At 37.4% G+C, this 104,609-nt stretch overlaps 1 protein-coding gene and 1 pseudogene across 2 annotated transcripts; both read right to left on the reverse strand.

Moving 5' to 3' along the window:
• Window positions 1–578: 578 nt before the first annotated feature.
• Window positions 579–63,643, reverse strand: PITPNB (phosphatidylinositol transfer protein beta). 2 transcript variants are annotated; one of them, XM_063086420.1, is made up of 12 exons: window positions 63,558–63,643; window positions 58,944–58,974; window positions 55,970–56,115; window positions 49,460–49,551; window positions 48,807–48,814; window positions 48,107–48,181; window positions 46,401–46,484; window positions 23,212–23,289; window positions 8,945–9,055; window positions 7,198–7,320; window positions 3,526–3,611; window positions 579–2,334 (listed from the first exon to the last, which is right to left on the reverse strand). In XM_063086420.1, exons 1-11 carry the CDS (start codon window positions 63,575–63,577, stop codon window positions 3,564–3,566), a joined length of 816 nt encoding a protein of 271 aa, XP_062942490.1. In that variant the 5' UTR covers window positions 63,578–63,643; the 3' UTR covers window positions 579–2,334; window positions 3,526–3,563. The 2 variants fall into 2 exon arrangements, with proteins under 2 accessions (XP_062942490.1, XP_062942489.1); XM_063086419.1 differs by lacking the exon at window positions 3,526–3,611.
• LOC134369741 (glyceraldehyde-3-phosphate dehydrogenase-like) lies at window positions 18,858–20,055 on the reverse strand (annotated as a pseudogene).
• Window positions 63,644–104,609: the final 40,966 nt, after the last annotated feature.

The raw sequence follows: 104,609 nt of genomic DNA on the forward strand, positions 1-104,609 counted from the left end.
ATAGATCAAGTAAGAGGAAGTATGGTAAATGAATGGAATAGGAAGGGGGAAATCACACTGAAGAGGGCCTACCATGTGCTAGAGGATACAATGTCTTGACTGACCCTCTTACTTCTTTAGTTTACTCCTAAAGCTTTTAAAGGCAGGAAATTATTTAAGACACCAAACACAACAGCTTAGTGTGGCATAAGCGCATTTCAATAATAAGAGTTTGCAATAAAAAATAAAAAACTTTTTTTCTTTATTTTTCCTGGAGTAGTAGTGCTGCAAATTAGAGAATTCCTGAAAAACTAGATGTGAGTAATCCATGGTGCTCCAAACCAGACATGGCATCAGGGAAACAACTACTCAAGCACACAAGTGGCATTTTGTGGTCAAATTTATTTTTTGTTTAAATTTCATTTACTTTGTCTTACTGTAATTTACACAAGAGACTGCCAAGTAAACTAGGTATTTTACATTCATCACACATTCCCTCAAATCTCCACAGCTGTTAGAAAAACATTAAAATCCATGCGCCAGGCTCGCATTTCCATGTTCACCCAAGCTCCCAATGATACTACAGATGCCAGCAAGAGTTAAGTTCATTAAAAGGACAGGTATAGACTCTTTATTTCGCAAAATTAGCAATAATCTTCCTCACACCAAACACTTTGCAGACAATGATTACGCTTTGACAAAACCTATCTTACAACAGTGCCCAGAGAGTAAACATCAGTCTTTATCCTGAGTACACAAAGGACATATGAAATGTGGGATTTGTTGTTGAGGATAACAGGGTTTCGCAATGCAGCAGTGATCCTAAACATCCTTGTCCAATTCACTGCAATCACTCCAGTGGGGACACAGGACATGTGGGAAAACGAGGAGCATGGAGGGCAGGACTGTCAGCAAATCAGATGACTACTGTGATTTGACTGCAGGGGTTGGCGTGTTTTAAGAGGGACAGGAGGTTAAAGAAGACAGTTTGTGACCTGAAGGCTTCAACAATATCATTCTGCTCAAGCTTCCAGGACTGACAGGAGAAAAACTGAATTTGGACAGAGAAAGCCGATAAAAATCTTACCTAGCTATTGTTCCTTCCTTTAAAAAAAATATGAAAAGGGTGGCAGCGGCTCCTAACTGGCATTTTCATGAAATTCAGGATATGTTCCAATGATGTCCTACTTGAGAGCACATCCAAAAGTTGGAGGCCCCCAGCCCCTAGGCAGGGCCACCCAGCGGCATGCAGGCATGCTTCATCTTCAACTGTTCCTACTGCAAAGCCGGAAGGTCCCCCTTGAAGTGTATTTCAACGTGAAAAGAGCAAAAATGTCATCACTATCCATATTCTATGTCAGCTGTGAGGAATCTAGACCATTTGCATAGTTTCCGAGCTGTAATTCCAGAAAACAGTCATTTCAGAAACAAGACTCCATGGAAGTGCTATACTTCCGATTTTTCTACACAACCTACAATACTATTAAGATTAATTTCATCATCAATTTCTTTGTTGACCTAACAGGTGCCTGAAAATTGTCTAGAGTTTATTATAAATCACAAATCATCATCTTCATTTTTCCTAGATTTGATGTAGAAAAATACTTGAAATTTAAAATACAAAAATCCAATAAAAACTGGAAATTTTTTTAAAAGGATTTTTCACTCAGGGCAAACAAGTAAAAACTGGCCTGTAACTTTACTCCTTATTTAATAGATATTGTCGAATTTGGCTGTAAGATAGTGACTATCCAGAAATAAATAGGTATAAATACATTCAAAGTTTACATTTCAGATTCATTGGAATACCAAAAAATTTTCAAGAAATTTTTCTGTGGGAGTCTGTTGCTTATGGGACTAAAATAAAAATTTATAAGAAACTGATTTAAAAGAAAGAACAGAAAAATAATAAAAGGTTATGTATATTGGTCCACAACTTGACATTTATGAAGCATACCAGCTAGTATTACATTGCAGTCAATCTGTCCATTAGGCATTACTCTGATAATTATTAAAATCTGTTCCAGGTATATATATTGAAAATATTTTCTTTTGCATTCTTGCAGAAGATAGGTACAGTACTTTGGAGTAATTGTACTAATCCCTTCAGTATGTCTGTATGTACATATATACACAAGTGTGTATAACTGGATCTGTAGCTCTACATGCGTTTTATATACAGCTACAGACGTACACACACATACATATATACACACGTGTTTGGGAACCTGTGCATGTGTGTACACCACCACAAGCACACATCTGGGAAATGTGAACACTGCAAGATACTGGTCAGATTCTTCTTCACTCATCACTGGCTGCACTTGTTCCCCTCACTTGACCTTGATTACGTAACTGTAAGAAAATTGAAAGACAGTGCAAAATGTATTAAAAACACAGAGACACAAAAAATACGTTAGATAGAAGCTTGTCATACACATTCTCCAGAAAAAAATTCTCAGTATAGCCAAACTTTTGGCAGAAAATGTACCCCAACCACTGCACCTTAAAATTTTAACCTGTTTAAAACAATTTTGGTCTTACTGATGGCATAGTATTTTGTTTCATCAGAAGGAAAAATAAATAAGTGGAAATAAATCACAGAAACTTAGGAAAACTTAACAAAAGTAACAACTAAAAAAAAATTGCTTTTAGTGAACACTAAATTTAAGGAAAGAGCTTTGGAGGAATCTTGGAAGAGTTACTTCTTTTCACAACGGAACACTTCATTTATCCTCCTGTTCAATAATTAAAGAGCAGGTAGCTCACATAAGCGGGTACCAAAGAACCACAGTGGAGGGAGGGGAGTGCTATATCATATTCTTTTCCTCAATAAATATCACAGGTCGATATTAACAAATAAGAAATGTTGATTTTTGTTTACTCACACTAGTTTCAATATGTGGGGTAGATTTTGATGCTCTTTTCCCCTCTGGGAAAATCTGTTATCTGGGCATGTAAAATTTGTTAGAGAATATAAGACCATAGAAATGTTTTACACTGTAAATTAAAACCAAAGTGCATTTACACAGAGTAAAGCTAACTGTAAAGATAACTGAAAATTAAACATGAAGGAAGACTTTCCGGTGCACAGAAAAAAATTCAACTAAATAAATGGTTGTGGTTGGCCGTCATGGTATGGGATGAAGGATCATTGTTTGATTTAAAATGCTTTTACATATTTCCTTACTAACAACAAATGGTTCTACTAAGAAATAGGTCAATTAACTGGCTATCAAAAAATCAGCTGGCTTCTAGGACAATGCTACAATGCTACGTGATGAATAAGTGCACTTGGCAGCTGGTTTCTAACCCATAACACTAAGAACTAGCCTGGGATTACTACAATCAACCTGTTCTGCAGATAAAATTCTTACAGAATAGTAACTCAAGTGTTCACTGTCAATTTCTAAAATATATAGCTTTTAAATTCTAAAAATAAAATTACATTTAACACTTTGTTAGAGCCTCTGCTGAGCAAGTTAACTACCCATCACCAAAAAGGTATAGGTTTTTAAACATCTTTTTACCCAGGTCTTCACTTACACAGTTTGATATTGTCTCTGACCCTACCCGGGACTCATCTAGACATCAGCAGCCGACGTGCCTCGGACGGAACCCTTCTTACGCATCTAAACGTAAAATAAAATTGTGAGCTGCTGAAATCAGACTCTAAGTAGGGGTTAGTAAGAAAGGAGAAAAAAAGATCTAGAAGAAGTTATGAAGAGACAGCTGCCTGTTTATAACCAAAGTCACATTAAGAATGAAGTTCTGAGGCAGTAATCTTGGTTTAAAGACAATTTTGCAAAAGGCTTTTTTTTCCACAGTACAAAAAATGTATATCTATTCTTGAATCTAGATACAAAAGCCTGCAAACTGATACAAAAGCCTGCAAACTGATGACATGAAATTACCAAAGATAGCCAATGGCTAAACGAACGGTTTGCCAATACAATATGAGAATAATGTTCCAATAGTCTGGTCCATATTTTCATAGTCCCTAGACCAGATGGGAAGCCACGAGAATGTGCCTACCTCTGCTGCTTCTGGGACCATGGTCTTTCAGAGGAGTTCTTTAAAGGAAGTTTATTGAAAAGACAGAGAATGAAAGGAAGAATAAGTGAGCATGGGAATGTTTGGCAAATAATAAAGGACACAAGGATGCATCAGAAAGGACAGGTATACATAATAATAGCCTACGGACAAGTAAAAAAAACTCAATGACAAAAACAAGAAACAAATGGACAGAAAAGAAACAAATCCAACAAATACACTTTTAAAACTCAACACTCCCCTCCCTGCCTCCACCCCAGAAGTGCCAGTTGAGAACAAACAGGTACAACATTATCCAAAGTACTCCTTCAGTTGCCAAGCCTAACCCCAGCAGTTCTCTGCAGGACTACAGGCAGGGGCACTCCTCTCATGCCTAACCTTTCAAGGTGCTAGTGCTTTTCTCCAGGGCCAAAACCCATTTGAAAGAAATCCAATTCTTAAAATATATGTGAATTAAGAGCATTACAATGTATCAAATTTTATCATCAGGTGTCAGAGGAATAGGACCTCAAGAAAAGGAGAAATTCCTGAGTGGTAAAGAAGACTTTACAACACTAAGCCTCTTCAGGATGTGGGTGTGTTCAAGGTCAGTGTTCTTGCTCTGCAGGTACAATGCTACCCAGATTCTGAAGATGCTCATAAACTAACTGTTAAGGACTCAGAGCAGCAGCACTGCCCTGTGGAATAAAGCACTCCCCAGTGACCAAGAGCAAAATAACTGAAATTGGATTTAATGTTAACTTGATCAGCATTTAATGGTGAAATTTGACTTAAAATATTTTTGAAATATTTAGCAAAGAAACTGCTATGTACTCCCACCCTGAACCAATAACAGATTTGTTTTTCTTTCTTTTTTTTTTTTAAAGATGACCGGTAAGGGGATCTTAACCCTTGACATGGTGTTGTCAGCACCATGCTCTCCCAAGTGAGCAACTGGCCATCCCTATATAGGGATCTGAACCTGTGGCCTTGGTGTTATCAGCACCACACTCTCCCAAGTGAGCCATGGACCAGCCCTCCAATGAAAGATTTCTACCAACTTCCTGAGGATCAGTTTGAGCCATGTGGAAACAGGAATTTTATTTAATAAATTGGGCTTCTGAATAATTACTTGTCTAGCTTACACTTTCTTCTTGAGTACAATTCCCAGCTCACAAATAACTGACTTGGGTGGAGAAGCAGCTGAGCCTGCAGGCCCACTGCCATAGATGGAAGCAAGAGTCACCACCTCTGCATCAGGGAGTCTCATCCTGTTGACACTGGGACCACTCTGTGTTCACGTATCATGAGACTAAGAACTTGTGAGGGAAGCAAGAGCACTTCCCTGGGGGAAGAAGAGGTCTTAGCCAAGTTCTGTCCAAGGGGTCCAGAGACAGGCAGGGCTCACAGCCCAAACCAGGGAGGGCTGTATTTATCACCTGGTCAACGGTAACCATTCCTTCTCATGTGACAATTCCTCAGCATAAAAGTTAGAACCAAGAGAAGACCTCTTTCCTAAGGGTTTGAATCTACAAAAATAAATCTGTTTTCTGTTTTCTCTTGGTGTTGATAAATGCTTGTTTGAAATGCCAGTGCTGTACCATGAGCTTAAGAGTGAGTGTAATCATGCTGCTTCTTTTTAATGTTCAGTGGACACCAGCTGCTCAGAGGGCCAAGGGCAGAGCTGGCAGGTATCTCTGGAGCCTGGAGCACTTGGAGGGAGTGAAACCCGGCAAGGGAGGGGAAAAGGGATCAAAACTGGGTGGTAGTGGTGGTGGGGGGTACTTCTTAGAGTCAGAAAAGGGCATCTGACTCTTGAAAAAGGGAAAACAGAAGTGTGAGAGAGGCATGGAAAGAAAACCTACTCTTACCTGTGGCCAGAGTAAAAATAAGGGGGCAGACTCTTCTACTCTTGCCATTTTATCACCCTATTCCCAAGATCCAGAATTCAGAGTCTTACTGTCAGTACGAGAAACAAGAGCCAAAGAGGCTTCCATAGGCTGGTCTAGAAACTAAATTCCAATTACAATGCTGTCTCTATGGGAAAATATGTTCCAAATTTCAAACAATCAACTTAAAAAATTTTGGAACAAAATCCATTCATAGGTTGGAGTCTGCCTATAGTTTATGTATAAGATAAGGTTAAAACATTTTGTTGCCTTATAAAGAAAATATGTCCTAGTCTTCTCAGAAGGTTTGTATAAAGCTAATTAGAAGCAGATCTGCTGTAATCACTAAAAGTAAGCAATTTTAAACACAGATTCTTTACAATGCTCTGTGCCAGAGAAACAGATTTCCTTCTGTGCCAAAGAACCTGATTTGCTGCCATTCTCCTGTGATTAAATGGAGTTCCTGCCTCACACACAGGCATTCATCAAACACTCGCACCTGCAGGGCTTCCAAAACTGGGTCTGCTGGCAGAACTGGAGATGACGCATGGAAACTACGAGCAGGCCCTGGACATTCCTTGAGTTTGTTTCCCCCCTGGGGCCTTACTGCCAACTGAAGACAAGTATGGCCCAGGGCAAAAACAAAACCAGACACATGCAGGAAGAAGCCAGGGAAGAATATGTCCCTGGGAAAGAGGAGACACTCACTGGCTGCAGGGCCTATTCACTGGTGGCGGGGAGGAGCTGGAGTGGGCTTTAATGCTGAAACATGGCATGCTGGCCTCTTGCCCAGGGATCACCTAGATCTGCCTAAAGCTATGAAGAAATAGGGACTCATTATAGCAGGGGCAATTTCTGCAATTTGTGAGAATACCACTATCATGGCTTTTCTACAGAAGGGGGAACTATGACTTACTAACATTTATAACTTGCTGTGACACAAAGTAAGCCAAAGGCACCATAGTCTGACAAAGTGAGTGTCTAAAGGGACTGTGAACCAGGTTCTATCAGAGAGAACTAATGCATGAGAAAGAATACAAACCACTGAAATTTTACAGGTAACAAATTCTACATCAAGAATGCTCTAATCTACTTTCATGAAAGATGTTTGGCAAAAAAGAAATCAAAATATGTGAAGGGCTATCAGTGTCTAAGAAACCCCATTTTGATAAGGATAAATACATTAAGAAATGGCTTTTAATAACACTCTTCCTAATTCTAAGTCTATACTTACTAAGCATGTACAGTTTTTAGAAGGGGAAAAATAAGAGAATTTCCACAGAAAGGCAAGTCTTACTGTTTCTAGTTCTTTCTGAGTCTCATCTTCCATTCTCCTAATGTCTTCCATTGTCAGATCGATCCATTTGTCAATCCAACAAAAAAGCTGGCGATGAAAGTTTGTAAATATCCTTTTTTCTTGCTTTTAAAGAAAAAAAGTAGTGTAAGATGACAAAAACCTAAGATCAACGACAAATACATGCCCCAATTAACCCATGAAATTTACACATACTTGGTTTGAAAAGACTACCTGTGTTGGTAGTGGAAATCTTAATTCCATTCTATTACCATTTTGTAAAATAAAAAAAAACATTTCCTGTGAAATGGGAAAAAATCTCCTCTAGCAAAGGTGTCATAATCTAAAAAAATGTGGTGTGCATGATCTAATCCAACATACTGCTAGATCCAATTTATTTTTACCTTTTCCTAAATGTCAATGAACAAAGGTCAACTAGATTTCTTCTGCTATAAAACTATACATTGTCATTCTTAATTTCTCCACAATTCAAAGGATTACTGTGAGGTAGAATATAACAATGTATTCAAAGAAAAGAGTCCTGGGTTCTTTGAAATAAAGATGTTTCATTAAATTAAGAATTATTACACACTATTAATTTTTCCATGCTACACGTTACTGCCACTTTATATATATAAAACCATGTATATAACTACTGATTTTAATTGCTAAATTAAGTTTTACTCAACTTTCCCAAGAAGAGAGAAAAGAGCACGGAATAGTAAATACTTTTCAGCAATCTTCAACTTTTTCATTTTTTACCGAAAACAGAAGAGACTTCATCAGTACCATGTATAACTTCTATTTATCAGAACTGAGTTGTTAACCTATTATTATGATCCAAGAGGAAGGATGGAAGCCAATATTTACAGAGTGCCTACTGTGGGTCAACTGCAAGAACAGGCTCAAGAATAACCAAAGTTTCCAGCACTTTGAGATCCTTTTTTTAAAAAAAAATGTTACAGCAGCTACAGTTTAAAAGTAGAAGTATGGTGAAACACAAACACAACCTGTCGTGGGAATCTGAGCTATAATGGGGGCTTCTTTATGTGATAATGGAACAAATATTTCACACTACAGGAAAAGTAAATACCAAGGAATCTTTCCACATTCCTTGTGTATTTATAGCCATGTATATTTATACAACTGCAATTCTCCCTTCTTGCTAGATCTAGCTGCTCATGTTACTTTCACTTTAATAAAGAATACATAAAAAAGCAGCAATTAGAATTTGCATCCTCAGATTGTTCACTTTCGTTGAGTGTACCTATTGTGAGGACCTGTAAAGATGACATCCCCTGTGAAAGTGCAAGGTGTGTCACGAGAGATATGGGGGACGGAAGGGGGAAAGTGTCCAGCAGAGCTGGGGCAGAGTAGTCCCTCAGCAGGCTAGGCCTGCCCTCTCCCTCCAGCCAGGGCTAGGATGCTAGGTCCCTTTGGGGACATGCTGTACCTGGAAAGGGCTATCTAAAGAAGTGCTAGGCGAAACATTAGGAAAGCACTTTTAATAAAAAACTGCTATGCTCTTTTCCAAAAAAGTCCCTAAAAACCTCTGCTGTGAGGTAGAATACCTCTGCTGGTATCTATCTTTGCTGTTTCAAAGGATAAAAAGAAGGCCAGAAATGAATTATGAATGGACAATAATTTTCATCTTATAAAGGAAAAAAAAATGATAACAAAGAAAATATCCCATTAATAGCTAAACTATATCTTAACCTAAACTTGTCACGACATTTTGAACAGATTTTACCTTCTGAATGAAGTTTTCTACTTTGCTTTGCAGTCCCCACCACTTGAATTTGATGGTCACCAGTTTATAGGCACACATCTGAGGACAGTCAGGGTTGTTTGCCAGCTCCTTCTAAATGAGAAAAATTGAAAAGGAGAAATCGGAACTTCAATATTTATGTTTTGATTAAAATTGACTGTTGTGTAATGACATCACAGACATACATGAAGAAAATTAGAATCTCATGTGTTTAATTCAGATATTTGGAAATTCAAAATCACTTTAGCAAAAGCAGCAGCACTCCCCTGCTGCAAACTCTCCTTCCACAGACCAAGTTACTTCCTAGCTCTAAAGTTTAATAGGCCTGCTGCTCTGCCTCAAATTACAACATTCAGATTTCATATTAGACACCAAATTCTATTCACATCATACCAGTAGTAAGCCTTTAACACACAAGGGCTCTCATAACATCATTATCGCACTCCCACCATGGCTGTGGTGAGGCACAATAAAAATGATAAGGGAATTTAGTTGTCTTCTGTATCTTCAAATATTGGCAAGTGGAATGGCCCTATTTATTAACTGAGGTATTTTCAATAGAAGGAGGATATGAAAAGTGATGCAGCAGCAAAAATGATCTATAATTATCAAGTATTTGAAGGCAAATCCTGTACATATGGACTTAAATTTCCACAAATGAATACACCTCATGGTTTAAATGGTGCAGTCAGAAATCAAATCACTACTTGTTCTAGTAAACAAAGGAAAAAAAAAAAGACGAGACGGGTAAGGACTATCTGGATTAGGAGAGACTAAAGAGACAAAATATGTCTGCAATTTGCTTTCAGAAGACTTAAAAGACAAGCAATTAGAATTTAGATCCTCAGATCATGTCATCCTACATTCACAGTATAAAGATTCACTCTGAATTTTTAGGTTTAGCAAAAAATTTTAAAATATGTATTTGTGTGAAAAGGAGAAGGGACAGAGGGAGAAGAGACGAGGGAAAAGTAAACATTGCAAAGTGTTAATTGTTGAGTGTAGTTGGTAATGTTCACTGTTCTATTCTTTCAGTTTTTCGGTTGGTTTTGAAATTTTTCATTATGAAAATGGTGGGGGGGGTTTTGCAACCTACGGTATCACTGATGATTTCTGTAAGACTTAGTGTAGGCTCTGCCTCAGTGAGTTCAACATACTAACATGTTTATTTCCAGGAAGGGGTGAGTGGGGTGAACCAGAGCTTGCAGCAAACATCAGTGTTTCACTAGGGGTCCACTTAGTATTGGGTCCACTTCCAAGGTAAAGTGAGCAAGAGACCAAAAGGCTCCTCGGCTGACCCAGAAGTCAGACTCCTGGGACAGGCTCACGGCACTAAGCAAACACAGGCATGGTCCTGCCCTCAGGAGGAGCTCAGTCTAGTACAGAAAGCATACATCTAAAATCACAGGTAGCAGGGGTGAACAGCAGGTATGGCCTGGGGAAAGGACCATTCTAAGCCTCAATGTTGGTATGCTTGTAAAATAAATGATTTAAAAAAAAATTTTTTTAAAAAAGCTACATCATCTTAGGACTGTTGTGAGGACTAAATAAGGTACGTTCGGTGCTTAATAGGTGGACCTCAAGGGCTTAAGTCATATTAGTTTCCCTCTCCCTTTTTCATACCACTTTGAATCAGCAAAACAATTTTAAACAAATTCCTTCATAAGAGTAGAAAGTCATGTGCAACATTATGGGGAGCCCTTTTATAAAAACTAAATTACTGAGTCAAAGGCCAAAGTAACCTTTTGCAAGGATCCTACCCTCCCTCCCCACTATTCTCAGTTCCACACAGCACACTCAAGACATCACAATACCAGTATCAGTCACGCTGTGTGCCACTGCTGCTTCTTGTCAGCTTTAACTCTTTCATACATCCCACTTTCAGTAAGTTGTGTGTGAGCAGTCTTTCCATTCAGCCACATAACTTCAAAAAATGATGAATTTCTAGGTCTCATTCCCAAACCTCAAGACTAATCTAATCTTCACTTATGTAATCACAGCACTAGACCACACTTTCCCCTAAACTGTCTATGCTTCAGTTTCAAGTTAATTCTAGGGATATGCAATATGAAAAAAATTCTATCTTTTTATTAATGGGACTGAAAGTTCTGTAGAGTCCTGCATGATTGATCAACTTTTCTCAGGAAATATGTTCTGTAATAACATTTCATCTTTTGTATAATGACCTGGTTCATAGGTTAAATCAATGAGGTAACAACAGCAAGCATTTAAATAAAAATATTACAGCAAATTGTCCTTTTGCAGGTGAGTTCTGTCAACTGAAGAACTTGGCTAGCTTAGTTCTATTTTTCCATGATCCTGCCACATAAAAAGAGTACCAATGTGAAAATTTAGCATGTTATGTGTACATAAACACAAATACACACATATTACCCCATACTTTCTTAATAAGTTTACTTCAGCAACTATTAAGCGGGCACCATTTAAACCTCAATCTGTGTGCTAGGTATTGTCAGGGGACATAAAAGTGGCTGGTAGAGAACAGTGTGTTAATTATGATATAAATAACAATTAGATCCCTGCCCTTGGTGCTAACAATATCTTCCAGAAGGGACACCCTCGTGTTGTGGATGCTGTGGCTCTGAGATAAAATCACCTAATTACATACTACCCCCCTACCCCTTGACCTGCAGCCCCCTGGTACTTAAGCTGGTCTCCTGAGTGCCACAGAGGTCAACCAGCCTTCCACAAGATAGCTAGCTACTGAGTGCCCGGCTTCATTGAAATGACAAGATTGGTCTTTCACACATCATTTTTTCAATAAGCAATGAGCCAATGCTGAGGTACTTTCTAATCCAATGAATGTCACTGAAAAGCCTCACATGCAACACAATTTGGTAATATGCAGAATATGCCACTTAAAATGTGAGATATACCTGCCAAATGGTAGTGCTAGACTAGGAGTAAGAGAACTTGGACAGCAGTTGCCATTATGCAAAGTAACTTCCCACGTAATATGTACAGCATCCTTAACCTCTCTGGGCCTCGCTTCCCCCTCTGTAACAGGAAAGACTAGACTCTATCAGAGCTCTTCATCCTCCTGAGGAGAAACTAAAAGCAGAGGTAAGTAAACTTAAGCTCCTTGAGGCCTCTGCTGCAGGTGGTAAACACATGTCTTTGATATCCAGTGGCTTGTCCTAAAACTTCCTGTAATTTTGTATTTTATTCTATAATATGCCTGGACTTAACAAAATATCCCCCTGTCCACCCACCCAGGCTGAATTTACTCTGTAGCTGAATCACCAAACCACTGATTAACCCTAAGGTACCTTCCAGATCAAACATTCAAAGGTCCTATCAATTATAGGCTCCTGATAGCTTCATTTCTGAAACTCTAAATCATTAACACCTTGTTTTACATGAAAACCTTGGGTGTTTCCAGTAGAACACCAAGTCTTCAGAATTCTCTAACAATAAATAAATTTTAATTTTTTTAATTTTTTTTTTTTTTTTTTGACCGGTAAGGGGATCGCAACCCTCGGCACAGTGTGGTCTGCACCACACTCAGCCAGTGAGCGCACCGGCCATCCCTATATAGGATCCGAACCCACGGCCTCAGCGCTACCAGCGCCACACTCTCCCGAGTGAGCCACGGGCAGCCCAATAAATAAATTTTTTTAAAAAAAGAATTCTCTAACAATTTTATAAAAACAGTAGTATGACGCATGGTTGTAATTAAAGGGCTAAGCTAAATGTAACATAAACATGCCTATACCAAACTTGGGCTCCAAAAACAGTACACACAAACACGACTAACAATTAACAAAGTCTGTTTCTCACATTCTTTCTAGTAACTCTGGCAAACTGCTCAAATCAATTAAGTTAATATTGGTAATTTATAAAGTATCACTGGCCTACAAATTTATTTTAAAAACTGTAAGCGACAGGACAAAAAAGAAGCAGTTCTCTAAGCTATCTCCTTAGATCTAAAATGTATGTTTAGTCTAAATTTGCTTTTTGTTTTCCGTCCAATTTACAAGTAATTATTAAAAAAAGAAAAAAGACTTTCAGAGAAGAATATGTAAACCAACTAAAAAACAAACAGCCTGCTACCCTGAAACATAATCTCAAATATTCCCAGGTGAAAGCTGAGAGTACACAAGCTATATTTTTTAATTCAATTATTATTAATATACACAGCATATTTAAGGTCTCATCAATCCTAAAAATGACTTATGGGAGTCATCTCTGAATCTGAGCTATGGTCTCAAAACAAGTAATTAAATTGAGAATATGGCTTTCGAATTCTTCATACTTAATGATGAAACAGAAAACAGTGAAAATGCCTAAATGCAGTAAGTAAAACCTGAAAGAATCATTTTGGCCCCATCTCTCTGGTGTGAAGTCTGAGTAATAAAAAAGTCTTAAAGCTGTTCATATCCTACCGTATACCCTTTAACCTAGTAATTCCACTTTCAGGAATGTATTCTATTCAGGTAAGGTAGTAACAATACCGCAGATTTGTAACAACAAAAACCTGGACTTATTATTAACCTCAACACCCACAGAGGAGAGTGGTGAGATACTTCACAAGCCTTCCAAATACTGAACTATTATGCTACAGCCATTAAAAAACATCCTTTCAAAGAACAGTTAACAATGTGGTGGAAAAAAGGATAATTATCAACATAAATGGTACAAACATTTGTAACAAACTACATGAATCAGGAAATACAAAAAGTAGTAGTTAAATAGTAGAACTAAAACTAATTTTTATTTTCTTTTGTGTACAATTCTTTATTTTCAAAATTTTATATTATTTTATAATCAGGGAAAGAAACCTAATATGCTTTAAAAATTGGCTCTATGAAACAAAGTTTTTACCTTCAGCTGAGTATTTTAGGACAAAAGATTTACTTTGCTCTGAATTATCTGGGTACTACTGCAAATATTCATTCTTCTCTGACTATAAACAGTCTAAACATTTTTCTCTTTTTCTTTTTGGTGCTTAATAAATCAAGCTAAACAAAATCAAACTAAAAGCTGAATTAACATCTTTAATATATAATTTTAGTCCCATCCATATTTAATTTTTCCTAAAAGCAATCCAAAGGTATACACGCAAAGTAAAATATGACCAACTCTTCAGAGTTATCAGAAGCATTCTTGTGAAGAATTGTGTAACCCTCAAAATGTGAAAACTGTCAATGGGACAAATATTTGGGACTCCACATTCAGAGCAATGTTCTATGATCCATAGAACCCAAAGAATTCCAGCTTCTCTGCCCAGTCTTCAGGAGGCTCACAGCCAGAGGCAAGGCAAAGCTTCCTCTTTGGCCTTAAACAAATGTTTCTGATTCTTTCCTCTTCATTGGTTAAAAAATAACCCCAAAGCAAATAAAGCCAACATCTGAATTAAGATATTTCATACGAACTTCAATCTAGCCCAAACCTAACATTTCCTCATCTAAGGCAAAATGGCTGAGATTAACTCTTTCCTAATCTAGGAGTTAATAAAATTATTTTGCCGATAAATGAGTTTTATATAGATTAATGCATGAAAATTTAAAAGGAAAAATTTAAAAAGAAGGTAAAGACTGGATGGCCCACAAAAAGAACAATAAGAAGTTCTGTAAGATGATGCTAACCCTAAATTATGGCTCATCTCTACATAATTTAAATTTCATCTGTAATATAGCAACAACTAGTTTGTCATAAAATGTTTCCAAAACCGTGTTTAAATAGTTTGTATATTCACCAAATTCCTTACATTTCATGTTTCTAATTGTAGATGAAACTGCCAACCCCAAATCATGTTTTTAATTTAACAACATGTATTAGGTTACTCTAAGGTATGTGAATGAGGCCTAAGGGGGAATAATGTATACTGGAGCCACACAACATAACTAAACAAACCGCAGTGTGCTTAACTGGAAGGGTGAAAAATCAGCCCATGTTATCCACAAGAACTAGTTTCTTGAATCTGCGACAAATATATAAAATATAAAAGAGAATTAAAGAAAAAAAAAAAAAAAAAGAATCCAAAGGCATTGTGGAAATTCATTTCCTAAAAATTTAGTCCTCTTATAGTTTCATGAGACACGTCACCTTTACATATACGTCTTCCTATTTAAAAATGTGTTGGGATGAAGATGAGATAGGTACATACTACATTAAACCAGAGTTAATACTTGGCAAAGACACAGCAGTTTCGACAAGGCTCATACTCCCTTCATATTTTAATTTTTCAATTTTAGGCAATCCAAATGCTCAATTTCAGCTGTTGATTTTGTAATGTAAGTTTCCAACCCAGATTTCACTAAGAAAGTTAAAATAAATGCACTGCTGGGGCTGCTGCCAGTGTGTGCATCAATAAATATCAACCAAGATTACAGAATATATGTGAAGTAAATACTGCAATTTCAAGCAAAACCCCATTTCCCAATTCATAGCCATTCTCTCAACTTATTGAGTTTGCCATTTATTTGGTAGCCATTTAGACAGACCTGATTGGACAATATATTTCTTTCTTTTTTTTTTTTTTAAAGATGACCTGTAAGGAGATCTTAACCCTTGGCCTTGGTGTTATCAGCACCACACTCTCCCAAGTGAGCCACGGGCTGGCCCCTGGACAATATATTTATGTAAGTACACGGCAAGCCCAACATTTAACTGATTTTCATTTGTTCTAAGATAGTTAACTTGAATTCAGCAAATACTAAGTACCTATGATGAGCAAGCCTCCTTGCTCGACACTGTCATATGTCAAGGAAAGTCAGACACAGCCTATGGTTTAAAATTAAGTGTAAGGAATTGGAGAGATGAAGCTAAGGAAGGAAGACAGAGGGAACACATAAACCACCACCCTGACCTGAGACATAACAAATGCCATTAGAAGTTCATCAATAAGACTCTAGTGGGGTTCAGAGGCCAAAGATTCCCATCTGGTTGAGCAAATGGGAAAAGTTAAGTGAAAGTTAATGTGAGATTATGAGATAAAGTTCAAAAGACTGAACTAATCACAGGTTAAACCAATTTAACAAAAACAGACAAAAGCAAATTCAGACAGGAAAGCTTACTGCCTATGAGAGGATAATCAGTCACATTTTCCAAGTTCTCCCAAACTTAATTTTTTGTGTAGTTCATACCCATTTTACTAATCAGGACTATGACATGTGCTTCACACTTGTGTCCAATTATTCTAGGACTGACACCATGTACAAATGAAACTACAAGTACATACTCAAATGAAACTTTATGTTCATGATAGTTTTAGTATCAGGAAGAAACTCTGCAAGAGGTATACGCTGCCAAATCACTTCTTGAACCCAAGTATGACACTTCATTTGTCTGTGCCTGAATCATTTAGCTCTACCCGAGAACAGAGGCAATCACTAGCCAAGATAAGGCTAGAACTAATCATGTCTCACTGTTGGGTTACTTAGTTTCTTGAAGATGTGGAATGGCACTTTTTGGTATCATCCATAGGACTTAGTGTAATTAATATATACCTAGTGCTAAATATGTACTTTAAAAATTGAATTAAAAATTTAGTCGCCAAACCATATACTCAAAAATAAATAAAAATAAGCCATGTTTATTATACATAATACAAAATGTGGTCTAACCAGAAACTAATTATTAAACCTCTTTATGCCACACACCATGGAGTTTCAAATGTGAGATTACAGGGAAACAGTATATTTTCAGATACCTTCACATCTTTCCTTCCTGCACCTCACAGACATGTCTAGACTAAGAAACAAGAAACCAATCACCCTCAGTCTTTCCATTAGGGTGGCTACCAAGTAAATGACACTGCTCATTAGCCACTTGAGGAGTTTCTGGGTTGCTTTCCTGACAGTCTTTATCTCAAGAGATTTCCACAGAAGAATTTCAATTCTTCCTATCCCTAGCCAACAGAATCTTGCAGTTTATCTCAGGCCACTGACAACCAAGGCTACCACCATCTTTTCACAGATGTGAGGTAGAAACAAAAAGGACTCTTGGGAGCATGGCAGGAAACAAACTAGCATCCCTACAATCCATAAAAATGGCTTCCTCCACAGGCTTGGAGGATCCAGAATGGCCTCACCAGTATTCTGGAATGAGTCTAAAGCATGACTGAGCAGGTAAACAGTATGAAAAACTTAAAGGCCCAACCCGAACTGTTGGAGCATTTGCTCAGACTAGAGATGACAAATGGGACATGACTTTATGGTTAGAAAGAACGTATACATAGGCCCCTCCCACACTCCATCAAACCAAGACAATAAGTCGCATTCCATTTGTGTGTGTATTTAGCGGTTAGGGGAGGGGCAGACTTTGGAGCTACTTCAGCTGAGGGTGGTGACACTAACCCCTTCCATTTGTCAGCACTTTCCAATTTACCAAGTGTTTCCCCTCTGTTATCTCATTTGCTCTGCACTGCCATGTATAGAGTGAGAAAGACAGAACCCCTTATCCTGTTTCCCAGATGAAGAAGTGGCATTTCTGAGAGGTGACTGGTCTAGATCCTGCAGGTGGTATGTTATAGAGCTAGGGCTCAAAACCTTCTCACCAAATCCAATGCTCTTCATGCACTACTTTTATAACCAGAAAAAAAAAAAAAATACTAGAACAACAAAAAGAACACACATAAAATGTAAAAACCAGCATAATTTCTGGATCGACTTATTTGACTTGATCCCCTTATACTACAATGTTCAGAGCACTGACTGAGACTTCCAAGACATGTCAAGCACTGAGCACTGTAAGGGACATGCTCTGGCAAACCCTCCTACAAAGACCTTTAGAGGCCTAATTATTAATGATATGTAGACACAGAAGCTTAAGTCTTCATAAGGTGTCTGGCTTAAATGAAGAAAGAAATGAGGCCCTGACATAGGATAAAAACGACACCGTAATCTTCAAAGATAGTGTTTCAGTTTGTTAAAATGACAACTCCTCACCCAGATCAGAGGCGGCAAAACTGGAAAGCTAAAAGGAATCCACATGTTTAATGTTTTTGAAAAACCATAAGACCAGGTCACAACATACACACAAAGCCCCCAAAACACAAAACAGACAAAAACAAGTAAACACACACATGCACAGGGTTGCTATAGAGAAGCAAGACATTTACACACATCAGAAATGCACAATTCTGCTTTTAAGCAAAAATCTTAATCAGGTTATAAATCGTTCTCTCATTACTATGCACACAGTCATTTAATCAAGTGTTGAACCCTAAGTAACAAAATATAATTCATTTGTTCCAATTTTTAAAATTATTTTTTCAGAGGGAAAATGAATATACAACTAAGGCCTGCATCTCTGGGTCTGATAGTTTTAAAAAAATAAAAGATATGTATCATACTAAAGGCTAAAAAAAATAGTCTGTACTCTTAACAAATGTGGAAAATATGGAAGTCTATTCCTTAGCAACCCCATCATCCCCTGCTAGCAAAGGCTCTCTAAATTGTGTGACCCTCTGTTTTATGGCTGACCCAAGTCAAGCACTCATTAAACACATATAACCACGAGAGGTAAGGACAGGTGAACCAGGATGTGTTTAACAATCTCCAGATACTAGAGTAAGACAAACCCTTAGATACTGGACAGAAATAAGGAATAACTGTGTCATAAATAGGGTAGCATAATTATAGATCTCATCAACCCCGAGAGATGATGAAGGCTGAAAACTTTTTATTTCCAAAGATAAAAGCATGATGACAATGATAACAGCTAGCATTTATTGTGTACTTCCTTTATGCTGGGGACTTAACATTCATTATTTCATTTTGTCCTCACAACAACCTTCTGAGGTAGTTACTTGTATCACTCCCATTTTACAGATGTGAAAACCAAGGCTCAGAATTAGGGTTAAGGTATTTAAGTCACAACTTGTATAGATTCACAACTGTTTTTTTTTTTTTTTTTTTTTTTTGGCTGTGTACAAGGGACTTTTATTGATGGTACATGACAAGGCAGGGCTCCCTAGGCCCCTCCCCTTCTTTAGGGGGTCTGGGATGGAAACTGTGCCAAAGAGCGGACATTCTCGGTGTGTTGGGGGACTGAATTGGGACAGGGACTCCCCAGCAGCTGAGGGCCTCTCTCTTCCTCTTGTGTTCTCACTGGGGCTGGTGGTCCTGGGGGCTCTTACTCCTTGGCGGCCATAAGGTCTACCACCCTGTTGCTGTAGCCATATTCATTGTCATACCAGGAAATGAGCTTGACAAAGTGGTCACTGAGGGCAATGCCAGCCCCAGCATCGAAGGTGGAAGAGTGTGCATCACTGTTGAAGTCGGTGGAGACAACTTGGTCCTCAGTGTAACCCAGGATGCCCTTCAGGGGGCCCTCTGATGCCTTCTTCACCACCCTCTTGATGTCTTCATATTTGGCAGCTTTCTCCAGACAGCAGGTCAGATCCACAAATGACACATTGGCAGTGGGGACATGGAAGGCCATTCCAGTGAGCTTCCCATTCAGCTGAGGGATGACCTTGCCCACGGCCTTGGCAGCACCAGTAGATGCAGGGATGATGTTCTGGAGAGCCCCTGGCTGCTGCGCCACAGTTTCCCAGAGGGGCCATCCACCGTCTTCTGGGTGGCAGTGACGGCGTGGACTGTGGTCATGAGTCTCTCCATAATGCCAAAGTTGTCATGGATAAACTTGGCCAGGGGGGCTAAACAGTTGGTGGTGCAGGAGGCATTTCTGACGATCGTGTGGGTGTTTTCATAGCTCTCGTGACTCACACCCATCATGAACATGGGGGCGTCAGCAGAAGGGGCAGAGATGATGACCCTTTTGGCTCCACCCTTCAAGTGAGCCCCAGCCTTCTCCAAAGTCATAAAGACACCAGTGGACTCCACGACTTACTCAGCACCAGCATCACCCCATTTGATGTTGGCAGGATCTCACTCCTGGAAGATGGTGATGGCATTCCCACTGATGACAAGCTTCCCATTCTCTGCCTTGACAATGCCATGGAACTTGCCATGGGTGGAATCATACTGGAACATGTAGACCACGTAGTTGAGGTCAATGAATGGGTCATTGATGGTGACAATATCCACCCTGCCAGAGTTAAAAGCAGCCCTGGTGACCAGGTGCCCAATATGGCCAAATCCATTTACTCTGACCTTCACCATCGTGTCTCGAGGATGCAGCTGGCACTGTGCGAGAGAATGCGGCTGTTTGGAACGGGCAGAAGCAGAGAGCTCACAACTGGTTTTTAATGGATCTCCTTGAGTGCCTCTGCCACTTACAGATTCCCTGACCATTGGAAACGTACTACTGTTATAACAGGAATTACCAAACCCTGGCAAATACCATGAATACAGAGAGCCATACAACTGCCGTTATGCAGTAGGGCATAAAAGATGCAGATCCGTGATCAGGGAGTTGCTGGATTAAGAGTCAGAATCTGCTATGTCTCCATACCATACATGCCTCTGACTAGCTCTGAATCAGGTGCTGTAGAAATTGCAGACATCATGTCATTTGTTTCTCCTCCAACTATTATCTGTGTTTCTCTGGCCAAATTTCTCATCTGTAAAATGAAGCAGCTGTACTTACTCCACAGGAAGGCTGTGAAGAACAAATGTGACTTCATATAGTACCTGGCACCAAGGAAAAATTTCTTTTCCCCTATCCAGTCTGGTGCAGACAGGCAGTAAATACTGCAATAATTCAGAAGGAAAATATCACCATGGGATAAGTAAGGAAAAGATTCAAAGAGATCATGGGATTTACAGTTAGCCCTTAAACACACTTTGGAATCTGTACTGATAAAGCAGGTTTCTGCTGAAGGTTGTGGGTGGGATGGCTCACGGAAGGCCTTATGAGAGAGAAGCTGTGGAACTACCAGGCAGCACTTACGCAAGAGTATTCCTCCATAGAATCTTGGGTAAGTGGGTCCAGAATAGGATTTCTTCTTCCTTTTCACCATAATTACCACGTATTTCTTCACTATTACTTCCTCATATTTCAGAAGTACAGAAATCAGCTATCATCCTTCCCTGGTGCTACTCTCAGTGCCATGATAAAGACAGTTACTGACAAAGAGGACCTGTCAAACACATATTCAGAAGATGCTGATGAGATCAAGTCCATAAGTTCCTATTTTTCTGTATACTGTATTATTAGCTACTGTCATCCTTCTTACTCTTTATTTCCCTTCATGGCAGTAAGTGGATGGTTTAATTAGTTATTCTTGACTATACTAATTTATTTCTCAGATCATGATAATTCACTAAAATTCAATTAAGCAGTAACTCAACTTACAAGAGTAGCTGCACCTGCCAACATTTAGTTAAGGTGAACAAAGCAGGCAAATGGTGGAAAGGTATCAGTACCAGCCTGCATTCCACCAGAGAAATAATGTTATTGTTTAACACAGGAAAAAAAAAAAAAAGAAAATGGGGGAAAAGACTGCTATTCTGCAACCTACAAAAATGTAAAGATCACATTATTTCTAAAAACCAAACCTAGTCTAGAATTTTAAGTAATCATTAATAAAATAAAAGACAAAGCAATGTCAATTAAAAAGGTAAAAAGCATAAACATATAAGGGCACTTCAAAAAGTGTAGGAAAATAGAATTGGAAAATAATACGAATCCTTCCATGAACTTTTTGAAGACCCTTCACATATATTTCAAGCTCCTAAAAAGTTGCAAACCAGGTAAAAGTTATGGTGTCAAACTACAGTCATCCCTCAGTATATTCAGGGGATTGATTCCAAGACCCCCACACATATGAAAATCTGTGGATATTCAAGTCCCGCTGCTGGCCCTGCCAAATCTGGATATATGAAAAGTTTGCCCTCCCTATACACAAGTTCCACATCCTATAAGTACTCTATTTTCAATCCTTGGTGGGTTGGAAAAAATCTGAGAATAAGTGGACTTGCATGGTTCAAACCTGTCTCCTTGAAGGGTCAACTTTACTTTTGCTGCATGTTATAAAATCAGGAGTTCCTACAGGAAAGATTTGAGCCCAAACAAAATAGTCCCAGCATGTAATGTAGCAGTGAAAATTCAATACTCAATTCACCTTTGAGTCTCAATCTCATGCCCCTTTATTCCCTGTAAAAGTATCATCAGCTAGAGAGTTAGTACTTATTGGATCAAGATTTTTTTTTTTAGGAGTTATGGCAACCTTGAAGGTAGCCACCTGTCTGCTGCTGTATAGCAGTGTTCTTGTTTAGAAGGCCAGTGTTAAATCTCAAAGGAGAAAGGCTTCTCCTCTGACCCAGAGTGAGTTCTACAGTCCACAGCTAGAAATCTGGAAAGGGTGGGGACATTTTTAAAATCCACTGGAGTAAATTTAGATCATACATACTAAATCTGTTCTTTAATTTATAAGTCACATATATTGCTTTCTGAGTTTAAGTTAAAAGTTTCCAGTCATGGCCATTAAATTGGGAGAATTCTGAACTGAACTCTACCCAGAGGACAAGTGTGAAAAAAAGACAGTCCACACAACAGTTTGACACCCATGGAGAACCACACAATGAGTTCTCCATGGAGCTGTTACAGTAATCCTCTATCTGCAAGCAAAAACTAGCACCTAGACATCATTTATCGATGACCTGTGACTGGCTTTAGCACCAACAGATTGGTTACCAAGTAAAACCCTGTGGGTGAAAAATATGCTCTGGGCATGTTTAGGTTTTTATGCTCCTCTTCTCCTGTCAAATTAGCTGTAATAACTTGCCATCAACACATTAAGCCTTCTTTAAGGATTTGTCACTTAGTTTAGTGGATGTCTTCAAATTGCATTCTATTTCTATAGCAATTTAAATTATTACCTTGACAATGCTTTTCTTACTTCTATGAATAAAGTAAAGATGTGCTCTTTATTCAAAAACAACTACTTGCCACAAAGATTGCTCTATGGTGTCCTGCTTTCTAAAAATATAACTATTAAAAAGGCCAGGAACATGAGTTTGGGTGAAAGAAATATGCTCAGTTTTTACTAAGACTAAATCTTCATTTAACATGAATTTTTATACTGCTTCAATTATCAAAAGAGAACACTACAATCCCCAAAGACTAAATCACTTGCCTCTTTTAAGAATTATCAGAATAGCATTATGTTGAAAGTGACAGTTTGGTGTTCTGTTTGTTAATGCAGCACAGACTTGCTGGCCAACTGCAACTGGCTATAAGTCCTTATCGCAAATAAAACTATTTTTGTGCCATTTTTATTTTTCACTTAAATGTCACTAGCTCTTCAAGACTCAGGACCTGTCAAGTGTTCTGTTGCCAAGACTCTGCCTGTCAGAAAGGTCATCATCCAGTACCTTCCAGTTGGGTCCCAAAGGGCCTCTTTTGGTCTTGACTGACTGGAATAATGCTGGGTCTTCATCAGCTTTGTAGTCCTGCAAAGCAAAACAAAATCAGAGGCAGAGAAGAAAACCAGAGAAAATTCTTTACCCTTGCTAGAACAGCTCTTCGCAGCTACCAAAACATACAACAGAAACCAATTAGACTTACTGTGCTTTTGCATAAAAGTGGGAAAATGATTCTATACAACATTAAGTTTTCAGTGTGGTTCTCTTTGCTTTAAACTTTTAACTTAGGCAAAACAATTACATAAGAAGAAGTAACAAAAGTCTTGACTAGCAAGCCGCTATGACTTCCAACAGTTACCTCTAAGAAAAAATCTCCAACAGTTTTCAATAGTTTCAGCATTTTGATAAACGTATAATCACATTCAAGAAAGAAAACACACCTATTCCTTTTGACAGTACCCAGAGATGACAACACTAGACTATGAGCTCCTGCTAGAGAGCAACCACTCTCACAAATCAGAGCTATTGATTCAGAGGCATTCATGCCCCAGTCTCTCCTACAGTAGACTCTGTGGTAGACGCCTCAATTCTTTGACCAGCCTCTCCATACCTCCATCCACAGATAGCCATGGGGCACACATACCTTGGCTTCCTTGTGGAAGAGGGACCACATTCATGTCAGCCTCTTACTGTCAAAGGAAGTGAGGGAAGGGTGTCACAGGACTGCCTCAGTCATATCATGGCACAGAGGAATGCCCCTAAAATTTAGGTTTTATTTAAGGTTCTAGTGTGTGTAAATTGTTTCCCTTAATAGCCTCTTCCTGACAGAATGAAGGAAATGAAAGGAGTAAATATTTTAACCTTTCTGCTTTACTTATAAAAAAAAGTTCTCTTGTCATTACATATGTATACACACATATAATCTACAGATAAAAATTAAAAATTACCTTTGAAGAACTAAAGACCAGATTTAAAAAAAAAAAGAAATGAGTTGTAACAGTAACAGTAGACAAAAGTCAGTTGGTCAGTTTGAAATACTGCTAAGAGAGAGACAGTGCTTTCCTTCTTGAGCAGACTTTCTGAACCAGGGGTCCTTCACAGCATTCATGAAGTGACCACATACTTTGGGAAAAATGCCCAGCCAAGTCAGATATGAAACCCTGGTTAAAAATCATTGTTCTAGAGATAAGGGCACCGCAAGCACAAAGCAAGCACTGAACATGCTCTAAAGTATAATACAAACTTTCATAAATCAAAGGAAACATGCTGAGAAGCAGCCACTCATGACTCAACAGTTACTCAGTAAATGCATATGGCATGTTAATTCCCAAAAAGATAGTTATAAATAATATGAGGAAAGAAAAATGCAAGGTTCAGGGAGAAAACAAAGTTTTAAAGAAAGGTAACTGGGTAAATATGTGAACTTAAACTTGAAGCCTGTCTAAAAAGCTACAAAAATGCCTAACAATGGGCTAAAATTATTAAACAAGCAAATTTAGGTGGCTACACCAGATCTTTTATACCATTCATTATATCTAATAGTATATAATATGCAATGTGGTGTAGCCAGAGGCATTTGGTCAGTCAGCATTACCCAGGAACAACAAAGCTGGATGACTCACCTACGAGGAGTTGGACAATTGGAGTTACTTCCTATGTTTGGCAACAGAAAGTTCTTACTGCCAGCTAGCATGGATTCTTAAATTCCAATTAAGAACTGAATCCTAAAAATTAACTTCATTTCTAATTGAGAAAAGAATCAGCTGCACAGGTAGTCTCAAGACCTTGATTCACTATTGGAAATAAGCTACTCTGCTAACATAAATACACCTGTAGCTGCATAAAACACTTTCTTCTAGGTCAGAGGCTTGGAATTAAAACTCAAAGATAAGCTTACTTTTCTCAAAAATTGAAAATATTTAACATATCAAATAATGACTTTCAGTACCATTTTCCTCAATCAAAATCTATTTATGGAAAAGCCACCATGGAGAAGGTAGCACACAGGATGTTAAGAGGTAACCCAAGGAATCAAAGGAGGCAAAGAGAACCAACACATGGTTCTGGCTCCTTAAAAAAAAAAATCACACTAGTTGGCAGAAAGAAATCAAGGCAAAGAGAAGGTAATTAGGAAGTACGTGTTAACTGCCAACAAAGAATGAAGAGAACTACAGTCAGAATCGAAACCAAACAAAACCAGCAAAGAAAATGCATTTTAAAAATGAATTTTAAAATCATGTTTAAAAGTAGAAAAATGCTCCATTATTTTATGTACCACTAAGAAGGAAAACATTCAGCCAATAAAACATGCCATAATTGGAACACAAATCATGATTCCGGATACATTAAAATATGAGGGGGAAAAAAAGGGAGTGGGATTTAAGAATTGATGACACAGAGACTGCGGAACTACCTCTGTGGCATTTAAATTTGCCCACTACAAGAAAAAAAAAAAGAAAACCCACAAAATAGTGAACACAATTACACTAGGGCTAAAGGAATAAAACCAATGACATTATATGATAAGGGTAGTCCATAAACCAAGAAACAACTAATTTAAGAAAAGAGAGCTTAGTCTAAATTGAGGCCAGCATATACTATTCTCATGCAGGGGTAAATTAATTAAGGGGGCGACATACCCCAGGAGATAGGCCTAAGCTTGATCACCAGTGAAGGTGACAATGTAAGTGGGTGGATCAGATGGACTTCCCTTTACAATGTTCCTTCTCCTTCCTAACCTCACTTAGCTCCATTCCAAGCTGACAACTTCAGGGATTTTCAATACCTATTGAATATAGATTAATTAACTAAAGAAAATGGAACACTTCAAAACTTCTCTGCTATGGACCTAACTAATATACTGTTTCAAAAAGTACATTTCCAAGCCTTCAATATCAGTGTTAGTTGCTGAGACACTTTTCTCAACTATGGATTCACAGAATCATAGAGGTGAACCAAACCTCAGACCACCCGAGCCCCCTCACTTTACAGGTGAGGAAACCACAGTACAACGAGGAAGTGGTATGGCTCACCTACCCTACAACTTCAACTCAAGCCTTCTTAGCCTCTGTCCTGGGCTCATTCTCGTACACCACAAAGGATGATGGTAAAAAGTGTCAACAAATGCTAGATAATCAAAACACATTTCAAAAATACCAATAAACTGCAGGACCAGAGATGTGAAAGTAGATTATAAGGCACATGTGTATATACTATACACAAACATATATGTATACATGAAACTAAGTCTTCCCATCTCTGCTTCTTCCTCTTGAATACAAAGCAGCTAACATTAAGAGTATTCTACTGAAAATGTAACAAAACCTGACGATTAACAATAGCATTTTAACCTTGAAGGACAAGAATAATGCATCTTATCAAAACCTAGGAATTTCTGTACTTTTTTACGTTAGTTTGAAAATGTAAATTTTCAAACAGTTGAATTAAGTAGCAAGATATTTAAAAGCAGGAAGGAGGTATAGTTCTAACAGCCTCAGTTTTGTGTCTCTACAACAAACATTTAATTTGTTGAACAGTCTCTTTGCTACAATTTCATTGTTGGGTATCTAGTTTGGTCTTTCTGTATTTGAAAACTGGCCGATTTATAACCGTATCACAATGAACAAAAATATTCCTTCACGTATGACAGTTTCAGCATACAGAATGCAACCTCAGCTACCAATTATAGCTGCAAATGAGCAATAGTGTGGAATGAGACAGCCTGCTGGCTTTGTTAGTATTCTGTCTCCTTTGGGATCCCATGGGGAAAGGGTAGACTCTGATGAAGAGAAGCCCTTGGCTCATGGTTTATTGTGCTTGCCACCAGCTGCAGACTTCTCATCTCATTAGTTCTTTTAGAATACTGTGGGTGAAGACAGCTGTAGCCTACTTGAGTCTTCAGCTCCTGGGTATTCTGAAGGCTGAATTTGCTATGCACTTTCCGTAATCCTTGAGAAAAAAAAAGAAAGCAAATTCACTAGGCCAAGGAAATGATTTTTAAAATGGGTTTTAAAATCATGTTTAAAAGTAGAAAAGTCTTATTGCTAAGGTGCATTGAGTTAAAAATGTTTTATGATTTAATTTTAATTATCTGTATACTGTCCAGAGGCCTGGTCAGGATAAGGCCTTAGTAAAACCATCATTATTAAGTTAGGTGTGATGTCCCTAGACACTACTTGCTCCACCAATAATGGTGCCTGAACAACAGAAAAATACAATGATATGAGCATAACATAGATTTGGATTAGTGTTAATACAACTCTATCTAATTGAAAACTCTTATTTAAGTAAAAAGGGAAGCTCGTGAAAGTCAAGACACCCTTGGAGAACAAAATAAAATACAGTATGGTAAATAAATGGATTACTGAGTCTCCATGCTGGAACCACAGAATACATTCATTAAATTCTTATAAATAACTGTTTTCCGTCACTGGAATACAGAAGTTGTGCTACCTCTTGGGTGTACATCTGTTACTACAGCTCTCTACAGAAACTCTCAAAAGAAACCAGATTCATTTTGAAGACAAAGAATATTAGCTTTATGAATAGTTTAGCATAGTGGCTGTCCCCCATAAATGCAAGCACAAAATCTGTGCTGAGCCAACCTAAATGCTCTTGAGCCCAGATTTAACTCATGATTATGAATGGTAAAGTGAGTAAGAGGTGGGGGGCAGGCTGGTAAGAATTTCTTGACAGCGTCTGGAAAAACTGAGATGAGCTCCAGACACCACAAGTGCTTCAAGAACCATGCCTGGGTTACCACACGTGAGACCAAGTGTAAACTAAGAAAAAGTACCCAAACCAAGCACTGGCAACTCCTTAACACTTACTTAAAAAAGATCAACACCCCGCCCCACCCACCCGAGGATGTGGGGAAGAAGAGAAAAAATTTTACAGGGTAAATATAAAAACTTGAGAGGGATATAAGGATCCTGCAGCAGCCTGCTATAAAATGCCTTCCTTTAGCATAAAATGACTAATTAGGTATCTATTCAAATAGCTCAAAGATAATCACTAAGTTTAAAATGCATGGGTATTGCTACTCAACATAGCAAAGCTTATTTCCGCTAATCACATCCTAAAAATAAAGCCCGTGATGGGAGAAAAAGCTGAATTAAATACGAAGATAAATAACAAATATTATTTATTAGCAATGCCCTGAATTTTTCATATTGTAGTACTTAAAAAAACAAGGAGTTCCTGAATCCTATCACCGCTGACCCTAATGCCAAACGCATAACTAACTGGAGCTGACAATATTCAGGCCAGACTCCAAAGGGTAATAAGCCCATTAAAAAAAATGTTTGCATTAAATTTTGCAATAACAAATAACAGAGGTGTAAAGAGAAATAACATTTACTAACTTGTTTAAGAAACTGATTTCAACAGTTATTTTCAAATAAGCAGCTTTCTTTTATATGTTTAATTACATCTCCCCAGTGACTCCTCAACCTTTCAGGTTCCCACAGAGGACCATTAATACAGAAGTAAATCTCATTAATTCAGGCCCTACCACCTTGGAATTCATAATCATTCGGACAGGGGCTGGGCTGAAGTTTATCTTTGCATGATCTATGAAAAAAAGATTTGCTACACAAATTAATAGAGTAACAAGATCTCAGGAGGGCTGTTTAAACAGTTCAGAAGTGTTTTAGAGCAATTCAGAAGCATTCATTTGCATATAATTATTATGCTAATTACAAATCATTCTTATCTATTCATTAAAGCAGATTCCCAAAGGACCACTAATTGTCAATAACTTGTTGTACTAGTTTCTGTTACTGAATGTACCTCTGAGGAACAAAACTGCATTACAAAATATTCTATAATTCAGCCCTTTCATTAATCCTTACTGGCTTTCCACCAATGAATCCTAAAAGCTGAATTTTTAAAGAATTGTACTCAGAACTGACAAATGCAATCAAACTACACACCCAAACAGAACACTTGTGTAAATCTTTCTAATCTCATAGAGACCCTCCATAGAGCTCTGGGGTGGTGGGGTGCTGTGGCTTGGGGCAGGGGTTGTCAAGAGAGCTCTATGCTAAGCGTGGCCACTCTGATCCACATAGAGGTGGCTGCAGCCTAGAGAACTACTAGACTTCCATTCTTTCTGATCTTATCCTTTTCACAGCCAGAGATCACCAAAAGTGTCATGTTTATGAAAGCAGACCCCCAAAGACTTTGGCAAGTTACAAATTAAGAGAAACAAATCAGAATTTCAGGCCTGAAAAAAAGTTACAACCAAATGCTTGCTATGACATATTCCATATCCTAGAACACAGCAAGAAAACAAAAAAGATCTGCTCCAGAATGAGATGGGCAGGTGAGGGCAAAAGAAGCAAGTGCTTGGGGGATGAGAAGAGGGAGTCCCTGGATAGCCCAGGGCTGGTGGGCCTCTTCCCTGCCTTCCTCTCAGGGGAGGTGGGTTACTGGTTTGGGTAATTGTGTTTCATGCACAAATATACAATATTATTTATTATCGTAGCATTACATTTATTATTAGTATATGTTTATATATTTATTATAGCATTTCAAGATGAAGATATTTTAAACTCTAGACATCAAGGAAATAAATTTTAACATATTAACAAGTCAATTTCATTGAAAGAGCTTGTTTGTTAAACATCACATATTTTAAAATTAAACTGTATACACCTGAAACATAAGTAATATGTTTAGGAAAGTTTTACTTAAGAAAAATGCATTTGTTACCTTAAATGACAGTAGATCATTGAACATATTACACCAAATTCCTTAATCTAAATGAGGAAAAATTCCTATTGAAAATTCAGAGTGAGCCCTCTTCAATGAAGTGCTGGTTCATGATCCGGCCTTCAGCTCCTAAGGTCCAGAATCCCATTTAATCCATTAGCACTAATTTATCAAATATTAAATAGGAAAAAATTACTGAAAAAATGTCACTTTCTTTTACAGCAAGAGCAAAATCCAATAAACAGCATCATTCTTGCTACTATTTTTTTGGAGCACGCACTTACGTGCCAGGCACCGGGCATGCACATTCTCCCAATTAACCCTCACAACCTTGGAATAATGGTACTGTCATCACCACTGGGGTCAGGAAAGTGAAATTCTTTGTCTAAATCCACCGTTGCTGACCATAAGAGCTGGGACTCAGATACAGCCCTGTCTGACACCAAAGCCAACCATGATGCTTTATTGCAAAAATGCGATTTACACTTTGTCATTTGATTAGACTCAGTTACCTGAAGGGATTTTTGCTCCTTCTTAGCCTAGAGAAACTTCCCTAAGAAAGAGTCTACACTGTAAAAAGGGGCTTTTATAAGAAATGCATTTTTAAAACTACTTGGCACTGTTTATACTAGTTTCTTAAAAAATATCTGCCATTAGCTGTTCAAAAACAGCATTTTCTGCCTCTTACCAGAGAATTTTCCCCCTCACCCAAACAACAAGCAAACCCTACTTTACACCCTACCCATTCCATCACCCTCCCTACCTTTTAACTTTTAAAACATGGAAGAAACTTTAAATGAACATTAAAATAGAGTTCTAGTGAAAAAGCACTTTGTACAAAACGTGCTGTACAAGCAGACTTTTGACAGAAATTTTAAAATCTCTGCTAAGATTTAATCAACATGAAATAAGCAATAAGTTACTTTCCCACAAGAGGGCACTGCCATCCAAATAGGACTTCAAATATCCCGGGCGTTCTCTAAATCAACTACTGGAAATGATCTGAAAGTACTTGACCATGTAAGGCAGCCTAATAAAGTGGGAAACATTTTCACATTTCTTTTTAATAGGAACCATGCTTACATTTATTTATATCTTCTTTGAGGATGGAGGAAAAAAATCTCCATAACTTACTACAAAAAAGATCTTGGCAATGGTTTGCTTCACAGAATAGCAAAGGCAAAATAAGAAGAGCATTTGACAAGTGGAAATTTCTTAAAAATAAGCAAATCACTACTACCTCAAAACTTGTACTTGAGTTGTTTTTCCCTAAGTTCAAGGAGGCTACTATTTACACGCATTCTTCACAAGTTAGGAGCTGGGTCACAATTCTCACATCTTTATTATGCTTTAACAAAGAGCTTTGGGAGTTCTCTCACATACACAAGTGATAAGCAAACTTTTAAGATAGAAATGAATGTCTAGGTTCATTTTAACAGCAAAAGAGGTACTCTACTGAGATCAAGTGTCTGCTAATGCCAAAGAGATCAACCAAAACAGCATTTGGCAACCACAGGCCCTTCTCCTGCTGGATCGCAGCCACAGACTTGCAATAAACAAAAGCTCTTCTCAGATCTAAAGAGCCAGGTAGCCACTACACAGCTCTGAGAAGCAGAACGCCCTTGTTAGGAAATAAGAAGCAACAGTTGGAACAAAAGTTGACATCGAAAACATAGGAAGTTCTTAAAAGCTGTGAGGGAGACCCAAACGAACAATGGTCAGCACTGGCCATTTAGGGCATTATCTACCAAAGGTTAAGAGGATATCTTAGGTTGACCCATAAAGAAAATGTCATTTTTATACCTCAAAAGCTGACAAATATTAACAGATTCACATGGTTTGAGCTAATATTTAAACTTTTCCCATCAGATTCCATCACTCTTTTTAATTTTGAAGATAAAAAATTTAATCTTGTAAAGATTATTCTGACAACCTTTGAAATTATCCATTTTTTTCTAAGGGCAGTGCAGTAAAGCGTATGTTACCAAGTCTATCTACTCAAATATATAACATCTGTGCACTGTCTCTAAGAATGTATGATCAAAAGAAAAGACATGCCCAAGTCCTGAGAGCACCAGAAACAAGCACTGCTTAAGGTATGGCCAAAACTTACATGTCCCTAAGATTCAACCCTAAATAAAATAAACCAAGTTTCATCGGCTTGCCAAGGCTAACATTTAAGAAAAAGTATTTTTTAAGAAAGAGCAAAGTTCATTTTTTAAAACAATTAAAAAGTGTCAAATTGTTCACTGAAACATTCAAATCATGGAATGGCAAGTTCACAGTGAAAACAGCTAAATGTATAGAAAAGCAAATCATGTATGTTCATTTCCAAGGGCAGGTGGAATTTCAGAAATTTAGATACCTGAATGGCTTAGTGTATTCCTGGCCTCAACAAAAATGATGCATTGTTCTGCTTACCAAAACATACCAAATAAGTGGATCATAACCAAAGAACAAATGGTCAGTGGTAGAAAGAACAAGCAAAAGGCACAAACTTTAAAATCCAATTTATTTTCCTTGATATCACAATTCTCAAAAAGATTTTCCTGGGACCCTACAAGCAGCTCAGAGAAGAGTTCAGATGAGCCCAACAATTCCATTACAATCTTTTGACATGCAATTAAAATGGGCAGGGGTTGTTCATTTAGCAAAGAGCAAAACTCCAAACATCCCAGTTCTGATTAGCCTTTGAACCCCAACTTTGACTGCAGCTTGAAGCCCAGCATCAGTCTGTATCAGTTGTGAGAAAAGAAGCCCTCTGGAGGAGAGGCACTTAGCACCACCATTACACAAGCAACAGCTAGAACAAACTAACTCCAAGTCACTTAGACACACTTTATACACCTATGAAGAATCTTGTACTCTCTTTAGACACACACAATTATTCCTTTATCTAGAAAAATACTTACCATATCAACACAGAGCAAACAGTAAGTTCTAGTAAATAAAAATGAGCCAATGAGAAAATGTATGAGTGATGTTCCCTTTAAGTACCCACACCAAAACACATCTTTGGGTCTCCAATCCTTTTATTCTGTTGCACACATGCAAACTTCAAAATATCCCAGGGTTCATGGGCTGGCCGGTTGGCTCATCTGATTAGAGTGTGGTATTATAACACCAAGGACAAGGGTTCAGATCCCCATACTGGCCAACCCTTTACACCCCCCACCCCACCCCCAAACAACAAAAAACAAACAAAATATGCCAGGGTTCAGCAGTGGTGGGAGGAGGTAAACAAGGCCACTGATGAAAACTGGTGTTTCAGGGGACATGGAAAGACGAATGGATGAACAGGCAGTTGCTTGTCTGCTTTAAATAAATTAAGAATGCTCTTAATCAACATATTGCCAAGGAAGGAAAGAACATCATATAGTAAGATGATGTTCTAGAAAGACAAAAATAAGTCAGCAGCCCTGAATTTGAGTCCTGGCTCCTCATCCACTGGTTATACGGCTGGGGAAGTTACAACACTTCCTTGGACTGCAAATTCCTTAACAGTAAAAATACAGGTTGAGGTGAATGTTGGACCAAGGCCTCCAACTGCTTCCAAAATTCCCTGGAAGACTATCTCTACAATCTTCACCTGGAGAGCTGGATAGGGTCCTGAACCCCACCCCAGAAATTCTGAATAGGGACAGGGTTACAAATCTGCATTTCTAATAAGCTGCCCATGGGCAGACCATGCACGAATGAATGGAAGAGGGCTCAAATGTTTTGGCCTGGGTACTGATTAAAGGCCCTGACAGGCAAGCTCTGAAGTTAGCCACATGTTCCCTCCCCCTCAGGGGCTCTAAAAAGAACAACCTCTTAACTTCCAAGGAATGTTCAGAGAACTGGACCAGTAGACAGATCCAGCAAGCAACTGGGACTCAAACATCTACAGACCTGCTGAATGACCATGCTGGAGTGTTCTCCAAAGGAGACCAAAACAGGGGAAGAGTACGGGAGGAGCTGAGTGAGCTGGACTCAGCGGAAGTGATTCCAGTACTGCAAGGGAGGCTGTGCTTCATCAGCAGCTCGATCCTCTCACTTGGGAGTGTCTGTGTCCTCTGGGGTATTAAGGAAAGAATTGTGACCAGTAAGAGGATCCACGTCTTTACCACAGGAGCTTGTGCTGAAAAAGCTGCTCACAAAAGTTTTCCTACAAGAAACAGATGGTGCAGAGCACTCCAGAGTCCAGCAGAAGTAACAACCCAAGGACCACAGTCCAGGGAAGGAAGTTTGGCTATGTGGGGCAGGCATGAGGGCTGCAGAGAGGACTGTAGCACTATGAGCGCATACTGTGAGACGGCCTCTCCCTACTGCTCTCCAACAGAGACATTTGCAAATGAGGAGAGAGACCAGAAAAAAGGATGGAGATGTGAGGTAAACATGACATGCAAATTATATTCATGGGCAGGTAAAAACAAGGGGCATGGGAGTAACAATTAGGGCAGAGGGAGTTAAAAAGGACAAAAAGAAGGAAGTGGTATGAATGAAATCTGAGCTTTACCTTAAGAACACAAGCTTACTGGGTAACCCACAAAAAATATGCTCCTCCAAACTCTGCAGGGAAGTCCCCATAAAGAACTCTATCAATCAGAGCACCCTAAGCATCCTTTCTGTGACCCAGAAACAATATGACACATGAGTTTCTAGCTTGTGTCTCTTCCTTTAAGGAATATCATCTTCAGTGAAACATTGCTACGGTCATAAAAATGTGTAACTCTTGGTTTTGAAAGGCCTCATTTGGGAAAAATCTTTTATCACAAATTAAAACATTACACCCACACATGCTAAAATATGAGGGAAAAAAAATGATTTCCTCTCTTAAACTCACTTAATTTTAATATGGAATAGATGTGTATTTTTAAACTACATCTATCAAACAATTTAATACATTTATACCTCTAATATTTGCTTATTACTGATATCTAAAAAACAGATGTTAGCTGTATCATTTTACACATGTAAGCCTTAAAATAAAAAAGTGTGCATTATTTCTATTAAAATAAAAACACCTTGGAAATTATAAAAATAAAGTCTCACAGTACATACTATAGAGGAAGGCTGACACAATCTTTTCTTCTTACACATAAATACCTAAAAATGTGGTTCCAATTTTTTTAAAAACCATGCTTTCTTTCAAATTACTTCCAAAAACGAAGGTCTCTCTGATGTTAATCATGTATACACTTCAGCTTACACTTTAAAGAGTCCTCCTCTCCTGGGAAGTGACTTTTGTATACAAATCATGGAAAGCTACTTAGACAAAGTGCTGGAGATGATTAAAAGGGGCCAGATTCAAATTTGTACCTTAAAAAAAAGGCAGCAGCAGATGTCAACTGACTCATTTGTGTATATTTTGAAAATGAAGTGAAGATATGCGTGTGCATTTCATAAGGACATTTAAAGAATCCCCAACTTTTTACTGTTGTTAGGTATCAAAAACTTTAGAAATTAGAACTAAAAAAACTTTAAAACTTATATTCTGGTGTTTTATGCTGAATACCTGACTTTAACTACAATATGCTATAACCAAAACACTTTTTAATCTGACCAAAAAGGTATTTATTTGCTCATTTAGAAACAACACCAGAATTTTCAGAACTGAAGGCACATCACATATATTTCATTATAGAGAATTAGTAAAGAAGGAACTCAAGTAGCATTTTGTTCATCTACTATTTGAATGATAAAAACTTCAACTCCTCCAAATTGCCTTAAACTTCTTCTTTTTAATGCTACAGAAAAAAAAGGTCTGCAAATTCTGTTTGATCCACCAAACATTTATTGAAAAGCTTATTGCATGTCAGGCATTGAGCATCTTGCCAGGTCCTGGAAACACAGAAATGATGAGTACAGTATAGTCCTGGCCCTCAAGAGTTATCCAATTTACTCAGGAAAGCTTTCCAGGAGTGATGTGACACCTGGGTTAGATCTGAAACAAGGGGTTAGGGGGGGTAGGAGGGTGTGGGAATGGAAGGGTTGCAGGGGTAAGCAGGTGTGTTCTGCTGGAGTATGGTGTACTCAGCGACTGCTGGAATGCCAAGCACAGGGACCTTTCCTTTTTAAAGGATATAACACCCTAATAATACTTCACTACAATACTTTTTCCCTTGCAGGAAGAAATGTTTTGTATTGTGGATACATTCTAATGGGCCGAAATAAATTGGGTATGTACATTTATGCAGTAATCCTGTACTGTTCAGCTTGTTTGATTAGGTAATGATGTATCGTCTAGAAAATTACAGAAAACAGTGTCTAAAGCAATAGTCATATATAGACTTCCCAAAGTCATCAACCAAAACCGCTAATAACCCATACACTTAAACATATATGATTTTTTGTAGCAAACTGCTCTGTGACCCTGGATCACACTGACAGATTTTTAAAACAAATCCTTGCTCCTAGAGTTATTGTGACAATGTCACCCTTCAATTACGTAAACATGTCAGAGCATCCACCCAAGTATTCAGTTACAACAGAGGTCAAATCATATCCCTTCTATGAATGCTAAAGTACAGTTCAGAGTTAAACCCTAAAAGTAATCAACAGTCACTATGAATTAAATGTTTGGGGCTGTTTGTATTAAATCTACCTGCAGTGACAGAAAACCCCCACCAGGTGGAGTTAAAAGAGTCAAGCTTCAGTTTCAAATTCTTGGTTTCTTACATACACAACTATTTCATTTGTCCTGATTCTGAGAGGATTTGGTTACTTATCTCCTCAAAATTACTAATATAATTGTTTTATTTCTTATAAAGGAAATAAACTCAACCACTTAAGTTGCTTTTAAAAAATTAGCCCACTCAAGGAAAACCAGAGCAGTTCATTAAAAACAGAATGCAAAATCACTGAATTAGGTCAGAATGAGACTAAAACCACCAAGGGTCAAAGTGCCACAATTAGAACTTTGCAAGATCACCACACCTTCAGATAGTGTTGGGCTAGGGCTCAGACCCTTCAAACCCGTTTTGCAGACTGGGTGTAAAGAAAGTGAAGGAAAATGGTCAGGGCCCCTCAGATGTTCTGAATCTTGCTGAGCATTTGATGTAAATATGCAAGTAAGCCCAGGTGTTCCTAGGTTGTCTGACTTGTACCCAGGTCTCCTGGGTTATTAGACTTAAGTATAAAGGATGAGTGGCTCTGATCCACAATACCTCCCGCCCCCAGGATACCCCTGGGGGTGGGGTGAGGGGAACCCACAGGTAGGCCACTACTGCTGCTGCTGCTGCTGAGGACTAGGCTCATGTCATCTGCCAATGGCTCCTGGGATCATTCCCAATTACCTAGCTCATGGACCCGCATATGAGGGGTCTGGTGACCCAGCCGGGCATGTGAGGGGTCTGGTGACCCAGCGTATTGTTAGGGCTAGCACTCAGAAACCCTCCACACCAGTTGTGCCCAACTGGGTCATCCAACCCCTCACATGCCTGTCACAAGCTAGGCAATTGGGAAAGATCCCAGGAGCCATAGGCAGAGCTGACAGGTTCATTCCAATGCAAGCTCAGTCCTCAGCTTCCACAGCAGCAGCAGCCTCTAGCAGCAGTAGTGGCCTCTCCAGGCCTCCCAGGGCATGGGGGCGGGGGGTAACCTGTGGATCAGAGCCATTCGTCCTTTATACTTAAGTCCGATAACCCAGGAACACCTGGGTGCCCATGCACATCCACAGACAATAGCCAGGGAACACCTGGGAGCACAGTTATCATTTACATCAAATGTTCGGCAAGATTCCAAACCCCCAAGGGATCCTGACCAATTTACCTTCACTTTCCCTAAGGTGGTCTCCCTAATTTGTTTTCCTTTTTCCAAATCACCACTAATACATTTATTTGAGGGAGAAAGGATCAAATCTTATCATGAACTTCAATCTGGGTAGGACTAGAAACAATGAATGCCTAACTTCTGGGTATTCGCAACTGCACAGGTAACCAGGTCCTGCATGTTAGGTGTTACCATTGCACAGACATGCATCAGATGAGGGGGACACATTCCAAGTGGTCACACGATCTCCCATTCAGAAGAATATGCTGCCCTCATATCATAGAAGTAGTGCTGAGAAAAACGAAGGCAGAACCTAGCCATAGCTTCCTAGCACAGGCCTAGACATGACAGTGGCCTCATGAAAGGGAATCACACCCTATTTATAAAGCAGGAGAGTGATGCTTCCAGCTGAGCTGCAGGATGAGAGCTGGGGCTCACTGAATGGGTGTGTGGGGAGTGGATCTGACCATCAGCCATTTCCCATCCAAACTGGGCCTCCACCAGCCGTTCTCTGGCCACCTGCACAAGGCAGACTCAGTAAATCTAGGAAGGGGATTATGCCCCAATTTCCCAAACCCACTCCACCTTCCCCAGGTCTAACAGGTGACCCAATTTACTGGGTGTAGCTCTACCCTCAATTCTGCTCCCACCTTACTGGTGTGTTCACAGTTACTAAGCTCTCAATTCTAGTGTCACTCCAATCCTTAAGGAGCAAGTTTTAGGCACTAAAAATTGACTGCTGGCATGGCAAATGTACACCATCCTCTCCCCCAAGTGCAAGCAGTGTCTCTCTCTTGCTTCTAGCCAAGAGATTATGACAAAGGTGATAGGATTTCATTCCCTTGATTAGGTTACATTTCCTGACCTCTAAACTTGTGGTGATTTGTTAGCAGCGATAAAAAACTGACGCAGAAAATGGTGACATCCCCCCCGCAATCCACTGTACATGTCTCCGCCAGACTTCTTCCACCTCTGTTCTTCTGACTCAAGGGAATCACTATTACCACTGTCTTACCCATTCTTCTTGACCATCTATACGTAAGTAAGCAAACACATGCATAAAGATATATATTTCTCCCTTTTAAAATATTACAAATGGAAGCAAGTTATACATCCTCTTCTTTATCTTTCTCCCTCCAAATTAATTTGAAAAGGATTCTCTATCAATACAAATAGAGCTCACTCCCTTTTAATGACTGCACTGAACTCCATCAAATGGCTGTCCCATAATGTTTTTAACCAGTTCCCGATTGATGGAGAAACACTGAGACTTCAAACTGTTTCTAATTTTAAGTTTACACACTTGTCACTTCACACAGGGTAGGGTCAATCACAGAAGCAGAATTTTGCTGGGTCAAAGGGCATACACATTTGTAATTCTGCTAGACCAGCTGTACCGATTTATATTCCCACAGGCAATGTATGTGAATGCCTGTTTCTTCACTCCTTGGCAACCCAGGTATTATCAAATTGGTTTTATTCCAGTAAAAACTCTTGACTCACACAGATTAGTTTCATCATTATCCTCAAGCTCATCAGGTTCACTTGATAAATATTTATGAAATACCCACTCTGTGAAAAGGGGAAGGGCTGCTGAATACAGAGAACAAGACACATCAATGAAACGAACAAGAGCTTCCAAAATTCAGCAGAGGGGAAGACTGATTCCAGCTTGGGTGAAATCTCCCTGGAGGAAGTGAGATTCAACCTAGATCCTGAAGGACATGAAGGTTTTGGACAGAGAGGAAGGAGCCCCAGAAGGGAAGCAAGGACAAGTAGTGTGAAGGGACAGGAAAGCACAGGACATGGTCAAGAGGAGAGGAAGATAATGTGCTCAAGTGGCAGCTCCAAGAGTGACTGACAAAGCAGGGCCTTAGCTCGGAAGGAATTAAGAGTCAGTGGACACAACACTGGATTGAGAGTTAGAATTTCCACTTCTGGCATTAGCTAAGTGACCTTGAAAAAAACTTGTTCATCTGGGCTTCAGTTTCCTCACTTGTAAAATGGGGAGGATAGCCCAGAAACCAAACTTTCTGTAGCTGCAGAACTGTGTGTTCAAAGTAAATCTTATTGTCAAGACTAAGGTCAACTGCTGGCTGGTTGACTCAGCTGGTTAGAACATGGTGTTACAACACCAAGGTCAGAGAGTTCGGATCCCTGTACCAGACAGCCACCCAAAAAAAAAAAAAAAAAAAAAAAAAAAAGACTAATGTCAGACAAACAGAACTATGCTGGTAGAAGGGAACAGGCGGGAACTCCTCAACCTCATATTCTAATAACTCCATCCTGACAACCTGAGGGGGTGCCAAGAAACCCTAAGGACTATGCAAAGCACAGTCTGAAAGCAAGGAGGCCTAGGTAGCTAAGGTCCCCTTCAGCTTTAAAAACTATTCCAACTCAGTGTTAGATAATGCACCTGTACCTTCACTTCTATTCTGCTTGCCTGTAACTCATTCATTCATTTAACACACATTCACCAACTACCTACTATATCTCAGGCACTGTACTAGGAGCTGGGAGACAGGGGTTAATGGTGAAGACTGTTCCCTCTGAAGTTTAGTTTCTATTTAAAAGGGAGAGAGAAAAATGAACAAACAAATTTATAATGTGTCAGGGCTTAAGAGGGAAAAGTGTAATGAGTGGGGTGGACTGCTCTACCCATCAAAAGTAGGAACTCATGCTTACTTCAGGAGACTTCCATTTAGCCTTTTCAGACTTGCGTCCTCACAGATTGTTCTCTTCTCTGAAATCCTATAGCACTTTGGACCACGCATAAGCCTCTGCCACAAGTTAACTATTTCACCGTACTGGGCTTGCCTCATTCAGACTGTAAGCCTCTTGAAGATACTATACCAATCTTGGATAGCTACCACAGTGCTGCGCCAGCTATACAAACTGAGCAGGCACTCGATACCTGTTGATTGCTATGACAACACTGCCATTTTAGAACTGCAAATGCATTTTCCTTTTCCCAACACCATGGACTAGAATCTTCAAGTAACAAAATTACATAAAAGAGTAGAATAAAATGGACAAACTCACTCAACAGAAAACCAAACTGGATCTGGTAAGAAGTAATGACCGACAGCTAGACCACATTTGTGAGAGAAGTTAATCCTAAAATAAACCTTAACCAGTCAAGGTGAAAACAACAGGGCGAACCTAAAGGGAAAGAGTGTGGGGGCAACCACCTGGGCCAGGAGAGTGTACACATGAGAATGTACAGAAGAAAATGGCAGACCCAGAGTCCCTGTCACTGAGTCTTATGATCACCTCCTCCCTGGAATGGGGATCTGGCCTTATGACTCTCTCCCCACCACCCACCCCAGCCTTCACACACCCACTAGGCTGCTCAATGCTCTACTCCTATCACTTCCAGGTTTAAAAACTGTCAAGGGCACCTTCACCACCATAAAGTTCCTCTCTTCTTTTTATAGCAGAAAAACGTGCATATCAGTTCTTTTTTTAAATGTCAAAAGTTCTGACAATTCCTACACAGTATCAGTTGTACTTTTATCCTCCATGACTGAGAAAGACATAGACAAAAAACTACTGTGATGCAAATGTTCACAGCAGTGCTATTCACAACAGTGAAGAAGTGGAAACAACCCAAATGTCCACCAACAGATGAATATATAAACAAAATGTGAAATATTATTCAGCCATAAAAAAGAAATGAAGTACTAACACATGCTATAACATGGATGAACCTTGAAAACATGCTAAGTATAAGAAAGAAGCCAAATGTCATCAAGATGGCAGAATAGATGGTCCCCAGTACCACTCTCCCCCACAACAGACTAATTTACAACTATTAAAAAGCAAAGACTGCCACCCTGGTACCAATGGATCTTGGGGGTAAGTGGGGGAGAGACCTGTGGAGTTCATGAAGGCAGGAGAAATGACAATGAGTTAGAAGAAACTGCTCTGATCATTTCAAGCCCTGGCCATGGGGAAGAAGCTGCAGCATACGTGGAACAGGAGTCAGCAAGCACTGCAGCTGAGACGTTTGTGTGAAGTTGCCTGGAGTCTGCCGGGGAGAAGATGGCCTTACAGTGCACCCTACTAGCCCACAAGCCAGAGAGAACACTGACAGGATTCCCATGGACCCACACAGAGCAAGTGGATGCAGCCAACCAAACAAAGGAACTACCCAGAGGCCGAAAAGGAACCACCCAAAGATCAGTGAGTCATTGCAAGGGACCTGTGCATGGCCAGCCCCACAGGAAGCTTTCAGAGTACAGCAGAGAGGCTGGGCTGCCAGGGGACATTGGGGTGCAGAGTGGGCAGCTGATCTGCCTTCCAGTTGGGGCATAGGCCCAATCAGTAGAGACTGGTCAGGGCGATAGAACTACACGGGGTTCAATTTGCTGAAAATAATCAGTCCTGGGCCAGCATTTCCACACAGCCCAGGTCGATCTGACCTCACAAGATCCAGAAGTGATTAAAAGGCAAACAATTAAAATGCACAAAAAGCCTTCCCCAGAGAATCAGCAACAAAACGGCAATTTAGTGCAACCATAAAGCTCAAGTGCTGGTCCCCAAATGAAGTTCCACCAATTTTGGAATTAACCAAAACCACAGACCATAGACAAAGTTCTGATATTAACCACTTAAGGCCTAACACCACCAAAGAACACCTATAACCAGAGACAAAGAATACTGAAAGCAGCAAGAGAAAAGAAACACATAACATTCAACGGAGCCCCAGTACGTTTCTCAGATTTCTGAGTAGAAACTCTACAGGACAGAAGAGAATGGGATAATACATTCGGAGTGCTAAAGGAAAAAGACTATCGGCCAAGAATTCCTTATCCAGCAAAATTAACCTTCAAATATGGAGGAGAAATAGAGTCTTTCCCAGACAAACAAAAGCTAAGAGAATTCACCAAAATTAGACCTGCATTACAAGAAATGCTAAAGGCAGCTCTTCAATCTGAAGACTGACGCTAAGGAGCAACAAGAAAACATTTAAAGGTAAATAATTCATTAGTAAAGTAAGTTCACAGACAACCTCAGAATACTCCAATGTCTTAGGGTGGTCAATAAACCACTTACATCCTTAGTATGAAGACTAAAGGACAAACCTAACAAGACACTAACATATACAACAACCATATAAAAGAAAGGCAATATTAAATGATGTAACTTGAAACAAGAAATTGTCAAAAAGTGGAGGGAATGATGCCAAAGTGTGGAGTTGGCTTTGGTTTTTTATTTTTTCTTAGATATCAAGATTAAGTTGTTATTAGTCTAAAATAATCTGTTGTAACTATGTTTTTTGTAAGCCTCATGGTAACCATACACAAAAACTTATAAGAGACACACTAAAAATAACAAGAAATTAAAATACACTGTTAGAGAAAACCACTCAATCACAAAGGATGACAGTAAGACTGGAAAGGAAAAAAAGGATCAACAAAACAAACAGAAAAAAAGTAACAAAAGAGCAGCAACAAATCCCTATATATCAGTAATAACTAAATGTAAACAGATTAAATGCCCCAATTAAAAGAGTGGTTCAATGTATGCAGAATTAAAAACAGATCTACCTTATGACCCAGCTGTCTCACTACTGGGTATATACCCAAAGGAAATGAAGTCAATATATCAAAAAGACAGTTGTCCTCCCATGTTCACTGCAACACTATTCACAATTGCCAAGAGATAGAATCAACCTAAATGCCCATCAACAGATGAATGGATTAAAAAACTAGTATACATACACAATGGAATACTATTTGGCTATAAAAAGAAATTATATCCTATCATTTGCCTTAACATAGGTGGAGCTGGAAACCATCATCTTAAGTGAAATAAGTCAGGCACAAAAAGACAAATACTGCATGATCTCATTCACCAAACTTAAAAGTTTTTGTGTTATGGTTATCGTGAGGCTTATGAAAAACATTTATAAAGAGATTATTTTAAACTAACAACAACTCTTAAAAAAAAAAAATGGTTCTCATAGAAGTAAAGAGGTTACCAGAGACCAGGAGGGGGGGGGGGGTTGTGAGGAGAAGTGGCAGATTAACAAGTACAAAACTATGCTATCTACCCTAAGTGAATCATTGTGCAGTATGTGCATGTATCAAAACAACACACTGTACCCCACAAATATGTACAAGTAAATATTAAAAGAAAAATATTAAAAGAAAAAGAAAGAAGCCAGACACAGCAGGCCACATACTATATGATTCCATTTATATTAAATATCCATAATAGGTAAATCCTGAGACACAGAAAACTGATTAGTGGTTGCTAAAGAATGGGGGGAGGGGGGAAGCATGGGGATTGATTGTTCGTGGGTACAGGATGTCCTTTTGGGGGTGATAAAAATGTTCTGGAGCTAGATGGTGGTGATGGTTGTACAACATTGTGAAGGTACTAAATGCCACTGAATTGTACATTTAAAAATGGTTAAATGGTAAACTTTATATTATGTGTATTTTGCCACAATAAAAAAAGCTACTGCGAATTTAATAAACTTTAAAATAAATTTATACCTTACTAATCTCTAAAATATAACTTGGAAAACAGGAGCTATGAAACAAAACCACATGGGCCGAGCCCGTGGCGCACACGGTAGAGTGCTGCGCTGGGAGCGCGGCGACACTCCCGCCGCGGGTTCGGATCCTATATAGGAATGACCGGTGCACTCACTGGCTGAGTGCCTGTCAGGAAAAAACGACAAAAAAAAAAAAAAAAAAAGAAAGAAACAAAACCACACATACACAGGTGAACGCTTTCTCTCCAAACAATACTTGGTGTGAATGCAAACTCTTAGAACTCTTACACAACTGTAAGACAACTGTAATGACAATAATGGCTAACATTTATTGAACTAGGCACTAATTGGTCACATTTAATCCTATGAAATAATGAGCCTCATTTTCCACAAGACAATACATAAAGATTAAGTAACCTGTCCAAGATTAGTCAGCAGGTGGCAGAGCCTCAGATTTTGAATCTGAAGACAATCTAGTTTCAGAATGTATGTTCTTAGTCACAGCTCTGTGGCCTCATAATACAGATCTTCCTCATTTGGGCCCAATCCATACTCTTTCACTACCTATCCACCCAAACAGTGTTATCCACACAGAGACCCACCTACTCAGCCTTTTATGTGCACTGCATTCCACATAGAGCACCTATCTCAAGTGCTACTGTCAGCATCCTCAAGGCCAGCAGTGCCTTCTCTCCTCTCTGAAGGCTGTACTGGGGTGGAGGAATGGGAGCCAGGGCCTCTCGGGAACTTGCATAATCTGACTTACACTGTTCTTTTCACTCAATTCATGCCTGCAAACATTGATTCAGTTCCCATTTTCTCCTGAACACAGGAACAGAGAACTACTTTTATACCCCCAGGAAAACCAAAGATGCTTCGCACTCTGCTGGTGAACAATGTGGACTGCAAACCTATGAACCATAAGACTAGGTGAGTGGAACCATTTTGTCTGGCCAGCACAGAGTTTTTAAACACCAATGACATAATCTGAATGCTCTCCCCAGGGCACCGAATCCCAGTACACTATGCTGCTGCTCAGTACTGTACTGTGACCCATTACTCCAGGATGGTATGCCATCCTGACCTAGCCATTAACTGATTCACTCATTACTCCCAATCATTTTTTTTTTTTCTATCACCATTCTTTCACATATAGGAAATCATGGCTGGAAAAGATACCAAGAGAAATAAGAGGGCAAAACAAGACTTATCATTTGAATATGTTTTCATTTTTAAGGATTAAAAAAAACTCCCCATGTAACTTCAAAGGTAGAAATATCCCTAAAATTGAAATAAATTTTAGTTGTGGCTATGATACGAAGTTAAGAACTCCTAGAACAGGGTCCTTTCTCATTGCTCAGACTTCTGAGCAGGGAGGGGGCCCTAGCAAAGGAGGACCCAATTTGGCAGAGGATCACTTTTGGTAGTCCCAGCCTCACTGATTTCTGAGAAAAGGTCAGGGTCCTTTGTCTTAAAAGGTTTACCTCTAGGTTGCAACAGCAAAACCAGACATTTAGTGTTTGGAGTTATTTCTATTCAGCTTACAACATCGAGTTCAGGGAATAGGCACCAAAAATAGAAGTGGAAGGGGATGCTGACTGAACACACTGTGCTTGACCATGACAAAACAAGGGGTGCTACTCTTATTCCAAAGCTTTAACTGTCTAGATTAGCAGGAAGAGGACTACTGGTGGTATTAACATGTAAAAAAGTCCACAACTGTGCCCAGCAAAACCAAAGCAGCACCCAGCATACTATAAAATAAGAATAGAATTAATAGTCACAAAATGAGACGAGGGTCTTAATTTGACATAGGGGTTTATTTGTGAGGAAAAAAAACCTTTTTATTAGGTCATAAGCCTGGAGTACAAATATTTACATCCAATAAGAATCAAAATAGAAAGCTAAACAGTTGCTAAATTAAGATATTCTACATCAACCATTTCTTACAAATAACAACTTTTGCCCTAGCTGAGTTACTGAAAACTTTTGTGTAAATTTTTTGCTTTCTTAATCACATTTGAAAAATGCAAGAAACCCATATTATTTTAAAAAGCTCAAGGGAGAATTCTTTTGTAAACAATGTGTTTTTTTCCCCCAATGAAAGCACACACCTACATATCTTAAGAAATTTCAATGTAGAAATATAGGCCATACAAGAAAAAAAGAAAACAATTTTTAGACGTAAAGGTGACAAGTTAAAATGTCATTGAGTAGTACTTACTGCTGGTTCAACTTGACTTCGATCTGCAATATCTATGTGAACAATTTCAACAGTTTTCCATGTGTTTGGATCTAAACCGTGTACCTATAAATGACAAAGAGGAATGAAAGAAACTATAGATTATTCTTGTTAGGAAAAACTATTACAATTACATAATCTTATCTTGAGTCTCTCAAGGTACATTATAGGGAATAATAAAATCCAAATCACTATTTCATTAAATTAGCTGTCTGAAATCTTGAAGGATCTAGAAATCTTGTCAACCCTTATAATCCCAAACAGTAAGGCGGTGAGAGGGGTGGGAAAGAGGATAGGACATTGCCAGATGAACAGAAATCTGTCAATATTATTTTCTGGTAGTACTTATAGACGCTTTATATAATAACAAAATGTATCTAACCTATGTTTATTAAACCTAAATGATACACGACGAAGTCCTTATAAGCTGTAAATCCTGCACAAACATAAGATGACATTATAACTAGATTTCAAGAAGCTGCTCTATGTGGTCTAAAACCTTTCCTGAATTTGATTATCCTAAAGCCATTCAGTTTCAGTATGATGTCAACTCCTCTATACTTCATGTTGTTCAAATCAATGAAACAATTAAGAATTGTTTAAAAACTGCGAAAGATATGCCCATTTGAAAGATGAAAATGGCAGATTAAATCATACACAGACTAAAGCATACCAAATCACCTCATTTAGACCCTAAATTTTAGACAGTTACTATGAAAAACAACATGAAACGTCAAATGATCACTTGAAAGAAAACTCAAGTCAAATATGGCAAATTAAAATTCAAGTTTTATTAACTGGCACCAATAACATAAAAGCACAGTAACAGAACAATAAAAATAGAATTTACCACAATCATTAACTTATTTTCCTATAACAGCATATTATAAGGTTGGAATAGAAGTTCTCAAATTGGAGTGTACACCAGAAAACAGATATTGCTGGGCCCTACTCCCAGAGATTTTGATTCAGTAGCTCTGGGGTGGGGCTTGAGTATTTGCACTTCTAACAAATTCCCAGATGCTGCTGGTCCAGCAACCACATTTTTGAGAACCACTGGGTCAAGGGCATCAAACTATACCAGATGCCCTCACAAGTTCTATGACAAACCTTACCAACAGTTAATGACTATGTTTGAGTCCTAACTGACACTCTGGAAACCTACCTTAGAGATAAATGAGCACCAACTTATAGTAATTTAAGTCAGGAGCTTGTCAACATTTTTGTAAGTTATTCAAAGTACCTTCTCTCTCTCCTGCCTTTTGGTCATCTCTCTGATGTTAACCCATATCCCAGAAAATTGGGGTGGATGTGAAAATCAAAGCAATCAATTCTGCTATGTAGAGCAGCTCTGGCAAATACACAACAATGAAAGCAATCTAAAACCAATGGCTTTAATTGAGCTGTGGATTATATGTGAATTTTGTTTATCCATGCTCTCTCTGTCCCAGATAAAGACAGTTGCTGACAAAAACAGCAACTTTACCAAAGTCTACTCAAGTGCCAAGGAAAGGGGACTGATAGGGAAAACGCATTTGGGTTTCTGGTTGCTTGTCTGCCTCACCTCAATTTGACACAGCCTGGTGTGGCTAGGTGGTAGTCTGACGCTTTGGTGATGGCAAATGGACTACATACAGTATTCCTGTTTCCAGGGGCTTCTGCACTGAAAGTGCAGAATTGAAACTTACATTTTCTAACGTCCCCAAGTCTGGTTTGTGCCATGTTTCAATTTTAATGAAGAAATCATCTTTCATATATTCATTCTGCAGAAAACACAACAGGAAAATGATAGTGATCTTTCACAGGTTCTTTGGGGCTCATGTCTGAAGAAGCCTTTCCAAGCATAAGCATCCATGCTTTCACTATATAAGCAGACTGATCCTCAAGTGACAAAGAATCATTAGCTACCAATTCTTTTTTTTTTTTTTTTTTGACCGGTAAGGGTAAGATCTGAACCTGCAGCCCCAGCGCTACCAGCGCCGCACTCTCCTGAGTGAGCCATGGGGCCGGCTCCCTTAGCTACCAATTTTTATAGACATGTCAGGCAAACCAAATGCTGCATGCTTTTAAATAATCTAAACAATCCTACCGTCATGCAGCACACAGGGCTAATAAAGAAGCTGTGAGGTTTGGTAAGCAAATACTGCATTTGAAGGAAGTAGCAAAAGCAAAATAAAACCAATAGGGAGATTCTGAGACAAAGCTGGAAAGAGCCCATTAACACAGAGAACATGTGGTGGAATGTGGGCTGGTGGAAGGAGCACACAGGAGGAGCCATGCAGCAATGAACAGTTTTAATTAAAAAAGCGAAGAATGGCTAAAAATAATTACTATGTAAAGCGAAGTTTAAAATGAAGAGTTATATGACACAAAAATAGAATTACTCACCGTTACAACTGAGGCATAATGGAGAGGCAGGCAACAAAAGGGGAAAAATTTCAGAATATTAATTGAAGTGAAAACAATCTGTCTTAATAATGTCGCAAAGACTAAACTACCCCAAAACACAGAACGTTTAACTAGCTAATGTCTGCAAAACAGTTTCTATCCAAGTGACTTTAATTTAGATTATGGAGTACAAATAAAATATGAAGAATAATCTAATTTTAAAATATTGCTAAAAAGAATAATGTCACAAAAGCAAAGCATTACTTATAAGATTAATTTAACAAATGATAAGAAGCTATTTCAGAAGTCTGTCGCATTCCTCCTCTATGATGTGGCAATACAGGTAAAATACTGTTGAAACTACACAAGTATGGATGACCTTTAAGATTTCTGCTTTCCTTTCATTTGCTCTCTGATGGAATCAGCAAGGACCCCAATGAGGCTGTCATCTAGGAATGAACTTGTGCCCTTCACAAAGATCTGGGGGAGGAACCCAATACAGCTTCTCCTCTGTCACCACTCAGGCAGTGACTATCCAAGAACCCACAGAAGGCCTTGCTCAGAGTAACCCTTCTCAAAGGCGTCAGCACTGGGAGTCCCTCTCCTCATCCTTGGGGTGGAAGGGTGAAAGGGTTGGTGGGGACCAGACTTACTTGTTCTACAGTAGGGGTATGCATTCCAGGCTTTCTCATGAAACACCAAGGAGCCCTCAGGAGCAATCATCCTCACAAATGCAGGAACTTTGCTGTGAGAAGAGAGATACTGGATAAATTTCTACAACACCATCAATTCTCTTGGTACCTATCAGACTGCTTCAAAGAGTACTATAATCAAAAGATGATCGTGTACTAAATTTGATGAACTAATATTCAAGACTGTTATCAACAGGTTATTTCAATCCCAAAGTAATCAAGAGGAAAATCAACATTAAAAGTAACAAAAAGATTAAGAATGTTTAACTACAGAGAGAGTTGTTTTTTCTTCTTTTTAGGGGCTTTTCATCCACTCCCCTGATGTGAAATCTAAGAGTTAACTGAAACTACTCAACCTGCACATTAATAAAACAAAGAAGTTATCTCGTGTAGTTATTACATTACACTGTTTCTTAAAGCAAAAAGACTCAGAATATGGGAATATCTCTGAACAAAAGTCTTTTAATACATTTTATAGAATAGACCTAAGAAAAATAACTATGTGAAGGACTCATGTAGAAAAAAAGAAATTGAAGCATATCCAAGTATAAAATTTTGTAGGTCTGGAAATGAATGTCACCCCTTGTCTCAAGTATGGTTAGGGAAAGAGAAGGGTTGAATACATGATTAATACATGATTAATACGTGACAAGTTTGTTCAAATTCGTAAGATAATCAGTAACGATCCCAACACATAAAAGAGCAAAGGACATCCACAAACACATTACAAATAGAAAACACTGCTCATTAACAAACAAATGGAAAAATCAGTCTTCCCAGTACTCAAAAAAAAAAAGCAAATAAAATGACCATTTTTACTAATTGGAGTCTCCTGTAAAAAGAGTAGTTTTAAGTGTACGGGCTTTTCACACAGACTGGATTCAAATCTCAACATTACCCCTTAGAAGCTGTATGACTTTGGGCATATTATTTGGCTTCTTTGAGCTTCCTCATGTGTTGAAGTTCATATTACCTACTCTGCAGGGTTGAGAGAATTAAACCAGATATTATCCATAATGTACTTAGCACACTGCACAATACAAGAGCTCAAAAAATGATAATTACTGCTTTTTAATTATAACCTGAAAAGGATATTTTCATGTGGATACTTTCATATGCCATTCTTAATTTAGATATTCCAATAACAATGTGAGATAAGCATTATTTCATCATTTCATATAACCAGCATTTAAGTGGCTAAATAACTATATGTCAAAACTATGCCCTCCCATGTCAAGCCCTATATATTTTTTTTCCATACCACAACTACATCTCTGAGAACTCTCGAGCACAACTTAATTTCCTCAACTAAGAGAAAGAACAAACTAAGGAAACTTGGGACCCAGAGAGGACTTCTGGCCATATAACAAGATTTAGCAGTTGACCATTGCTGTTTCTCTGTTGAATTTTGCAGGCTAAGAAAGATAGATGGTAAGAAACCACATGCCAGCCAAAGAGCTGTGCAGCAATTGGTGTGGACATCCCTGTTGTTCATCCTCCTCAATCATCAGGCCCAGAGTACATAAGAATGGGCACATGGTATGGGGGTTCCACTATTCTGCCAAATTAAATCACTGGAAAAGAAAAGCTAAAGTAGTGTTATAACATATGGCAACATAAGTGAGATTCCAAGGCCACAGAAATTTACACATGCCTTCAAATCCTTAAAAGGTAATAATGAAGGAGGGCTAATTCTCTGATCACCTGTTCTTTTCAAACTGTGGAACGATTCATACAAACTTCAGAAATATGAAGCCAAGAAAACTGAAAACAATATCACATTAAAAGTCAAGCAATATTGAGCAGTCCAAAAATTTTCCTACATTGCTAAAAAACTAGAACCAAAATCCCTTTAAATGTTGGTGAAGTCTCATCAGGATACAATACAACATAGATGGAGAATTTTTTAAGACAAGCTACAAGATTACCTATTCATCTGAGAGTATGACAAACAGATCTATCAATGGTTCAGTTGATCAACTTAGAAAAGGCAGGAGAAAAATAGCTGTATACTAGCTCAGAACATATTTTAACTATCCTATTTATTACTATAATAACCGCTATGTGAAAAACTTTAATATCTATAAAATGTTCTAAAATTTGCTGATTCAAATAGAAGAAAATTGGCAGTCAGTCCCTAAAAGCCAACAAGAGCCAAATCTACAAGAAAGTTTTAATATTTCTTCATTTTGCTCCCAAATGCCTACTATGTTATTTCCAGGATACTTTTTCCACAATGTGAATTCCAACATTTTTCCACAATGCGAATTCCAACATTTCATTTTATGTTTTGACTTAGTTAATAAAGTCCAAACTTCTAGGCTAATTTTGCTTCAGATTTACTGACTTTTTTAAATTTAACATGAGAACATTAACAAATACACCTCTCCTCACTGAATCTAATCAACTAACCAAACTTGGGGAAAATGCATAAATGGGGTAAATAAAATAAAATTCCAATTCTATTTTAAAGGAGAGGAATTTTTCATTAATGACAACCTTAATATAATCCTAACAAGGCAGTTCAAATGTGCAAATTTACATATAACTGAAAGCATATACATCATTTTTCCACCTCAGAATCACTAAGTAAGTCACTTTAGTAAAATGCAGGAAATTCTGTTTGGCACGCTTAGGGAGCCTCAGAAAAGGGACAAATATTAACTGAATTAACAAAAGTGTCTTCAAAGGACACTTGTCTTCTTGCTCTCCCAAACTATTCATGAAATGGTGTTCTCTCATGATAAACCAAGGTTTATAACAGTGCTTGCTTCAAGGTAAAAGTGTCCAGATTTCAGCTGTGTAAGAGTGAGTTACTCATAGCATAATGCCCAAGAGCATGAAAATTCTTTAAGAATACATGGCTCTTTTCTCACTGTGAACACACTTTAAGAATATTTAATTTCAGGGCTGGCCAGGTAGCTCAGTTGGTCAGAGCTCAGTGTACGTAACTCCGAAGTCAATGTTTGGATCCCTCACTGAGACAGCCACGGGAAAAAAAAAAAGAGAGAGAAAGAGAATATTTAACTTTGGGGTAAAACTCAACTGTTCGATTGTGTTGAGAGGAGATGATATTAAGATAACCTTAATATAGCAACAATTGTGAACCTGCTGGTTCAAGGCAAGTCAACTGTCACAGCAGTATTAGGAAAACAAAGGGCTTATATGGTTTAAAAGATACATAATAAATTACCATAATATACACTGAGCTTTGGATCTAGGAGAATTCCTTTTGTTAAACCCTATTCCTGAAGGGCCGGCCCGTGGCTCACTTGGAATAGTGCGGTGCTGATAACACCAAGGCTACAGGTTTGGATCCCTATATAGGGATGGCCGGTTGCTCACTTCCGAGAGCGTGGTGCTGACAACACCAAGTCAAGGGTTGAGATCCCCTTACCGGTCATCTTTAAAAAAAAAAAAAAAAAAAAAAAAAAATCCAATTCCTGAGATAAATAAAACCTTGGTACATCATTTCACACTGCACCTTTCCCTTGAAATTTTCATATCTACTGTAAACAAAATGAACAAAACTGCTGAAAGTTCCATTTTTCCACCCTTCTCCATCCTACTGTGGATTAGTATCAAAATGTAGGAATATACAGTAAAGAATCTGAAGACCAAATTTGTTTGCCATAAATAAAGCAATTAATCTTCTATTTTCATTGCAATAAACCTTAAATACACTGGGCACCTCATTCATTCATTCATTCAAGCACTGACTGAGTATCCATTGTGCCATGGGCTGAGTACACAATGATGAGCATACCAGGAACAATTCCTACCTAGAGTTTACAACCAGGGTGAGAGGCAGGAAACAGACTGGTAAACAACAAAAGGCAGAGAGAATTAACTCTGTGGCATCTCCTACAGTGAAACTAAGGAACAGAGTACTGGGCAAGTAAGTGGGGCAAGGGTGGTCAGGAGGGCCTCTCCAATTACAATGCTGATGTGAAGGAGACAGGGTATAGAACAGGCAAAGGGAACAGGCTGACTAAGATAGCAAAAGATTTGGCCTCCTTGAGCCACTCTGCAGGCCTCCAGCATGGCTAGATGGTAGTGACCAAAAGAACAGAGGGGAACAAGACAAGACTGGCTGGTGGTGGGGCGGGGTGGGGCAGATCACATGAATACCTGCCTTACAAGCCAGAGTTTAGATTTTATTCTTTGGATGATAGGAAGCCACTGAAGGATTTAAGAAGGGGAATACAACCTGATTTGAGTTTTAAGATCACTCTAGCTTTGTGTGGAAAATCAGTTGAAGTGGGCAAGAGTGGATGGTGGCAAAAATGAACTCAAAATCGATGAATATCTAAATGTAAGGACTAAAACTAAAAAATTTTTACGAGAACAAATAAATTTTTGTGACCTTGGATTGGGCAATGGTTTCTTAGATAATGACACCAAAAGCATTAACAGAATTCAATTAATGGTAGTTTTGTGTTTGTTTGGGTTTTTTTGGCAGCTGGCCAGTATGGGGGGCTGAACCTGTGACCTTGGTGTTATAAAGCCGCACTCCAACCAACTGATCTAGCTGGCCAGTCCCTAATTAATGGGTAATGCAAAAATTCTAGCAAAAGTAAGCTGAGTTTATATAAGTAAATTCAATACTGTCATATTATGTAAACTATACCATCTAGAAGGCCAAAACTTTCTCTCAATTGACATGTTTTACATAAACATACATAGGGTGCTAATAAGTTAATAAAAACCATAAATGACAGTCTGTGAATAATTGTCTGATCAGAGTTATTGCTTTCATTATTGCAAGTCAAACCTGCAATAGAAGCAAAAAAATGTTATATTCTAAGAGAAAATAACAATAAAATTTAAGATTCTATAAAGTGATACCTATTATATTCATGCATCCCTGTAAACCAACCAGGGAAGTTAAACTGAGAACATATGAAAAATACGAATCACTACAGCTCATCTATAAATTTAAGGACCTCAACAAAACATAAGGGGCCGACCCCGTGGCTCACTCGGGAGAGTGCGGTGCTGGGAGTGCAGCAGTGCTCCCGCCGCGGGTTCGGATCCTATATAGGGATGGCCAGTGCACTCACTGGCCGAGCGCGGTGCGGGCGACACCAAGCCAAGAGTTATGATCCCCTTACCAGTCACGAAGAATGACCAAAAAAAAAAAAAACATAAGTATGATTTGTTTCAAAATGAAGAGAATAAAGGAAAGAGAAGAACAAAGATTCCCTCTTACCTTTAATAAACTGAGGAGACCATTGACAAAATGGACTGTTAAAAGCCGTTACTGTACTGATCTTTTGCCCTTAGATAAATACTGTATGCATTTTCTATTTTAAAATATTATTTTAAATATAGATAAAAATAAATAAATACAGATAAAATAAATACAAAATTAAATATAGATAAAGTTAAATAAAGGTAGAGATTAGAGTACCAAATTTAGGGAATGTGTGATAAACCAAAGAGAAAAAAATAATGAACAAAGGATCTGAATAGTTAAGTCACACAAGAAATTCAAATGGTCAAGTAATTTGAAAAGACATTCAACCTCACTAATAAATATAAATTTAAACTAGACTATGTTTTGCCTATAAAATTGGCAAAAATTAAAAAGACTGAAAAAATGAATACTATCAAATTCTTAAGATGGCAATCTGGCAGTAACATAAAAATTTTAAATGAGGGAACATTTATTCTATTTTATGGAATAATGTGTTGCCCGATTCTAGAATTGCAATAAAGCCAATTTAGATCTTTTATAAAAAATAAATAAATAAATAGATAGATAGATAAAATGAGCATGTCCTTCCAGCAATCTTTTTACGAATTTCTCCTAGAGAATAGTAACCCGAGGCATAAAGACACACATACAACCATGTTCACAGAAATATTACTTATAAAGACAAAAACTAGAAAATACCTAAAATACCTAAGTGAACTTGTCATTTAGGAAATGATAAAAGAAACTAAGAAATTTTGCTCAGCTCTAAAAAGAATCACATGAATATTAAATAACATGGAGGACATTCATGACAAATTGTTGCATAAAAAATAAAGCAAACTACAAAACCATATGTACAGTGTTAGCCCTTTTGTTGTAGAAAACTAAAAATGATACAAGTGATACATCTCTGTTTTTTAAAACTTCTTTCAATATGTACAGAAAATGATCTCGAAGAGTAAACCCTAAACTGATTCTAGTGTTTCTCTCTGCAGTTACAAATATTCAATGACAAGGGGTGGGGATTAAAGTTTTATTTTAGTCTTCTTTGAATTTTTATTATAAGCAAATATATAACTCTTATAATTTAAAAATACCAATAAAGGGGGAAGTTCTCTCAAAAAATTAAAATACAACATAATATCACATCAAAATAAAAACTGTGCCTCAGCACATCTACTAGTAAGTTAGGTAGTTACACACTTCATAAGTAATTACAGCATAATTATTTAACATAATGAGTAAGCATCAAATGTGAATACCCCACTTACCTCTTTAGGTGATAAATTTTGTGTGTATACTGTCCCTTTTCTCCATCCTTCTCATAAGGTTCATTCTTTAAGACTTCAATTCCTTCTCCACCGCCAGTCTCATTCTTACTAGCTTCTGCAACAGAGTACAGCTGCCCAACCTGATACTGAAATTTCAAAGAGCACAGAATTTCTGAGTCAGTAACTGCAGAAATCTCCTATACTAAAAGCTTAATATAGAAGATAGAGAACATATCCAAACTGTTTAGCATGTATGTTCTATATGAAAACACAATTCAAATTAGAAATTAATATGTTTAGGAAGACAAACACCAGATGATCACCTAGCTTTAAGAAATTCTACATTTTACAGGATTTCCATTATTCAAAAAAATTGCCAGTTACAAATACTCTGGTGCTTTTATACTATTCATTTATCAAGAAAATGCCAACACTTGGCTCAACTTTTGAACAATATACATTTGTACTTTCCACAGTATTTTCACATGTATTATATCTCATTTAACTTTAGAAAATTCTGAAAGAAAGTATGACAGAAATAAAATTGTCACTCTACCAATTAAAGCTGAGCAACCAGTATACTGCTCTGAATAATAAAGAGGGATATAAAGTATAACAACAAGCCTGAAGATCCAAAGAACCATGATAGTCCAAATTTTAGTAGACCTCTGGGGTCTTTTATTCCCATGACTTATGTATGACATGTCCAATTTGGCTTTTGCTCTGCTAAACAGAAACAGTACTGGGTACCCAGAATCAGAACAGTTAACTGCAAAGCTCTCCAGTAAACAGAAACTGTTTTTAAAATATTATAAATATATGTGTTATCATAAAAAGCAGCAAACTGCTGACAGTAGTGTCTATTTCACTTAAAGTAAACCAGAATTCTCAGTAGTCTACATCAATACCTGTGATTCAGCAGTATTGTTCCATGGCAATCTGTAGTCACCAGTTTCAACAAATAGTAAAAACCAAAGTTCCCATGTTCTAATTTATTCCAGTGACCCAACCATGGCACTATCTCCAATCTCCAAATTTGGCTCAATTTCTTCCTCCCAATAAAAACAGCCTGAAGAAGTGCTTTTCTTCTTTTTAGGCATATTTTCAAAGAAAAGCTACAAAAATCTATCTCTAAGAACTCGTAATTCCAAATTTTAAAAATGTTATTTGAGGAACAAAAAATAGGGATAGTTCTAAGCTCAGTAAATAAATACTCATATCTAAAAAGCTCATGGGGATATGATGTTATCATGCAGGTTAGTTTAATTTAAAAACACACACACACACACACACACACACACACACTCAATTTGGAAGGGTTTAGGAAGAGGAACCAAACATATTTCTTAAATACTCCAAAAATAAGTTCCTGTAGGGATTTTAGACTGCAGGGGGGGGCTGTATTTCTCCTTTTGGTTTTCCATGACACAACACTAGGGTTAGTATAGTAATTCCACAATTCTTAAATATCTTCAAGAGTACTTTTCAATGCTGTCATATTTTAAAACAGGATTAAAATGTCTCTAAGTCAAAAGGTAAATTTGATCTTGGTCAGGAACACACAGAAACAACTAAATTTAACAGTGTCCAAAAAATGTTACTAACAGACTAATATTTTTCGTGGCATGCTACTAGGCTTTCTCTCATTCTCATTTTTAAGAACAACAGATAGAAGGCATGTTTATAAAATATGAGCATAACAAAAAGCTGAGAAGATTATTTTGTGTGATGATATCAAGACTCACAAAGATTTCAACAAGCTGATTCAACCAGCTGAAACCAAAAGAAAAAATTTCACAGAAACAAATGTCAATTTCCACATTCACGTTCAAACAATCAATTGTGCAAATAAAGAATAGGGGTGCCTGGCTTGTCTCAAGTGTTTTAACGTGGTGAAACCTCAGGCACTACTGAGATATATACAGCTGTGTTCAAGTCTACACTAAACATTACCAAACAGCTACTCTTAGTTTTTGCCTTTTTTTCTTTCTGTCTTCTGTCAGCTGTCACTTCTTAGGTTATCAGTTTGTTTTGTCCCACTTCCAATTCACTGCTTCTAATCTACTGTCAACTCTAGGAAAACCAGATAACTAAGGGAATGGGAACTATATGCAAGTTACAGAAGGGCCCAGAGGGTTTTACGGGTTTTGCTACACATATCTTGATTTCTCAGAAGCTTTTCTGCTTTTATCATCATTCTTGGCTATACTACAGAAAGCTACAACTGCAGGACATGCAAGTTCTGAATAGATGATGTATGTATTTCTATATCACGTGTGGACAAAGAGAGACAATAAGCTCTCACATTTATTTACTGGTCAGACCTTTTCTGGAATACTGTTTATAGTCAGAACACCACTACCACATGAAGTAATGAGACTAGTAAAGAAGTCTAGAGGTCATGTTATATTAGGCCAATGAATGTACTGGGAATGTTTAACTTGGTGACCTTTTAAGATAGAACAAAAGGGCTTGGGGGGGGGAGGGAGTTAGGGAGGAAGAGCTGCCATCAGAAAATCTGAAGGGTTACCAGGTGCGAGACAGAACAGACTTATTTTCCACTGCTCAAATGGAATGAACTGTAAACAACAATCAAACATTACAGAAAAGCAGGTTTTGGTTTAAAGTAAAGAATGTTTAAAATGTTTAAAATGCCCAGCAGTCAAGTAGGCTGCTCCTCTAAGCAGCAAGCTACCTAACTTTAAAATACTCCAGTTGAGGCTGGAGCCTCATTTTTCTGGGATGTTGTAGAAAGAATTCCTGCACTAACAGAACTACATTCTTTGGACTCTTCCAAAACAAGGCAGTGTAACAAGAAATTCATTTGCAATTAATTATCTGTAACACACTATAATCCATTTTGTCACATAAACTGGAATGAAAAGGTAAATGTACACTAAGAAAATGTAAGTTTAGATTAACATACCAGAGTTAACTATACCAATGAAATGATGCAGAAGTAAAAAAGACTTACCTCCTGAACAGAACATGGCAAAACCACACGGCTAAAAAGACAAAAAAAAAACCAAACACAACACATTACATATATAATAGTCGACTTTAAAACAAAGACCTCTAGACTTAAAAGAACTTTTACTTTAAATCCAATGGCACCATAGATAGGACCCCTAAATCTGAAAATACACGGATATCACTTATGGAAGAGGGTCTTTGCAATGTCTACCTCCCTAAACAACGGTTTTTACACTAAGGAAATAAAACTACCATTCCTGATCTTAATGATCATTTGTTTTAGTGTTATTGTTGTACCAGGACTTGAAAGATGCAGTTGCAGAGATTCTTGTGAAGAGTAAAGAAAAAGAGAAAACTCATCACCGAAAATTGCGGGGTACAGAATGTATTATTTGTAGACTGGCCAGGTTGCACTCATGAAATTTTTTGCATGGTTTCATTCTCCATCTATATACTGTGCATTTTTTTTTATGATACTTCTCACAGAATATGTATATTGAATCTCATGAATGAATGCTTCCAGAAACTGTCCCCCCATTACCCAATTACTCCTCAACTTTAGGAAGATAAAAATAAGGGATCCTTTAGAATTAAAAAGAAAAAACTTTTCCATGGAAACTGCCTTGAATCTTATAAATATAATAACTTCTTCCAGGGTAGATTCAATATAAGTTTGATACGTGTTTGACCCTGTTCAAGAGAGTTTGTTACTAGACATACCAAAAGGATGTCATCATAGCTCCATTTACCTACAACACAGTCCTGAAGATGAATTCTAAATACATTATGGTATATTACTTTATATCAGAATATTGCATTTTATCTCCAGATTTTTACAGGGAGATCCCTTAAATTATTTCTACCATAAAATTTGAAAACTAAGGCTATCCTTGTATATCAATTGCCCCATGATAATAGCTGGCTTCCAAGACAGCAACTTTCTTGGGAGAGTGGGGGCTGCTCCTTTTCAGGCTTTTCTCTACTTATTTTATTTAAACTGTTTCTATCATAAGGAGAGAGGGGGAAAAACCTCACAGTGGTCACCTCCACTGTTATTTTATAGATAATTCCCAGTAGTTTTTCTCATTCCAATTTCTCCTGAGCTGCCCTCTTTTTAAAATTTTTTTTACAGTTAAGAGTCATTTAATTTATTGTTTGTATTAGTGACAATCTCTTCAACCTAGATATTATTGGTTAATAGTCTTATACATAAATATGAAATAAGAGAGTAATATAACCCAGAGTATTACATCTAGTTTTCATTCCAGTTGCACTTTCCACCTACCCATCTCTCCCTATTCTCCTCAAACATCTATTCCTGAATGTTCACATCATCTTCATGTCCAACATGTACAAAACATGTTTCCTATTATTCCTTCCTGCTTGACTACTAGGTGTCACTCATCACTCTTTGTCTTTCTGATAATGGTCATCTAAAAACATTCTCAAAGTCACAATGTTTACTAATTTCTATTCTAATCAAGAATAAAATTGTTGTAAGTCCTCCCATACCTAAAACTCCCTAATCATTTTAGTTGTCTAATTGCTCACTGTCTCAGTGAGCAGAGAATAAACTTGGGGATGGAAGGCTAGAAAGATATAAGTTGGGAGCATATTTTCAGGGCCTGAAATACTATGTAAGAAATTCATTAAACTCATTAGACAATAAGAAGTCTTGGAAGGTTGTTCCAAGAGGTAAGTGACATAACTTCAGCTGATCTGAAGAAATCATCTGTAGGTGGTTAAAAATACTGAGAAGCAAAAGAATGGGGAAAAGCTGTCTTTAGGAGGCTAGACAGGGTTACAGGCTAAGATGGACTTAGATGATCGACCACAGAGGGAATGGAAGGAAGAAGAGAGGAGTTAGTCTTCCTTGAAGTTTCACAAAACCAAAGAATCTCCACTGAGTAATTTTAACAAATACTCACTAGCAGGAATACACGCATTTTTATTTAACACTTTCAGAGAAACTTCTTTCACAAAAAAGGAAAGACTAGTTAAGGTATTCTGAATCATGAGTAACTTCTTCAAGATTTGCTTAATAAAAAGCAAAAGGGAAAAGGAACTGACAGATTTTGATTTTCCATTACTATTCTAAAAGCAGTATTCAACCTTTATACAGCATCTTAAAATTTTTCAAACTTCTCTGAAAATCCTCATGAATTTTCCAAATGGAACCAGCAACCAAACCTTTAAAACCAGGACTTTACACTAATGGCAACTTCATCTATTGCTTAAGTAATAACTTGAAAGGAAGCCACCCACCCAGAAAGTAATTTCTAACCTTTTAAAATTTTTATCAAAAAAAGATGGAATTTTGTAAGAAAACGAACATTTGCCACCCAATATCTTCATATGGGAATGACCTATTATTATTCATTGCTCCTAACCAAAAACAATTTTAGAAAGTTGATTTGAGAGCAGGAAGAATCATTTTTTCATTCAACAACACCAAGCATTTATAGTGTACTAGATGCTGTGCTAGATACTCGAAATAGTTAAATAACCAGCCTCTACCTTCAAAAAGTCTAGAAGAAAAATAAACCTAGGGGAGACATACATGAGGAATGAACATCAAGAAATTTATAACTCCTTAGGAAAAATAATTAGACTTTGGGCACATTTCAACATTAGTTACCTTGGTACATTTAAATTTTTATAATGAAAGTAAAGGTTTGCAAAAAGCATAGTGTGCAAATTCCTAATGGAAGTTGCTTTCCACGAGTTAGCTTGATACTATTCACATAACTGTAATAGGGAAAGAATCTACTGAACACTTAATTCACATTCTTGAAGGAAGGAAATAGCTCAAAAGAAAAACCACTAAATCTCTGATCTAAAACCAGTTTTTCAATTCACTTGCTATGTGACTTGAGCCAAGTCAATTTCTTTCTGTCTTATTTCTTCTATTTGTCTTAATATCTGCCACTTACCTACATCAGATACATGTCAGAGTAATAAATGAGATAACACTTGCCAGATACACTGTATAAACGACTTGGAAGAAAAGTTTTATATAAACCCAAAGTTCAGTATTACAAATAAGCTTTAACTGCAAAATTTCACTCTACACCAAAAGGCAAAAACATGTCTTTTCTCAGGATCCCTATCATTGATCAAAGTTATAACTTCTATCAATTCACTTAACAAATGTTTATTTAGCACCTACTACTCTAAAGGCAGGGGATATGGGAGTGAGCAAAATAAATTCATGGAGCTTGAATACATCTAGCAGGAGAATAGAAAAAAATAATAATTGTGTTGCATGTTACATGGTGATAAATGCTATGGAAGTCATCTAAGCAGGGAAGGCAAGTACCAAATGGCGGAAGCTGCAATTAGGTTTGCAAAAAGGGATTCCCTGAGAAGGTGACTTTTGAGCAAAGGCCTGGAAGGAGGTGAATTGAGCTGAGGGAAGAGCATTTAAGGCAGAAGGAACAAAAGCAAGTGGAAAGGCCATGAACTGAGTTTATTCCTATAGTGGAAGAATAGCAAGGAAGCTAGTGAGGCTGGAATGGTCAAGGAAAAGGTAGTAAACGAGGACAGAGCAGAAAACAAAATAGTATAAGATCTTGCAGGCTGCTGCAAAGGCTCGCTGAGACAGTGAGTCTTTAGAGGGTTTTAAGCAGAAAAGTGACGAGTGACTTTTTAAAGGAAATTTGAGAACTGAATATAAGGTGGCTGGAGACAGCTAAATTAAGTCAAAAGGTTTTTGAGAATTTAAAAAACGACAAAGAATGGGCATACTCGAAATCCCTAGTTGCCCAAGGTATGCTGACGACACGAACAAGCTGTGACAGCTGAACATTCACTGACAACCAGATTTCCTGCGATGTTCACAGTCCGTGCCAATGGAAAAAGCCGTAATTTTTTAACAAAATTACTTGGCTGGTCTGATGCACCTGGAAACCCCTCCACTCGACTGACCACGTGTTAACTGCTCACCTCAAACCCGTGAAATAGATGCGACCCAGAGTGTAACCTAATCTTAAAGACGGGGAAACTGAGACTCAGAGTAGAGAGATGGCTCCCCTGTCAAGGCAACTGAACTGCCCAGAGGAGCACAGATTTCCGGACTGCCGGCTCCTGCATGAACTTCAGGGCGCCAACGTCCCACCTCCAGTCCCGACACCAGGACTGCCTTCACCTGGCAAGCTCATCTCCCTCCGGTTACAAGCAGGATCCACCCCCGACGATAAATCACAGCCAGACCCACTGCGTCTCCCCCCACCCTTGGACTACGACTCCGTCCCACCAGCAGGCCTGAAAGTGGGTCCAGACCTAGACTGGGGGTGGGCGGTTGGGGAGAAGGCGGGTCCCAGCGGAAACTCCCGGCCGCGCCTTCCCCAGCCACGCGCCCGGGCCCAGACCCAGCCGCCTGCGCCGCGGGGGAAAGGGCGGCCGTGTTACCACAGCAATGCCTGGAGGATCTGGGGGCGCGCAGTGGATGGGGCCTCGGATGGGCCGAAGGCGCGTGCCGGGGGGGAAAGGGCGCGCGCAGGGACCCGCCAGCCCGGGGCTCACTCCGTCTTCGGAACATTACGCCACTTCTCAATCAGTAAATCTCCCGCCACCGCCATCCCGGATGCTCGCTTGCGCCCACCGACCCACTCACAATTCCTTAATCAGCACCATCGTCCCGGAACCCCCTCACAGCTGCCGCCGCTAGCACCACCTCCGCCGCCGCCGCTACCGCCTCTCACGGCGCCTGCGCAGCCCCACCTCCCTGCCTGCCGAACCACCACCGCGCCTGCGCATTCACACTTTTCCGACGCGACCCGTTGCGTCAGCGCGCGAGGGTGGCTAGCTCCTCCCACATACGCGCCCCACCCCGGGGCCGCGGGGCCTCGGCCGCCCCTGCGCGGCCTGCAGGAGTGCGAGCGCCTTCTACTGCGGCTGCGCAAGCTCGGGGCGCGCACGCTCGTGAGCTTCCAAGAGCTCCTCCCTCCAGCCTAGGTCCCTCCGGGCGTCTGTGCATCCTACGCTTTCCGGTGAGTCTTCTAGTTGGTTCCTTGGAAGCCGTTTTGCGTTGACCGGTGCTCAGCTCTCTTTAGCTCTTCTGAGAGTGGGTCCGTCTTCTTGACCATTTCTCTTCCGAAGTTCACATTAAGGACTTCTGGTGGGTCCTGCAGGCCTACGACGCCGGGTTCCCGGCTCTGTCACCTCAGATTCCGCAGGAGGATGTTCACCTTGTTCACGGCTTACTTGAGTGTTCCACACGCCTCGTGAGTGCAGCCGTCTGACCAGTACTGACCTTGGTGGGGGCAGCAACTGAGGTCACACAAGATTTCCCAACGCCCGAGAGTCCAGAATCCCCCACGTGACTCGGCAGGATGAGCGTCCGACACTCCCGACGAAGTCCCGCTTTGTAGAAAAGGGGCGCTTGCCGTTGGGACCAGGAAAGGAACCTGTTCTGAGAAGGCGTTGGTGCAGTTACAGTGATTGCTCCCCCGACCCTCCCACCCACACCCAGACTACCGGCCTTAAAGCCCAAAGTTGGACCTTAGGATGAGTATTAGCCCAGGGGTCTTTCGCTTACTTTATGCCAGGTGCAGTTTAGGCACTGGGGATACGTTTGGAAACAAAATAGACACAGTCCCTGTCCTCAAGAAGCTCACAGTCTCGAGGAGGAGATAAATAACTCACTTGGAAACAAGAGAACCTGGGGTAGAATTAAGTGCTCTGGTATGAATAAAGTAGTAATGGGGGAGGCAGAATAGTCAAGGGAAGGGCTGTTTTAGGAGGCCGTGTTTGAGCTGAATGTTTTAAGTAGCCCAGCTTGTGAAGATGGGGGAAAGGCATTCCAGTTAGAGGAAAATAGGCCTGAAGGCTGGGATATACTTAGGTTGTTTAAGGAGCAGCTAGAGGGCGTGTGTAGCTACATCTTAAGTGAAGGAGACAGATACTGGTAAGCTGTGACCAACTGCATCACTAGGCTATAGTAAAGAATTTATATTCTGAGAGCCATGGGAAGCTCTTGAAAGGTTATTAGAAGATTAAAAATATCATTAAAATACTTCTGTATAAGCTTACGATATATCTGATACTGGAATATATCTGGAGTTAGGGTGGACTCAAAAAGGTATAGAAGTGCAATGTTCACCAAAATGCTAGAAACTTCCTCCTAAGGCAGTCCCTGAAGGTCACTAAGTTTCTACTGTATGCGAATCGTTATGCTAGTTATAGTGAGAAAAGGAACTCAAGAAAATACATGCTCTTACTTTTGATACCAGAGGAAAGGGTCTGGGGTAGGTCAGGCTACTGACCTTTCAACCCTGTCCCTTACCAGGTTTTTGACTCCACTGCCCGAGAGAATTCAAGAGCAGGGTCAGGGTAGAAAGTGAAAACAAGTTTAATAGAAAGAGTAGTAAATACACACTAAACAGGCAAAGTGCAGGCAGTTGGCTTTTATAGTTGGCTACTTAATATTTTCATGCTATCTATGAATATTTAATTATGGGGGTGGTTCTCAGTTACCTAACTCCTAGTCTGGGCATGTTCGGCCATGGACATTGATCAAGTTTGCCTCCTGTGGTCTCAGTCTTCCTGTGTTGTGCTGGAAAACAGGTGCAACATGCAACAGTAGCTCTCTTCTGGCTCAGGACCAAGGGGCGGGGCCTGAGCTCCAGGAGAGTGGTTTGAGGTTCAGAGGAGTGACCTGAGACCCAGACTCTGGGAAACTGAGCACCTCCTGTGTATGAGGAGCGTGGAGGCTGAGAATTGCTTCCATTGATTGGGCACCTATTTTATGCCAAATAATGGAGATGTTTTGTCTCATTTCACCTTTAGAACAACATTGTAAGGTAGATATTTTAGCATGCTTTAGAAATGGAAGGAAAAAAAAATGTTCAGAGAGCCCTGTTAAGTGATTTGTGTAAAAATTATTTAGACAGCTTGTTTGCAGAGCCACGTTTCCAACTCAACTTTTAAAAACTTCAAGCTCTGATCTCTCCACTACACTGACATATTTCTAGATAATAGTAAAAAAGTTGAGGCATGCAATCTATGACAATTGTTCTCAGTTATGGAAAGGAGATTATGTTCAAAATCTAGTTGATATTTACAGATAAAAATAGAGAAACTACAGATTTGATTAATATACCCATCTGTACCAGAGTTAGGGTATTTCTCAAAGTGCAAAGAGGTAATATTAAGATTAACTGGCAAATTTACATAATTTGTCATTTTATGTTGTAATCTCTCCCCAAATGTTTTACTTGGAAGCTCTGGTCAAACAAAGAAATTCGAAAGTTCTTTTAAATATTATGATTGAATTTAACATCTTTTTTTCCCCTTAGAGTAGAGGTTCTTTATCTGGGATCCAAAGCCTTTTGGTGGGGCTCCTAGGGAATTTGTGAACCAATGAAATTATATACATAACTTCATGTTTATGCACATTTTTCTGGAGGAGAGAGCTATAGCTTTCATTTGCCTTGCTTATTCTGCATTTTGCTATCCCATTTTTTCATCTCCCCATTCCAGAATGATCTTGGTTGAGAATATTTGTATGAAAGCTAGAAATGTTCCCAAGAATGCTTTAATTGTTAAAACATCAGGGCATAGGTAATAATAATGTACTATTGTGGAAGAGACAGGGTTGGGCTTTGAAGTTGAGCCTGGATCTTGGCTCTGGTACTCGCTGGCTGTGTACTTGAGTAAATGACTTAATCTCTCAGAGGCTCAATTTAGGCGTCTAAAAAAAGGTACTACTAATAGCTATAACAGATTTGTTTTAAGGAATAAAAGATATGAAGTATATTAAGCTCCCGGTGAATAGGAACCATTTAAAAACTTCCAGAGAGAAGGAACGGTAGTTTAAATTAAGATATAAATCCCTAGGGATAACCACTATCTTTAATTACTATTCATTATTCTAATGCATGAATAAGACTGCTGATGGAGTTTGGATGTGTTGTCCCCTCCAGAACTCATGTGGAAATTTGATCCCCAATGTGGCAGTATTGGAAACTGATTGAGTCATGGGGGCGGATCCCTTATGAATGGATTAATGCTGGGGGGGGAGTAACTAGTGAGTTCTCGCTCTATTAGTTCCCGCGAGAGCTTGTTGTTTAAAGGACCCTGGCACCTGCTCTCTCTCTCTTGCTTCCTGTCGCCATGTGATCTGCTTGTACCCTCTGGCTGCCTGCCACTTTCCGCCATTAGTAGAAGCAGCCTGAGGCCCATGCCAGACGCAGCTGTCCCAGAATCGCAAGCCAAATAAACCTTTCTTCTTTATAAATTACCCAGTCTCAGGTAATTCTTTTATAGCAACACAAAATGGACTAAAACAAATGCATATATATATGCATTCAGATATGTAATCATATTGGCTATGATAACTTACCCTTTCCCTGCATTGCAGAATACAGATTTCTGTTCTGTGTCATCACTAACACGTAGTATTGTCAAATTTTTTTTTTTTTTTTTGCTAGTCCGTTGATTTTAAAATGTTATCTCATGTATTCACTTTGCGTTTTCCTGCAGGGTGAGGATCTTTTCATATGTTTACTGAACTTGTTCATACTCTTTTCTCTTTTTCCTATTGGTTTTATGTTTTTCTTTTTTTAAAAAAAAAAAAAAAGATGACCAGCAAGGGGATCTTAACCCTTGACTTGGTGTTGTCAGCACCACGCTCTCCCAAGTGAGCTAACCGGCCATCCCTATATAGGGATCCAAACCCTTGGCCTAGGTGTTATCAGCACCACACTCTCCAAAGTGAGCCACGGGGCTGTCCTCTGTTTTTCTTTTTGATTTGTGGTAGAAATATATTTTTTTTCTGGACTTGAATTCCACGTTGATTAAGGACACTTTAAATATTTCCTTTCCATGTGTAAATTATTTTATCACCTTGTTTATACATGTGTTTCTCAACTTCTGTTGTATTGACATTTTAGGTCAGATAATTCTTTGTTGTGGAGACTGTTCTGCGCCTTTTAGGATGTTTAGCAACATCCCTGGCCTCTATCTTCTAGATGCTGGTGGTACCCCTCCAATGTCAGAAATGTCTCCAGACATTATCCAGTGTCCCATGGGAGGCAAAATTGCCCCCAGTTGAGAACCGCTGGTTTATAGTGACTCTGTTGTGCAACAATATCTTTAAATTAAGAAAATTTTATTCTGCTAACATTTTTTGTTTTTATTATATGCCAGGCAAGCCCGAAGTGTTTCACATGAACTAATCCTAACCCATCTATTTGCTCATCAAAACAACATATGAAGTAGGTACTATTATTGTCCCTATTTTATGGAGGAGAAATAATGTTTATGTTTTCTAACATGCGGAAGGTGTTAATCATCTTTACTGACCTATAGTTTACATGTAATAAAATGACCCACTGTAAGTGTATAGTTTGAAGAGTTTTGTCAAATATATTCTCATTAGACTTGTCTTTTCTAGAGTTTCATATCACTGAATTATATAGTATGTACTGTTGTATCTGGCTTCTTTCAGCATAATGTTAGTGAGATTAGTCAATGTTGTGTGTCTGTGCAATCCTTTTCAATACTTAGTGGTATCCTTTTTATGGATATAGCAGAATTTATTCATTTACTTGTTGATGGACTTTTGAGTTCTTTCCAGTTTTTGGTCATTATAAATAAAACTTCTATGAGTATTAGTGTAAAAGTCTTTCTGTGGATATGTATTTTCATTTCTCTTTGGAAATTTTCTCTTGGATTGTAAGGTAAGTGCACATTGCACTCTAGGAGAAACTGCCAAATCGATTTTCAAAGTAGTTGTACCATTTTACATTCCCACCAGGAATGTGTGAGAGTTAGTCACTCCACATCTCCATCGACACATTTTAGTGGTAATGTGATATCTCAGTATAGTTTAACTTGCATTTCCCTGAAGGCTAGTGATGCTGGGCACTTTCTGTACTTATTGGTCATTTGTACATCTACTTTTGACAAGTGTTTGTCCATTTTCTAATTTTGTTTTTAATTTTTGAGTTGTAAGAGTTCTTTACATATTCTAGATATAAGTCCTTTCTCAGATGTATGTTGTGAATATTTTCCACCAGTCAGCAGCTTACCTTTTCTTTTTCTTAATGATATATTTCAAACAGCAAAAGTTTTAAATTTTGATGAAGTCTAACTTATCGTTTTTTTCTTTTATAGTTCATGCTATTTTTGTCCTACCTAAGAAATCTTTGCCTACCCCAGAGTCACAAAGATTTCTATTTTACTGTGTTTTCTAATAGAAGTTTTTTTTTGTTGTTTTTTTGTTTTTTTTTTTTAAAAGATGACCGGTAAGGGGATCTTAACCCTTGACTTGGTGTTGGCAGCACCACGCTCAGCCAGTGAGCGAACCGGCCATCCGTATATGGGATCCGAACCCGGGGCCTTGGTGTTATCAGCACCGCACTCTCCCGAGTGAGCCACGGGCCGGCCCTCTAATAGAAGTTTTAAAGTTTTAGCTTTTACATTTAGATCTGTTTTCTATGTCAGGTAAGTTTTTGTATATGTGTAAGATAAGAATCAAGATTATTTCTTGCATATGAATATTAAGTTGTTGTAGCCCCAGTTATTTAAAAGGCTCTTCCTTTACTAATTTGTTGAAAATCAGTTGACCATATGTATGTGGGTCTGTTTCTGGGCTCTGTTCTGCTCCATTCATCAGTGTATGAGAGTACTTCAAAAAGTTTGTGGAAAGATTCATATTATCTTTTAACTCTGTTTTTCTATGAACTCTTTGAAGTATCCTCATATTTATCATTATGCTAGTACCACTCTGTTTTGATTACTTTAATTGTGTAGTAAGTCCTGGAATCATGTAGTTTAATTCCTCCAATTTCTACATTTTCAAAATTGGTTTAGCTCTTCTAGGTTTTTTTTTTCCATAATTATTTTAAATAATCTCATTAATTTGTATAAAGAAGAAAAGCCTGATAGAATTTTTATGGGAATTTCATTCAATGTATAGGACAATTGGGAAGAATTGACATCTTAACAATATTGAATCTTCATGAATGGTATTATATCTCTTCGTTTATTTGGGTCTTTATTAATGTTTCTCAGCAGTGTTTTGTAGCTTGCAGAGTGCAGGCTTTGCAGATATTTTATGTTTATCTTCAAGGGTGTTGCAGTTTTTTTGGATGCTATAGTAAATCTTTTTTTAATTTTCAGGTATTTATAACATATAAAGATACACTCAATTCTTGTACATTCACCTTCACTTATTAGTTATAGGAGTGTTTTTACATATTTCACAGGATTTTCCACATGAACAATGCTGTCTGTGAATAAAGACAGTCTCATATCTTTGTTTCTAATTTTTACCACTTTTATTTCTTTTTTTTGCTTTATTGCACTGATACAATGTTGATAGAAGTACAGTGTTGATAGAAGTGGTGAAATCAGTCTAACTAAAATTTATCAATTTTATTGTTCTTTCCAAAGAATGAGGTTCTGGTTTCTTTGATTTCTCTTTTTGTTTTCTGTTTAATTGATTTTTATATTTTATTATTTATGTCTGCTTAATTACTTTTGGTTTAATTTGTTCTGTTCTTAGCTATAAGGTGGAAGCTTATATCATTGCTTTTAAACCTATTTTCTTTTCAAATATAAGCATTTATCATGGTAAAATACACATAACATAAGATTTATCATTTTAACCATTTTTAAGTATACAGTTCAGTGGTGTTACGTACAATCATGGTTTTGTGCAACCATCACCCCCATTCATGTCCAGAACTCCTTTCATCTTGTAAAACTGAAACTCTGGGCCCATTAAACAATAATTCCCGATTTTCCCATCCCCCCAGCCCCTGGTAACATCATTCTACTGTTTCAATGATTTTGAATACTCTATGTAGTTTATATAGGTGGAATCATATAGTATTTGCATTTTTGTGACTGGCAATTTCACTTTACATAATGTCCTTAAGGTTGCTCCATATTGTAGTATGTTGCAGAATAGCCTTCCTTTTTAAGGTTGAGTAAAATTCCATAGTATGCATATACTGTGTTTTGCTTATCTATTTATCTGTCAATAGACGCTTGGGTTGCTTCCATGTGTTAGCTATTGTGAATAATGCTGCTGTGAAGATGGATGTACAAATATCTCTTCAAGACCCTGCTTTCAATTTTTTGGTACATACCCTGAAGTGGAATTGCTGGATCATGTGGTAATTCTATTTTTAATTTCTTGAAGAATCACCATACTGTTTTCCATAGTGGCTGTACTGTTTTACATTCCCACCAGCAACGCAGGGATTCTGGTTACTTCACATCCTCACCAACACCTACATTCTGTTTTTCTGATAGTAGACATCCTGATGAGTGTGAGGTGTTATCCCCTTATAGTTTTAATTTGCATTTCCCTAATGATTAGTGATATTGAGCATGTTTTTGACTATTTGCGTATCTTTGGAGAAATGTTTATTCAATACCTTTGTCCATTTTTTAATTGAGTTATTTTTTGTTGAGTTCTTTTTTTTCCCCTCCTGTTGGGTTTTAGGAGTTCTCTATATATTCTGGATATTAATCCCTTATCAGATATATTATTTGCAAATATTTTCTCCTGTTCTGTGGGTTGCGTTTTTACTCTTTTGATCTCTTAATTTTCATGAAGTCCGGTTTGTCTATTTTTTCTTTCATTGCCTGTAATTTTGGTGTCATATCCAAGAAATCATTGCCAAATCCAATGTTGTACATTTAGGCCTTTGATCCATTTTGAGTTAATTTTTGTATATGGTGTTAGGTAGGGGTCCAACTTTATTCCTTTGTGTGTAGATACCCAGTTTTCCCAGCACCATTTGTTGAAAAGACTGTCCTTTCCCCATTGAAGGTCTTAGCACCCTTGTAAAAAATCATTTGATCATGTAGGCAGGGGTTTATTTCTGGGCTCTGTATTCTATTCCATTGGTCTGTATGCCTGTCTTTATGCCAGTACCATACTATTTTAATTACTATTGTGTATTAGTCTGTTCCTGTTGCTTATAAGAGAATACCTGGAACTGGGTAATTTATAAAGAAGTGAAGTTTATTTCTTACAGTTTGGAGGCTGGGATGTCCAGGGAACACATCTTGGTGATGACTCTCTACAGCAATACAGGGTGTCACATGGTAAGTATGGACTGAGCAAGATAGCTCACCTCACTTGCTCTCCTTATAAAGCCATCAGAACCATGCCCATGGCAACTCATTACTTCATAAGTAGATTAAAAAATCCATTCATGAGGGCACAGTCCTCACAATCCAGTCACCTCTCAAAGGCCTCACCTCTCACATACCATGATTGGATTTCCCACCCTCTTAACACTGTTACAGTGGGTATCAGGTTTCTAGCACATGAACTTTTGGGAGGCACATTTGACCCATAACATATGACTTTGTAATAAATTTTAAATCAGGAAATGTGAGACTTCCAACTTTGTTCTTCTTTTCTAAAATTTTTTTTGGCTATACAGGGTTCCTTGAGATTCCATATGAATTTTAGGGTGAGTCTTCTGCCAAAGAGCACTGTTGGAATTTTGGTAGGAGTTGCATTAAATCTATTCATTGCTTTGGCCACTTCATTTTTTATTGGTGTACATTACATTGTATGCAGACACTGTAATTCTACTTGTCTCTTATTGGTAGCCATTTAGGTTTTGTACAGTAGTTGCAATTACAAGAGTCATGCAATAAATAACTTTTTACATAAGTCATTTCACATGTGTGTATAAGTGTGACTGTAAGAGAATTGCTTGAAAGTGGAATTTTCCATGTCAGAGGGTATGTAGATTTGTAATTTTTACAGATTTTTCCTAATTGTCCTCCATAAAGACTGTACCAATTTACACTTCCACCAGCAATGTATGAGAGAACCCAATTTCCTGAAGTTTTTTCACTTAATGTTTCCACATATTTTTAAAAATCTTTTTATTGTGCAGTATAGTACAGATACAAAAAACTTACATAAAACAAATTAGTTACTATACAGATAACAACAGTTGTTATTTTCACCAGGTCAAGAAATAGAACTTAGCCAGTCTCCCCATAAGTCCTCCATGTTCCCTATTCCAGCCACAACTCCCTGTTCCCTAAAAGTAACTGCTTTCTTGAATTTTATGGTAAACACTTCCCTTTTTTTCTTCACAGCTTTGATCACCCTAGTGTGTTCTTCTCCCAAACTCTATAGTTTAATTTTTGTTTCTTTTAATCTACATGTAATCCTATCCTTCTACCTCCATAATCCCCCCAAACAACTTGTTGAGGACATTGGGTAATCTTTGACCTACGGAATTTTCCACACTAGATTTTGCTGCTCTTAGATCTATAGGCTTGACACGGTTTAGTTGCAATATTTTTGGCAAAGTTATATCCAAGTGGTAGTGTGTTCTTGTATATTATTGTCTCTTGCGATATTAGCCATTACTGCTAAATCCTTAGATCCATTACTTTGTTAGAGACTAGAAAATGGTGATTCAATCATTTCTTGATTTATTGGCTGGAATACTTCTGTAAGGAGAAACTGGTCATCTAGTGGTGCAATTTATATAGGGGAACAGCAGAATGAACCCTTTATTTTTGTGCCATGATTTACCAGTTCTCAAAATGAGAATTAGTTTTCTATCATCCTCAAAAGTCGATCAGTTGCTGTTTTTTAATGTAGATTTAAACATATTTGAAGTACTGCTGTCTCTTTCACTTCTATTCTTACTGTTGCTCAACTGTCCTACCTTTGGCCCGTCGAGTCTCTTCAGATTGTCTCCTGAGTCTTTTTGATGGGTTCCTAGTAGTCCTTGATAGCTTCCTTGGTATGACAGAATCTGTCACGAAAGGCTATTATACATTTTCTATTGCTCCACACTAAAATCTGCCATTTCACCAAGAAACCTTGGTTTCTTTTAGTGGCAAATAGTACTTCAAGACCACAATCTTATGTTAGGTATGTCATGGCTTCTGGGTTTATCATTGTTTTTTAGGCCTTTTTAGTAGCTCGAGCTAAAAACTTTTGTACATACACTTAAATATATAGATAATGCTTAAATATATAGATCACATGAATATGACACGAAAACGTATTATTTTATGTAAATAAAATCTATATTATCTAAATATGTGATTTTTTATAAATATGCATTGTATTATATTATATATTAGTAATAGAATTTCTAAGCTTATAAATTATATAAATATAAGAATAGCTTTTTTAAAGATAAAATACCTCATAAATTTAGACTAACTTCTAACTCAAATCCAGAACCGTGCAGTTTTTACATCTCTTTTATGTCTTCATCTCCTTTCCCAACACTGAGAATCCTGGTTCCCACTAAAGCACTCCCTGTCTTGTGGATTTCTCTATTCCCATCCTGCTTTTAGTTCTCTTCCACAAAATTGTATACATTTTCAATTTTATTCTTTTTAATGGTTTAGAGGATATCAGAATTTTATTTGCTAAATTATTTAATTGTATGTTTTGAGATACACTGACTCAGAAATAACAGAATTTTAAAAGCTTTAAAGTGCATGGGAAATACCATTAGGTATTTAGGCTTTAGGTTTTCCCAATTTAGAAGAGAGATACCACTTAGAATCACCTCAGGAATCTCAGTGAGCTAGAGTGAAGGCAGGGAGACCAGTTGTAATGTTTACGTGCATCATTTACTTTTTCATTCTTGAAACACTTACTGAGGCCCTCACATGTACTCAGTGCTGATGATACATAGGCAGACATCCATAACAAAGGAGGTAGATAACTCGATATTTTATTGAAGGAAATTTTTGTTGTTGAAATTGATGTTGAATTTCCCCCATTTCATATTTTAAGGCAGGATGTGGCTTAAAATAACCAGCAGTATCCTAAGATTCTGGTAGTACTTCACTTAAGTAGTAGTTTGAGAAGTTTTTTAAATTTTTTGTTTTCTGCAGACCTATACTGGGTTGAATAACCTCCATAATCTTGTGACTATTTGGTTGATGTTGGTGGTTCTATGACTAGATTTGGCTGAGGCGGTTACAACTACCAGACTCAAAGACCATATAATTTTTGTTGTATGCCAACATCTTTTAAAGACTATTTGGTAATCATCCACATATGAGCATATGTACTAGCTTCCCCTCAAGACTATTTCCATTAATGCCAGCCTGTTATACTGGGGAGAATATTGTCTTTGGAGCCAGGTAAACTAGCTGCACCATTTGTAGTATCTGAGCCCTGCCTTTGATATAGTAATGATAGATAACTTAAAGGGTTTCATCAGGTTAGATGGAAGATTTTTTTTATAACACATAACACATAGTAGGCAATATACAAAGGTTGGTTCTCTGCTCTTTGTCTTAGGTTCCATTTCTGAAGAGATATTCTTAATTACTCTTTCTCTAACTTTTAATTAGGATTTTCTTTGTTAAGTGTCTCATATCCCTTTCTTTTCCATTTACATGGGTACCGTCTAATCCACTTCACCCTAATCCTTTATCTCACAAATGAACTGTTGTTATAGTATAGCAATAGTATAGATGAGTGTGTGTTCTTTTTTTCATATTTAAGAATTCCTTATAAAAACACTTCTGACATATAAATAGGTAAAAGACTAATATAAAAATGAACATCTGTGTGTGTACCAGCTAAGAAATAAAACATCGGCAGTAAAGTTGAAGCCCCCATGTACACCTACCTGATTGCGTCTCCCTCTCCCTTTTCATGCCTCCTCCCCCAAGTTTCACTATTCTGAATTATTATAGAGTAAGTTTTTATTTCATACACTTCTCTATCCTGAGTCTGTAAAGATTCTAAAAGTTTCTAAGTTTCACATTTTACATTTGGGTCTTAAATCTACCTGGACTGTTTTTGTATGAGGTATAGGGATCCAGTTTTTGTGCGTTTTTCCCCACATGGGTAACAGATAGTCTTAGCACCATTTATTGAACAGTCTGTCTTCCAAAATATGTGCTAACTCTGACATATCTCAATTTTTTTTTTTCCAGGCTCTCTGTATGTGTGACATTTTTATAAATGTTCCTATTTTTGAAAAATCTGTTTTCTCTAGCTTGTGGATACAGTGCTCCATCTATGACTATTAGGTCAAGTTTATTAATTATGTTATTCAAATCTTCTACCTCCTTAGTGATTTTGAACCCCAGAAATCGCCTTTGTAGTCCCTCCCAGTATTTACCATCCAAAGGTAATCAGTATTTCATCTTATGTCATAGTAGATTAGTTTTCCCTTATTGTGCACTTACATAAATGGAATGAATAAAATAAGCATTCTTTTGTGTCTGGCCTCTTGTGCTCAGCACTATGTGAGATTCATCCACAATAATCTATTCATTCTCAATTGCTTTAGAGTATTCCATTATAGAAATATAACACAATTTATCCACTTTACTGCTAATAGTCATTTGAGTTGATCCCAGTTTTTGACTAATACAAATAGTGCTATTTATCTTTTAATGACATTTGTACTCATTTCTATTGTATGTATATGTAGATGTGAAATTGCTTGTAATAAGAAACTATCAAATAGTTTTCAAAAGTGGTTGTTCCACTTCATGCTCCCACCAGAAATATATGAGAGTTCTGGTCGCTCCATAAACTCATCACCTTTGATGTTCACAATCTTTTTAATTTTAACCATTTTGATGGATGGGTAATGGTATCTCATTGTGGCTTTAGTTTGAATTTCTCTGATGATTAATGCGCTTGTTGGCCATTCACATATCTTCATTTGTGAAGGATCTGTTCAAATCCTTCACCCATTTTTAAGATTTTATCTTCTTGAATTGAGTTGTAAGATTTTTTTCTAATATGTTCTGGATATGAATTCTTTGATATATGTATAATTTACTTAATGTGTCATTTACTTAATGGTGTTTTTAAAGAACAAAAGTTTTTAATTTTGATGGTGTCCAGTTTATCAGTTTTTTAGATGTTATGGTTCATGCTTTTTGTGTCCTAAGAAATCTTTTCCTACCTCATAGTTGCAAAGATTTTTTGCTTATGTTTTCTCCTAGAATTTTTGTAATTTTAGTTGTTTTTTTAAATCTTCAGTCCTTTTCAAGTTAACTTTCGTCTGTGATGTGAAGTAAAGATTGAGGTTTGGTTTTTTTGTATATGTATATTTAGTTATTTCAGTCCTGTATGTATGTCTATCCTTACACTAGTAACACACAGCTTTGCTTACTGTGAGGTATAGTAAGTCTTGCAATCAATCCTCTGTCTTTGTTATTTTTCAAAATTATTTTGGCCTTCCATTTATGTATAAATTTTAGAAAGAGCCAGTCAATTTCTACAAAAACAAACTTACTGGGCTTTTGAGTGGGATTACATTGAATCTATTAACCAATTTGGGTAGAATTGACCTCTTAACAATATTGAGGTTGCCAATCTATTAATATAGTATATCTCCAGTTTTTTAGGTCTTCTTTAAATCTCTTAGCAGTGTTTTATACTTTTCATTATAAAGATCTGAAACATGTTTTATTAAATTTGTTCCTAAGCATTTTATGTTTCTGGATGCTGTCATAAATGGTATTTTCTTATTTCAATTTCCAGTTGTTATTATATGTATATACACATTTATGATTGCTACATCTTCCTTGTAAATTGAACCTATTATCATTATAAAATGTTTTTCTTTATCTCTGGTAATATTTTTTGTCTTGAGGTCTACATTATCTGATGTTAATTTACCACATTACTCATCTCATTTATACTTTTGCGTTTTTGAGTGGTACATCTTTCCATCCATTTACATTCTGTTTGTGTCTTTGTGCTTAAAAGTGCATCTCTTATGGACAGCATCTAGCTGGGTCTTGTTTTTTATCCATTTTGACAACCTTTGCCTTTTGGAATGTTTAGTCCACTAACAGCTAATGTAATTATTGATACGATTTTATTTATTTGGGTTTTTTGTTGTTGTTTGTTGTTCTTTGTTTCTGCATTGTAACTCTTGCTCTTTGCATGTTTTAAAGTGGTTGTTCTAAGACTTTATATAAATTTATATTAATATAAACTTATTTATAATCTACTTTGAGTTAAGATTTCTGTACCATAGCACATAAAATATAAGAAATTTTCAGCCATAATGGGTTTATTTATTTCATTTCCCTGTCCTTTATGTTATAGTTGTCATACACAATACATTTCAGAAATGTGATTCACCCCCATTGTACAATGTTATACTTTTTGCTTTTACAGTCATATGTATATAATGAATAATGGGAAATAATTGTCTTTTATATTTACCCCTATATTTACCATTTATGGTCCTTTTTGTGAAGGTCTGTGTTTCCAACTAGTATCCTTTGCCTTCTGCCAAAAGATCTTCCTTTAGCATTTCTTGTAATCAGGTCTATTGAAATTGAATTTTCTTAGTTTTCTTTTGTCTAAAAATATCCTTATTTTACCTTAATTCTTGAAAGATATCTTTACTGGATGTAAAATTCTGGATTAGTTATTCTTTGTACTTTTAGAACTTTAAAGATGTTCCATTGTCTTCTGGCTTTTGTTTCTGATGAGACTCAGAAGACGTTTTGAATCATTCATTCTTCCTTTGTGTGTAATGTAGGTTTTTTTCTCCAGCTGCTTTCAGGAGTTTTCTGTTAAATTTTGGCTTATCACTTTGTATGTATCTTTGTATTTATCATCATGGGAGTTGTCTGAGCTTCTTACAAGTTTATGTTTTTCACCATTCCGAGTCAGTTTTTGGCCATTAATCATTCCTTCAAATATTTTTTCTACTGTATTTTTTCTCCTCTTCCTGGGACTGCACTTACATATATGTTATACCTTTTCATGTTATATCACAAGTCCTCGATGCTCATTCATTTCTTAAAATATTTTTTCTCTTTAAGATTGGCTGATTTCTGTTGATCTCTCTTCAGTTTTACATATCTTTCTGTTATCTTCAAACTGCACTCAGCCCGTTCGGTGAATTTTTATTTCATATGTTATAATTTTCAAATCTAAAATGTTTATTTAATCCTTTGATACATTTTCTATTTTTTCGCTGAGATTTTATCTTTTTATTTCTTACAAGTGTATTCTCTTTTATGTCTTTGAACTTAGTTGTAATAGCTGCTTAAATTCCTTGTATGTTAATTTCAACATCTGGGATCCTCTCAGGATCAGTATCCATTGAATGTCTCTTAAATATGGTTCGCATTTTTCTGTTTCTATTTATGAGGCATACTTTGGGATTGTATCCTAGACATTATGAGGGATACATTGTAAACACTCTGGATTTTGTTATCTTCTTCTGAAGAGTATTGATTTTTTTTTTTTTAATAGGGTATTAGGTTGGCAGAACTGGAACCTCTTATCCCTTCCACAGTGAGCAGCCGCTGAAATTTTAGTTTGATTCTTTAATCTTTCTCTGGGCTACCTGGAGTCTGCCCTTCGCATGTGTGCTTCAGAGGTTAGCCAGAGATTTGGGCAGTGTTTTTGTTTGTTTGTTTGTTTGTTTGTTTGTTTGTTTGTCTGTCTGTCTGTCTGTCTAAGAAAGATGACCAGTAAAGGGATCTTAACCCTTGACTTGGTGTTCTCAGCACCATGCTTACCCAGTGAGCGAACCAACCATCCCTATATAGGGATCTGAACCAATGGCCTTGGGGTCATCAGCACCACACTCTCTCAAGTGAGCCACGGGCCGACCCTCTTGGGCAGTGTTTTTAAACACAATTTGGGACTACTCTACTCTGGCTCTCACTTTTTATAACATTTTCCTCCTCACCAGCTGCTGCATTTGCCCTGAAATCTGCCCTCTGGGACAAAAAAATAAAACTATGGTGTTTGTTTGTTTGTTTGTTTATCTGGGTTTAACATCTGTGTGTGACATAAAGTGGGTGGGTTCTGTCCAAGACGAAAATGGAAAACTCATCCCATTGCTCAACACCCCTCCCCCATGTCACAGTATCTTTCTGCTTTTGATTGTTCTCCAGTGTGTTGTTTTATATTTTGTCCAGAGTTTATAGTTGTTATATGAGGAATTGTTATTCTAATAGGAGCTACCTGGCCATGATCAGAAGGAAAATCTTTGGGATCTTTTTAATGCATGTGGTTTTAGTGACACTCATCTGAGGACAGTGGTCCACTGTGGAACTTCATGAGTCCCTATTTTAAGACGTGAATTACATGACAGACAGCAGTAACATTAGACATGACTTTACCCTAGGCTTTGGCTATTAGATTTGGCAGTAATAGCCGGACCAGGAACCCGTTATTTAAAGTTAGTGAGATCAGGTCAAGGTATTCCTCCAAACTATGTAGTGAGTACACTGCAAACTTACGGGGCCAGTAATTCCAACAAATCTTGTTTCATTTCTGTGTGGTGCCCAATAAGGGAAAAGCCCATTTCATGTGGTCAGTAAAATGTTAAATCATTGTTATAAACAACTTCATCCCTTGTAAATGATTCCAAAATAATACATAATTTAGAGTAGTGGTGGATTTGGGTGTGCCCAATGAAAAGAAAATTGCCTGCAATGTTAGGAAGTTCAAGATACATAACCATCTGTGACTTGATGGAGGGGGGTGTTACATAAAGATGTATGATGCCATTTGTAAAACTAATTTCTCTTTTCATTTAATCTCTTGTTGCCTAAGAAAATGCAGCTAGTAATTAAGATACCATTTTGGTCTTGCTTGTAAATGCTGTTGCCTTCATTAAATTTCACACTTGTGAAAAGGAGCTATTAAGAGACAGCCTAAGGTAACACTTTTGAATAGCTAACTTTGTTAAAAATACGTTTTCCAAATTTCTTGCAATAAAATGTAATTGCATTTTCTGTTTTCACTCATGTAGAATCTTTTCACATATTATCTAATAGAGATAAGTCTTGATGCTGGAGGGAATATTCTGTTAAACTGGAATAGTACAGTGACTTTTGAGTTTTCCTTTCCATGCCATTCATAATAAATAAAGTTTTCTGGTTTCTCTGCTAGTTTTTCTTATAATTCACTTCTCATAAGGTTAGGAATGGCAGAGTAGAGATTCCAGAATATATACTATTTTGAAAGTGTCAAATTTTTAAAGATTTGTCATTAAATTATACATAGTGGTTAGGTAACAATCAATAAATAATTATTAAGCCTGTATTGCAACACCAGAGTACCATAATAGCACAGCTATAAAGTTGAACAAATAAAACACAGGAAGGAAAAAAACTATGCAATCTTTTATTGTTGGTAAAATGCAAAATCATAGACAGTGAAAACATGTTCTACCTTATAAAAATGAATACATAGTAAAATTGTTGCTATCATATGTATGAACAGTGAACTTCTTATGCCTTTTTTATTGTTTCAGGTATTATGATTTTTTCCATTGAACTTCTGTGTCCTCATTTCTGTGACATGACTATAGTGAGACTAATATTAATAGATAAAAGTGTCCTTAGATTAAATGTTTGTATCACCTTTAGCTGTATCAGTTTATCTTAAAACAGATCTTAACTCAAATGTTTTTATCATTACATCTGTCATATGCAAGAAACGCTGAATGCTTCTTGCTCCTAATTTTATCCATTTTATGTTTTTAAAAAGTGACAGTATTAACATGCTCACTTCTAGAGTGCTTTCTCCAGATACTGATATAAGTATTCTCTATTATACATTAATTTTAACCTCAAAAGACCATCTTGAAGAAAAAATGTCTAGTTTTATCTTTCAGGTTTATTTTATCTTTTACCTCTTTCTAGAATTAGTAGTAGTATGTGAGTCAGTTAGTAAGTGAATTTTATGATGTGAATACTTTCTACAGAGAACAGGATCAAAACTCCAAACTGCTTAGAACTCAAATATAAAATGCTTTCAGATCCAACAATTTTTAGTCTACTGTGAAACCAAATTACTATAGATTATACAATTGAAAGTGAGTTTTTATCAAATACACAAAAACCTATAACCTTCATGTACATACAAACAGTGACCACCTAGAAGATACAATGGAAGAGAGACATTCTCACTTTCAATAGTAATAGAAGAAAATACCTAGGAATGAAGTTAATGCAAACATTTAAAAGTTATATGAGGACAACTTTACAGCATTCTTGAAAAATACATAAATGTATACTTGAACGAATGGAAAGATATGTTCCTGAAAAGGATGTTTCAGTATCACAAAAATGTCATTTTCTCCCCATGTTAAGAAATAAACACAATAAAAATAAGGTTTCTTTTTCCGGAGAGAGATCATTTATAAAATTCATATGGAAAAATAAGCAAGAATAGCCAGAAAAACCTTGAAAAAGAAGAGCAGTGGGTGGAATGTGACTAGCCCTACCGATATTAAGACATAGTATAAAGCCAGTACAATTAAAAGGGAGTGGTGTGGTCATATAGTAGACAAATCAGTGGGACAGAACAGAAATTCCAAAAATAGACCCACATACTAATGGGGATTTGGTAATATATGAGTAAATATTGTCATCTCAAATCACTGAAAGAAAAATTGACTTTTTAATGAGTAGTATTAAGATCATTGTATAGAAATTTGGGAAAAATAAAATTGGATTTAAACCTCAAACTACACCAATATAATGAAAAAAATGAAACCTTACAAGAACTAGAAGGAAAAAATGGGTGAATCCCTTTATGACCTGGGAGTGTCAAAAGCCTTTTTTAAATGTAACTTCGTACTTATTTGTGGTGAAAACACTTAATATCTACTCCCTTAGCAATATTCAAGTATACATTGTTATTAACTATAGTCACCATGTTATACAATAGATCTCTTGAATTTATTCCTCTTGTCTAACTGAAATTTTGTATCCTTTGACCAGCATCTCCCCAGTCCCCCACCCCTTGATGATGACAACCACCTTTCTACTTTCCACTTCTATGAATTCGACTTTTTTATATTCCACATGTCACTGAAATCATGCAGTATTTGTCTTTCTGTGCCTGGCTTCACTTAACATAATGTTCTCCAGATTCATCCAAGGTGTCACAAATGACAGGATTTCTTTCTTTATGAAGACTGAATAGTATTCCATCTTGTATATATACCACATTTTCTTTATCCATTCATCCGCTATTGGACACTTAGGTTGATTCCATATCTTGGCTATTGTGAAGAATGCTGCAATGAACTTGGGAGTGCAGATACTGATACTTCAACATACTGATTTCATTTCCTTTGACTATATACCCAGAAATGGCATTGCTGGATCATATGGTAGTTCTGTTTTTAACTTTTTGAGGAACTGCCATATTGTTTTCCATAATGGCTATATGAAGGGTCTTCAAAAAATTAATGGAAAGACTCATATTTTAATTCTGTCTTTCCTTGAACTTATTGAAGTACCCTCATACTAATGTACATTCCCTTTTTTTCCACATTCTCTCCAATACTTACTTACCTTTCTCTTTTTTGATACTAGCCATTCTAACTGGTGTGAGTTGATATGTCATTGTGGTTTTAATTTACATTTCCCTGATGATTATTGATGCTGACCATTTTTCATATCCCTGTTGGCTATTGGTATATCTTCTTTTGAAAAATGTCTTTTCCAAGTCCTTTACCCATTTTTTAATCAGGTTATTTGTTTTCTTGCTATTAAGCTGTTTGAGTTCCTTATTTTTTTTATATTAACCCATTATCAGATGTATGGTTTGCATATATTTTCTCCCATTCTGTAGGTTGTCTCATTACTCTGTTTATTGTTTCCTTTGCTGTGCAGAAGCTTTTTAGTTCGATATAATCCCATTTGTCTGTTTTTGCTATTTTCACCTGTGCCTTCGGGGTCATATCCACAAAAATTATTGCCCAGATCAAAAGCCTTTCTAACTCCGACTTGATCTAATATGTTAAAGAAAAGATTGGTAAATGTGACTTCATAAAAATTTTGCATTTGTATCCAAAAAGACTTTAAGTAGCAAACTGGGAAATAGTATTTGCAATTTAGGTCATAAGGAGATAATCTCAATAATGTATAAGGATCCCTTAGAATGTGAGAAGAAAGAAACTAAATAAAAACTAAATAAAAGAGTAGGCAGATACTAGAACATTCAGTTCACAAGAAAAAGTCAAATGGCATTTGAACATATGAAAAGATGCTCAGTCCCATTCATAAGTGAAGTTCAAATTAACACTGGGATTGGGTACAATCAAATACTACTCAGCAGTAAGGAGGAACAAACTATTGATATCAATATTATGCTAAGTCTAAGATGCCAGATACAAAGGCTACATACTGTTCCATTATATGACATTCTGGAAAAGGCAATAGGGCCGGGAATCAGTGGTTGGTAGGTACTGCCTTGGGTTGAATGTCCCCCTAAAACATAATCCCCACTGTAATTGTTGAGGGTGGGAAATTCTATTATGGTAATTGAAAGATGGGGCCTTAAAGAAGTGATTAGGTTAGAGGACCATGCCATAGTAAATGAATTAATAATGGTCAGGGGCGTGGTTCTGAGGGATTTAAAAGAAGAGCACATGGGAGGTTAGCCTCTCTCTCTGCTCCACCACTTTCTACCATGTGAGACCCCTGCATTACTATAAAGATCACCAAAGAAAACCCTCATCAGATGCGTTCCCCGAGCTTTAGACTTCTCACCCTCTGAAACTGTAAGCAGTAAATTTCTCTGTCTTATAAATCACACAACTCCATGTATTTGTTATAAGCAACAGAAGCAGACTAAAACAAGGACCAAGAGGTAAACAGGACATGAGAGAACTGTTTGGGATGACAGAAATGTTCTGTATCTTGATTGTGGTGGTGGTTACATGAATATATGTTTGTCAGAACTCATTGGACTGTACACTCAAAAAAAAGGTGAGTTTTTTCCATTTCTGAGAAAAATGTCTTTGGAATTTTGATGGGGATTGCATTGAATTTGTATATCACTTTGGGTAGTATGGACATTTTCACTATGTTGATTCTTCCAATCCAAGAGCATGGGATATCTTTCCATCTTCTTGTATCCTCTCTAATTTCTCTCAGCAGTGGTTTGTAGTTCTCATTATAGAGATTTTTCACCTCCTTGGTTAACTCAATTCCTAAGTATTTTATTTTTTTGGTGGCTATTGTAAATGGGCAGGCTTTCTTGATTTCTCCTTCTGCATGTTCACTATTGGAGAAAAGAAATGCTACTAATTTTTGTGTGTTGATTTTGTATCCTGCTACTGTGCTGAAATCATTTATCAATTCCAACAGTTTTTTTGTAGAGGTTTTAGGCTGTTCGATATATAGGATCATGTCATCTGCAAACAGGGACAGTTTGACTTCATCTTTTCCAATCTGGATGCCCTTTATTTCCTTCTCTTCTCTGATTGCTCTGGCTAGTACTTCCAACACTATGTTGAATAGGAGTGGTGAGAGTGGGCATCCTTGTCTAGTGCCTGTTCTTAAAGGAAAAGCTTTCAGCTTTTCCCCATTCAGGATGATATTGGCAGTGGGTTTGTCATATATGGCTTTAATTATGTTGAGATACTTTCCCTCTATACCTAACTTATAGAGGGTCTTTGTCATGAATGAGTGCTGAACTTTATCAAATGCTTTTTCAGCATCTATAGAGATGATCATATGGTCCTTGTGTTTGAGTTTATTAATATGGTGTATCACATTTATTGATTTGCGTATGTTGAACCAACCTTGCATCCCTGGGATGAATCCCACTTGATCGTGATGAATAATTTTTCGTATGTGTTGCTGTATTCTGTTTGCTAGTATTTTAGTGAGGATTTTTGCATCTATATTCATCAAGGATATCGGCCTGTAGTTTTCTTTTTTGGTTATATCTTTACCTGGTTTTGGTATGAGGATGATGTTTGCTTCATAGAATGAGTTTGGGAGATTTGCGTCCGTTTCAATCTTTTGGAATAGTTTGTAAAGAATCGGTGTCAATTCCTCTTTGAATGTTTGGTAAAATTCTGCTGTGAATCCATCTGGTCCTGGGCTTTTCTTTGTTGGGAGCCTTCTGATAACAGCTTCAATCTCCTTTATTGTTATTGGTCTGTTCAGATTTTCTACGTCTTCACGGTTCAGTTTTGGGAGCTTGTGTGTGTCCAGAAATTTATCCATTTCCTCCAGATTTTCAAATTTGTTGGCGTACAGTTGTTTATAGTAGTCTCGAATGATTCCTTGTATTTCAGATGAATCAGTTGTAATATCGCCTTTTTCATTTCTAATTTTTGTTATTTGAGTCTTCTCTCTTCTTTTTTTTGTTAGCCATGCTATTCAGACATTTATATGGAACAATAAAAGACCACGAATAGCCAAAGCAATGCTCAGCAAAAAAAATAAAGCTGGAGGCATAACACTACCTGACTTTAAGCTATACTACAAAGCTATAATAACCAAAACAGTATGGTACTGGCATAAAAACAGACACACTGACCAATGGAATAGAATAGAGAATCCAGAAATCAACCCACACACTTACTGCCATCTGATCTTTGACAAAGGCACCAAGCCTATTCACTGGGGAAGGGACTGCCTCTTCAGCAAGTGGTGCTGGGATAACTGGATATCGATATGCAGGAGAATGAAACTAGATCCATACCTCTCACCGTATACTAAAATCAACTCAAAATGGATTAAGGATTTAAATATACACCCTGAGACAATAAAACTTCTTAAAGAAAACATAGGGGAAACACTTCAGGAAATAGGACTGGGCACAGACTTCATGAATACGACCCCAAAAGCACGGGCAACCAAAGGAAAAATAAACAAATGGGATTATATCAAACTAAAAAGCTTCTGCACAGCAAAAGAAACAATTAAAAGAGTTAAAAGACAACCAACAGAGTGGGAGAAAATATTTGCAAAATATACATCTGACAAAGGATTAATATCCAGAATATATAAGGAACTCAAACAACTTTACAAGAAGAAAACAAGCAACCCAATTAAAAAATGGGCAAAAGAGCTAAGTAGGCATTTCTCTAAGGAAGATATCCAAATGGCCAACAGACATATGAAAAAATGCTCAACATCACTCAGCATCCGGGAAATGCAAATCAAAACCACATTGAGATACCATCTAACCCCAGTTAGGATGGCTAAAATCCAAAAGACTATGAACGATAAATGCTGGCGAGGCTGCGGAGAAAAAGGAACTCTCATACATTGTTGGTGGGACTGCAAAATGGTGCAGCCTCTATGGAAAATGGTATGGAGGTTCCTTAAACAATTGCAAATAGATCTACCATACGACCCAGCCATCCCACTGTTGGGAATCTACCCAGAGGAATGGAAATCATCAAGTCGAAGGTATACCTGTTCCCCAATGTTCATCGCAGCACTCTTTACAATAGCCAAGAGTTGGAACCAGCCCAAATGCCCATCATCAGATGAGTGGATACGGAAAATGTGGTACATCTACACAATGGAATACTACTCAGCTATAAAAACGAATGAAATACTGCCATTTGCAACAACATGGATGGACCTTGAGAGAATTATATTAAGTGAAACAAGTCAGGCACAGAAAGAGAAATACCACATGTTCTCACTTATTGGAGGGAGCTAAAAATTAATATATAAATTCACACACACACATACACACATACACACACAAACCGGGGGGCGGGGAGGAAGAAGATATAACAACCACAATTATTTGAAGTTGATACAACAAACAAACAGAAAGGACATTGTTGGGGGGGAGGGGGGGGAGGGAGAAGGGAGGGAGGTTTTGGTGATGGGGAGCATTAATCAGCTACAATGTATATCGACAAAATAAAATTTAAAAAATAAAGAAAGAAAGAAAGAAAGAAAGAAAAAAAAAAAAAAAGAGTGCTTTTACAATACTGTTGTAGATGCTTCAGAAAAATGGGCACTCTCATACATTACTGGTGTGAGTGTAAAATGACACAACCCTTATCTAAGGGAATTTAACAGTATCTACAAAATTACATATGTATTTTTCCATTGACCTAGCAGTTCCATTTCTAGTCTACTCCATTTTTATTGCTGCCTGGGTCCCACCTCATCCCACAAAATAAGAGACTGCTGTTGTTAGTTGTTGTGTATGCTATGAAGATTTTATTTAATACATATACATGCAGGTAGAAATGAACATTCTTCCCTTTCCCCCTTTTACACAGATAGATGCCTGCTCTACATATTGTTCCATGCTTTGTTTTCTTCACTTATGATATCTCAGAGATCTTTACATATCAATTCATAATGAGCAGCCTCTTCATGGGTTTTTTTTTTTTAAGGGATGGGGCATGGGATTATGTTCTTCTAAAACTTAACAGCCTAGAAGAATTATGCACTGGGTGCATAATTTTTTATGTAACTAATCTCCTACTGGGCATAAAGATTATTTACTATTTTTTTTTTTATTACAAACCATGCTACAGGGCAAAGCCATTACATATATTAATTCACGTGTGTGGTACATCTATAGGATAAATATCAGGAATTAGTGATGTATGAGAATGCCTATTTCCCCTCGGCCTTGCCAACTACTTTTTTTTTTTTTTTTTTTTTTGATAAAAATCCAACATCAACTTTTTGGATTTAACCAAAACTTATTTTATTCTAGTTTTGTCCTTTGGTCAATTTTATATGTTAGGGGTTAAGGAGATTTGTCCTTTGTTATATGAGTTGCAAGTATTTTTCCCACTTTGTCAATTGTATTTTGAGTTTGCTTATGGTCGGGGTTTTATTTTTCTGTATAGAAATTTTTGTTATGTTAAATATCTTTTCTTTCATGGTTTGTGAATTTTTGAGTCCAGTTAAAAAAGCCTTTCCCAGCCCCAAATTATTACAAATCTTTATTTTTATATTTTCTTCTAGTTCCTTTATGGTTTCATTTTTACATTGAACTCTTCATTCATATGGAATATATCTTGGTGTATAGTGTAAGATGTAGATCCAATTATATTATTATTTTTAAAAATAGTGTGTTATCCTAAAACTGTTTATTGAACAATCTGTTTTCCCCCTTGTGATTTGAGATACCGCCTTTACTGTATATTAACTTTCCATTTATTAGTGTCTGTTTCTGTTCTTTTCAATTTTATTTCATTGATCTCCCTGTTACATGCTAGTACCAGCTTTCTTATTTGAGACTTTTACTATTTAGTATGGCTAGTTCCCCTGTTGTAGATGTATCTTTTCTCTCAAAGTTTTTCTAGATATTTCTACCTTTTATGTTTCCAAGTGAACTCTTAGAGTCACCCTGTCTAGTTCAGCAACAATAATACCCTCCAAGAGGAACAAAACTCAGTACTAACTGGAAGCTTATTTTTTTAATTAAAATTGCCTTAAATATATAAATTAATATTAAGAGAATTTATATTTTCTTTCTAAACAGAGACATAGCATACTTTACACTTTGAATTATAGAATTGGGGGCTTTGCATTCAAAGAATTAAAGTACTCAACATTAAATAATGCAGAATTAGTTTATAGTGTTTCAAAGTATCTATAAAAGCATTCACAATTACATTTACTAAGTTGCTGTTAGCAATATTTCCCCTCTGAGTACACCTACTTACTCCTCTGACTAATCTCATACATTCTCATGAAGCAAAGTTTCTTTTCACAAACACTCTTTACATGTTGGCTTGATATAATTCAACTTTTAACCTCCGACTTCACACATTGTCTCCATCTATCCCTTATCATACCACTTGCTTAGGTCACATTGCATCAGCTGAAATGCAGACAGTTTATGGGTATTTTGAAAACCCAAAGGAACTCAAAACAGGAACATAGCCATATAAAGAAAACAAATTTTAATTTATCTGTATACTTGAACTAATAGTTTAGAAAATACAGTGGGGGGAAAAGACCCCATTTACAGTAGCAACAAAACTATAAAGTACTTAGGAATAATAAATCTAACAAATATGCTGATCTGTTTGAAGAAAATTATAAGATTTTAATGAAGGAAGAACTTTTATTGATCATACGTATTTATGGGGTACAATTGACTATCAGTATCTGTGTACAATATGTGATCAAATCAATATGATTACCATGTTCATTATCATAAATTGTAATTATTCTTTGTGTCTCTTACCCAGTTTCTCCATAACCTTTCTCCCCCTCTCCCACCTCTAGTAACTATAGGTCTGTTCTCTACTTCTGAAAGCTCTTTTGTGTCTGGCTGGTATGGGGATCCAAACCCTTGACCTTGGTGTTATACTACCATGCTGTAACCAACTGAGCTAACTGGCCAGCCAACAATGAAAAATATTTTAATAAATGAAGATACATACCTGAATAGGAAGACAGTATCATTAAGCTTTCTGAAAATAACATTAATATTTAATGTAATACCAACAGAAATAGCAACAGGAATATTTGGAAGTTTAAGAATTTATTTTTTAAATTAAACTGGATTTGTTTTAGCTTAATATGTTTATTTTAAAGTTCACCAAGAAGAAAAGACCTTGGAAAAATTTGAAGCAGCAGCATGAGAAGGACTTGCCCTGTAAAATATTAGAATGTTCTATAAAGCTGCAATATTTAAAACAGAGTAGATATGGCAGGAACGGATTTGATTTTTAAAAGGCAGGAGAAACCACTACAGGAGCAGAAGCAAATGTGTTTTGTTTCACCATTTTATTATGACAAGTTGGATGAATTTAACAGCAGACAAGTTGGATGAATTTAACAGCAAACATACATGCAGCACCCAGATTGTACCATTAACCTTTTAATGTTTTTGCCTTGTCATATATCTATCCAGTTATTCATCCCTCAATTCAACTTTTAAAAAATTCAAAGTAAATTTCAGATATCATTGTTCTTTCCCCCTAAACACTTCAGCATGCATATCATTATCTGGAGTTCATGAGAACTTTACTTTTTTTTTCTTTTCTTTTCTTTTTTTTTACATTTGTGATTTTGGAATAGGGTAGGCGTTTTTAAGCATATCATAAAATTTTTTTAAAAGGAAAAAGTTAGCTTTATTAATAAAGAAGTCAAAATTGATAAAATGCTATCAGATTGCCAAAGATTAAGATTTAAAACATGGGAAAAACCTAGTTTGGGCAAGAGATGGGAACCAAACACCCTCAAGGGACGTCTGTAAGCGTATGAATGAATCCAGGTTTATACATGTAAAATGTGGAAAACCTTTGACCTAGTAATCGCATTTATAGGAATTTATACATACACAAAGCTATTTATCTCAACATTATAAAAGTGAAAAATGGGGAACCTAAATGTAAAATAGAGAATTGATAAATTATGGTCATGTATAATGTAGAATCTATGTATTCTTTAAAATGAGAATATTAAGTTATAGAAAAAAATTGCAAATCGACAGATGTAAATCCAGCCTTATTAGTAATTCCATTAAATATGAGTGGAGTAAATATTTCAAACAAAGGCAAAATTTTTGTCAAACTGCAAGATCCAAAATGTACTATCTACAAGAGACATACATTAGACTTTAAGAAACAAGTAGGTTGAAAATAAAAAGATAGAAAAAGATAAACCATGCTAACAGTAATCATAAAATGGCTGGAATAGTTATATTAATATCAAGCAAAATAAACTTTTAAAAATACTGCTAAACAAAGGAGTATTTCTATCATCATTTCATAATAAGAGAAAGGCAAAAAAAAAAAAAAAAGAGCATTTAACAGTAATAAATGCACCTAACAGAACTCTAAAATATATGAAGCAAAAACTGACAGAATTGAAAGGAAAAAGAGAATCCAAATATAGTTGGAGAATTTAATGCTCTTTCAGTAAGTGATAGAACAACTGGACAGAAAATAAGGATATAGAAAACTTGAGCAGCATTATCAACCAACTTAATCTAACTGAAATATACAGAACTCTTCATCCAACAATGATAGAATATAATCCTTTCAAATGCATATGGAGCATTGTTAACAATTTTTAAAGGATTGAAGTTATTCAGATTATGTACTCTAACCCAAGAGAATTAAATTAGAAATCAACCACAAATTATATTCTCCAACTAGAACACAATTAAATTAGAAATTAAAAACAGACAGGGACCTGGAAAATCCCTAAATACTTGGAAATTAAACAACACACTTCTGAATAACCAATGCATCAAAAAATAAATCACAAGGAATGTTAAAAAAAATATCTTGTACTGAATTAAAATGAATAAAAACATAAAATTTTATGGGATGGCACCAAAGAAAGTGCTTTAGAGAGAAAGTTACAGCTTCAAACATATGTAAGAAAGGAAGAATGATCTGAAAGTAATAATCTAAACTTCTACCTGAAGAAGTTAGAAACAGAAGAACAAATCAAGCTCAGGTAACTAGAAAGAGCAAAATAACAAATTTCAGAACAGTAGTCAATGAAATAGAAAACATAAAAACAAAAAATCAATAATATAAATATTGTCTTTAGCTAGACTAACCAAGAAAAAAAGACAGAAAACACAAGTTACCAAAATCAAGAATGAAGGAGGAGACATGATTACAAACCCTACAGACATGAAAAAGGTTGTAAGGAGATAGAATGAACTATTTTACATCAGAAATTAAACAGCTTAGATAGACAAATTCTTAGGAGACAAATCACCAAAACTGACCAGAGAAGAAATAGGAAATTTGAATATACATGTATCAAGTTTAAAAATGAATTAATAGTTAAATATTTTCCCACAAAGAAAAGCCCCAGCCCAGATAGCTTTCCTGGTGAATTCTACTAAAGAAAAATTAATGGCAATTCTTCATAAACTCTTCCAAAAAATAGAAGAGGAAAGAACACTTCCCAACTTAATCTGTGAGGCCATTGTTACCCTGATGGCAAAACCAGACAGCATCACAGAAAGAAAAAAACTACAGACTGATATCTCCTATAGATGCAAAAATAATCAACAAACCAAATCTAGCAATATATAAATATACACCAAGACCAACTGAGATTTATTTCAGGAATGGAAGGTTGGTTTAACATCCAAAAATCAAAGTAATACTACATGTTAATACAATAAAGGAAATAACATTATTTTTATAGAAACAAAAGGCATTTGACAAAATTCAATCCTTTTATGATTTAAATCAGTCAAACTAGGAATAGACAGGAACTTCCTCAACCTGGTAAAGGTCATCTAAGAAAAACCCACAGCTAATATCACACTTAATGTGAAAGACTTAATGCTTTATCCCTCAGGTCATGAACAAGACAAGAATGTCTACTCTCACCACTTCTGTTGAACATTTTACTGGAGGTTCTAGGCAGGGCAATTAGGCAAGGAAAAGAAAGATAAGGAAGAAGTAAAACTATTGCTATTTGCAGATAACTCGATCTTGTATATAGAATATCTTAAGGAATAAACTATTAGAACCAATAATCAAGTTCAGCAAGATTTCAGGAAACAAGATCAATGTTACAAAAATCAATTTATACACTTACAAGGAACAAACCAAAAATGAAATTAAGAACACAATTCCATTCACAATAGCGTCAAAAAAGAGTAAAATGCTTAGGAATAAATTTGACAAAAGAAGCGCAAAACTTACAGTATTGGTTTGCTAGGACTGCTGTAACAGGGTGCCACAAACTGGGTAGCCTAAACAACAGAAATTTATCATCTTTCACTATTGGAAGGCAGAAGTCCAAAACCAAGGTGCTGGCAGGCTTCATTCCTTCTGAGTGCTGTGAGGGAGAATCTGTTCATGCCTCTCTTCCTAGCTTCTGAAGGTTTGCTAGAAGTCTTTGGCACTTCTTGGCTTCTGCTGCATCACCCCCTTCACATGGTATTCTTCCTGTCTGTGTCCAAATTTCTCCTTTCTATAAAGGTAACAGTCATATTGGATTAGGGTCCACCCTAATGATATCATCTTAACTCAGATCTGCAAAGACCCTATTTCCAGATAAGATCACATTCACAGGTATTGGGGGTTAGGACTTCAACATCTCTTGGGAGGACACAATTCAACCCATAATGCTTACGCTCTGAAAGTTCCAATCATAGAAATTGAAGAGGACCTGTGTAAATAGGAAGACTTTCCACATTCATTGATCAGAAGGCTTATTATTAAGATGGCAGTACTCTACAAATTGATCTACAGATTCAGTGCAATCCCTATCAAAATCCCAATTGACTTCTTTGCACAAATTGCTAAGCTGATCCTAAAATTCACGTGGAAATTCAAGGGACCCAGAGTAGCCAAAACAATTTTGAAAAAGAAACTTGTTGGGGAACTCACATGTCCTGATTTCAAAACTTAGTACAGTAGTCAAGACAGTGCAGTACTGGCATAAGGATAGACATATAGACCAATGGAATAGAATCGAGAGTCCAGAAGTAAAACAACATGTGTATAGTCAGTTGACTTTTAACAAGGGTGCCAAGACACGGGTTCAAAAGAATGAATTTGGACTCCCTACCTTAACACCATCCACAAAAATTAAGTAAAAATGGATTTATTAAAGACCTAAATGTTAGCTAAAACTATAAAACTCTTAGAAGAAAACATAGGTATAAATCATTGTGGTCTTGAATTAAGCAGCGGTTTCTGAGGCATGATACCAAAAGCACAAGCAGCAAAAGAAGAAATAAATTGGACTTCATCTAATTAAAAACTTCCATGATTTGAAAGAATCTATCAAGAAGGTGAAAAGACAACCTACAGAGTGAGAGAAAATATTTGTAAATCATGTATTTGATACGGGGTTTGTATCTTGAGTATATAAACTACTCCAGCAACTCAGTAATAAACAGACAACCCAAATATGGCCAAACGATCTCAATAGATATTTTGTCAAGGAAGATATACCCATTGTCAATAAGCAAATGAAAAGATGCTTGACGTTTTTAGCCATCAGGGAAATGCAAATCAAAACAAGCACCATGCCACTTCACGCCCATTAGAGTGTGAGATACAACTTTATACCAACTAGGATAGTTATAATCAAAACAACAGATAACAAGTATTGGTGAGGATGTACAGAAATCAGAACCTCAGCCACTGCTAGTGGGAATATAAATTGTTGCAGCCATTTTGTAAAACAGTCTGACAGTTCCTCAAAATGTTAAATGTAGTATTACCAAATGACCCATACTGTTACCAAATCACTCCTAGATGTATTTCCAAGAGAAATGAAAACATATGTTCACATAGAAATATGTACACGAGTGTTCACAGCAGCATTATTCACAATAGCCAAAAATGGAAACAATTCAAATGTCTGTCAACTGATGAACGGATAAAATGTAGTATATCCACTCAGTGGATATTATTAAGCAATAAAAAGAAAGTACTGCTACATAAATGGATAGATATGACATGAGTGAGAATTGAAAGCATGCTAAGTGAAAGAAGCCAGACACAAAGGACAACATATTGTATGATTCCATTTATATGAAATGTCTAGAACAGGCAAATCCATAGGCACAGAAAGTAGACTGGTGGCTGCCCAGGGACTGGAGAGAACGGGAAGTGAATGGGTGCAATATACCTGTTTGGGTGATGAATATGTCTTAAAATTGATTGTGGTGGTGGTTGCACAGCTCTGTAAATATACTAAAAATCATTTAATCGTATACTTTAAGTGGGCAAAGGGTTTGGTATGTGAATTATATTTCAATAAAGCTGTTATTAAAAATCAATTCACATGAGTCACTGTGTTAATAGAATGAAGAAAAAAACCACATGATCTTTTAAAAAATTTTTATTGAATCATGATTATACATATTTTTGAGCTTCAGTGTTGACATATGTTGATCAAATCAATATTACTAGCATATATATTGTTACAAATCGTACTTATTCTTTGTGCCCCTTGTCCAATCTCTCCCTATTCACCTCTCCCTCCCCTCCCACCTCTAATTACCCTAGATTTCTTCTCTCCTTCTGAAAGAGTAATGGTTACTCTGTTGATTTGTTGCCTAGATGATCTGTCCAATGCTGAGAGGTGTGATCAGGTCCCCCAATATTATTATAGAGCAGATGCTTCTTCTGTCACTCTGAAATGGGCTTTGTGGAGAGAGACATCCTCTTCTTTTCTTTGGTCTCTGCTGGTGACTCTCCTTGTGTCAATGCACTCCAGTGATTGGCAAACCATCTGTGTGGTGGCTGTGGAGTGTAGCCGCTTTCGCAGCAGCCATAGTTATCGTGGTGGCCGTGGTGGGCCACCCACATGGAGGTGATGTTGTGGGCATGCTCCTTGGCACTGGCGGTGTGCATGGTTGTGGCGGGGGAGGTCTGGTCCCCATCTGCCTGCCTCAGGTCCTGGGTGGACCCTGAGGCACTGGCAGTGTGCCTGGTTGTTGGGGGTGAGGGGTCCAGTCCTCAACTCCATGGGTGGGCCCCGAGGTGCTGGCAGTGTGCCTAGGCCGGAACTAATTTTTTGTCCTTTGCTTACTTCTAAAATGAGGGAATTTCCTGTGGGGATCAGTACTTGAGCTCTGTGGTTTAGCTACATTGCTGCTTTTCTGCTGATCCCTCAAGGAAAGCTTTTTGTGCCGCTCAGGTTTTAATGGTTGACTTTATAGGTACTTTGGCTCTCTGGAGGCCCGGTGCACCTGGGTTGTGTAGAAGCTCTGATCTGGGCCTGAGTCTTTTCATCAAACTGCACCCCATGCAATTCTGCATTTCTGACTAGTCTCCTCTGAGTGGTCCTGTGCTGATTGGGGTGCAGATCGGCTGTCCTTGCTGTGCCCCAGTGTTCCTCTGGTGGGCCCGTCTCCCCCACCACCCGTGCTCCAAACACTTCCCATGGGATGGGCCCTGCGCCGGTCCCTTATGATGACTCACCGGCCCCTGAGTGGCTACTTTTTTTCAGCTGTTGTGGCTCCTTGCTCCTGCATGAGTCCATGGGAACCCTATTAGTGGTCTTGCTGGCCTGGGGGCCACTAAGGCCCTTTTCTCCCCTGCCGCCTCCAAGCAACTTCATCCAAAGGGCACAGCTGCGGTTTTTGCCAGCTACTGCTCGGTGCACTCAGTAGCTCCAGCCTGGAAGGGGCTGAGATTCGAAACGGTCAGAGCTTTTTTTTTCTTTCTCTCATCGCGGCTTGTCCCGCCTCCTTGCACTCCATAGGTCTCTCCTCCTCTTTCCCTGAGCTCTAGTTGCCCCTGCTTGACTATTGTTGCTTTTTCATAGTTGTAAATTGGTTGATTTATGGGAGAGAGTGATGCCGTCGACCATCTATTCTGCCATCTTGACCCGAAGTCCCAAATTTCTTTGATTTAGTTATGATAAGTCCAACCTCTAGAACCACTACTCTGTGCTAGAACAATCAAGTTTTACAGAAAAAATGTAATAGTTTTCCATTGTCAATTAGCAGGCATAATTACTGTATTAGAATTAGAGGATTGATAAAAATCAAGAGTACTTGATAAAAAAACAAGAGTACTTCAAAAAGTTCATGGAAAGATTCGCATTATCTGTCAATTCTATTTTCCATGAACTTTTTGAAGTCCCTTTGTAAGACTTAAGGTAGCATCATTTTGATTTGATTAGATTTGTCTCGCCGTATAAGCATTAATAAACATAATTTGATTAACTAAAGGAGTAGATTATTATTTCAAAGGGCAGTGTTACTTCTTTTCTTTCTCATGATCAAAGGAAAATGTCTCAAGAGAAGCATAAGTAAGATTTCTGCTTTGTGTGAACTCTGGAGACTGGGCCAGCAAATCCAGGGTGCGTCTCTAAGTTAGGGAATCTGGAATATCCTGGATGTTTTCTGAAGTCATGCTGAATGTTCTTGTTGGCAAACTATTCTGTGATAAAATGCTCTGGAAGAGGAATTCTAAGCTAATCTGGAAAATAAAAATAGGGAAATACTTATTTATCTGTTAACCATATTCATATCCTGATGAATTAAAAAAATTTACTTTTATATCTCACTAGATACTATTTTACAGTTTGGCTTAATTTTCAGAAAATGAAAAGTGCAGATAATATTCATTAGCATTTTGCCCTTTAAAAAAAAAACTTTTTAGTACAAGATTATCAAGATATTAGAGCTGTAGTAATTGGATGTTTTCAGGGTAATAAACCATTAAAGTTTATGAGTCATGTTAACAGAAGTCCCTTTCAGTTCCACTGCTTCCCTTTATCAGTTCATTCTACAATAAACATAAAATCCTCTGCCTGGAGTTCATAGCACAGCAAGGGAGATGGGGAAAAGCCAAAACACAAAATTCAGAGAGTAATAAGTGGGAAATGTTCAGTAACCTTCTGATCCTCGAGCTCATAACACATATCCAATACTTAGTGCTCTGCTGGGACCAGCAGAACTTGGCTGTGGTTTTTCTGTCAGCAACTTAGTGACTAGTCTGTGGTGTTAAGGATTCACAGGGACTCCCCAGATATGTTTTCTGAAAGTCATCCCAAAGCCTTCATAGTCATTAAAAAAATAATGATGACGATTTTTTTTTAAAGTAACAATGACATTAAGGGCCCTGGCCCTTTGCATGGGAGGAGTCATTTGATAATTCCTTGATGTCTGGGGCAGCTGACATGTTCATGATGTAGAATCCTCTGGAAGGAGTGGGTTATGAACCACAGGCCTAGTCTCTGAGCATGGAGAGTGGATGCCACTTGTCGCTGGTGTGGACTCAAAGAGTTTGCCTGGGAAAAGGTCAACATATTATGCCACTCTGCACCGTTCTTACTTAGAAGTGCCCTTGGAGGGAGGCTGTGGCAGCAGCTGTGTGATTAATCACAGACCACAATCTGATAAACTCCGTAGTGTGAGTAACTCAGTTATTTTCTCCCTTTGCCCTCTCATTACTTGAGTCATTTTATTTTTGTTTTTATGAATTTTACTCTGTACTTTTATTTTGAGCTCCTTAAAACCTTTTTGGAAGATGAAGAATATATCCATAAACATTCATGTATACATATCGATATGTTTCTGCATGTATTATTGTAACAAGAATATCTGAATTAATATATATGTAAAAACAGGTTTTTCATGATTTATGGAAAGCATTAGGCAGTCCTATTGGGTGTGAATTTTCTTCCAAAAGAATTCTTTGATTACAAATTTTCAAAGAAAATAAAGTCATGTTTTGCAACTTGTTCTTCAGAAAGAATATTCTAAATTCCAGTAGTTCTTTTGTGGTCAGGAAGATGTATCAAACACATCCTTCTTGTAGAAACCACAGCATCCTTCTGTGAATTCTAAAAGTTTGAAAAGTCACATATGTAATTCTGTACGTGTCAGGGTCTGGTAGGAGCAGCATCTAGCGTGTTGGGCATTAGGATGAGCTCAGAAAGCAATCTGGTATCTACCCAATTGGTCATGAAGTCACTGGCTTTTTAGACCCCTGTGTACATAACTACTTTCACTGATTTTTTAAGATCAAAGTCAAAGTAACCATTCTCTAGCCTCCATAGTCAACCTAAAGGAATTTTTCACTTCTCAAGCAGTTGTTTTTGCCCAAAAACTAGGAAAGAAACAGGTCTACCCTATTACTTCTGAGAGAAAACCGACTCCTGGCATCTGGAATGTTTTCTTTTCCTTCACACTTATCTGATATATGTGCATATCTCCCATATAAAAATACAGTAACCTTTAGGTTTGTGAGCTAATTTTCTTTGATGCAGTTGAATATCAAGAACTGCCTACAACTGCATGGCAAATAGCCTGGGTAGTTGTTACTAGTCAGTGCTGGTTGATCTGGCCATCCCACCCCGTCTTTCAAGTTGGCAAAACCTTCATCAGTTACTCAAATTTGGACTAATTATCAACTTTGTCAGGTTCCACACGAAATTGATAGCTTTGCTACACTGTCAGAATTAGCCAAATGTTTTGGAAATTATTTGTTAATAAAATGAAAGTTGACCTGATATTACCTTCATAGGACTTCCTTTTGAGACCATTTTTCAGAAAACCAGTGGTGTGCTAAAATAAAACTATTGTAGCAAAGTTTTTATTTTAATGATATTAGATGGGAATTTTCCAACTTAGATTATTATCATTTTTCAATACAAATGTTTCAGACATAAAAGTAAACAGAATGAAAACCCATGTGTCTACCATCTACCCTAGGAAATGAAACATAAGTACAGTAGAAACTGTTAGTATATTCCTCCCACATTGTATTCTGTCCTCTGTAGCCACCTTGTAAATTTGTGTTACACTTCCCATGCGTGTCTGAAATATTCTTTTTACTCATCATTGTTGATTGGATTTATCCATGTTGGTATCTGTAGCTCTATTTCATTCTTTTTCACTGCTATTCATTTTGTTTTTCTCTTTTTGGTGAGTATTTAAGTTGATTTTAACGTTTTGCTATGATAAAAAATACCACGATGGGCATTACCATAGGTCTCTTTTTGTACAAATGTATGAGTTTCTCTAGACTATGTACTTAGGAGTTAAAGAAATGAGTCATAGGGTATAAACATCTTCCATAGTTATCAAATTACTTTCCAGAATGTTTATATAGTTCACAGGCCAGTTGTGTTGTAGAATGTCTTTCATTTTTGTCTGATGTTTCCTCATGATTGGATTCAGGATGTACAACTTTGGCAGATACATCACAGAAATAATGCTGTGATCTTTTCTGTGCATCCAATAAGGACCCTTATTATAAAATGGCACAATTCCAATTTGTCCCATTTCCAATGATGTTTATTTTGGTCACATCGTTAAAATGATGTCTGCAGACTTCTTTATATAAAGTTACTCTTTCTCTCTTTGTAATTAGGAAGTATTTTGTGGAGAGATACTTTGAAACAATGTAAATATCTCATTTCCCCCATCCATTTTTAGCCATGGTGGAATAACAGGGTCTTAAACAATAACAAAAAATCTGATGAAATCTAGGAAGCAGAAGTTTGCAGACATTAGATGCTAGGCAATGCGGACACTGTGCCCTGAGAGAAAGACAAATGACTGCCCCAGCTTTCTGCCAACAGAGAGCTTTCGGGCTGAGACAGGACGCAAACAGAGCTCACAGTCTGTGAGTTGAGGGTGAGGATTTAGGGAAGTCAGTGTGTCTGGAATTCACAGGAGGGCATCCTTTAGGGGTGGCAAGGTTGTGCAGGATGTCAGAGCACAGGCTGGGTAAGGAGGATGTCCATGTGGAGGAGTGGTGACAATGACCCCATATGGGGCATGGGTGCCTCAGTGGGGGGAGGGAGCATCCACCCAGGGCAGTGGTGGTGGCAGTCGGGCAACTACATATAGAGGGACTGATGAGATACAGAAATATATAAGGATCATGGGGTTCAGGCTTTTCATTGTTGGAGAAGGACTTAAAAATATAGAAAACTAGAATGAGCCCTATATGGTACTGGATTAGAATCACATGTATTGATATAAACTCGTGGTTTACTTCTGCTACCCTCTGCCCTCCAATTTTAGATGAGTGCCATTCATGAAGAATCTAACCCGAAATGTGCTGGCAGGACCCAGGTAACTGTAGTTCGGGACATCCAACCCTGTGAGATAGCGGAGAGCAGAGAAGGGCAGGACGGTGCAAACTGCCAACAGGCGTTCTGGCCGAGTCCCCTTCATCAGACTCCTTAGGGGGCAGCACTGTCCTCCCCTCCTCCATGTGCACACACCTTGCTTATAACTGTCAGGCAGTTTTTGGTCCTTTGCATTGCCACATGAACCTGAAGATGGTCTGGTTAAATTTTATGAAAAACTCAGGATATTAATTGGATGAACACCTAATTTTAGACTAATTTTGGGCTAATCAACACCTTTATGATACTGGGGCTTCCTGTTCGTGATCATGATTCATCTTTCTGTTTAGTGTCTTTCAATAATGCCTTAAGACTTTCTACACTCATTGAAAAATGTGTGCTAGGGCCGACCCCGCGGCGCACTCGGGAGAGTGCGGCGCTGGGAGCACGGCAACGCTCCCGCCACGGGTTCGGATCCTATATAGGAACGGCCGGTGCGCTCACTGGCTGAGTGCCGGTCACAAAATAGACAAAAAAAGAAAGAAAAAAGAAAACTGTGTGCTAGGCACTATCTTAGGTGATGGGGATATAGTTGTGAACAAAAAATACCTATCTTAATGGACCTTACAGACAGCAGGCTAATTATTTAATATATTACCATGTAATAAGAAGTGTTCTGTGAAGTAAATAAAGCTGGAATAATGAAGACAGAACATGATTTCAGGGGTGCTTTTTAAAATGACATCATCAGGGAAGGCCTCTGAGAGGTGACCCTGGAGCAGGAGGGGCTTAGTGAGCATGCCATCCGAAACCCAGGCAGACGAGGCAGCATGCATTGAGGTGATGAGGGCCTGTCACAGGTGGCAGAAGAGGTGACAGAGGCAGCAGTTTTGCAGATAGGCCATATGTGTAGGGTGAGAAAAAGGAAAAAGTTGAACACAGCGTCACTGGTTTTGTCCCAAACAACTAGAAGGATGGAGTTGCCACTTACTGAGATGTAGGGGACGTCAGAGGGAACAAGACTGGGAGGAAAATCCAGGTGTTTGCTTATTGATGTATACCATACATACAGAAAAGTACACAAATCATAACTGTACCAGGGTGATGAATTTTTACCAGGTGAACCCATCCAGGTAAGCAAGTACTCAGTTTCCTCACCACAAGAGTAAATAATGTCCTGACTTTTAATACTGTAAATTTGTTTTGCTGGTTTTTGAACTTTATATAAATGGAAACATGTGGTATATACTCTATTGTGTCTGGCTTTTACTCAACATTTTATTTGAGATATTCATCCATGTTGTTACACATAGTTGCCATAACATATTCCATTGTATGCATACACCATCATCAACTTAGTTTGTCATTGATAGTCCAATTTATCAAATATTGTCTTTATAATTATTACTTTTTATGTCCTGTTTAAGAAACATTTCCCTCTTCAAAGTTATGAAGATAATCTCGTGTTTTTTTCTAAATATTTTCCCTAGATTTTCTGCCTTTTTGTTTTACCTTTTACATTGATATGTACAATCCACTGATAATTTATTTTTATCTATGTTATGATATAAAGTGGAGGTCAAGATTTTTAAATATATATATCTAATTGATCCAGCTCCACATATTGAAAAGTCATTCTTTCCCCACTGGGCTCCAGTGTCATCTTTGTCACAAGTCAGGTGACCATATATGTGTGGAGCTGTTTCTGGCCTCTCCATTGTTTCATTCATTTATTGTTCTATCCTTGCACCAATCCCACTCTGTCCTAATTATTATGGCTTTATAATAGAATTTAATTCCTGGCAGTGTAACTTCTCCAGCTTCGTTCCTCTTCTAGACTGCCTTGGATATACTTGATCCCTTTGCATTTCCATGTAAAATTTAGAATCAGCTTGTTAACTTGTACTCAAAAACCTCAAAACCTTGCAGAGGCTTTTTACATAATTTACACAAAATAAAATGCATAAATTTTAAGGGTACAATTTAATGAGTTTTGATAAATGTCTACCCCTATGTAATCAACACCCCAGTCAAGATACAGAACGGTCCCAACACCCTAGAATGTTTCCTCATGCCCCTTTCTAGTCAATTGCCATTTCCTACCTAGGCAACCACTCTTCTGATTTCTGTCATCATAAATTGGTTTTGACTGTTCCAGGACTTTGTATAAATGGAATCATAAAGTATGAATTCTTCTGTGTTTGACTTCTTTTGCTTAACATAATGTTTTTGATATTTACTCTTGGTGCAATTATCAGTTCATTCCTTCTCATTGTTGAGTAATATTCTACTGTGCAACTATACCAAAATTTGCTTATCCATTTACCTGCTAATAGGCATTTGGTTTTTTTCTAGTTTGGGGCTACTATGAATAAGGCAACTATGAAAATTCTTGTACGAGTCTCTTTGTGGACATCTTTTTAAATTTCTCTTGGGCAAATACTTAGGTATAGAATTTCTGGGTCATAGGGTGGGTGTATGTTAAATTTCATACTGTCATTCAGTTTTCTAAAGTGGTTGTATCATTTTACACTCCCACTAGCAACGTATGAGAGTTCTAGCTGCTCTATATACTCACCAGCGTTTGGTATGGTCAGTCTTTTTAATTTAGCCATTCTAAAGGTGTAAGTTGTTTTTTCATTGTGACTTTAAATTGCACTCCCTGATGACTACTGATTCTGAGCACATTTTCATGTGCTTATTGATCATTTTATATCTTCCTTTGTGACATTTCTGTTCAAATTTTTTGTCTTTATTGTTTGATGTTTTATTATTGAGTTGCAGGAGTTTTATATATATTCCAGATACAGGTCTTTTGTCAGGTAAAGATATCACAAAAAGGTACCACAAATAATGTCTTCTAAGCTGTGCTTGCCTTTTTCATTTTTTTAGTGACATCTTTTGAAGAGAAGAAGGTTTTAATTTTGATAAATTCTAGGTTATTAACTTTTTCTTTTATGGTTAAGTGCTTTTTGTGTCTTAAGAAATCTTTGCCTGACCCAAGATCAAAGAGAGATTCTCCTAAGTATGAAGCTATTAGTTTCTGCTCTTCCATCTAAGTTTATGATCCATCTTGAATTAATTTCTGAGTAGGTTTGAAGTATTGTCAAAGTTTATCTTTTTCTAAATGATATGTAGTTGTTTTAGTACCATTTGTTGAAAATATGTATTGTCTTTTTCCCCATTGAATTACCTTGGCATCCTTTTTTGAAAATTACTTGACCAGGTATGTCTGGACACTATTCTCCCCATATATTTCTGGGGTCTATTTTGTCCACTAATGTACTTGTTTATATGTCAGAAACACATAGTTTTACTTACTGTAGCGTTAAAGGAAGGCTTGAATTTGTCTTCTTTTTTGAGTTTGTTTTGACTCTTCTAGATTCTTTGCATTTCCAAATAAATTTTAGATTTAACTTTTAATAAAAAGTCTGCTAAGATATTTTTCCTGCTAACA

Source organism: Cynocephalus volans, chromosome 2, assembly GCF_027409185.1.
Source record: "Cynocephalus volans isolate mCynVol1 chromosome 2, mCynVol1.pri, whole genome shotgun sequence".
NCBI lineage: Eukaryota > Metazoa > Chordata > Mammalia > Dermoptera > Cynocephalidae > Cynocephalus > Cynocephalus volans.

Excerpts from the sequence above, each read along its gene's own strand:
- PITPNB (XM_063086419.1), bottom strand. The coding sequence starts at position 63,577 with ATGGTGCTGATTAAGGAATT. Across the intron at positions 49,552-55,969 it reads AAAATTTATCACCTAAAGAG|CAAAGTTCCTGCATTTGTGA; the intron begins GTAAGTGGGGTA and ends CTCTTCTCACAG. Across the intron at positions 9,056-23,211 it reads CTTTGGGACCCAACTGGAAG|AAGGAGCTGGCAAACAACCC; the intron begins GTACTGGATGAT and ends TTTCTCATTTAG.